Raw genomic sequence first — 144,179 nt, 5'->3', positions numbered from 1 at the left:
TGAGCACAGCCCTCTGTAAACAGATGCTTCTGGAGCGCTCCGTCCTTTATAGGGAGTCAAAATCACTTTTTGATTTCTACTTTGCGTTGGACCTCTTCCACGATGGTGACAAATATCTTTGGAAAGAATAGGTCTCATTTTTTTACGTGTAAGGGTGGAGCTTAGGCAAGACAATTACTCCATCATCCTTACAGTGACAAGATAGGCTTCTTTACAGTTGCTATAATGCTACCATAACCCGTTGAAAACACAATTTAATTCAACCCTGTTGAATTAATCATACGTCTTGTTCTAAATGTAAAAAATCAAAACAAAAGAAAACTTCAGTCAATTTAGGTGTTTTTATTTTTTTTAATTTTTTTTTTAATTTAGGTGTTTTTAAAAGCCATTGATGCACTGGAACGATGTTGCACAAAAAGTCTGTTTTGATTGGTTGAGGGACTTGGTCATAACCTAAGGAGTTTGTATAAAGGCAGTGAGCTAATTGGAACTGGGGGCATGGGTGTCTAGCAGCCTAGCACTATTTGTACCCATGTACCTTTCTGACCTATTTTTCTTTTGTGTATTTTTTTCATACTGTTGGTATTATTAACATAATTAACATGGTTATAGTCAATGTGTCAAGGCAACTAGGGAGAGCAGTAGATAAGAGTGTCAGTCCTGGAGGCAGGAAGACTCATCCTTCTAGGTTCAAATCTGGCCTCAGACACTTACTAGCTATGTGGCTTTGGGCAAGTCACTTAACACTGTTCACCTCAGTTTCCTCATCTGTAAAATGATCTGGAAAAGGAAATGGCAAACCACTCTAGTACTGCAGCCAAGAAAACCTCAAATGGAGTCAAGAAGAGTCAGACATGACTGGAAATGACTGAATAACAACAGAATAGGAAACATTCTTTACAATTAGAGAGATTCAAATGTAGAATCAACTACCTGAGGAAGCAGTAGGTTCCCTCTTACTGGAAACCTTGAAATAAAAGTTGGATGACTGCTTGTTGGGGATATTAGAGAGTGAGTTCTTATTTAGGTGTGGGTTTGAAAGAAATACCATGTCAGGTCTCTTCTAAATCTGAAATTTTGAGATTCTTGATACTCTTCACAGGTGTGGTCAGTGTGTCACTCTATTTTCCTCTAATATTTAAAACTCTTAAAATGAGGGCTCCAGTGGAGTATTCAATGGACTTGGGCTTCTGCTTGTACTATTTTCTAGTTATTTTTTTTTATTGAAGATGAAGTGTGGTACAGTGGCAAGAGCCCTCCTCAGGAGTCAGAGCACCTGGATTCAAAACCTCTCTCTGATGATCATGACTTAAGTGACCTTGGGCAAATCATCTAACTTCCTTGGGCCTCTACTTTCTCAACTGTATAAAGAGAGGCTTGTACAAGGTGGTGTCAGAGATTGCTTCCAGCTCTAGATATATGAATGAGAGTTGGATAAACTCATAGATGTAATTATGTTCATTGAATCTGCAGTCTTGATGGCTCAGAGTTTCTGTTTTGGCAGAAACCCTGAGAGTCTTCCCCTCTCGGACTGATTTTTTTTTTTTTTGACTAGGTAAAAGAGGCAGTTCTCTGCCGAACTTCTTACCTAGCCTTAATCACTGGGTGGACTTTGCCTCAGTCAAACTGAGACCTGTTAAAGACCTTAGCTTAAAAAGGCCAAGGTCTGCCATGAATTCAGGGCCATCTCCAGTCATCCTGATCTGTATCTGGCCACTGTACCCAGATGGCTCCTGAGGAGAAAGTGAAACTGGTGACTTTGCATAGCCTTCCCTCACTTAAATCCAATTCTCTTGCAAGTCATGGCATCACCTTCCTGATATCACCGTCCTCTTCGAGAACAAAGTACAAACAAGAACAACAGATGACCCAGAGCTGAGAGGAATAGCTCCTAATGGAAGACAGTCAGGATTTACCTTCTAGGACACTGGACTAAATTAGATAAGTTGAAATTTAATAGAAGTCGATATAAAACTTTATACTTGGATTCAAATATCAATTTCACAAATACAAGGTAGGGCAGGAGACTTGGCTAGACAGCAGTTTGTCTAAAAAGTAGCTGGGGGTTTTAATGGATTGTTAGCTCAATATAAATCAGCAGTGAGATATGGCAGATTTGCTGCTTTAAGAGGCAGAGTACTCAGGAGTAAGGTGGTGCTTGACCCACTGTACACTGACCTAATCAGACCATATTTGGAATATTGTGTTCAATTTTATCCACTTTTTAGGAAGGAGACTGATAAGTTGAAGGATGGCCAAAGGAGAAAGACCAGAAATGTCTAAAAATGGAATAGTAGGGAATCCCTGAATGGTCTGTAATAAATGGTGTCTGAGGTCTCTTCTAGCTCTGAAATCCTGTGATTCTGTGCATTGGCATAGATGACCCCTTGGGTTCCTTCTATCTCTAAGATCCAGTACAAATTGCATTTGTATTATAAATCGAAAGAAATTAGTAACCCTGCATATGAAACTAGTCCGTGCGTAGAAAAATGTAACACCTGGACCAAGGTGATAGTCGTCATTTTGATCAACAATGTTGTATTCAGTAGATAAAATATATTTAATTTGAAAGCTTTTAAAGTATTATCTTTAAAAGAACCCTTTCCCCCTGTTACTAATTAAAGAAGTCTCACCTAAAGATTTATAAGTCACCAAAAGGAAAATAAAAGCCTAGGAAAATACATACATAATGAGTTGTGTTTTATTTTGGTTCCTACTCACCAACTCCCACACAACTTTGATCATCAAAGGAATTTCTACAAGTTTCCATGAAGGCCATGGAAAAGTTGTAACTTAATTCAGTACAAAGAAAATATTTGAAAAACCACAAAATAGTTTCAATTAGTGAGAATTTTTTAAAATGGTTCTTGTTTTTTTATTTAGCTTCTATATAAAGAGATATAGCATAATGATATATCTTTGTCTCATGTTAGTGGTTACCTCACTCAAAGGGAGAACCTGAAAAGACCTTCGCCTAAAAGGGCCAGGGTCTCCCAATACATTCTGGGCCATCTCCAGTCCTCCTGATGAATATCAGGCCACTGGATCCAGATGACTCTGGAGGAGAAAGTGAGGCTGGTGACCTTGCACAGCCCTCCCTCACTCAAATCAAAGTCAACTGCAAGTCATGTCATTATTTCTCTGATGTCATGGTCCTTTTTGAGAATGAAGGACAAACACCACCACCACCATTATAAGTAGTCTAGGCCTCATGATCTTGAGAGATGGAAACTGGTAATAGATTTGGAATCAGGTTACCTAGTTAATAGTTAATAGTCTCACCCTGGGGAATCTTGGTTTTTCTGAGCCTCCATTTCCTCATCTGTAAAATGAGAAAATTAGGACAGGCAATTTCTAAGGTGCCTTCTAAAGTCCACTCTGATGATTTCTTCTTGGGTCTCCAGACTTGTGGCTCTATGATAGCACTGAACTCTCATTGATCTTGTTCTCTCTTGTTTCCTTGTCTTTTCTTTGCCAATGGGGGAGAGTAGATGAGATTTGCCTTCTTTCTACCCTAATTCTAGGAATGGAAATGGTTTGTAATTCTTGCCACTGAGTAATTTGAATATTACTCATCTCAGAGCTGCTGTTATTACTCACGTCTCCCACCTGTTTTCTCACAGTGCTTAGTCATTGAATTTGAGCTTTGTAAGGGTCCCAGTGACCATCCAATCCAGTCTATATCTAAAGGAATCCCCACTATAACATATTTGACCAATGATCACCCGACTCCTGCTTGAATGTCTCTGATCTCTCTCTTATATTCAAATGATAAAACACTAAAATTATTTTGCCATCTTCAAGAAATAAGAGAACTAAATGAATTGAAGGAAGGATTTGTGGTATTTAAAGTTTCTCTTCTAGAATCCACAAGGGCTGGTACACTTGTTCTCATCTTGTCCTATGCCTAGGCATGCAGTTTGGACCAGGTTCTGTCCAATAGCAGCCCATCTCTAATGAGAGAGGTTAGGCTCCTTGTTCTTTTGTTCATTGGCTCATCATGTCCCTTCACATTGTTGTTTAAAGCCTAGGTTATGTCATGTGTCTAGACGTCTGAAAAGGATGGAGCAAAAGAATGATGAATCAAGTGTGCTACAGGTAATTTATTCTTACACACAAAAGGAATGCTAAATATTAAGTACACGTTAATAAAAAGAATTAAGCAGGATTCAGCAAAAACTGCTCAGAGGCTGATACGTAACTTCTTCAGAACATATAACAATTTGCAGTACCATATTAGGCATTTTACATTTCACCTCAGCTCAACACTGTCCTTACAACCCTGCTGGGAAAATGGCCGGGCCCAGGTCAATTTTCTTCTCAGCAGCCAGTCTCTGTTGTCAGCCAATTCTGATCCATTGGAGCTCAAGAATTCTAGACTTCTTGAACTCGTCAGATCACTTGAAGCCTGAGTGTATCCATTAGAATTCTTTGTCACCTTGAAGTATAAACTCCTCAATGATGAGTCAAACTTGTCCAGAAGCAAGCTTCCTAAAGCTTCTACAATATCAGTAAGAATAGGAAAGGGAACTCTAAGGTTGCTGGATGGGGGTAGGGTGGGGGCTCGCTCCCACTACATTCTCAAGAGAAGAGAGGAGGGGTTGGGCCTATATTATAGCATTCTTAGAGGATGAGAATTGTGGTGTGGTGGGACGGAGAATGGTTAAGAGAGGCAGGAAGTTATCAAATCATTGACCCTAGGATTCACAGATGATAAGTAAGAAGAGATCATTTAGATTCAGTTTTACAAATGAAGAAACTGAGGTCAAGAGAGGGAGAGGTAAAATGTATTTGTTTTTTACTGATGCTTTAAAAATATCTTTGTTACTTCCCCTTGACTCCACTCCAGCCCCTAAGAAAACTCTTGCTTATAACAAAGTAGTTCAGTTAAGCAAAATGAATCAAAACATTTGCTGTGTCTGACAATGTTTGCCTTGTTTCTCACAGATAACTAGGGGTGTACTGGCAAACAATTGCCTCTATGAAAAAATGTATATGCTGGACATACTTTTAAACTTAATCTTCACTTTCTCAGATCGGGACAACCAACAAAACCCTGATTTGTAGTGTTTGCTGATTTTGAAGAGTAAACGCTTTTACTGAAAATTTAACAGTCAGCTCTTGAGAGCTCGTTTGAGCGAGCCCTAGCACATTCCTACTCTAACCACAACTTCTGGGTTAAGAGGAGAGAGAAAAGCTTCACCTTTAGTTCCTTGAAGTCAAGAATAATTTTTAGAGCTTTTTTGTGCCAAATGTTACCATATTCTTACTGTTCAGGCCTAAGTTAGTTGACCAGACATCCCAATGACCCTAATACTGCACCCCTCATTTTCTCCACTCCCAACCTTCACTGAATAATAATTTTTTTTAAAAAAATCACTATAAACACACTATAACAAATATCAATGAACCACAATTACTTCAAACATGAGGCAAATTTCTTTCTTTTTCTTGAGGCAATTGGAGTTAAGTGACTTGCCCAGGGTCACACAGCTAATAAGTGTCTGAGGTCACATTTGAACTCAGGTCCTCCTGATTTCAGGGATAGTACTCTATCCACTGTACTACCTAGCTACCTCTTTTCCTGTTTTCTTTTCTTATGAGATAAATTTCTAATCCAAGCCCTCAAACTTGAACCATTTACCCTTGATCATAAAGAGTAAAAAGGATAATATTATAACATATAGTCAAATGGAATACAATCTAATGAACTAGTAAAAAAAATACTAAAATGAAAGGTAATATATTTTACCTATGCTTCCTTGTAAATCCATCCATAAACTTAAAGGTTCCGTTGCCCTTCCCTTTCCCTGCCCCCTGTCCCCAATCAGGGGGGTTGATATGGGAATTGGATGGATCAGGCTGGGAAAGTGGTCACTAGGTGATGTCAATCTGCTTGGCTTTACCACTACCAGTTTGATTAAAGTCTGTATGCCAGAATGCCTTTGTAAATCACCTTAAGGGAAATGTGACCAGGAGAAAGCCTTATCTTAAGTTCTACTGGGGGCCCTGAGCTATGAGATTTCATTGTATGCGGACGACCCAACCCTGAAATTCACTTGAAGATACTGACACCCACAGAAGGATCTAGCCAAGGGGAGTGAGTGGCAGTCAGTTACTTTCAGAGCCTGAGATCAGTGCAAGAAGTTTGGCAGCTACCCCAGAGCAGTCTCTGGTGCTAGGTAGTGAACACAGCAGGTGGGACTGAGCATTTAAGGGACCAGGCAATGACTACATCATTCCTTCTCGTTGTTGTTCAGTCGTTTCAGTCATTTCCGACTCTTCATGATCCCATCTGGGGATTTCTTGGCAAAGATGTTGGAGTGGTTTGCCATTTTTTCCTTCTCCAGCTCATTTTTACAGATGAAGAAACTGAGGCAAACAGGGTTAAGTGACTTACACAGGGTAACATAGCTACTAAGTGTCCAAGGCCAGATTTGAAGTCAAGAAGATGAATCTTCCTGACTTCAGGCCCGGCACACTATCCATTGGGCCACAGAGTGCCACTACCTCCCCTCCCATCATCCTCTACCTGCAATATGTTAATTTATCATAATTTACTCAGCCTTTCTCCAATTTCTGGGAATATAGACTTTTTTGCTATTAAAAATGAAGTAGCTATGAATATTTGTTTATAGCTAGGTCCTTTCTGCCTTTTCATTATATCTTTATGTCAGTACTCAGAGTAGAATTGTTGGGTTGAAGTGCCTCAGAACCAAGAAAATTTTGTGTTCAAGCCCCAACTGATACAAACTGGCAGTGGTTGAGACTTTTAGCAGCCTAGGTTTCTCTCTAAAGTGCTGATTAGCTGATGAACAATGCTTCATCTGGGACTTTACTCTCCTAAATGAGGTCACTGAGTCAGTCCTTATCTATTGTATATCAACAGATGGTTGTTTTCTCAAAAGTTTGTACCACCAACAATGTAATAGAATATCTCTATACTTAAGCCCAGTTCCTTCTGACTCTCACATACTTTCCTCTTTTTACTAATTCAGAAAGGCAGTCTGGGATAGTGGATAGAGATCCTGCCTCTGTGTTAGTAAGACTGGGTTCAAGGGCTCCCTTCTGCTGCATACTGGCTATATTGCCCTAGAAAAATCAATTAATCTCTCAGTACTTCCCAGGTAACTCTAATAACTTACAGAGCAGGTAGGGCCTGCTATTTCATGAGGTATCCACGCCCAGTGCCAGTTCTCATGCTTTGTACTTTGTCACCTCCTCCACAGCAGCCTAACCTTCCTGGGTACCCTTTCCCCCTTTTTACCTCCCTTTTATATGTTATTTTCTGCCGGTCAAATGCAAATTCCTTGAGGGTAAGGACTATCTTTTTCACTTGTATTTGTATCCCCAGCATTCAGCACAGTGCTTGGGACATAGAAAGTGCTTAATAAATTATCTATCTATCTATCTATCTATCTATCTGTCTATCTGCCTATCTAGGTATCTGTCTAGCTAGGTATCTATCTATCCATCCATCCATCTATCCATCCATCTATCTATCTATCTATCTATCTATCTATCTATCTATCTATCTATCTATCCATCCATCTATCCATCTATCTATCCATCCATCTATCTATCTATCTATCCATCCATCCATCTAGCTAGATGTCTTTCTATGTATGTGTCTATCTAATCTATATTGATGGAAGGAGTTTCCACACTGAGAGTTTTCAATATCATTGAATCACAGGTCTGGTACAAGGCAATATCTTATAGTTATTTAGATTTATATTTCTCTGATTATTAAGGAATTATAATATTTCAATGTAGTTATCAACACTTTTTATCTTCCTCCAAAATTATCTATTCATGTCATTTTGTCATTTCTCCAATCAATCAATCAATAAGAATTCAGTAAAGTACTTGTAATGTGCCAGGAACTGTGCTAGGTGCTGGTAGTACAGAGACATAAATGCAGTAGTTCCTGCCCTCAAGGAGGTTACACTCTATCGGGGAGAGAACATTTACATGTATAAATGTATCCAAAATACATACAAAACAGATACAAGCTAACCTTGGTTATGAAGACACTAGCAACTAAGGGAACCAGGAAAGGCCTCTTGAGGAAGGTGGCACTTAGACTGAATGAGGCTCAAAGTGCCATGAGGCAAATGTGAGTAGGGATAGCATTCTAGGCATAGGGAATTACCAGTGCAAAATACCGAGACCAAGATGGAGTGTTGTATGTGACAAACAGCAAGTAAGTCAGTATGGCTGGCCTGGAGGGTACACAAAGGAGAGTAATGTGCAGAGAGTAATATGTAGTTATATGCTAGAGAAAATATATAGTAGTGTGCTAGAGAAAAAGGAAGGAACCAGGTTGTAAAGATGTTCAAATATCAGAGGAGTTTATGTTTGATCTTAGTCATAAGAGGGGCCATTGAAATTTTTTGAGTAGTGAGGCGACATGTTCAGATGTGTATTTTTGGAAAATCACTTTGATAGCTGTGCAAAGAATGAATTGGAGTGAGGAAAGGCTCGAGACAGGGTGACTAATTAAGAGGCTATTATGACAGTCCTGGTGAGAGATGATGACAGGGTAGTGGCAGTGGAAAGAAGTGAAAAGAAGGGGCATTTGTGAAAGAAGTTGTAGAGATAGAGATAAGATTTGGCCACTAATTGGACATGTTATGTGAATAAGATTAAGGAACCAAGAATGACACTAAGGTTGCTAGATCAATTTCTTATCAATTCTGGATATCAGAACTTTAGTATATTTGTTGCAACCTTTTGTTTCTAATAGATCCCTCCTTCCTTCCCTACTCAGTGAGCTATCTCTTGTAATAAAGAATAAAAAAGATGGAAAAAATCAGTTCATCAAAATTAACTGCTAATTCCCTTAGTGGAGAAAGGAGTGAGTAATAATTTCCTAATCCTTTGGACCTAGCAGTGGTTTTCAGATGAGTCTTTACAGAAAGACTTTAAAAAATGGTAATAATACTTCTGGCATACTCTCCTAACAGGTTTACATTTAAACTTCTATATATGTCATTTTGTAAGAACGCTGAGTAGGCATTTTATATTTCACCTAGGTTTTGCACTGTTCCTCTCACCGTAGGTGTCAGCTCAAGGTTTGGGCTCATCCTCTTATTATCTGCTCTGAAAGCACTAGAGCACTCACCAGGGATTCCTTCCCTTGATATTTGTCAGCTCTGATGAAAGAACCGAGGACTGCCAAACCTCTCAAACTCAGGAGGGACCTTGGACATGTACATCTCAGAATTGATACTCATTCACCTAAGATCAAGACAGAATAAACATAGAAGTAGAACAAAATCCATGATCATGCTTGAAGGACATATGCTTTAGAAATAATATGGCAATTTCTCCTGAGGTCAAAAGAAGGATGGGCTCTTGCCTGCCACCTCTGCCTCTGTGTCAGTAAGACTGGGTTCAAGCGCTCCCTTCTGCTGCATACTGGCTATATTGCCCTAGAAAAATCAATTAATCTCTCAGTACTTCCCAGGTAACTCTAATAATTTACAGAGCAGGTGGGGCCTGCTATTTCATGAGGTATCCACGCCCAGTGCCAGTTCTCATGCTTTGTACTTTGTCACCTCCTCCACAGCAGCCTAACCTTCCTGGGTACCCTTTCTCCCTTTTTAGCTCCCTTTTATGTGTTGCTTGTTTCATGGAAAGTCCCAGGCAGTAGATATCAGGATTAGCATAATTGGTATTTCCTGCTTAGTGGCCGTTAAGGAAGGCGACTTCATCATTCCCGAAGCATTCATTAGAACTGAATCACTAAAAGCAGCAGGAAGTTCATCATCTTCAATGCACCTAAAGTTTGAAGAGTTAACAGAACTTGCATAATGAATATTATTCATTATAATTCACAACATTCACAGAAGTTGTATATGAAGAAGGAAGTATAGCTTTGCTCATATCCTGTTCAACGCCCTATTATGTTACATCCCAGAAGTGCAATGGGCTGCCCAGGGAGGTCATGGCTTCTCTGTCTTGGGATATTCTCAAGTGGAGGCTTGATGACCAAGGATGTTGCAGAGGAGAATGCCTTTTTCATTTCCGTATCCCCTCTACCTACCACACTACTGTGCATGTAGTAAGCACTTTAAATGTTGAATGGAAAGTGAATGGCCAGGAACAGTGTCCCCTGGTAAAAGCAGTATATATAAATGTGTCTCATGGCAAAAATAGAATACATAGACACATATATATGAAGATGTAATATATTATATTTGTGTGTGTGCATACACACTTGGGACCTCTCCAATCCTCATAAAAAAAAACACAGGGTATGGACAACATTTCAGTGGAAGTTGATATTTTGGGATAACAAGCTAGCTAAATGCAGACAGTCAATCGTGAGAGAAGGCCACTAAGTAAAAAAAAAGAATTAATCACAGCAACTCATGAAGAGGGTTTACTACATAATAGAGGGATTTTGTTTGCCATTGATAGTGCTCTCAGATGACTCCTGAAAGTTCATCTAAACCATATCTTCATTTTTATATTTTAATTCTTAACAAAGAAGAATAGAATATTAGAATAGCAAATAACAATACCTGAAATACTATGAGTTCTTCATCTCCACCCAATTTAGACCTTTTCCAAAACCAGCTTTATACATAAGTAGAGTAGGTGACCACCTACATTTTATGATTTATGAGAAGATGCTCTTCTTTGATTCAAAAATACTTCCCCCATAATGACTGAAATTTTTTGTTTTATTTCACTTTTTTACCTGCTTGAAATCAGCAATAATCATGCCACAGTTAGATGTAATTCCACTCACTGCTAGATTCATTTGTACAGACAGGTAGTCTCTTCTTAAATGTAAATGCTTTTGGGATAATGGTTATCTACATTCAAATCTTAACTTGAAATAGTTTAGTCAGATTGCTTCCTGACTAAAGGAAATAATAGGAAGCTAAGTCTGCGCACCCAGTGAATGGGGGTTTGGGGAAAGGAAAGACTAATAAGGTACTTGGCAGAGAGCAGAAGGCTTTGGGACAGAGAGCCGCTCTGAGAGAGAGAGTATAGAAAGGGGAATGGGAGAACATATTATTACTGCTTTGAAATTTTCCCCGACCATTACATCCCTCAAAATAAACATGCTTAAGATTAGACCAGCAGACCTACTGTCTCCTTCTCCACTATCTTCCTTCCCTTGTATTCCTTGAGATAATACATTTCAAGATTTTTTTTAAAGTGCATTGTAACCAGATGTATAGTATCTGCAGTCTATCAGTGAAGACATTGAATAGCTAATGACCAATATTGTTACTCTTGGTATGCTTCCAAACTTTGGATGAAGCTCAAGCTAACAAATCTGTCTCTACACCGCTTCTTCTGAAGCAATCTAGTATCTGACATAGAGTAAGTGTTTAATAAACTCCTAGGTGTGTCCCCCAAAGGACAGCTACCCCAGGTTCAAAGTACTCTGTGGGACCACACTGGTGCTATCACCTTTAACAATAGCCAGTTGATAAAATTAGTTTAAAAGAAAGGCATAGTAAGAACTGTAGTGAATAAAATGTTATTCCCCTAAACCTGAGGAGCATTCTCCCACAAATATACACAATATTATTGGAAAGGGTGGGCATACAAATAAAGTACACTAGTAGAGAGGCACATTTGAAGAAAACATAAAGCCTAAGTAACTCACACTTCACTATTGTAAGGCCTCCATGTCTTTTCTCTTCTTAAGGTTCCCCTGAGATCAGATCAGAGTATATGTTGGGTGATATTCCCTCAGCCTTTTCTGTAGCTCAGTTTGACTATAGCTGGGTGTTTTAGGCCTTCCGTCTGCTGGGTGTAATGTTTCTTATTGGATGAGTTGTGGATGATCCTATTGCATGAGTATGCCATTGAGGAATCAAGAGAAGCATGAAAAGGTAAACAGGAAAGAGAAATCATAAGGGACTTACTAAAGTTGAACTGTTTTGTTGACATTCCTACATGGAAAGATGATATTTATAACTCATGAAACCTTTCTCAATGTTAGGGTAGTTGAAGGGAATATATAGACAGAGGGCACAGGGTGAGTTGAATATGAAGGGATGATATCTAAAAAATAAAATAAAATTAAGGGGTGAGAGAGAGGATTATATTGGGAGAAGGAGAAAGGGAGAGATAGAATGGGGTAAATTATCTCACCTGAAAGTGGCAAGAAAAAGCAGTTCTACTGGAAGGGAAGAGGGGGCAGGTGAAAGGGAATGAGTGAATCTTGCTCTCATCAGATTTGACTTAAGGAGGGAATAACATACACACTCAATTGGGTATCTTACCCTGCCAGAAAGTAGGGGGGAAGGGTATAAGAGAGGGGAGATGATAGAAGGGAGGGCAGATCAGAGGAGGAGGTAATCAAAAGCAAATACTTTTGAAAAGGGACAGAGTTAAGGGAGAAAATTGAATAAAGGGGGACAGTATAGGATGGAGGGAAATATAGTTAGCCTTTCACAACATGATTATTGTGGAAGTGCTTTGCATAATAATACATGTGTGGCCTGTGCTGAATTGCTTGCCTTCTTAAGGAGGGTGGGTGGGGAGGGAAGAAGGGAGAGAATTTGGAACTCAAAGTTCTAAAAACAAATGCTCAAAAAAGTTGTTTTTACATGCAACTGGGAAATAAGATATACAAGCAATGGGGTATAGAAATCTATCTTGCCCTACAAGAAAGTAAGGGGAAAGGGGATGGGGGGGAGTGGGGTGACAGAAGGGAGGGCAAACTGGCGAAAGGGACAATCAGAATATATGCCATCTTGGGGTGGCAGGAGGGTAGAAATGGGGAGAAAATTTGTAACTCAAAATCTTATGGAAGTCAATGTTGAAAACTAAAAGATATTAAAAGAAAGACAATATTAAAAAAAAAGAAAAACACCACTGTCAATAGAAAGGATTAAGAGAGAAAAGTCCCTTTACATATCCCTCTTGGACTCTAAAAGAGACATAAGGGAAAAGGCACACAGTTCACTCTCAAGAGTTGGATTTTTTTCCTCCATAGCTGGTACTCTTCCCACCTGAAGGGATGACTGTCAACTCACAGAGCTTCTCCTATCTCAACTGTCTGCAGACTTGGCTAGTTCACTATTTAAAGGCCACCACAGCATGGCCGATACTTCAGTCAATCAATAGCTGGCTGCCTTATACTTCTATCAAGTATAATTGAAGAACTTTTACATCTGCTAAAGGAAACTTTTCTTTATAGTCTCTTTATATTCTTTTTACTTAGAAAAAGTAAAATTGTTCTCTGTTCAGTTGTTAAATTCTAGTTAGATGAAGCAATGTTCTTTTGGAGCATTCCATAATTAGCTTTTTACATGAAGAAGTGGATACTGCTTGTGTTTGTATTTTTGTTCTTCTGGCACTTGCTAACTGGCAGGCGGCTTTGCATTAAACATTGTCTTTAAAATGTCAGACTTGTGAGTCACAAACAAAAGCTATTATTAAAATGGTCAATTATTTCTGAAAAGCACATTCTGAGAAAGAATTTCATTGTTGGTGAAAAATGACAAATTGACCATTCAGGATCCATGATTTTTAAAATTTTATGTTTTATTATGAACTTAAAACACCCACAGATCTAAAAATTCTCAATATATTTTTAAAAAACAAAAAGTGGACATTATTTATGAAACTATACAATTCTCTTTTATATAGTTTGGATATTTTTCCCACTATACACAGGTTTGTCATTGTTCTGGTTCTGATTATTTCTCTCTGCAGCAGTCCATACAAGTCCTCCCTTGTATCTCTGAAATACACCACTTTCATAATTTCTTACAGTGCAATAATATTCCATCACATACTCCATAATTTGTTCAGCCATTCTCTAATTGATATGCACTCCTTAGTTTCCAGTTCTTTGCAGCAAAAGAAAAATGCTACTATAAATATTTATAATATATTTTGTGCATACATTTTTTTTTGCACATATGGGTTGGCTTCTTTGAGATGTTAGCCCAGTAGAGGCATTACTGGAGCAAATGGCATTATTTATAGTTTGGTGACTTTCTAGAAGGGTTGGATCACTTCCTAGCTCCACCAACAATACCTCAGTATGCCAGTTATGTCTTTTAACAATTTTTGTTTTTCAATTTGTCATCATTGCCACTTTGATGGATATAAGGTAGAATCTTGGAGTTGTTTTTCTTTTTTTTTTATTATGACCATGTTGAGTTTAATATATACTTTCTTTTAAAACAAAGATTACATAAAGAAACACACAGTTTCATGGGCAATCTTTTTGTTTGTTCTTTGTGTAATGAAATGTCTGTGTATGTTGATGATTGTTAGGATCCTAATTTTAAAAAAGAAATTTTATTTTTAAAAGGGTTGCACAGACTTGATACCCCCTCTTTGCCAGCATCTGTCTCTCCACAAATGCTTATAATCAGGCTGCTGATCCCTATGACTATTTTCTTGAAACTGCTTTTTCACAAGTTAAAAACTTTCTCAGCACAAAATTCAATGGGCCTTTTTCAGTCTTTACTGCTACCCCCATCCCACCCCGCTACCTTCCCAGGACCTATTTTGGCATCTAAGATATTGTTGATCATCCCTTCCTACTGGGTCCAGTCTTCTCCTTTGGATTCAAATACGCCCTGTCAAACACACTCACCCTCATTGCTCCAATCAACTATCACCACTACATAGATGGCTTCCACAATACTACCAGCTGCCTTAAGATACCCTTAGAACTGTTCATCATGTGTTTCTCACTTATTAATGATTTATAACATTTTTATATCGTTGTTGATAACTTGCCTTTTTTCCTTTTGTGAATTGCCTGGTCATATCCTTAGACCCAAATGTATTGGAGAATGGCTCCTGTCCTTTTTTGTATCAATTACATATGACTTTTAGGTATCAGACCTCTGTAGGAGAAATTTGCTGCAAAGATTTTTTTCCTGTTAACTATTTTCCCTCTAATTCTAACTATATTGATTTTGTTTATACAAGAACTTTTCTTTTTATCTTCAAAAGGTAATGTTTTATTAATATTCAACATAAATACTTTACAATGTTAGTGAATACAGAATTCCTTTTAAAATCCATTAATTCATAAATGTGCTCAAGTCCATTACATAGGTCTCTAAAAGTAAGTGAGCACATATATGAGAACAAAATGAATGTTTATGTCGTTCTCTTTTCATATGAACCACTTGGAGTTGTCATTAACCTTTTAAGGGGAAAAACATAATCATGCATCACTTAAGTTGCTTTACAGTGAGAGGTCAGCAAACAAATTAGAACTTTAATCAGTCCAGCTTCAAGGAACAAGTACAATACTAAATATTTTATGATCCCTTGGAGCATTTTACAAAGTGATTTAGTAAACCATCTTTAAACCCAATTGCCAAAAATGCAAACCAAAGCAACGACTAACAACAACAGTGCTTTGTTTAAGAAGTATTTTTAAAATCTGGCTTTCCTAATATTCCTAATTGAGAAAACAAAAAAGAAACATCCAAAATATAACCATCAATACAAAACTGCATAGTTCAGCAAATTCATTCCCACATTAACCATGTCCAAAAAAATGGATGTCTCTTTCTTCATTTTAAGTTCATCGACCCTCTGTCAGGAGGTGAGTGGCAGATTTCATCTTCTGTCTTTTGGACTCATGGTGTTGATCAGAGTTCTAACAGCTTTCCGAGTTGCTTTTCTCTATAAAGCTGCTATCTTTGTATAAATCATTTTCCTATTCTGCTCACCTCACTTTGAATCAGTTCATAGGGTCTTTCCCAGTCCATTTCATTGTTACTTATGGTACATAACATTTATATCCCACAAATTGTTTAGCTTTTCCCGGGCCCTCTTTTTTTCCATCTTCTTTCTACTGTACTCTTCTTGGACAATTCTTATCTTCTAGAAGTGCCCCATTGATGATGTTCCCCCAGGTATAGCGGATGAGTCTCTTGGACCCCAATTCCATTTAGCCACTGACAGTAAGATTCACTTTCATACAGAAGTATTTATTTCAAAAGGTATAATAACAAATATAGAAAAATACTCCCAAACACATGGAAGGTATAATTCCTTTCTCCCTTTCCATGATCTCAGTCTTTGGGGAGGAGAAGAGAATTAAATTCATCAGTTAGTTTGGTTCCAATAGAGCCTAGTCCCATTTCTAAGTCCAACACCCCTTGGGCTTAAATCCCAGGCCTGATTTCTCAGGGTTTCCATGTTGAGCTTGATTAGATTCACCATCTTTCCTGCAATCCTGGCTCCAAGGTCACATATGGCTTGAACTCCTAGGTCCTATGAGGATCACTCTGGGCACCTGAAACTGAGGCGGACAGACAATAAAAAATAGAAACAAACTCTGCTCATTTCTCAGGAACCAGGGTAAGAGAAAGAGAGAGGGGAAAAGGGGAGAGAGAGAGAGAGAGAGAGAGAGAGAGAGAACAGAACAGAAGAACAGAGCTGGCAAAAGAATGTGGTAGCAGAGAAATGATCTCACCAGTTTTAAAGAGACAGACAGCTAATCAAAAGAGGCTACCCCCCACCCATGTGGTAGGAAGCGCAGAGGCCTCCATAGTAGGCTGATATCTTAGATCCAGAGGCTAAAATAGAAATTGAAGTAATTCATCCCTTAACGTCCTGAAAGAGATTCTAATATGAAAACTCTCAGGAATATTATAGCTAAATTCAAACCTCCCATATCAAGGATACTACAAGTATCCAGAAAGAAGCAGTTCAAATATCATGGAGCCACCAGTTAGGATCACACAAGATTAGCAGCTTCTACATCAAAGGACAGGAGGGCTTGGAATATAATATTCTGAGTTAGGATGTCAAGCAAGAAAAATTTACACAGCAAAACTGACTATAATCCTTTAGGGAGAAAATGGATGTTTAAAGAAATAAAGAACTTTGAAGCATTCTTGATGAAAAGATCAAAGTTAAATAGAAAATTTCACTTTCAGATATAAGACTCAAGAGAAGCATAAAAAGATAAACATGAAAGAAAAATCATAAGAGATTCAATAAGACTAAACTGTTCACATTCCTACAGGGGAAGATGATAGATGTAACTCCTAAGAACTTTATAATTATTAAGGCAGTTAGAAGGAGTCTACATAGACAGAGGACACAAGTCTGAGTTTAGGTTGGGATGATCTCCCCCCAAAATAAGCAAATAAAGGAGTGATAATGAAAGATGTACTGGGAGAAGGGAAAAGGAAGAGGTAGAATGGGGGAAGTTATATCACATAAAAGAGGCATGCAAGGAAGAACTTTTATACTGGAGAGGAAATTAAGGTGGAGTGGGCAATAATTGGGCACTTTCATCCGAATTTATTCCAAGAAGGAAGAATGTATATACACATTCAGCTGATTATAGAAATCTATCTAATCCAATAGGGAAATGGGGGATATAGGGGAAATAGAGATATAGTGGCTAGGGCGAGGGTGGGGTGACAAAAGGGAGAGCAGATTAAAGGAGGCAGTTGTGAGAAACAAAACAAATTTTTGAGGGTGGATAGGATAAAAAGAAAGAAAGAAAGATGAACACAAGAAAATAGGACAGAGGGAGATAGTAATCTAACTGTGAATTTGAGTGGGATAAACTTACCCATAAAACAAGTGGATTAGAAAAGCAGAATGGATTAGAAACAAAAATTCACTTGATTTGATTTCCATGCTGGACCTGACACAGTTGAAACAGAGAGATGTACATAGAGTTAAAATAAAGGACTAAAATAAAGAATCTATTATGCTTCAGCTGAAATAAAAAGTCAGGGGTAGCAATCATGATCTCAGACAAAAGCCAAAAGAGATCTAATTAGAAGAGATAATCAGGGAAACTTCATTTTGCTAAAAGGGAACACAGACAATGAAGGAATAGAAAAATATTTTCAGCAAGCTTCTCTGATAAAGACCTCATTTTTCAAATATATAGGGAACTGATTCAAATTTATCAAAATAAGAGCCATTCCCTAAATGATAAGTGGTCAAAGGATATGAACTGGCAGTTTTCAGAAAAAGAAATCAAAGCTATCTATAGTCATATGAAAAAATGCTCTAAACCATTACTGATTAGAAAAGTGCAAATTAAAACAACTGAAGTACCCCCTTACACCTATCAGAAATGATAAATGTTGGAGGGGATGAGGGAAAATGGGCACACTAACGCACTGTTGGTAGAGTTGTGAATTAATCCAACCATTCTGGAGAACAATTTGGACCTATGCCCAAAGCACTATAAAACTGTGTAAACCCTTTGACCCAGTAATACTGCAATACGGTATTAGGTCTGTACCCCAAAGAGATCAAAGAAAAAGGAAAAGGGCCTATATGTACACAAATATTTATAGCAGCTCTTTTTGTGGTGGCAAAGAATTGAGGGGATGCTCATCAATTGAGGAATGGCTAAACAAGTTGTGGCATATGATTATAATAGAGTACTATTTTGCTATAAGAAATGAAAAGTGAGCTGATTTTTAAAAAAAAACCTATAAAAATTGATGCAAAGTGAAGTGAGCAGAACCAGGAGAACATTGTACACAGTAACAACAATATTATAAGGATGAACTACTGCAAAAGACATAGCTACTCTGGTCAAGACAATGATCCAAAACAATTCCAAAGGACTTGTGATAAAAAAAAATGCTATCCACCTCCAGGGAGAGAACTGATAAACTCTGAGTACAAATTGAAGTGTAATTTTCTTACTTTTTTTTTTTTGCTTTTTATTTGTTGTGATATGGCTAATGTAGAAATATGTTTTGCGTGATTTCATATATATGTAATTGATATATTGCTTGCCTTCTCAGTGGGTGGGGTAGGGGTTGGAGGGAGGGAGATAATTTGGAAATAAAAATTTAAAAAGAAAAAAGTTTAAATAAATAATAAATTAAAAAAATATTAAAAAAAGAAAATCACTTTGATAGCAGGGTTCAGGGTAGACTAGAGTGGTGAGAGATTTGAGACAGGGAAATTAATTAGGAAGCCATTCCAAAAAGCCAGGCAAAAGATGATAAAGATGCAAATGAACTAAGGTGGTAGCTGTCTAATCTGAGAGTTGGGGCAGATGTGAGAGATGTTGAGGAGATAGAAATGTTAAGACTTGGTAACTAATTAGATATGTGGGTTGAGGGAGAATGGGTCAAGGGTAATACCAAGATCAAAAACCTTTATTATTACCTTGTTACATAGAACAACACCTTTATCAACATATCAGCATGTAAAAACAAGTGTAATGTTAGCAAAGAAATTTAGTTTCATTCACTGGAATATATGCTTTGGTAGAAGGAAAATGAATCACTGAAATATATGTTTTGGAACAGGATAGTTCACCATAGGAAAAAAAAAATACCTCTTCATTTTTTTTTAAGAGGGGGGAAGGCAGGGCAATTGGGGTTAAGTGCCCAAGGTCATACAGCTAGTAAATGTGTCAAATGTCTGAGGTCGGATTTGAATTCAGGTCCTCCTGACTCCAGGGCCAGTGCCCTACTTACTGCGCCACCTAGCTGCCACCTAGCTGCCCACTCTTCATTTTTACTCGTGAATGTGTTATGAGGTGTAAATATGATCATTCAAATCTCTCTTATGCACCTAGCACATTCTATTTTTTTTGCATTCTTATTTGTGTGCATAGCTTACTTACCTTCTTCACTAGGTTTATTGTTAATTCACATTGCTAAAGTACTCTAGGTGAGAAAATGTTCTCCTCACAACAACCCTGTTAAGCAGATATTACGAAGATTGTTATCAGAAAGGATTCTAGGAAAACGGTGTGGAGTAAGTCAGAAAATTCCAAGCTCTTGAGATTTTCATCCACGAAAGAGATAAAATAGCACCTCAGGGCAAACATAGAGGGGTGATGGTGGTGGTTTAAAAATAAATAAGAGTAGGGGCAGAACAGAGGTCCTTCTGGGACAATGGGAGAAGATCTAAAGAAAAATCCCAGGATGAGGCTTGGTCCCTGTGAAGAATAAACACTTCCAGTCTAGAGATTACTTAAATAACAAGCGGTGAGCCCTGGGTTTAGCTAGGTTGGGAGGCTGCCTAAGCCCCAGCCACAGGAACTTTTACCCCAAGGACAGTGAGGGGAGTTGGGTGTCTGAGCTGGGAAGATCAAGGGAACCTCTGCTGACAAGGAATGCCAGACCTAACTGTGCTGCAGAGACAGATACTTGGTGGTGGGGGCGAAAAGGAACCAGCACACTCCTGGTGAGTGCAGAAGCAGTGGGGCAGGGACACTATTGGCTGTGGGCATTTATAGGATGCTGGAAGTCTTGGTCTAGGTTCCAGTTCCAAGCTAGAGGGGAGAACTGAAGGAGGATCTGAGGCAAGAGGTACCACCCCACATATCCCAGGACTAGACGTGATTATAAAAACTAAGCTACTACAAAAAAATTTTTTTTACTACAAAATTTTTAAAAAATGCACAGGCAAAGGAAAAAGAATTCAACTATAGAGAGTTACTATGAGAATAGAGAAGATTGGGGTTCATCTTTAGAGAAGAATATTCAAGCAAAGAAACCCTTTTCTACCCCAAAGAGTCATGCCAAATGGTCACCTGCCCAAGAAGAATTCATATAAGAACTTTAAAAAGACTTTAAAAATTGAAATGTTGAGTGTTGAGGGAGATGAGGTCCAGGAACCCCAAGACTGGAGTTCCCAGACAGGTCGTTGAGGGAGAGTGCCCCTCAAGGACCTGAGTACTGGAGAGGGTTGGGCGGTCTGGAACGAATTCACAATCTCAAGCATTCTTTAAGTCAAGATGGCAAAGATTTATTACGCTTTGCAGTGGGCAAAAGTTCTTAGGGAACCTGCAACCTTACAGAGATGCAGGGAAAGTTTATATACGAGATTTGGGGATGAAATGTCAATTAGGTGTTTTGGGGTGGGATTAGGGAGTAGTTAAGGGGTGGTCAGTTCTTAAAGGAACAAGCACTTTTTGCACCTACTGCTCAGGTATCTTACCCAGAGTTCACTGGGAAATAGCCCAAGGGGGTGTAACCTGGGGGTGTGGTTTTGACTATGAAACGTCACTAAGTCAACTAACGGTCAGGGCTGACTGGGAATATCCAGGTGGCTTCCATCAAATGTCTTGTTAGACAAGGTGAACACAAGGGAGTATACATTTGACAATGTCTAGGATACATATCAGTAAGGTCAGTAAGTGGTAAATATTGTTATGGCCCAGTGCACAGCCAATTAGCACATACACAAGGAGTCGGACCAATAAATTCTATATGTGCAGCTGGCCACAGTATCAGGAGGAGAGTTAAGTGTTTTGCGAAGGCATGCTGCCCTTGAACTGGAGAGGAACTGTTTCAGGCAGTATTTTGAGGCTAGGTAGAGATGTGATTTTGGAACTGGATGTGGTTTTGGAATTGGGGTCCAGGCACAAGCACGCAGGCAGAGGCTAAGGAGAAATTGATGTTAGAATTAGGGTCCAAGCACAGGCACTTAAGCACCCCATCAAAATGAGAGAGATTGAGGAAAAACTAAAGAAAAAAATAAGAATAATTCAAGAAAAACAAGAAGATTATGAAAAGAAAGTCAACCAATTAAAAAAGGAGATACAGAATCTTTTAAAATTCTTTTATTTTTTTAATTTATTTTTTATTTTTAGTTTACAACACTCAGTTTCACAAATTTTTGAGTTCCAAATTTTCTTGCCCCCCAAGATGGCATGTAATGCCCTATAGGTTCTACATATACCTTCACATTAAACTTATTTACACAATAGTCAAGTTGTAAAGAAGAATTATAACCAATGGAATGAATAGTGAGAAAGAAGAAACAAAACCAAAAAAGAAGAAAAAAGAAAAAAAGAGAGAGAACAAGTAGCTTGCCTCAATCTGCATTCAGACTCCAAAATTCTTGCTCTGGATGTGGATAGCTTTTTCCATCATGATTCTTGTGGAGCTGTCTTTGAACCTTGTATTGCTAAGAAGAGGCAAGTCTATCAAAATTAGTCATCACAGATACTGTGTGTCTGTAATCATGTAGATTGTTCTCCTGGTTCTGCTCCCCTCACTCAGCATCAGATCATATAGGTCTTTCCAGGTTATTATGAAGTCCATTTGCTCCCCATTTCTTATAGCACAATAGTATCCCATTACATTCATATACCACAACTTGTTCAACCATTCCCCAGTTGATGGGCATCCCCTTGATTTCTAATTCTTTGCCACCACAAAAAGAGCTGCTATAAATATTTTTGTACATACGGGAGAGATCCAGAATCTGGGGGAAGAAAATGATACCTTGAAAATCAGAATTGGGCAAGGGGAAGCCAGTGAAGTTACAAGAGACCAAGAAATAGAGGCAGGTAGGTGGTACAGTGAATAGAGCACTGGCCCTGGAGTCAGGAGGACCTGAGTTCAAATCTGGCCTCAGACCCTTAACACAATTATTAGCTGTGTGACCTTGGGCCAGTAGCTTAACCCCAATTGCCCTGCAAAAAAAAAGAGGGAGAGAGACCAAGAAATAACAAAACAAAATATAAAGAATGAAAAAAATAGAAGAGAATGTGAAACATCTCATAAGAAAAACAACTGAGCTGAGAACAGATCAAGAAGAGAAAATGTAAGAATAATCAGACTACTTGAAACCTAAGATCAAAAAAAGAATCTTGATACAATAATACAAGAAATAATTAAAGAAAATTGTCCCAAAGCATTAGAACAAGAGGGGAAAGTAGAAATAGAAAAAATCCACTGATTCCCACCTAAAAGAGATCCTATGAGGAAAACTCACAGAAATTTTATAGTCAAATTCTGAAACCTCCAGCTTATGAGCATCAAACCCCCCCCACCACCAATTTAAATACGGAGGTACGACAATTAGCATCATACAAGACCTAGCAACACTAAAAGACCACAGGTCTTGGGACACTATATATCAAAGAGCAAAAGAACTGGGGTTCCAGCCAAAAATATCATACCTAACAAAGCTAAACATAATCCTGAATGAAAAAAATGGGCATTTAATGAACTGCCAGACTTTCAGGACTTTGTTAAAAAGAAACTTGAACTTAAGAGAAGATTTGACATACGAGAGCCAAGAGAAATATAAAGTACATACCAAAGATGAATTACAAGGGACTTATTTACCTTATATGTGTGTAAAATGTAAAATATATGTCTAAAATTGTTATTAGTGATTGGGTAGTTCATAAAAAAGGTTAGGGTAAACCTGAATATGATATGACCTCAAAAAATAAAACTATCTAGGAACAGCTAAAATGAGTAATTATCTTATATAAATGAGATGCAAGAGGAATAACTGAGATAGAGGAATTAGATGGGGGAGGAGGACTGTTAGTTCTGGAAACCTACTTTCATTGGGTTCAAGAGGGAATAATACGTATATACATATACATATATACATATATATATATATATTTATAAGAGTAGAAAAGTCTTCTAAATTCAGAAAGAAATAAAACATTAAGGGGATAGGGAGTGGGGAGAGGATAATGGAGGAATCTCTGGAGGGGAGGTTGAGGGAATAGGTTAAGGAATAAGTAAGAGAATAAGGAATATATTTATAATTTATATTTAATTTATATAACTTATATACTTTATATAAAATTATATTTTATATAAAGGAAATATATTTATAATATAGAAGGTAGGTGGTAGATTAAAGGGAATGGGAGGATAAGGGAGGGATCTGGGGGATGGGGTAGGTTAAGTAATAGGAAGGCAAGTTAGCAGATAGAAATAAAGTAGAGGAGTCAGGAGGGATAGGAAATAAGAGATACACACAAACTTAAAACAAAGATCAGGACTAGAATTTGTTAGGGAAAGTATATGTTCATATATGTATACGTGTATATGTGTATGTATATATCTATATCTATATCTAAATATATCCACACTTAATTGTAGCCTTCTGTGAGGGTGGGGGAGGAAAGGGGGAAAAAAGTAAAAAGTGCACGGCAGAGAACAAAAGAAAACTTAGCTCTCAACACAATTCATAGGATTTATTACATGGGCTTTCTTGAAATGGAAATTTATTTCTATACATTTTTGAATGCTCTCTTATGTTCTGCTATGCACATGACTTTTTTTATTTTGTATTTGTTTTAATATTTAAGTTTATAATTTTTTCTTTTCTTATTGTGTATTTAAGTTTTAAAAAAAGAGTTAAAAATAGGGGAAAAAATTGTTATCCCCATTTTGCAGAGGAGAAAGCCAAGGTTCAAAGAAGTTCAGGCCATAGTCACATGACTCTTAAATGTTATTGCCAAGATTCACACGGAAATCCCATTTTAAGACTATTTTTTTGCTTTGCCACTACCACTGCTTGGAAACTTTATCTGTTAATCTTTGTTCCTCTGCTCCCTTTTTATGGCCGATCTGTCACAAACAATTGTTCACTTAAAAATACAAGATTGCTTACTTTGTCATTTGATGTATCTGGGAGCTCCTCCTGCTGGTGGATAATAGATATTCTTGGAGGAAAATGGAATTGAATTTTCTCCATTGCTTTGCATGAAGCAGCACTTACTGATTATAGAGTGAATGGATGAATTCTAAAGCAATGTTATGGACACACACACACACACACACACACACATTCATACTGCCTTAGGCATCTATATGAGGTCTGTCTTCTTCAAATTTAGGAAAATGCTCCTATTTCATCTTTAAACTTGAACCTTGGGAAACCACACTTATTCTATTGCTGTGGTAATTCCTTAAAAGTTTTTTGTTATTGCTCTTTGGAATTGTCTTTGGTATCCACCTGCTAGTAATGGCTGGGAGGGTAGAGGAATTTGGTGAGGATTGTGCACTGGATGAGAACTCTGGCACCTTGGGCTTGAATATGAGTTACTTAGCTTGGGTCATTTTTAGAGATCAGCGCTGGTAGACAGATATTCGGACTGGTGGCTGCACTTCATTATTATGGAATTAGAATTAGGAAGACTTGAATTCAAATCCTGCTTCGGACACTTAGTATTTGTGTGGGCAAGTTACTTAATCTTTGTCTGCCTTAGTTTCTTCACCTGTAAAATGAGAATAATAATAGAACTCCACAGGATTGTTGCGGGGAGCAAATGAGATAATATGTGTAAATCACCTTGCAAACCTTAAATCTACTACTACCACCACCACCACCACCACTACTACTATTCCTACTACTGCTACTACTGCTACTATTACTATTCTCTATGCAATACATCAGAGAATAGAGGAGAACATGACCAGCTAAGGCTTCAAGCCTGGCTTGCAGCTATTTGGCTGCAATGGTCTGCGGTTCCCTTATGGCTCCCTTCTGTGCCTTTCGTGTGTGGCCTGGCTGCCAATATCCCTGAGACAGTCAGTCTGTCAGTAACCAAAATGGCATCTCTCTATTTTTTTTTTAAGATTTTTGTGTCTCAATCAGTAGTTTATTCCTATACTGTTCCAACACACAGAGTACAAAAAGGGATCTAAACAGTGTTCCCTAGATTCATTGTAGCGGCACTTATTTGAACTTTACTGGTTCAACTCAATACCCGTATCCCCAGAGAAAGGCTACCTGGCAATGGGTAGCAGGATGTGATAGCCGTATTACCTGTAAGAGCTACTGTTTATAGAGTGGAATGGAGAAATCTGCATAGTCCCACACTCATTATCACAAATATGTTTGTCTTTTGCACATAAATGAAGAAAGCTTACTGTCCCTGAAGCTGCTGAGCTCAGCAATCACTGCCGTTTTATCCTTTGCCCTACTATTCCCCTTGTTCTATTACATTTGGACCCTAATTTAACCTAAGCCCTTATTGACTGATGGTTGCTGACTCCTGATCAGATACCTCCCTCTCCTATTTCTCAGGACAATGGTTGATTTCTGGCTTTTTTGAATTATGCCTCCAATTACTGAGAAGCATTTCACCTCCACCTATTCTCTCATGCATGTCAAGGATGATGCTTGCCACAGAGTCAGAGGACCTGGGTTCAAATACCAGCTTCAATTTGCTATCTCTCTGACCTGGGACAACTCACTTCAAACCTATGCATCTCAGTTTCCTCCTTTAGGAAACTGGAGAGAACTGGATTAGATAATTTAAGGTCTCTTCTTGCTCTAAATCTGTGATCCTATTATGAACAAGTGAGATCTGTTGCCATGAGTTCTACCTTGGCCTTGCCAGATGAGACAGGACATTCAGAAGCTACAGAACACCCTTTTGAATAACGGTATGTACCATTTTGTCATTGTTCAGTCATTTCAATCATGTTCAATCCCATTTGAGGTTTTCTTGGCAAAGATACTGGAGTGGTTTGCCATTTCCTTCTCCAGCTCATTTTACAGATGAGGAAACTGAGGCAACAGGGTGAAGTAATTTGCCCAGGGTCACACAGCTAGTAAGTATCTGAGGCCACATTTGAACTCAGGTCTTTCTGACTTTACGCCTCTTCCTCTGTCCACTACACCACCTAACTGCCCCAGACATGTATCACACAATGTTGAAAATATTATTACTGATCCATTATAACTGAAACCCTATTGTGAACCTGGTTATAAACACCGTTTAGCTCTTTGTTCCAGTGATAAGTTGGGTGACTAGTAATCCAAGATAGAGCTTGAGCCATATTGACATTAATCCTGTGTCACCATATTGTTTATAACATGTCATTGTTGATTTGTTTCAGTCGTGTATGACTTTGTGACCTCATTTGTGGTTTTCTCGGTAAAGATACTGGAGTGGTTTGCCATTTTCTTCTCCAGCTTATTTTATAGATGAAGAATCTGAGACAAACAGGGTTAAGTGACTTGCCCAGGGACATATATCTACTCTCTGGGGCCAGATTTGTACTCAGGAAGGTGAGTCTTCCTGACTTCAGGCCCAGCACTGTGCCATCTAACTGCTCAAAAGGCAGCTTAGCTTAAATTAAATAATATTACTTCCAGAGAATCTACATCCATCCCCTCAGTATAGGGGTAAGAGAATATAGGTGCAAAGTGTCGAATTTATTAGCCAACACAGTTGACTTGTCAGGCAGTTTTGCTTTACTGTTATCCTATATTACAACGGAGGATTCAGTGGAAGGGGTGAGGTACATTGGGAAGTGACTGTGATAAACAACAATAGCCAACCCACAAAGGATAGCAATTTTTAAAAGATTCATCAGCTTTTAAACTGATCTATCTTGCATATGATTCTTCTGTTTAGACTGGATGCTGTAAGTATCTAGTTAAGTCTCATAAAAGATAGGCAGTGTAAGTTATGGGAATAGGGAAAGGCAAAGGGTAGAGAAGCACCTAGATTCTTTGGCCCATGTGAATATGCCATTTTGGTACTTTTTGGTCCAACATCCAACCCTCCCCCCACCTCAAGCCTACTCAACCTGCAAATCCCCCCTCTTCTCATTGGAACTCTCAGGAGTTTTCCCCGAGGCTTCCATTCTGTGGAGGGACCCAAACTGGCCTTCATTCCCTTTCCAACCATCTTCCTGACTTCTGGACTTCGTGACTATGTCATGCACCAGGTAGCTTCATCTTCCTTCCCCCATGCCTAGTCAGCTCCTTGTATGTGGTCTTCCCCCATTAGAATATAAGCTCCTTGAGGGCAGGGAATCTTTTTTTTTTTTGCTGATATTGCTTCCTTTTTTCATTTTTAAAAATAAATGTAAGATACATCAGTATGTTAAGCATCTATGATTTCTTTAGTGTAGGAACTCTCTTCTCCAGTGCATATCATAACCATCTCTGAGCTGCATGAAACTAAAAAAAGTTGAGTGACTTGTCTGGTTTTACTCAATAGTAATATGTGAGAAGGAGGATTTGAACCCAGGTCTTCCTGACCAGGAGACCAACATTTTATACAGTATGCCAGAGATGTTACACTCACAGCTTGAAACTCCCACTGCCACTGAATCAGATTAAAATGTAATTGGGAAATATTTAACGGAATAAATTAAAATACAATCCAACATAGATAATGTTAATTTGTGGTCAGCACATAGGTGACAGGCAACCTGTTTCCATTTGCATTTGACACCACTGCAACTACACTATTCTGTCACATTTTATATAATGGGTACCAACTATGGTCTAAATATAAATGGTTTCTGGGCATTATTTCTCTTTTTCAGCCCGTGTTTATTTATTGCTTCTTTCCTCTCACTGTTCTGTTCATTTCTCTCTCCCATGGCCATCTCCATTTCTATCCCCGTCCGTTATAAACCTAATCAAAGTTTCTGATCCGTTATCAGTCTGCTAACACCACTTAACACCTTTGGTTATCTCTTTTTCTCCCCTTTCCAACTCATCTTCCATAGAACTAACAAACTGATATTCTTAAAGCCCAAATATGATCAAGTTCCTCCCTTGCTCAAGAAACTTTGTTGCTTCTCTTGTTTCTAGAATAAATTTCAATCTCCAGCTTTGAGCATTTAAAGACATTCATGAAATATCTTCCTGAACTTATTTCATATTTACTTCAGGCGCCATTCATACTGGCCTCCTTGCAGTTCCTTGAATCGTATATTCTATCTCTCAATATATTTTGCATAGGCTGCTCCCCATGCCTGGACTACTCTCTCTTTTAAAGCTCAGCTGAAGTGTCTTTTCTTTCAGGAAATTACTGTCATCTCCTCATTTGCTACTGAATTTACCGTGGAAATTACTTTTGTATCTGCATTACATGTAGTTTGTAATTATCTACATCCACTTATTCCCCACCCACCATGTCAATTGCTTGAGGGCAGGGACTATTTTGATTTTTTTGTCTTTGTATCTCCAGATACACTATCACAGTGCCTGGCCTATAAATATTTGTCGGATTGACTTCTGACCTTAGCTTTATACATTCCAGAGCATCTTATGTCTTCCACTACCACTGTAGCCTAATTACGGGAGAAGCAAAACTACTGGGAAGTTGGGGGTGTTTGTCGATTCTGTTTGAGAAGTAGAAATTTCCCCAACTTTTACAGTATATCTCCTCCCTCCCTGCCACCTTCCCTGAATACCAAATACTAAAACCTAGCATGCTTTTTCACTGCATGTTAAAACATGCAAATGTTAGAAAGTCTGTGCCTGATTTTTAAAGTTTTAGAAGACTGGTTTGCTTAAGAAAAACCCATCTGGGCCTACACTCCTCATCTGTAAAATTATAGGGTTGGAATAGATGATTTCTAAAATCCCTTCCAGCTCTAAATGTTATAAACCTATAAGCAAAGGGTATTGTCTTTCTAAACAGCTAATGCTGCCATCTAGGGGAACACAGGTCTAAGCTTGTTCCTGAGGTTGCTAATTCAGATTCCTTGTAGAGAAAACACTGTAGTGAGTGGAAAAACGAGTTTTTGTTTGTTTCATATCCAAACCCTGTTCAGTTTATTCATATAAGATCTTTGCTAGAGAGGAAACACGAAGTTATAGAAAGAATGATTGGCTTGGAGTCAGAAGACCTGAGTTTGAGTCACAGCTTGAATGTTTCTTGGCTTTCAGATTTGTGGTTAAATCAATTCTCTGAGGCTTGGTTTTGACATTTGGAAAATGTAAATAATTGTTCTTGTACTTCCACGGTGGTAAAGAAAGTGCTTTGTAAACTTTATAGTGCTACGGAGATGTGAGCTCAATATTAGGAAACTAATCAACTTTCTTATGAACCAGAGAAGAAATATTCCCCTGCTTCTGTTTCTATTTGGTCTCTGATGAGTTTATGTCTCCCTGTTTTATGTTTGATACTCATAATCAGAGGATGGTTGAATAAAGTTAACAAGGAATCCTGCGTGATTTTAGCATATGCTCAGAAAGCACATTGTTTTTGTAGAAGAATCTTTAAGGCTACCTTCTGTTCAAACAAGTCAATTTAAAAAAATCAGGAATCCACATTATAAAGTTTAATTCTCAATAGTGAAGATACAGGAAATTTTCTGTGAAAGCTTGCATGTGCCCTTCTCATTCTTTGATCAAAGGTATCAACTCATATGCAAAATATTTGCTTGAAGATTTTCTAGAACCGCAAAAGTACCCTGGTAGATGAGTAATGTCCCCTTAATCACCTTTTGGGAGGAGTTGGTAATAATTCTACCATGATTTTTCCCCCCTCAAGCAAGCCAGTATAACTTTATTATGAAATATTCATTTCAATAACTAAATTAGCTTAGTATTACTTATCTTTGTTCCTAATAAAGACAAACTCAGAATAATTATATGGGTCCTTTTTCACTCATTTAAATCACTTTGTATTTGTGATCTTGATTATTTTCACAATATATATGTAAGGTGGAGAAATAAAGGTAGTATTAACATTTTTCAAATGATGTTAAGAGCTTGCCAGCTTAGTCATTCTTGGAAATAACTATTAAGTGAAACTCAGTTGTTTTCTAGTCCAAGGGTTCTTTAAAATTTTTTATTTTTTTAAAAGATTATTTCAGTTTTGAATTTATTCAGTTCTGAATTCTCTCCCTCCCTCCCACTCTTCCCCCACCCATTGAGAAGGCAAGAAATATGATACCCATTCTATAGAAGAGGTCATGTAAGACATATTTCCACATTAGACATATTGTAAAAGAAAAAAAAGCAAGAAAAATAAAGTGAAAAAAATAGTTACAATCTTCCCTCAGAGTTCATCAGTTCTCTCTCTGGAGGTGGATAGCATTTTTTTTTTAAATAATGAGTACTTTGCAATTGTTTTGGATCATTGTCATGATCAGAGTAGTTAAGTCTTTCACAGTTGGTTGCCATTACCGTTGCTGTTTCTGTGTATAATGTTCTCCTAATTCTGCTTGCTTCACTTTGCATTAGCTCCTATAAGTTTCCCCAGGTTTTTCTGAAACCATCCACTTCATCATTTCTTATAGCATAATAGTACTCAATCACAATCATGTGCCACAACTTGTTCAGCCATTTACCAGTTGATGGCTATCAATTTATAATTCTTTGCTACCACACAAAGAACTGCTATAAATTTTTTATACATTATACATTTCTTCTCATTTCACCTTTTTGGGGGTACAGACCTAGTAGTGCTATTGCTGTGTCAAAGGGTATGGGGAGTTTAATTACTCTTTGGGCATAATTCCAATAAAATAGATAAACCATTGGTTAATTTGATTTTAAAAAAGAGAGAAGAAAATCAAATCATTAGTATTCAAAATGAAAAGGGTGAATAAACCATTAACAAAGATGAAATTAAAGCAACTGTAGTTATTTTGGATTCTGGTTTCTAATTCATTCTGCTGTCCACTTTCATTTTATGGGTGAGTTCATCTCATTTATATTCACAGTTATGATTGCTAACTATATTTCCCTGCATCCCATTCTCTTTTTTTTAGTACTTCTTTTTTACCCTGTCTCCTCCTTAAAAATCTGTTTAGCTTTTGGTTGCTGCCTCTCTTAACCTACCCTTCCTCCTGCCACCACCACCCTTTCTCTTAGCCCCTTCCCTGTTGGCTAAGATAAATTCTTATACCCAATTGTATGTGTACATTGTTCTTTCTTTTAACCAGTTCAGATGAGAGTGAGGCTCAAGTATTGCCCACTCCCCCAACCCTGTTATCCCTTCCATTGTAAAAGCTTTCCTTGCATGCTTCTTTTATGTGAAATCATTTTCCACATTCTTCCTCTCCCTTCCCGTTTCTTCTGATGAATGTCTCTTTCTCACCCCTCTATTTAAAAAAATCTTCCCAACATAATAGATTCATACTCATGCCTTTTGTCTATGTAAAGTCCTTCTAACTTCCCTCATAATGATAAAGTTCTTAGTAGTTACATGTATCATCTGCCCATATAGGAATGTAAACAGTTTAACTTTATTGAGTCCCTTATCATTTCTCTTTCATGTTTACCTTTTATGTTACTCTTGAGTCTTTAATGGCAAATTTTCCATTCAGCTCTGATGTTTTGATCAGGGATGCTTGAAAGTTCACTATTTCATCAAATATCCATTTTCCCCCCTGTAGGATTAAATTTGCTTTTGCCACATAAATTTTTCTTTCTTGTAATCCTCGCTCCTTTGCCTCCCATAATATAATATTCTAAGCCTTCTGCTTCTTTAACATAGTAGTACTAAATCTTGTGTGATCCTGACTAGGACTCCATGATATCTGAATTTTTTTCCTGGCTAAGTGCAGTATTTTTTCCTTGTCATGGAAGCTCTGGAATTTGGTTATAATATTCCTGGGAGTTTTTATTTTGCAATTCTTTTAAGAGGTGAATGGTGAATTCTTTTGATTTCTACTTTTCCCTCTGGTTCAATAATATCTGGGCAATTTTCTTTGATAATTTCTTGAAATATGATTTCTGATTTTTTTCTATGATGGTTTTCAGGTGGTCTAATAATTCTTAAATTATCTTTCCTCAATCTATTTTCCAGGTCAATTTTTTTCTGATTTTTTTCTCACATTTTCTTCTTTTTTTCAGTCTTTTGACTTTGTTTTATTGTTTCTTGTTATCTCATAGTCATTAGCTTCCACTTGACTAATTCTAATGTTTAAGAAGTTATTTTCCTCAGTAAAGTTTTGTATTTCTTTTATCAAGTTGTTAATTCTCTTTTCATAATTTTCTTGCATTGATCTCATTTCTTTTCCCATTTCCCTCTACCATTCTTATTTGATTTTTAAAATAATGTTTTGCTCTTTTTAAAACTTTCTTTAACTCCTCTAGGAATTCCTGATGGGCTTGTGTATAATCTGCATTTTTTTAAAATAGTATTTGGGGTTTTTCCCCCAATTACATATCAAGAAAATTTTTTAGCATTCATTTTGCAAGATTTCAAGGGCCAAATTTTTTTCCCTCCCTACTTCCCCTCCTCTCTTCCGAAAATGGTAGGTAGGCAGTTTGACATAGTTTATACATGTACTATCAAGTAAAACATATTTCCATATTTGTCACAGTTGTGGAAGAAGAAACTGATAAAAAAAGGAAATAAAACCATGAGAAAAAATAAAGTAAGTGAAAAAAATGCTCCTATTTACATTCTAAATCCATCAGTTCTATATCTGGATATGGATAGCATTTTCCTTCATGAGTCTTTTGTAATTGTCTTGGATCATTATGTTACTGAAAAGAGCTGAGTCATTCATAGTTGATCATCACACTATGTTGCTGATACTGTGTACAATGTTTTCCTGGTTCTGTTCATTTCACTTTGCAGCAATTTGTACAAGTCTTTCCAGGTTTTTCTGAAATGTGCCTATTTATTATTTCTTATTACACAATAGTATTCCATTACATTCATATACCACGGCTTATTCAGCCATTCCCCAATTGATGGGCGTCCCCTCAGTTTCTAGTATTTTGCCACTACAAAAAGGACTGTTCTAAATATTTTTGCACATGTAGGTCCTTTTCCCTTTTTTTATGATCTCTTTGGGATACAGACCTAGTAGTGGTATTACTGTATCAAAGCATATGCACAGTTTGGTTGCCCTTTGGGCATAGTTCCAAATTGCTCTCCAGAGTGGTTGTATCAGTTCACACCTCCACCTACAATGCATTAGTGTCCCAATTTTCCCACATCCTCTCCAACATTTATAATTTTTCTTTTTTGTCATATTACCCAATCTGATTGGTGTAAGGTGCTTTTCAAAGTTGTTTTAATTTGCATTTCTCTAATCACAAGTGATTAAGAGCACTTCATATACCTGTAGATATATTTGATTTCTTCATCTGAAAACTGCCTGTTCATATCCTTTGAGCATTTATCAATTGGGGAATGGCTTGCATTCTCATAAATTTGACTCAGTTCTCTCTCTATTTTGGAAATCAGGCCTTTATCAGACACACTTACTGTAAAGATTGTTTTCTAGCTTTCTGCTTTCCTTCTAGTCTTGGTTGCATTGGTTTTGTTTGTATAAAAGCTTTTCAACTTAATATAATCAAAATTATTTATTCTATATTTCTTAATGCTCTCTGTCTCTTGTTTGGTCATGAACTCTTCTCCTCCCTGTAGATAGGACAGGTAGGCTATTCCTAACTCTTCTAATTTAATTGCTTCATTTTCTATGGTACCTTTTAGCAAGATGCATTTCTTTTCCTTATCTCTTTTAATTAGGTCTGTTTTTGCTTTTACTTTGTCTAAGCTCAGGATTGCTACCCCTGCTTTTTTTTTTTTTTACTTCTTCTGAAGCATAATAGATTCTGCTCCAGCCCCTTTCCTTTATTCTGTGTGTGTCTCTCTGCTTCAAGTGCATTTCTTATAAGCAACATATTGTACGATTCTGGTTTTTGATCTACTTATTTCCACTTCTGTTTTATGGGAGAGTTCATCCCATTCATATTCACAGTTACAATTACTACCTATGTATTTCCCTCCATCCTATTCTTCCTCCTGTTTGTCTTCTTTCTCCTTTCACCCTTTCCCACCTCACCAGTGTTTTGTTTCTGTCTACCACGTCCCCTGATCACCCTCCCTTATGTCAGTCCTCACCCCTAACCCCATTTACTTAATCTCCTCTCCTCCTACTTCCCTGTAGGCAAGATAGATTTCTATATTGAACTGATTGTGTATATTATTCTTTCTTTAAGCCAATACTGATGAAAGTAAGGCTCAACCAATGCCCATTGCCCACCTTCCCATCTTCCCTCCACTGTAAAAGGTCTTTCTTGCCTCTTCATGTGAGATAATTTACCCCTTCTACCTCTCCCTTCCTTCTGTACCCTTTGTACTCCTTTTTTCATCCCTTAATTTTTTATGTCATTCTTTCAAATTCACCTTATACCCATGTCATCTATGTATATTCCTTCTATCTGTACTGTTAGTGATACATATTTTTTTTGGAGGGGGGAAAGCAGGGCAATTGGGGTTGAGTGACTTGCCCAAGGTCATAGTGATATATTTTTTTAAGAGTTACAAGTATCATCTTCTTGTGTAGGGGTGTAAACAGTTTAGCTCTATTGAATCCCTTATGTTTTCTTTTCCCCTTAAGTTGTTTGTTTCTCTTGGGTCTTGATATTGGAGGTCAAATTTTTAGTTTAGTTCTGGTCTTCTCCTTATACAGGCTTGAAATCCTTCTATTTCATTGAATGACCATTTTTTCCCTTGATATATTATGCTTAATTTTGCCAGGTAAGTGATTCTTGGTTTTAGTCCTAGTTCCTTTGCCCTCTGGAATATCTCGTTCCATAACCTATGATCCTTTAATGTTGCAGCTGCCAGGTCCTGTGTGATCCTTATTGTGACTACCTGATATTAAAATTGTTTTTTTCTGGCCACTTGTATTTTTTCCTTGACCTTATAGTTCTGAAATTTGACTATAATGTTCCTTGGGGTTTTGATTTTGGAATCTTTTTCCTGAGATAATTGGTAGATTCTTTCAATACCTATTTTGCCCTCTGGTTCCAGGACATCAGGGCAGTTTTCCCTGCAAATTTCTTGAAAGAAAGATCCTCCTTTTGATTATGGCTTTCAGGTAGTCTAGTGATTCTGATAGTGTCTCTCCTGGATCTGTTTTCCAGGTGAGTTGTTTTTCTTATGAGGTATTTTACATTTTCTTCCATTTTTCATTCTTTTGAATTCATTTGATTGATTCATGATGTCTCATAGAGTCATTAGCTTCCACTTGCCCAATTCTAACTTAATTCCTTGAGTAGCCTTTGTACTTTCTTTTCCATTTGGCCAATTGTACTCTTTAAGGAGTTGTTTTCTTTAGTGGATTTTTGTATCTCTCTTTCCATTTGGCCAATTCTACTTTTTAAGCAGTTTTCCAGACTATTTTCATAATTTTCTTATATCCTTCTCATTTCTTTCCCCAGTTTTCCTTTTATCTCTCTTATATGATTTTTCAGCTCCTTTTTGAGTTCTTCCATGAGATCTTTCTGGGCTTGAGATCACTTCCCATTTTTCTTTGGGGTTTTACCCGTAGGTGTTTTGACATTATTGTCCCCTTTTGAATTTGTCTTGGTCTTCCCTGTCACCAGAACTTTCTGTGGTCAGATTCTTTTTTTGTTGTTTTCTGCTCATCTTTTTGGGGGGGGAGGGGAGGACTTTCTTTTAAATTTGAACTCTGCTCCCAGGGTGTCAGGGGCACTATTTCTGGCTCTTTGTGCTGGTGACTGCAGACCCTGGCTGCTTACCTGGTGCTACACTGTTGTTGCCCTGAGGCCCATGGGTGACCCTTGTGTCTGGTGCTGTGTTGAGGGGTTGGGGTGATGGTTGGCTGGCACTGCTGGAGGCTGGAGAGGTCTGGCAGCTTACCTGGTGCTGAGTTGGGGTCCTAAAGGTAGTGTCTGGTGTGTGCTGAGGCCCATGGGGTGTTTCTGCATTTCCCCCTGGCTACCCTGCAGCATGTAGTGGTCAGGCCCCTGGAGGCTGCCTGTTTGCCTGAGGCCGTGCTAAAGAGGTGGGGTGGATGTTGGCTGGGGTCTGCCTGTTTGCTTAGGCATCCATAGGGTTGGCATCTACCTGAACATGGAGGTCTGGCCACGGGAGGGTGCCTGTTTGCCCAGGGCTGTGCTAAGTGGAGGTCTGGTCTCTGGAGACTGCCTGAAGCTATGCTGAAGCATGTTGGGATGCTGCTTTCTGGCAGCTACTTGTTTGCTTAGGCACCTGTAGCATAGGTATCTACCTATTTGCCCAGGGCTGTATTGAAGCATGTGGTGGTTCTTGGAGGGGAAGTCTGCTGGTTCCCCTGGCTATGCTAAGGCACACAGGGGTCCTGGTGTTGGCCTCTGCCTGCTCCACCACACTGGATCTCAGGATCTCCTGCTGGTTTGCTGAGGTGGGCCTTGATGCTGGCTTAATGGGTGCTTCCCATCCTGGGCTTCATTCCCCTTTCACCTTAGTGAGACTGATGTTTCTTGCTGATCTTCCAAGTTTCTTTGCCTAAAAGATTATTTCACTCCATTGTTTTGCTGGTTCTGCTATTCTAGGATTTGTTTGGGAGATATATTTTGTGGTTGTTTGGAGGTGAGTGTGGGAGAGTTGCAGCAGTTTACTGCTTACTCCACCATCTTGGCTCCTGGAACCAATCTGCATTTTTCTTTCAGGCTTTAATTGTAGATGTTTCCAAGTCATTGTCTTTTGAGTTTGTGTCTTGAGTTTCTCTGTCTCCATAGCAGCTTTTTATGGTCAGCTTCTTTTTGCTGTTATTGTTTGCTCATTTTTTCAATCTATTCCTTGACTTTAGACTTTATGTTAGAGTTTGGCTCTGCTTCCCTCTCACTAGTTTGAATTTCTGTGGTTAGATTTGGGGGCCTGTAGGTTTTTGGTGCTTCCAAGGTGTTGCAATCCAGGGAGAGTTCTGGTCACTATCGCTCTCCTCTGCATTCTGGTCCTTACCTAGGTAGGGCCTCTGCTCTCTCAAGACTGCAGACTGTAATCATTCTTCTCTGCTTTGGAACCATGACCTAGAACTGGGTAATGGGAGAAGGAACTGCCAAATGGTGGCTGATCCTGTGCTTAGTGCTAATACAGGGGTCCTCTGTAATAGCTTTCTGACCATGTGTTTAGTCCTCTTACTATCCTTAGGTGCTGAGTACGCTTGGTGAAGCCACTGCTACTGCTGCTACTGCCACCTCTAGGCCCCACAAGTGTGATGCTTCCTCCACCCATGCTCCTGGCCAGTTTCCACCCCTGTGTCCACAGACAGACCTTGATTTCAGTCCTCCTAAAAAAATTAGATACTGTGACTCAAAACAAAACAAAACTTAACCTGCTCAGAATATTATTTGAGGCAATTTTTAAAAGTTGTTCGGAGCAGTGCTTCTTAAACTGTGGGTCTTGATCCCATATGGGGTCATGAAAAATCTGGCAACAGTAAAAGGTTTCTGAATGTGCAATGACCAAAAATTAATTAAAAATCAAATGTGTAATGAATCCGAGATGTTTCTGGCAATGCTTGCCCATCTTGTATCACACAACTTTACTGAAGCCTTGGTACTGAACACAAAGCATGCACACTTTGCACCGTGCATGCCCTCAGGCCGGGCAATGCCAATGAGTGCTGCTGAAACATGAAAAGGGGTCAGGAGGGAAGAAAATTTAAGAAGCCCAGGTTTAGAGGGTTGGCTTGGGAGAACTTAGCAGAAATGCTCAATTCCCTCCTACATCTTGACTCTACCCTATTCATTATTTTTTATAGCCATATGGAGTTTTCCTCTTTTTGAGATACCTTGAAAATCTGTCCCTCAATGCTTTCATTTCATTTTTAACTTTTTTATTCACTTTAAGCTTAAATTCAAAACAAGAAAAAAACATTTCCATGTATACCAAAGAAAGGATTCAGTATAAAACAAATTTCTATTTCACAAAAACCTGTGTAATAAATCCTACACATTGTTTTTAAAGCTACTCTGCTTTTCTGTACTTCCTTCTAGGTTTTCTTTTGTTCTCTGCTGTGCACTTTTTATTTTATTTTATTTTTCTCCCTCCTTTCCTTCCCCCTGCCCCAGAGAAGGCTACAATTAAAAACACATACATAGGGGCAGCTAGGTGGTACAGTGAGTAGAGCACTGGCCTTGGAATCAGAAGGACCTGAGTTCAAATCTGGCTTCAGACACTTGACACACTAGCTGTGTGACCTTGGGCAAGTCGCTTAACCCCAATTACCCTGCCTTTCCCCCCTCCAAAAATAAACAACAAAAACAAAAAAAGAAAAGAGTATATTCTCTCAAAAAATAGTTAAAAAAAGAAATACATATACAAACATATCTATAAATACATACACATACACACACAGAACTTTGATATTCACTGCCCTATAATATAGTTTAAGGTCTGGTACTGCTGAATCTGCCTCCTTTACATTCCCCCCCTCCCCCACCTTAGTTTCTTTGAAATTCTTGACCTTTTTTTTTTCCAAATGAATTTTGTTATTATTTTTTCTAACTTGAGAAAACACTTTTTTAGTAATGTAATTGGAATGGCATTGAATAAATAGGCAAAATTGTTATTTATTTATTATATTGACTTTGCCTACCCATGAACAATGAATATTTCTCCAATTATTTAAATCTGACTTTATTGGTATAAAGTGTTTTATATTTATGTTCATGTAATTCCTGTGTCTGTTTTGGCAGGGATACTCTCAGGTATTTTATAGTGTCTAGTTATTTTAAGTGGTCTAAAACAATATTAAATAATATTGGTGACACATAGTATTTTTTCCCTATTTTTCTCTTTTGGTTAAATATATTATAGCTTTACTTTGTCTGAGATCTTGATTACTATCCCTGATTTTTTTTTAACAAAATAAATTCTACTCCAGCCCTTTATTTTATCTCTGTGTGTATCTCTCATTTTTATTGTGCTTTCTGAAAGCAACATATTGTTGAATTCAGATTTTTAATCCATTCTGTGTTTCCATTTTATGGGTAAATTCGTCCCATTTGAGAGGATTCTGGGAAGATGGCAGAGAAAGTCAGAAAATTCCAAGCTCTCCAGATTTCCTCCACAAATAAGACAAAATAGTGCCTCAAGATGAATGTAGAGCATAAAAATAAATAAAAGTTGGGACAGAAGAGTGATCCTCCTGGGACAATCAGAGAAGACCTGAGGTTTGGTCCTTGTGAAGTATAAGCATCTCCAGGCTAGTCCTGCTAAATAGCAAGCAGTAAGCCCTGGAGATAGCTGGGTTGGGAGGTAGCCTTGGCCCCATCAACAGGAATTTTTACCTCTTGGACAGTGTGGGGCGTCAGGTGTCACAGCAGGGGAAGATTGAGGGAACCTCTGCTGACAAGAGATGCTAGCCCCACTTGTGCTGCAGAGGTGTGGCCTTGGGTGAGAAGGAGCCAGCACACACCCTGTGAGTACAGAAGCACCGGAGTGGGGATACTGCTGGCTGTGGGAACTTACAGGAGGGTGGAGTTCTTGGTTTTGGTTCCAGGCCAGAGAGGAAAACTGAAGGAGGATCTGAGGCCAGAGGCACCATCCCCCAAATCCCAGGACTAGAGGTGATTACAATAACGAGCTGCTATTAAAAAAAATGAGCGGCAAAGGAGAAAGAACCCAATCATAGAAAAGTTAGTATGGGACTAGAGAAGATCTGGGTTCATCTTCAGAGGATATTGAAGCAAAAAAAGCCTCTCCTGCCTCAAAGAGTAATGTCAAATGGTCACCTCCCCAAAAAGAGTTCATAAAAGAACTTAAAAAGACTTTAAAAATCAAATGAGAGAGAGAGAGAGGAAAATTTTTAAAACAAAGAACAATCCAAGCAAAACTAGAAGATGATGAAGAGAAAGTCAACCAACTAGAAAAGGAGATCCAGAATCTTAAGGAAGAAAGCAACTCCTTAAAAATTAGAATTGGGCAAGGGGAAGCCAGTGAAGTTACAAGAGACCAAGAAATAACAAAACAAAATATAAAGAATGAAAAAATAGAAGAGAAAATGAAACATCTCAAAAGAAAAACAACTGATCTGGAGGACGACCAAGAAGAGAAAATATAAGAATAATCAGACTACCTGAAAGCTACAATCAAAAAAGAATCTTGGTACAATAATACAGGAAATAATTAAAGAATATTATCCTGAAGCATTAGAACAACAGGGGAAAGAAGAAATAGAAAAAAGCCACCGATAAACACCTGAAAGAGATCCTATGAGGAAGACCTACAGGAATATCATAGCTACGTTCTGAAACCCCCAGCTCAAGGAGAAAATAGTATGAGCAACAAGAAAAAAACAATTCAAATATGGCTGTGCCACAACTAGAATCACACAAGCCCTACCAGAGGCTACACTAAAAGACCACAGGTCTTGGAACACTATATATCGAAGAGCAAAAGAACTAGGCTGTAGTCAAAAAAATATCATACCCACTGTTTTGTTTACCTTCCTACATGGAAAGATGATGTATATAATATATGAGACCTCAGTATTAGGGTAGCTGAAGGGAATATGCATATGTATATATATATACACACACATGTGTGTGTGTATACATATGTATATGTGTGTATGTATGTATATATCTATGTGTGTATATACATATATAGACAGAGGGCACGGGGTGAGTTGAATATGAAGGGATGATATCTAAAAAAATAAGGGATGAGAGAGGAATATATTGAGAAAGGGAGAAAGGGAGAGATAGAATGGGGTAAATTATCTTGCATAAAAGTGGCAAGAAAAAGCAGTTCTGTAGGAAGGGATGAGGGGGCAGGTGAGGGGGAATGAGTGAATCTTCCTCTCATCACATTTGACACTCAATTGGGTATCTTACCCCACAGGAAAGAAGAAGGAAGAAGATAAAAAAGGGGGGACGATAGAAGGGAGGGCAGATAGGAGGAGGAGGTAATCAAAAACAAACACTTTTGAAAAGGGACAGGGTCAAGGGAGAAAATTCAATAAAGGGGGATAGGTTAGGAAGGAGCAAAATATAGTTAGTCTTTCACAACATGAGTATTGTGGAAGGATTTTACATAATGATACGCATGTGGCCTATGTTGAATTGCTTGCCTTCTTAGGGAGGGTGGGTGGGGAGGGAAGAGGGGAGAGAATTTGGAACTCAAAGTTTTAAAAACAGTTGTTCAAAAACAAAAAAAAAGTTTTGCATGCAACTAGAAATAAGATACACAGGCAATGGGGTGTAGAAATTTATCTTGCCCTACAAGAAAGTAAGGGAAAAGGGGATGGGAGGGGAGTGGGTTGACAGAAAGGAGGGCTGACTGGGGAACAGGGCAACCAGAATATATGCCATCTTGGAGTGGGGGGGGAGGGTAGAAATGGGGAGAAAATTTGTAATTCAAACTCTTGTGAAAATCAATGCAGAAAACTAAATATATTAAATAAATTTTTAAAAATATCATACCCAACAAAGCTAAGCATAATCCTGAATGAAAAAAATGGATATTCAACAAATTGCCAGACTTTCAGTATTTTGTTGCAAAAAGACCTGAAATCAGTAGAAAATTTGACATACAAGATCCAAAGGGAAAGATAAGGCAAACATCAAAGACTAATTACAAGGGACTCAGTGAGGACAGACTTCTCACATCTTATATGAGCAAATGTAAATCATATGTCTAAGATGGTTATTAGTAATTGGGTAGTTTGAAAGAAAGATTGGGGTAGAGCTGAGTATGATGTGATACTAAAAAGTAATATGTCTAGGAAAAGGTAAAAAGAATAATTATCTTATACAAATGAGGTGCAAGAGGAAGAACTGACACAGAAGAATTAGATGGGAGAGGAGGGCTGGTAGTTGCCAAACCCAACTCTCATTGGGGATGGGTTAAAGAGGGAACAATACATATATATTTAGAAGGGCATAAAAGTCTTCTAAATTCAGAAAGAAATGAAAGGCTAAGGGGATAGGGAGGGGGGAGAAGATTAGAGAGGGATCTTTGGTGGAGGGGTAGGTTAAGCAATAGGAGGGCAAGGTAGTGGGTAGAAGTAAAGTAGAGGAGTCAGGAGACATGGGAAATAAGTGATAAACAAACACAAAATAAAGATCACAAGTAGAATTTGTTATGGAAAGAATGTAGGGGCAGTAATTATGATCTCAGACAAAGTTAAAGCCAAAATAGGTTTAATCAAAAGAGAAAAGCAGGGAAACTACACTATATGTCAGTCATCTTAATCAATATTGTTTTAGGTTATTTAAAAGAACTAGACAGTATAAGGTTGGAATACTGCTGTGGTATAGAAACAATGAGCTAGTGGACTTAGAAAAATATAGAAAGACTTGGACCTATGAAGGAAGATGGTATTCACCCTCAGAGAAACAGAGGACAAACAAGTATAGTATGATCTTACATAGGTGCATATGAATGTATATGTCTACATATGAGTATGATTATAGATATCTAAGTACATGTATATGTAAGTGCATGTATGTTTGTGTATATGTATGTACATGTATGTTTGTGTGTATATGTGTGTATATGTATTTGCACATGCACGTGTGTGTGTGTGTGTGTGTGTGTGTATCAGAGCTTAATTGTAGCCTTCTTGCATGAGGGCGGTGGCAGGAAGGGGGAAAATAGAGCAAAGTAAAAAGTTAGTATAGCAGAGAACAGAAGAAAACCTAGAAGAAAGCAAAGAAAAGATATACAGCTCAGAACACAATGTGTAGTATTATATAGGCTTTCTTGAAATGGAAATTTATTGCTGTATATTTTGAATTCTCTCCTAAGTTTTGCTGTGCACATGGCAATGCTTTTTTTCTTATTTTGTATTTAAGTTTATAATATGTTTTTTTCTTATTGTGTATTTAAGTTTAAAATAAATTTTTAAAAAGAAAAGAATTTATCCCATTCACATTCTAAGTTATAATTATATGTTGTGTTATTTCCCTCCATCTTATTTTTCCTCACTGTCCTCTTGCCTTATTTACCCTATCCCTCCTCACTCGTCTAATTAACTTCAACCCACTACCTTGCCCTCCTTCTAAGGGCTCTCTAAGACTTCTCTCTAAGGCTTCTAAGACTCTCTCCTTTATCCTCTCCCCCCACCCTCCACCTTAATCTATCTAAGAGTTTCTCCCTTATCCCCTCCCCCTTCTAATTCTTAATCTACACAGTCTTTTAAAAGTCCCTCCCTTTTCCTATCCTCTGGTCCTCTTGTTTTTCCAAATTTAAAAGACTTCCATACTCTTATAGTTGTATATGTTGTTCCCTCTTTAACCCATTTCTGATGAGAGTAAGGTTCTCGCACTACCAGGCCCTCCCCCACCTTGCTTCTTCCTTATCAATTCTTCCTTTCATGCCTCATTTGTATGAGATAATTACTCCTTTTTATATGTCCCTACTTAGTTTTTTTGGAATCACCCCAACATACACAGCTCAGCCCAAGCTCTTGTTTCAAACTATCCAAATAATGATGACAATCATAAGAGTACTGATAATATTTTCACATATAAGAAGTAAACAGCTTGACTTTATTGATTCCTTTATGATTGGTCTTTAATGTTTATCTTATATTTCTCCTAAATCTTATATGTTGACATGGACATATGTTTTATGTCCATTAAGTTCTGCTGTTTTTGTCACAAATACCCGAGTTTTTTGTTGTTTTTTTTTAATAAATTTCTTTATTTATTTTTAGTTTACCACACACGGTTCTACTTGTTTTTTTTTTGATTCAGGATTATACTTAACTTGGCTGGGTAAGTTACCCTTGGTCTTAACCCCAGCTCTTCTAAAAAATATAAACTTCTAAGACTTACAGTCCTTTAAGGTAGAAGCTGCTAGGTCTGGTATAATATTGATTGTAGATCTGTGATATTTAATTGTTTTTTTTCTTGTTGCTTGCAATATTTTCTCCTTAACCTAGAAGCTTTGAGATTTGACTATTTTATTCCTGTACATTTTCCTCCTGGGATCTCTTTCAGGTGCTGATCGGTGGATTTTTTTCTATTTCTGCTTTACCTCTTGTTCTGGAACTTCGGGGCAATTTTTTCTTAACAATTTATTATAATATGGTATCAAGACTCTTTTTTTAAGCATAATTTTCAGGTAGTCCAACAATTCTTATATTGTTTCTCCTTGACCTGTTCTCTAGATCAGTTGTTTTTCTGATTAAATATTTCACATTCTCTTCTACTTTTTCATTCTTTTGATTTTCTTTTATTATTTCTTGGTGTCATTAACTTCCCCTTGCCCAATTCTAGTTTTCTAGCAATTGTTTTCTTCCTTAAGTTTTTTGTTTCTTTATTTCCAGTTGATTGACTTTCTTTTTATAATTTTCTTGGGTTGCTCTTATGTTTTTCCTAATTTTTCTTTGATCTCTCTTATTTGATTTTTAAAATCCTTTTTAAAGCTCTTACAAAAACTCTTTTTGGACTTGTGACAATTTATTTCTCATTGAAAAAGGAATGGCTTTTTTTTCTCCATTATCTTCCCCTGAATATGAACCCAGATCTTCTCTTCTCCCATAGTAACCATCTGTGGTTGGGTCCTTTCTCCTTTATTTATAGTGTCATTTTTATTTTTATTTTGTTATATTTTTAGCAGCTTATTATTATAATCAAGTTTTAGTCCCAAAGTGTGGGGAATGATGCCCTAAGCCTTAGGTCCTTCTTACTGTTATTTTCTGAGCTCTGTCTGGTGACCCAATGTTAGGCAATCCTAAGGCATGGCCAAAGGCCCCAGCCACAAGGTCCCACAAATGTTCTTGCTTCTTAGGTCCCTCTGGGGGCTGCAAACTTCAACTGTCCTCTTTGCCCTGGAACAGAAACCAGGGACTCAGCAATCCTGCAAGCACCCACAGTCACTCACCTCACTGCTACTGTACTCACCAGGCCTGTTCTAGCTCCTCCCACCCCAAAGCCACAGCCCAGGACTAAGTCTGGTCAGCACAGGTATGATTGGCATCCTTTGACGGTGAAGGTCCTTCAATCTTCTACTCAGCCATCTGACCCCCACACTCTCCCTGAGGTGAAAGTTACTGAGGCTGAGGCTACTTCTCAAGCCAGGGGCCCTCAGGGCTTGTTTGTTGATCCTGCAGAGCTGGTCAAGAGGTGTTTGCATTTCACTCAGGCCAAACCTCCACCCCAGGAGGTCAGGTCTTTCCTGGGGTCTTCCTGAGTTGTCTTAGGAGGAGAACTGCTTTACCCCAACTTCTGTTTATTTCTCCTGCTCTATGTTTACCTTGAGGCAACATTCTATCTTTTCTTGTGGAGGAAATTTGGAGAGCCTGAAACTTTCTGACCTACTCTGCCATCTTCCCAGAATCTTTCCAGAATTGCCCATGTTCACAGAATTCACAAATGTATCACCTCCAGAATATATTTCTTCTATGTATCCTTGGGTCTAGTCTTGCTGTTTTTTCCTAAGATGACTTCTTAGGTGCCATTTCCTCTCTTCTCTCCCTCTCCGTTCTCCTGATAATACTATATGGCTTTGTATCCTGAAACACTAGAAACCACAATTTCCAAAGAATTCAGATGGCAGGTGAGCCGAAGAACAATAGAAAGATACATTGTGATTTTAAGTAGGTTTGAACACATTTCCAGTGGTGATGAACTCTGAGAGGCAATGTGGCATGGTGACTAGTGTATTGGACCTTGACCCAGGAAGGCTTTGATTTAAATACATACCCTTTCCTACTTGCCTAGTCATTTCCTCTGAATCTCCTTTGCTGTATCATCATCTATGGCATTCTCTCTTAACTGTGGGTATACCCTCTATAGCTTCTCTACACTTTCTCAATTTGGTAGCTGGTCAGCTCCTGTGTATTTAATTACTATCTCTATGATGATGACTCCCATACTACAGATCCAGCCCAAGTCTTTCTCTTGATCTTTATCAAGACATCACCATCTCTCTATTGGACATTTCGAACTGGCTGTCCCGGAGACATCTAAAACTAAATGTATCCAAAACAGAATTTATCACCTTTTCCCACAGAATTCACCCATCTTCCAAACTTCCTCAGTTCAGATGACAGCACCATTGACATTCATCTTTCAGGTTCAAAATTTCTTTGTCATACTTGACTTTTCACACTCTCTTACTCCACAAATCCAATGCTTTCTTGCCATTTTTAACTCCACAACATCTATCTCATTTCTCATCTCTGCTCACACAACTGCAGCACTCTTGCCTAGATCATTACACTGGCTTTCTAATTAGTCTTTCTGCCTCAAATCTCTTTCTTCCACATTCCTGCCAAAGTAATTTTCTATAAGCAGAAATCTGACTGCATCAATCCCCTACTCAACCAACTCCAGTGCTCTCTATTGACTCTAAAAATGCAAACTTCTTCATTTAGCTTTTACAACCCTTCACAATCTGTCCCCAACCTAATTTTTTACCTTCATTGTACAATACTCCCCCCTTTGCACTCTATGATCCAGCCAAACTGGCCCTCTCTTTGTTACTGACATAGGACACTGTATCTCTTATCTCCTCGCCTTTATACTGGCTGTCCCTTAACCCCCAAGCTCTAACCCTCAACCCTCCCTTACTTAAAATGCATTCTCTTACCTCTGCCTCATAGTGTCCCTTTCTTTCTTCAGATGCTAGGTATTCCTTCAAAATATAGCTTAGGAATCACCCACCTTTTATATGAAGCCTTTCCTGATCTTCCCCAATCTCTAACACCCTCCCACGCTAACTACCTGTATTTATTCTCTTAATGTTTATTCTGTACATACTTATTAATAAATAATGGGTGTATGGGTTGTTTAAAGAGGAGTAGCCCTTCTTGTGTGAGGGCTTGCCAAACCCTTTTCGGGACTACTCATCCATCTTTGGTGTTTACCTGGCACTCAACTCTCTCCTGAGGTTCCAAAATATAGCAAATGCAACGGCCACACCCCATCTCAGCAGACTGTTTTAGCAGACCACCTCTGATGGGCTAAACCAGGTTGAGGGTATTCTACAGGACTCAAACCCTTCTGTGAGTAGGGGGAACATCTATCTCAAGCATGTGAAGACTTTCCCAGTTGGAACGGCCAGATGAGAACAATTTATTCCAACAGCCATAAAGGAGATTGAAGCAGGCACTGTGGAGTGATTAGAGCTTAGTCAGGCATCAAAGACACCAAGGTCATTCCATTGCATTCTGGGTTATTGCCAGTTGTCTTACTTTTGTCTTGCCACTGGACTTTGATGACTCCGGAAGAGAGAGTGAGGCTGGTGACTTTGCACAACTCTGCCTCACTTAAATCCAATTCACATGAATCAAGATGTCACCCCACGATGTTATTGGTCCTATTTGAAAATGAAGGACAAAGAACATATTTATACTTGTATATACTTATGCTTCTGTATGTGCCTGTTGTCTTCTCTTTTAGAATGTAAGCTCCTTGAGAAGAGGGATTGTTTCATTCTTTGTATTTGTGTACTGTGTATTTGTGCCTAGCATACAGATCTTGTATCAATGATTGCTGAGTTAAAGTAAAATTGAGCAAATTAAAATTTTCAAAAGTGCTTTAATCACAGTATGTTAGTGTTGAATAGTAGCAGCATGGTATAGTGGGGAGTCCTGGGCTTAGAGTAAGGAAGATTATTTGAGGACCCCTGAAGACCACTGCTGTCATTACTGGGCAATGGAATTTGGAGCAGAATCCAACCTAAGGCCCTGATTGGGTCAAATTTTGGATTTCTCTGTGAGATTTTCATGGAGTAGGGCAGTAGACCTATTATCAGGGGAGCAAGGTTAGCTTTCCAAGTGGCAGAACCTGTGACCTTTGAACAAATCTTGAAGAGATCATTTGAGTTTCTTGTTTCTTCTTCTGTAACGGGGTATAGTAAAAAGAGCATTAGAGTCAAAGTTCAGCATTGTAAAGGAGATAGACTTGGAGCCAAATGATCTGAATCTTGACTCAGCTCATTTGCATGTAACCCGTGTTACCTCCTGCCAAGTAGTACAGTGATAGATACAATAGATAGATACAATGCTGGGCCTAAAGTCAGCAAAACCTGAGTTCACATCCTACCTCAGATATACTAGCTATGTGACTCTGGCGGAAACACTTAACCTCTGTCTGCCTCAGCTTCCTCAGCTGTGAAATCTGGAGAGTACTAGCACCCATCTTACATGGTGCCAAATGAGGAATTTGTAAAATATTTAACACAGTGCCTGGCATATAGGAGGCACTTAATAAGTATTTACTGATTATTGCACTCCCTCCCTCTAGGCTTCTCATTCTCTCTCTCTCTCCCTCTTTCCCTCTCTCCTCTCTCTCTACATAACTTTTCTGTGCCATGGACCCTTTTGACAGTCTGGCTAACCCTACTGATCCCTTCTCAGAGTAAAACTTTCCAAAGCAAAAAATAAAAGACATAGAACTAAAAAGAACCAAAAAATCAGTGAAAATAGAAATGTAATTTTTTTTCCCATCCATGTTCACAGACCCCATGCCCGTGAAATCTAAAAGCCAAGACTCTCACCCCGCGTCTCTAGAGCTTCAGGTGCTCGTGTGCCAGTCAGTTCCCCTCCCCCCACCCCCACCCCAGGTGTGCTCAGGTGGAGGTGGCAGTAACAGTTGCCTGGGGAATAAGGGCTGGTGGCTGCAGGGCTGACAGTCTACAAGCCCGAAAACTGGGTCCAAGAGGGTGCCTGTGCCTTTAAGGAACCCCAGGCTGCGCGCTGATTGGCCACGGGCTCACAGAATGCCTTAACCACCCACTGGACCCTGCCCAGGCGGGGCCCGCCCGACTCCAGGCCGCCTAGAAAACTCGTCCATATTCCCCCAGCGCCTTAGGCACCTTCCCGGAGCAAGGACAGCAGCGCCTGGGAGCCTCCCGTCCCCCGTAAGCAGGCCCAGAAGCTTTAGGAGGGCGCGGGGAGAGGGCGGGGGTGGGGAGGAGCGAGCTGGTCCAGGAGCTCCCCGGGCGGGGACTGCCACAGAGCGCTCCCCCCAGAATCCCAAGGGTCCGGTGTCCCGGCACGTGGCCTTGCGGGCGGGTGGGTGTCCGGGAGCGGGAGCGCGGACTGGAGTGGGGTGGGATGCGCATGCTCGTGCATGTCCCGCGGAACCTGGCCACGCCTGCGAGGGGACGGCTGGGCCAAGTAGTGGCGTGGCAGTGAGATTAGAGAAGTCCCTTAGCCCCTCCCAGGGCCCACTTCCTCATCACGCAAATAGAGGGGGTGCACGGGCCCTGGACAAGGTGACCCCTAAAGCCCCTGTAACTCCAAATCCGTAATCGTGTGTAGATTACGTGGTACTTTGGGGTAGTTTTGTTTCAGCATCACACTAACTACCCCTCTGAGATAGGGCAGGCACTTAGACCTCTTTTGACCCTGAGAGTTCAAGGTTATGTGGCACTTTTAACTTGTCTTCTGACTAGTGCTGTCTCCTATAAGTCACATAGAAAAAAAAAACAAACACAGCAGTTAACATTTATAAAGCCACTTTATGGTTTTAAAAAAGCCTTTACATGCATGATCTCATGTTTTATCTTAACAACCTCATAAAGTACATTGCTAATTGTTTTACTGGTGAGCAAACAGGAAAGGGGGGCGGTCACTCAAAAGTCGCAGAAATAGCAAGTGATTTATTTGGGATTCAAACCTAGGTCTTCTGACTCCACATCCTTTGTTATTTCACTTGTTTCATGCTGTTTTTATTACCAACAGTAACTTTTGTTTATATAGTTTTGCACCTTCCAAAATACCATTTAAGTAAAAGCTATTTGATGAATGGTTTCCTAAATTGAAATGGGCCGGGGTTAGCTGGAGAAAGCTTCCCGGAAGCAGTAATTGAAGGAGGAAGAAGGGAGAAGATGCCCAAGTCTTCTGACTCCAAATGCAATGCTTTCACCCATGCTACTATTCTGGTGTCTTTCACTTAAAGACTTAGACAGCACAGACTAATCCTGAGCATTCTCCTCATGTTGGATCAAGACGAGTGGCTATGACTCTTATTGCTTGTAGGCAATTTACTGGGATTGTCCTGTAGGGTCTGGCAGTAGGACTCAGGGCTGTTACTCTGTCTGGCAGATGGCAGGCACGAGTACTTGCTTGGGCCGTGGCAGAACCCAATTTTTACACCTTCAAACGAACTTTAGGGTACTCAGGGCTGTCCCATCCACATCCAAAGAGAGAAGAGAATGGAACATGCATTTATAAAATTGCCTTTGTGCCACACATAGAATGAAGTACTTTATAAATATTATATCATATGGTCCTCGCTACAACCCTGGGAAGTAGATGCTATTCTTATCCTCATTTTAGAGCTGAGGAAACTGAAGCAAAGAGAGGGTGAGTGATTTGCTGAGAGTCACACAGCTATCTGAAGCCTATTTTGAACTAAGCTCTAGGCCCATTGCTCCATCCACCATGCCACCTAGCTGTGGGGAATCTATGGATAACGGTGTAGATCTAGCTTCCTTTCTACCCATTCACCTTGTAGGCACACAACCAGTGATCCATACTGTTACTTTTCAGTTTCACTCCTGGATCCAGTAATAGCCAGGCAAGACCGAAATGCCCTATTCAAGGGTATAGAACCCTCCAGGTAACCCACACTCTTGCTCTCAAAACTAACCACTAAGCATCCACACCGGAGGGAAATGATTTACAGGTTAGGATTATCCTGCTTACCTGGAAGGAGGCTGTTCTAACTCACACATTAAACAGTAGAGGTGACTTTAACATTCCATATTCAGAGGCATTTTCTGTCTGTATTTACTCTAAATAATCAATGCCATTCTCACTTGTACGGGGGCACCTAGATACATACAATTCTCACTGTCCACAACCCCCTTCCTCTCCCTCAGGAGGTCAGCTTGCAACACCTGCTCGAACTTTAGGTAGGGAGCCACTATTGCCATCATAAGACGACCATAATAGTCTGCCTCATCCATCAGGCCTTTCATAACTAACTCTTTCCTATCACACTTAAGCCTTCAGAAGAGAAAAGGGGAATCGTTTCAGTTTTATTCAATTTAGTCGTATCCTTATATAAATAAACAATTTCATCTCTGTTGTTTCGTTTTTTAAAACTCACACAAGCCTAAGAGCAATGAACAATTATTTTTAAAAAATTTCTTTGTACTTTTAAAGTCACGAGAAACAACCAATAAAAAAAAAATGGCAGGGTGGGTCAGTTTAGTTTTTTTCCCCCAAAGTAGTTTACTCCTTGGAGCAGCTAGGTGGCACAATAGATGAAGCACTAGGGCTGCAGTTAGGAAGACTGATCTGAGTTCTGTGTGACCCTGGGCAAGTCACTTAACCCTGTTTGCCTCAATTCCCTCATCTGTAAAATGAGCTGGAGAAGGAAATGACAAAACACTCCAGTATATTTGCCAAGAAAATCTCTCCAGATGGTGTCATGAAGAGTAGGACACAACTGAAAAACAGCTGAAAGTTTACCCCTTAGTTGTGTATATGGTTATGTTTTCACATTTATGGGCGAAGGTATATGATACCTTTGGAAGCGTGATTCCTGTGGAATAGACTGTGAGCCTCATGAACTCTCTCCACTTATTACAAATTATTCCCATCTCTTCTTTAACCTGCTAGTGCTATACAGTATAAAGGATCCCAGAATGTTAGAGCTGGAAGGAACCCTAGATTATCCGATCTAAACCCTTGGTATTACAGATGAGGAAACCGAGGCCTAGAGTGGTTAAGATATGTGCCCATGGCCATGCAGCTAGTTAGTGGCGGAGCTAAAACTCAAATCTTTTGACACTGCCTAAGGCCCATAGGTAAGACAATAAAACAAGCATATGAATTAGCCTAGGAAATTTAAGAAAAAAATCTCTTTAAAGCTTTTCTATTTTTTTTTTTTTTGCTCTGTGGATAGTCTCTTTTAAGACACAATTTAGGAAAATCTCCACTGTTCCAGGACTCAGTATAATCAGCCCAATATCATCTACAAACAGAATAATCTAGCCAATCTTACCATCTCTCTTCCATTTGGAGTGCTTCTTGGAAATATTCTATTAAGATTACAAACATCTTTGGCAAGCAAACATCTTTTTGGCTTAGGCTTCAATTGATATTAGTAATCACGGGGTTGCTGAGTAAAAATTATCCAATTTTTTCCATTATTCCAGGAATCTAGTTTGATTTTTGTCATATGCACAAGAGACCCTTTATTGGGTCTTCAAGGTGTGTTTTGCTCTTTGGAATCTCACAGTTTAAAAAAAAAATCCAATAAACAAGAACATAGGGATTTTATGTTCTTTGTACTTTTGGAGCAATTTTGTGACTGTAATGATTTGGTCTTTGGCAGAATATCATTTTGAAAAGACTTCAAGTTCCTTTTTCAATCCTTCAACAAGATATATTTGTAGATTATGTAGAAATAGTGAAAGTAGGCATCTGAGTTCATAGTTATTCATATCTTTTTCCCCTTGGGCAATATTATGGTGAATGAAGAATGTCTTATTGTTCAGATTATGCTTTACATTTGGACAGAGTGCCTACTAGTTTGAACAGACACTACAGAAAGACAATGAACTAAGCCCATAATTGAACATGATGTAGTTGCCTATGGGAAATTGAGTAATGTTTTCTATGATCCCAAACCTCCCTCTGCAAAAAAAAAAAACAAAACCAACCAATCTTTGTAATATTTAGTGTCATATAGTAATGCTGTTTGGCTGAGAGTCATGTAATACCATAGTGTCAAAAGAAATACAGTTACAAGTTACCCAAAGGGCAATGGGGAGACACAGTAGGCGTGAGCAGACTGCAATATATTCTTAATGAAGAATTGCCCAGGAGAAGTGTTCCGCTCCCCCCCCCCCAAAAAAAAAGTCATAGGAGAGATGCATGACCTGAAAAGAAGGGATAATAAATGGGCAGGCCTTATGTTCCCTTGTATCCACACAATCATAGATTTAGAGGAAGCCCCTACGCAGAATACTGAGCAATCCTCCTGTGGAAGACTTATGGAAGACTTCAACAAGAATTGTACAGGATGAAAATGAAAAGGCAAGGATGAGTTGGATAGGTACCATTGGAAGAAGTATCCAAATCAATGAGATCATAGATCCGTCAGTTATTTTGCTAAGGATTCTCATTCTCCATGCCCCCCCTCCCCCTGCCCTTTTGATGATTTCAAATCTGGGCTAGGATATAGGGAGAGAGGGAGAGGAACAAGCATGTATTAAAGACCTACTATGTGCCAGCCACCAGGCCGAATGCTTTTTACAAAGAGTATTTCATCAGTTCCTCACCACAACTCTGTGAGGTAGGTAATTATCTCCATTTTACAGTTGAGGAGAGTGAAGCAGGCAGAGTTGAAGTGACATATCTAGAGTCACGTGGCTAGTATGTATCTGAGGTTGGATTTTAACTTGGCTGTCCCTGACTCCAGGCCCAGTTATGTTGAAGGAAAGAAAACCAAAAGATTTTTTAAATTCCTTAGTTCCTTAATTTACATGGAGAGAAAGCTAGAAACCAAGTTTATGGATAAATACAAGAAATATATAATGCTAGGATAATTGAATATGTAATAAATATCTTTTTTACATTTTAGATCAAAATGGGATTTATTTTTTCAAAACATATGAATGAAAACATGAAACAGCAACAGGAATTTATGCTCATGAATTCTCGGCTTCAGGTATGATTTCATGGTTCAACTTCATTAAATCATTACAATTAAAAATTTTGCTACAGAAATGGCTGAATTGCTTTACATTTTGTATTGCTTACAAAAAATTAAAATACACATGAGGCCAATCTATACAACTGAAGTGAAATGAATAGTTATCTGGTAACTGTGGGACTTTCTAGATACCTGATCTAGATAAATAAATAAACATGTTTATGTTGGAAATATGCTAAACATATATCTGCTTCTCAGAATTTCAGAAATTTCTATCATGTTTCTGCCGTGGCCACATCTAAAATATTAAAACAAAGCAACCATAAATAAAGGTTATCAAGATGCAGAGGAAAAAAAAATTGGAGAATAAAATCAAGTGTTTAAAAATGAGACCAGAATCATATCTTATTAAATCCAGTCCGGTGACCCCTATTAGCCCTCTGACATTAATAGGTGGGCCCTCAAAAGACAAGATTGTTGAAAGTGAAGAAGAGAAGGATGTGAGGGGATAGGTAGATATTTATTTTTGAAGGAAAAAGAAGGTTGTTGATGTAGTAGAAAAATAGATCAATTTTACTAAGAGAGCAGAATAAATTAAGGATTTAAAACTGAAAATGAAAAATGAAAAGCATTCCATTTTGTGGGGAAATTTGGGGAGCTATTCATCTAAATTTATAACCTTACTACAGCCAGCCCATGTTAGTTAACCTGACAACCTTCACCCAGTGAGGGATGACATGGACAAACTTGTGCCGATAAAACAACCGCAGAACAGGTTTGGTTTTGATTTTCACGTAGGTCAGGATTGAAGCCAATCTAAGGAATATATTTTTATCTGAGACAGTCTATTGAGTTCTTGACCAGTTTTACATCATTCTGTCTTAAGGACTCTGTTAAGATCTGGATAATTTCTAGGTTTTGATGGGTCATATCCCATCTAAGAATAACTTTAAGCTTCTATTTTTGGACAAGAATCGATCCTATCATCCACAGGCCATTCATACTGGGAATAATATTTGGAAGATACTTGACTTTAGAGGCAGGCTGTTGATTTATAAAATGAATTGTCCTTTTCCATGTTCCATTCTGATATTAGACTTTCTGGTTTGAGTACGGTAAGAGGGTAAGACGTCTACTTAAATCCTACTTCTTTATACTATGGAGGTAGCTCTGGGCAATTAGAGGCAATATCAGCCAAGTGTTATCCCTGTCAGGAACTACTGAGAAGAGCTAGTAAGACTTTGTGTGCAGGCTTGTTGATGAAATACATACCACCGTATGGATGACGATTAGATTCGACGTTGCCTAAATTTGAACCAGAAGTTTGGCTAAGAGATCAGGGTTGTTTTTGTTGTTGTTGGCCTCATTAACTCAAGACTACTATCCATTAAGTTGTAGAGATCATATTAGGATCTTAGACCTAGAGCTGGAAGGTACCTTATAATAAGAGGTACCCCCCTCTTTTTATAGATAAAGAAATCAAGGCATAGGGAGGTTCAGTAACTTACCCAAGGTCACACAGGTAGTAAGCATCAGAGATCAGATTTAAATCCATATCCTCTGATTCAAGAGCTAATGCTTTTTCCAGCATCCCATGCTGCCTTCCTAGATGTTTTATTCTTCATCAGTCAAGGGCCAGTATCTACAATGATGAAATAACAGGTCTTTATAGTATTGAAGAAGCTATAAAGACTTGGTTATACATTCTTGACTTGTGAATGTGACAATGAATTTTCACTGTTTTACTCTTCGGTAACATTTCCATAAGATGGTTAAACAGAATAAATACAATGGTAAAACTTTGAATAATTGAAACTAACTACCGTGAATCGTCTCGACCAGTTTTCCCCCCTGTGCTCTAATTTTAGGCAGATCTCAATATAACACTGTCATGCTAAAAATTTTCTTTTCAGACATCAACAGCTTCCAGGGATGGCCTTGAGTAACTGTGTACCATGTGATAGGCATAGAGTAGGTTCTTAAATAAATAGGTATTGGATGAATGACTTCAGCCCACTCTCCTAAACCTTTATTTACAGTGCTACCCAATTATAATTATTGTTATGTTATCATGACTTTGGGATATCCAAAGATCCTGAATCAAAGAAAGAGTCAATTATATTCAAGATACTTTACCAATACTTTTTAGAACAGGGTTTTTAGAACAATTCTCAGTAAGGTTTGAAACCAGAAGAATTTTCAGTTAACCCTTACTTAGCGACAAAAAAATTAATATAAGCATTCTGATTAATTATGACTTTGTTAATAAAAGAAAATAAATCTGAAGCTATTCAAACTAGGATCAATGGGTAGAAGTCATAGAAAAGCAGATTTCATTTCCTCATAACAACAATAGCAACAACAAAAAATACCTTCCCAATAATTACAACTATCCAGAAATGCAAAGAATTTCCCTAATAGTAAGATCTGCCTTACTAGAAGTTTTCAAATAGAGCTTGGATGAATACTTGTCAGTGATGTCATATTCCTGTTCAGGTAGGAGTTGGACTGTCTAGCCTTTGAGAACCCTACCAACTTTATAATTCTTTGATTCTATGAATTTACATTTTTAAAAAACATCTTTGATAAAAGATTTTAAGAGAGAAGAGATTCATATTACTCTGCTAAAACGAAATGTTGTATTACTTAGAAGTACTTCTCATGTTGTCTACTTCCCTGCTACCTATGGATAGCTAATTGGCTGTAAGCAGAGGTTCCCAAGCTTATTTGGCTTACTGCCCGCTAAAAATTACTCAGTGCCTCACTGGAAATCTACTTTCTTTAACTCTTGAACATTTTTTAAAAATTTTCATCCTTCAAAAATAGAAAATATTTTTTTAAAAAAATAATGCACCTGAAATTTAATAATTTATTGTAAATTTGTGGGATTTTTTTCCTTCATTGAAATTTTGATGACACAATATTGTGTCATGTAGTTGTATAGTGACATATTGTAAACAAATCATTATGTGCACATATGCCTGCCAATGCATGCTGACAATGCATAATGTGCTGCCCTGCCAACACTTGCTTGTTAAGACCTGTTGGCGGACTTGACCACTGATTGGTTATAACTTGCATTTTGTGTGTTTATTTGGAAAATAATGTAATCAATACGACTTTGACTCTGTTATACAACAGATGAAACAGGTATGAATAGTTTTTCAAAATCCTCTTCTCTTCTTTCCTTATGCTTCCATGTAACAACAGTGTTGCTTGCAGCTGCTGTGGAGGTGTAAGGCCAATACCACCAGCACACAGGAGGGCTGCTAGCACAGGTTCTTTGATTTGCTTTTCTAAAGGAAAGCAACTCAAAAAGAGTCAGCGAACTTACTTTAATCAAACATATACATCATTTACTTAGTTCAGGGGAAAAAGTCAGCACCCTGAACTTCAGAGAAAATACAAATAGAAATTACAAGCAGAGAAAATAACACAAATTGACAGACAGAGCTTCTAGCTGTCTGACCATTACATACATACATAGTTACCACAGAGAGAAGCACCAACATCTGGGTTTTCAAAGGCGGGGGTCCTCGTTAACGGCTACCCAGAGTCTCATCTGGCTACATCACACCAAAACTGCTCCCATGAGTGAGCCCCAAAGCAAAATACTAACCTCAGAGTGTGTATACACTTCTTTAGGGTCAGAGGGCATCACAACCCTCGTGACTCAGGCTCATGTGACTCAAACTCATGTGACTTAGGCTTTCTTGTGACTTAAGCAGGTCATCGAAGACTCTTGATTCAATCAAAGGCAAGACTCAATCAAAGGCACTTGATTGCTTTAGTGCTAAGAAGAACTAGAACTCCAAAAGAAAAAAAAACCAGTAAAAAGTCCCATTTTGCTTGCCCTTACATTCCATCACCCCCTTCTTTTTATTCAACACCCCCCCCAATTGCACCCAAGGCTACTACCACACTTCCCCCCACCCCTCATTATTCCAGTGCCCCCCAGGGAGTGATATGGCCCACTTTAGGAACCTCTGGCTGTAAGCATCAAGCTTGATTTCACTCAGTTAAAAATTAGTATTTCTTCCAGTGCCACTAGATGGCACCACCGCTCTTTCTTTCTTTCTTTCTTTCTCTTCCTTCCTTCCTTTCTTTTTCTTCCTTCTTTCTTTCTTTCCTTCCTTCCTTCCTTTCTTTTTGTTGTCTTGATGTCAAACGACACAAATGTATTGAGAATTCATTCTCCTATTATAGGATCAAAACTGGACTGTATTAACTGGAAGACAAAAGTGAAACACAAAGAATCAGCTAGGAAGAGGTTCCACAAGATCTTGATGTACTATAGTACTTTATAGGTCCCCTTCTGTAAAAGGAGAATTCTTAACCAAACAAGAGAAAGAGGCAATTATGAAAAATAAACTCAGTCATTTTGACCACAGGAAATTTAAAAGCTTCTGAATGAATAAAAGCAATGAACAAAAAAAGTTAACTTTTATTGACTATTCACTGTATGCAGAACAAAGTAATAAAAATTAAACATTAAACAGAAAATTACCCCCCTTTTTCCTGCATTCCTCACTTTGTAGCAGTGTCAATCAACTTGTTACTTCTGGTAGAGGATATAATTAAGGTAAATGAAATGGAACATTTTATGTACGTAAGTACTATTGTAAATAAATGTAGTATTATGGGTGTGATTAATGAATTTGGTTAATAAGTAGCCTTAAATAATATTTAATCTTTAAATTTGTGAGGGTATGTAGAAAATTGAAGAACTTTTCATTTTTTAACCACAGAATATATGGTGCAATATAGTACAAGCTCTTCATCTAAGATTACAATATAGGGAGTAATTAACTGTTGAATAGTATTCTGAGGTTAAGAAAAAAAGAGGACTGAGGAAAAAAAGTGATCAGGAGGCGAGTGGGGAGAGAGAAATTTCAGTATTATTGCAGGGGCAGAAATAGTAATGTAAGGAATTTGGAAATGGATTGGTGGGAAAGAAGAGGCAAGGTATGTAAACTAGCCTGTTTAAAAGTTTTGTAGTTAAGGAAAGGAGAAAATAAGGATCATAGCTGGTAAAAGTAGAAGAGTTAGGGGAGGGAGAGTTAGTTGGTTGGAGGGAGTCAGACTCCAATGTGGTTACAGAAAGAAAGGAAAATACAAGATAATTAATAAAGCCTCATAGAGGAAGCACATGATGGGCTTATGCTCATAGTCAGCACAGGAAAGTAAGAGGAAGACCTCTTCCCATGTGATGGTAGGGGAAGAAGAAAAGATGAACGAGTTACAAAGAGATGTAACAAATTTATTAAGACTAAATAAATTGTCTGTTTCATTTTTCAATTTCTGTGGATGGCATTATGCCCAATTTAGAAACTGTATAAACTTTTCAAGTAAATGCAATTTTTAAAAAAGCAAGAATGCACCACTGTTCTTTGACATAGTTTTAGAGGTGCTAGTGAAGAAAGAGAGGTCATCAATGAAAAAGAAGGCCCCGTAAACACCAAAATACTTAGAGCAGCATTTTTTTGTGGTGTCAAAGAATTGGAAACAAAGTAGATACTACTCAATGGAGGAATGGATAAACAGATTATGGTACATGCATATTAAAGTAACATTATTAGATTGTAAACAGAGCCAAAAAATATTATACCCAGTGATTACATGTAAATTGAAAGAACGATCACTATAAAATAATCAAAATTAATGTTACAAAATGGCAAAGAACAAGCTTGATCAAAAAGGAAAGATGAGAGAAGACCCTTCTCACTCTTTTGCAGAGATTTAGAAGGGCCTATGGATGTGGAACATAGCATACATTGTCAGAATTTTTTCATTGTATTTACTGCCTATGCCAAGTTTTCTGTTCTCTTTCTCCTCTTTTACTTTTAAAAAAATGCTTTGTTATATAGGATGACTGGAATGGGAGAAGGGAAGAGAAATAAGGAAATTTAGGTGATATAAGAAAACATAAATTTATTTTTTTTTGAAAAAGGAGAAAGAAATTAGAAACATAAATAGTGGAAAAGGAGAAACAAATTTATCCTTGTTTGCCAGTGACATAGTTGGTTATTTAGAAAACTACAAAGAATCAGTAAAGAAACTGAGACAATAGTTTTGGTAAAATAGCACGTACAAAATAAATCCACAAAACAATTAGTATATCTAAATAGCAATGAGAAAATCAAGGGGGAAATGATAGGGATAGTCCATTTGAGATAGCTACAACATGCGGAAAATATCTGGTAGTTAATCTGCCAAGATATACTTAACTTTTACATAAATACAATTACAAAACATTCTTTAAAGAAATAATGACTTCGGTAATTGGAAGGACAGTAATTGTTCCTGATGATACTACCTAAATTAATTTACAGATTTAATGCTATTCTACTGATAGGGGTACTTTATAGAGCTAGACAAAATGATAATAAAATTTATTAGGAGGAACAGAAGGTCAAAAATTTCAAAAGAAATGATTTTTTAAAAGCAGGAATGAAGATGAATAGCAAGCATATCAACACACCACATGTTATAAGGCAGTAATCATCAAAAACTATTTAGTGGCAGAAAGGCAGAAAAGTAGATCATTGGAACTATGGTAAACAAGCATCAGAAACATTCAGTAGTCCAATGTTTGATAAACCTAAGAGTCTGGGAAAATTGAAAACCAATTTGGCAAAAAATAGATTTAGACCAACATTTTATACTGCTTGTCACAATACAATTTTTTAAAGTGACTTGACTATAAAAAATCACATGAGAAAAAAATTAAGAGAATGACATCATATAACTTTCACAGGTATAGCTAGGGGTGAGTTCTTAACCAAACAAGGGAAAGAAGCAATTATGAAAAATAAAATCAATCATTTTGACTACAGAAAATTTTAAAGTTTTTGAATGAACAAAATCAATGAAATTAGGACAAGAAAATGAGCCTATATTTTTCTAACATAACCTTTGAGAACCCACAGCCGCCTCTATGCCATGATCTGTGTAGTATTTTATAGAGAATATTTAGTTATGTAATAAATTCAACTCTTACTAAGAAAACTCCAGGTATTGTTAGTTTTTCTCGTTGGTTAAAAAAAGCTCTACAAAACCTAGGTAATATTACAATTACACATAACAGATTTATTCATGTTCCTGTATAATCCTATGAAAAAGTCTCAAATAAAATCTGAAGGAACCATTTTTTATGTACTCTAGTTATTGTACTAAAATATTTGGAATGGTAGACACTGGAAATAGTTAATTCAAAAACCATATTATTGAGACATTTTTAATTCCGTGATTTGTATGGTTCTCGCAGTCTTCAGTTTCTTGGTAACAGAAGATATATCGCTTAATGTGGCAGAATATATGTGATTGTAAATTATTCGAAGTCAGGAAATACATGTAGGATAGTAATTCTAGTGAATCACCAGTTCAGTAATTCAAATAAGATCCCCCTCATGAAAACAGAGCTGAAGTTATATATAAAATAATTTTATATAAAGTTTTCAAATCCACAAAATAATCATTACTATTTTTTTAAAAGTTTATGGCCTTGAGCTCAGCACTATAAATAGTGTGAGAGTTTGTTGAAAATATTCCACTGTAAGGCAGTCAATCAATAAACATTTATTAAGTGACCACTGAGTACCAGACATTGTGTGTTAAGTGCTGGGGATACAAGAAGAGACAAAAGAGAATCCAAGGTCACCTACTGCATCCCAGGCCACCACCAGTTTTCTTGACTTTTGTCTTACCCCTGGGCTTTGATGACTCTGTAAGAGAGAGTGAGGCTGTGACTGCAACTCAGCTTCACTTAAATCCAATTCACTCGAAAGGCAAGATATCACCCATACCTTAACATCATGGTGTCATTGGTCCTTTAAACAAAGGACAAACAACAAAAGATAATACTTGCCCTCAAGGAACTCACATTCTTATGGGAGAAATAAGAAGTAAATAATGAAAAAACAAGTTATATGCAGGCTAAATAGGAAGTAATTAATAGAGGAAAAGCACTGGAATTAAGAAGGGTTGGGAAAGGCTTCCTGTAGAAGATGGGATTTTAGTTGGGACTTGAATCCATGGAAGCTAGGAGGCAGAGATGAGGAGGGAGAGCATTCCAAATAAGGGGAGACAACCAGAGAAAATGCCCAGAGCTGAGAAATGAAGGATCTTGTTTGTGGAACAGCAAGGAGGCCAGTATTATTGGACTGAAGATGATTGATGGGGAGTTAGGTGTAATAAAGCTTAAAAAATAGGATGGGGCTAGGTTATGAAGGGCTTTGAATGCCAAACTAAAGATTTTGTATTTAATCCTGGAAGTGATAAGAAGCCATTGGAGTTTATTGAGTGGGGTTGGGGGTATGGTGTAATATGGTCCGACCTGAACTGTAGGAAAATCATTTTAGTGACTGATGGGAGGATGGATTGGAGTGGCAAGAAACTTGAGGCAGGCAGACCAATCAGTAGGCTATTGTGGTAGTCCAGGTGTGAGGTGATGAGGGTATGCACTAGAGTGGTGGCAGTGTCAGAGGAGAGAAGGAGATGTATGCAAGAGCTATTATAGAAGTGAAATCAACAGTCTTCAGCAACAGATTGGATATTGGGAGTGGGAGGACAGTGTGTGAGAGATAGTAAGGAGTTGAGGATGACTCCTAGGTTGTGAGCCTGGGGTCTAGGAGGATAGTAATGCCCTTTACAGTAAAAGAGAACATTTCAGGGGTTGGGAAGGGAAAGGGAAAGTGTTTAGGGGAAAAGATAATGAGTTCAGTTTTGGACATACTGAATTTATGATGTCTACTGCACATCCATTTTGAGACATCTTGAAAGGCAGTTGGAAATGTGGGATTGGAGGTCAGCAGAGAGGTGGGGGCAGGATAGGTAGATTTGATAAACATCAGCATGAAGATGGTACTTAAATCCATGGGAACTGAGGAGATTACCCAGAGAAGTAGTATAGAGGGAGAAGAGGGTCAGAGCAGAATCCTGTGGGACACCTAAGAACATAGGATCACCAATTTAAAATCTGGTAGAACCCTAGAAAGCCTCTAGTCTAAACTCTTATTTTATAGATGCAGAAACAAGTGACTTGCTTAAAGACACATAGGAAGTAACAAGTGGGATTTTTACCCACCTCTTCTGACTTCAATCTAATGCTGTGTCCACTATGACATGCTTTTTTTTTCCCTAAGGCAGTATTGTATAGTAGAAAGAGCACTCTGGAATGAAAAGTTTCATTCCTGGCTCTGCCACTTAATTACTTGTGTGAAGTTGGACAAGTCACCTAATCTTTCTAGTTCGCTCATTAATAAAATAAGAGGTTGGACTAGATGTCCCAGTGCAACTCTTAATCTTGTGAATTCCGTGATGCAGTTTAACTGGTGCTCATCATATAAAGTTGTTCCATAATGCCCTCCTCCTCCTCCTCCTCCCATTGGAACTTTAGATTCTGCCTCCTGGGATCTTTGACCTTCATAAGGGAAACCTCATCTCCTCTGGTCTGGTATCACTTCCCAGCCATCTCTATTTCATTCCATCTACATTTAGATGAAGATAGATATACCACACACTATGTATGTATGTATGTTCCTTAAGGGAAGACATTATCTTGCTTGCTTGCACTTATATTTCCACTGCTTAGTACAGTGTCTGGCACATAGTATGTGTTTAATAAATTCTTAATCTATCAACCTACCTATCAACCTAACTTTAGTGTAGTAAGCACCAAAAATGTTTGTTGAATAAAAATGGCTATTAAAATGTTGCTGTCTAGTTTTGATATCACCTTCATTTGCCAATATATATTTCCCTCTCCCTGAGAACTATTCTTTATAACAGCATATATAGAGATCTGGCTGTTTTAAATGAGTCATGCTCTAAAAGGCATGAGTACCTATGCATCTGATGACCAGAGAGCCACATGAGAGATGATTTAGCTGGCTTTGTTTTTATTTTTAAATTTTATTCGGTTATCTTATTTCCTGTCAGCATGTTACAAATCTTAATATTCTTTGTCATAGTTAATATCAGCACTTCAAACTTAATAAGTAGATGCAATTTATGTTTTTCATAATTCACATTAGTTTCTAATTATGACTTTCCAACTATTGATATCTATCTTAATTTGTAATATTGATCCCATACAATTTCATTAATGCCATGTCCTTGAAAGAAATTTTTTGTTTTAACTGAATAATTCACATTACACTAATTAAAATGCTAGATATCCTAGTTAGAAGGCCACACAAAACAGAAAAGTAGAGTTTGGGAACAAATTGGCGACTCTTCCCCAGGACCACTATTTTATAGAACAACCCTAATCATGCTTTGTTTTATCTCACCTGGATTCTCTCAGGGATCTTCCTTTTTATCTTTACCTGCCAAATTTATACCTGAGAAAACTCCACCCTGGCACCCTCATCTCTTCATTGGTGATTCTCTCCCCATCCTTTTTCAGGACCCCAGGATATATTGTCTTCTCCCATTGTAGTATAATCTCCTTGAAGGTAGGGATTGTCTTACTTAATATTTGTATCCCTGTTACTTGGTACCATACCTGGCCCACAGTAGGCACTTAATAAATGCTTTATCCATTTGTAACTCTAACCTTAGGCTGACTGAAGCTCATAGGGATCATAAGTTTAGAGCTAGCAGAGACTATAGAGATAATTTTGTCCAATAAACTTCATTTTTTTCTGATGAGAAAACTGAGACAAAAAGGGTTAAAGCTTACTCAAAATTGTAGGTGATAAATGGTAAAGTTGGGCTTCAATCCCAGTTCTTCTGAGACCAAATCCATGGTTCTTTCCTCTGTGCCATGCATTTCCCTGCAACAGTTTAGAAAACTAAAGAAGGCAATGGGCCCCTAAAACTGTTTTATCCACTGAGTTTCATGAATGCTTTTTTTTTTCCTGCGCTCTGCATCTCAATTCACTTTTCCTACAATGGTGAAAAAATTCTGTACAATGAAACTCTGAAAGTCATGTCTTCCTCAGTACTAATGTTGAAAGCACGCTCCTTTTTGTCCATTGATATGAAAAGTTTTTGAAGAAGCATTAAAGCCAATACTTTTATATAAGGAGCATTGATAACAGATTCTAAGTCTAAAAGAAATTTTTGTTTGAAATATGCTTCTATTTCTTCATCAGCAGAGAGTGTAATCATTTACATGGTGGTTTCTCAAGTAGGAAAGATAAAGGAAATAGGATGAAAGCAATGAATAGGAACTGGAGGAAGTGATGGGCATGGTAGAGGACATAGCTATGAGAACCATATTGCTGATTCTTAGGCACCTAGGAGGCACAGTGAATTGAACAATAGAGAAGGAGTCAGGAAGACCCGAGTTCAAATACTGCCTAAGAAACATACTAATTGTGTGACCCTGGACAAGGCACGTAACCTCAGTTTGCCCATCTGTAAAATGGGCATGATAATAGCACCTACCTTCTGGGGTTGTTGTAAGGATCAAATAAGATTTGTAAAGCTCTTTGCAAACCTTAAAGCACTACATAAATGCTTATTATTATTATTGCTCTCGAGAATAAAAGGCTAGTGTTCCCATCTATGACCTCCCTTCTGTACCTCTTACTTATAATGTCTTTCCATAAGCAGAAGCAGGTAGAAACACACAAAGGAAGTCTACCTGTACAGAGACATATACGTGGATGATATGATTATGGTACTTGGAGTAGTATGGGAGAGGTAACTATTTCCACTTAATGACTTCTGCCTCTATTGTTTCTGAAAGATCTCATAGAAATATCTATATATAAATATAAATCTATATATGAATAAATAAATATACAAATAGATATATGAATAGATATATATGTGTATGTACACACACACACACACACACACACACACACACACACACACACACAACTGGAGGCGACCTTAGAGTCTTCTAGTACAAACTTGATTTTGCAAATGAGAAAACTTGGGCCCAGACAGGTGTTCCCACTTATCCAAGGCACACAAATTAGTGGAGGACTCAGAACTAGAACCCAAGTCTCCTGGTTTGTTTATTTATTTTCCTCTGCCACCTAGACTACAACTCTTGTGTGCAGGGTCACTGGACTGGGATGGTGATGGATGTTGTGGTGGCCTAATTTTCTCTTGATACCCTCACATTGATTGAATGGCATCGTGTAGACCAATGTCTAAAACGGAACTCACCATTTTTCCCTTTAAATCAACACCTCCTGCAAACTTTCTTATTTTTTTTGTCAAAGGCATATATTTTCTGGTTCATAATTTTGGAGTTATCCTCGATTCTTTCCTCCTTTTTATCCTTGCCATATCCAATTAATTATCAAGTATTGTTGACTCTACCTCCATTGCATATCTTCTCCCCCTCTTGCCTGCCTCCCAGGTTCAGGCCCTCATTACCTCTCACCTATGAATTGCTTCAGTCTCTCCTGTCTTTGATCCGCCCTCCATACCAGCGCCAAAATAATCTTCTTAGGGCACAGGACTAACTATTTTACCTTTCTGCTCAAAAAATCAACAGTGGTTTCCATTTGCTTCTCAAATAAAATAGATTCCTCAGCCAGGTGATTTTAGGTCCTCCACAGACTTATTTTCTCACTACTCACCTTCACGTACCCCACATTTCTAATCCAAGTAGACTGTTAATTCATATACACACAAACTTGACATTTCTGCCTTCTGCCTCTTGGTACTTGTATCAACCAATCAACAAGCATTTATTAAGCACCTACTATGTGCCAGTATTTCCTACTCATTTCTACCTCTTAGAAAAGACGTGTTATATATGTGTGTGTTCATCATGTCCCTCAGGAGCTTGCCTCAGCCTTCAGTCATTCAAAGTTGTTCTTAAAACAATTTTTTTTGTTACTGTATATAACCTTCTCTTGGTTCTGTTCATTTTGCTCCTCATTATTTCATGCAAGTCTATATGCAAGGCTAAACTGTAATGTGATGTTAGCTTAGAACAATAAGTTAAAAGGCCTACATTTAACAAAGAATGGAAACAGCCTTAACTACTAGTTAATGGATATGCCTATAGCAAAATGAACCAGGCAGAAAGAAATTTGTTAGTAGCAAGGGTAGGAATTCAGGTACCCAGGACAGGACCTGTACTAACCTTGCAAATGGCAGTATATGGAAATAGAAAGAACACTGAATTTGGAACGAGAAAACATGGATTCACATCTCCGCTCTGCAGCTTACTACGTGCATGACCTTGGCCAAGTAACATAATCTCTCTGGGCCTCAGTTAACTCATCTATAAAATGAGGGAGTTGAACTAGGATGACCTTTCAAGTTATAATCCTATGACCTATAAGATCTCTTTCAGCTCTAAATCCTGTGATATCTATGCTCTTCTCAGGGGTTCAGGGCAGGACCCACAAGTAGCTATTGAAAGGACACAAAGTTCAAAGAGGTGCCAGCCTGGGGACTGCACCCATAGATAAAGCTAGGAAGCATCTCCGGAAAGGTTTTATGGGCCCATAAATCCTGGAAGCTGTGTGAACCCAAATGTATAACTTGGGCTTGAATACCATTGTTGATCTTAGAGGGCAGTTCAGAGATTTATACTTAGCAAAGCTCTTCCTTGTTTACTACTTTTATTGATTTGGTTACTTTTTTTTTCGAGACAGGAACTTCCAATCTCACCAGGGCTGGAAATGCAATGGCCATTCATTGGCTCCAATCCAATGTAGAATAGGATAGTAGCTTTAACCTGTTATATTTTTTCCAACCTGGGCTGATCCTGCCCTTTTTAAGCATCCCGGTAACCCTGTACTCCTGAGGGTTCACCATATTGGTACCAGACTTAGTTTTGATACTCAATCTGCTTTAGCTCAGTAGAGCATCACAGAACTCCCAAACTCAGGAGGTCCAACCGCCTCAATCTCCCCCATTGTTGATCTTTTCTAAAAGTTCGAATATTAAAAATAGACTTGCATGAAATAATGAAGAGCAAAATGAGCAGAACCAAGAGAATGTTGTATACACTAGCAACAGTATTGTTTTAGGAACAACTTTGAGTGACTCAGTCATTTTGACTATTATAAATATTCAAATTACCTACAAAGGACATATGAAGGAAGACACTATCTGCATCCAGAGAAAGAACTGACAAGCAGAAGTATGTGTAGAATGGTTTTACATCTATGTACATATAACGGTAGCCATCTCTAGGTGGGGTGGAGGGGGAGAAGAAAGAAAGAAAAGGAAAAAATTACATGATAACTTTATAATATATTTAAAAGAAATAACAAGTTGTACATAATGGATTTGCAGTTTCATATACAATCTTCTGTATCCTACTATGTTATGTATATGCTTGTTATATTTCTTAACTTCAGGATAAAATAAAATTTAAAAAATATTAATCTGTTTTTTGGGTTTGTCTGGGGAGGTAGATGTTTCCTACTTTTATCAGTATAGATGTGGCAGCAGTACTCCTCGTTTTCATGTGTGGTGGTGATGGCAGTGAGATTGGATCAGTTTCAGAGCTCCAGAAAAATTCCAGGAGCTATTACAGACAGTGTGTGGGAACAAAGGAGGAAAGGAGTTAGGATATAGCCATTTCTGGACCATTTTTCTTTCTGGGCCGTTCTCTCATAGGGCCCATAGGACTTGCTAAATTATTTTCTTTGTCTTCCCATGTTATAACTTGGTATATGATTCTGTAGCTAACCAAATCATGCTTTTTTGTTCCCTTCATTATTTCCTACTCAAATCTGCATTTCATGCAACTCTGTACTTTAACATCTAGGGGGAAATCCTTTAAAATTCCTAAATTTATAAAATTACTAAATGTGTGAGTTTTTTCATGTTTGTTAAGAGAATCTCAGAATATTGACAATTGTAAAAGAATGGAAATTTCACTTGGGCTTTTGGGATGTCAAATTTTTTTTTGGTCTATGATTTGATAATATTCTCCCTCTCTACCCGTAGGAGCAAGGCAGCAATATATATACGTATAATATATACATATATTTTAAAAGCATGTAAAAATGTAGCATGTCCTAGTTGTTAACAAAGTACATTGATGAATTAAGTGGTCAAAAAGACTTTTGAAATGTGACTATCATAGATTGTTTTCAAGTGTTTATGCATTAGATTTATCTAGAATCCTTGATTTCTGACATGTTTTGGGTGATGCAATTTCTAATGGTATTTGATATAGCATATTGCAAATTGAGTAAGACCATCTGTCTTTGAAAGTAACAGCAATATATGAAATGTAATCATTTATTTTTCAACAAAAAAGAAAGTTATCTGAATGTCATTGCCTGGAAGATAAAGGCTGAACCATTTGAAGAACATTAAAAGGTTCTGTAGGCCTAAATTCTGTCTAGTTATCATGACTGTTGAAAGTGGAACACATCTTATCCTCAAATCAGAAAATCCCACAGAACTGTTTAGAAATGTGCTGTCCTTTTCAGACACCAACCTTCGGTTCATGGTAAATTTGTAAGGATCCATCTATAGTTAGGACCAATGGCACAAAGTCTTGGAGACTTGGAGAACAAGGCTGTATGAGAACCTAATGAAGATGATGTACAAGTTCTACCTAGGGAGAGGTAGAAGGTAATGAGGGTATGGTCTGGGGAAAAATTTTGACAGTTCTAGAGATGAAAGTATCCTAAGTGATAATGACATTTAAGGTGTGTCCATGCTGATGGTTTTTTTTAATTCTGTAAATTATTAAAATTTATTTTAAACTTAAATACAAAATGAGAAGAAAAAACATTGCCATGTACACAGCAGACCTCAAAAGAGGATTCTGTATAAAACAGTAAATTCCATTTCAAGAAAGCCTACATAATAAATACTATACATTGCTTTCAAAGCTGCCCAGCTTTTTGTTGCTTCCTTATAGGCTTTCTTTTGTTCTGTGCTGTTCATTTTTGCTTTATTTTTTCGTTTCCCTCCCCTGTGTAGGGAGAGATAAAAAGGAGTAATTATCTCATACAATTGAGGCATAAAAGGAAACACTGATACAAAAGGACAGGTAGCACTAGAACCTTACTCTCATCAGGAATGGGTTAAAGAGGGAACAACAAATATATCTAGAAAGGTATAAAAGTCTTCTAAATTCAGAAAGAGATAAGAGAATCACCCACCATATTCACTTCAGCCCAAGCCTTTTTTTCAAACTGTCCAAATAATGATGACAGTCATAAAAGTACTAATGATATTTTCACATATTAGAAGTAAACAATTTGACCTTATTGAGTCACTTATAATTGGTCCTTAATGTTTACCTTACATTTCTCCTGGATGGTATATGTCGAATTTTCCTTTAAGAATTTTCCTTTAAGTTCTCCTGTATTTGTTACAAATACCTGAAAGTCTTTCGGTTCATTAAATTTCTATTTTTTTTCCATTCAGCATTATGCTTAACTTTGCCAAGTAAGTTATCTTTGGTCTTAACCCCAGTTCTTCTGCTCTACAAAATATTGTATTCCAAGACCTATGGTCCTTCAACATAGTAGTTTCTAGGTCTTGTGTAATCCTTATTGTAGCTCCATGATATTTAAATTGTTTTTTTCTTGTTGCTCCCAATATTTTTTCCTTAACCTGGGAGCTTTGAAACCTGGCTATGATATTCCTGTGTGTTTTCCTCCTGGGATCTCTTTCAGGTGGTGATTGGCGGATTTTTTTTTTCTATTTTTGCTTTGCCGTCTTGTTCTAGAACTTCAGGGCAATTCTTGTTTATCATAATTTTCAGGTAGTTTGACTATTCTTATATTATTTCTCCTCAATCTGTTCTCCAGATCACTTGTTTTTTTTGATGAGATGTTTCATATTTTCTTCTATTTTTTCATTCTTTTGATTTTGTTTTATTATTTCTTAGTGTCTTAGAACTTCCTTAGTTTCCCTTTGCCCAATTCTAGTTTTCAAGGAATTATCTTCTTCCTTAAGTTTTTGATTCTCTATTTCACAGGGGTTAACTTTCTTTTCATAATTTTCTTGTTTTCCTTGGATTGTTCTTATTTTTTTCTTTATTTTTTCCTCAATCTCTCTTATTTGATTTTTAAAGTCCTTTTTAAGTTCTTCTAAGAGCTCTTTTTGTGCTTGGGACCATTTGACATTTCTCATTGAAAAAGGAATGGCTTTTTTAAAAAATACAATTTAACACAATTTTAACACAATTGTCTTCCTAGGAAGATTTCTCTATCCAGATTTCTCTATCCCCATAGTGACTTTCTATGGTTGAGTTTTTTCTCCTTTGCTTATCCATTTTTATTATTGATTTTTAAAGTCCTTTTAAAGTTTTTCCAGGAACTCTCTTTGTGCTTGGAGCCATTTGATGTTTCTTGTTGAAAAAGAAGTGGCATTTTAGAGCTCCATTATCTTCCTCTGGACAGGAGCCCATATCTTCTCAATCCACATAGTAGCTATCTATGGTTGGGTTCTTTCTCCTTTGCTTACTCATTTTTATTTGTTAATTTTTGTTTTATTTTGTTTTTAGAAGCTATTCGTGTAATCCAGTTCTAGTCCTGAGGTATGGGGAATAACGCCCCAAGCCTTAGGTCTTTCTTACTGTTATTCCCTGAGGTCTGTCTCAGGGCTCCACCTTGGTCTCTCCTCTCTACTCCTAAGACATGGTGAGGGCCCCCAGCCACACTGTCCCACAAACGATTTTGCTCCCTGCAGTCCATCTGGTGGTTGCAAACTACCTCTGCCCTCTATGCCTTGGAACTGAAAGCAGGGACTCTAAAATCCTGCAAGTGCCCACAACCAGCAGAGTCCTTGGTCTTCTGCTACTGCACTCCCCAGGCCCGTGCTAGTTTCTTCTGCCCCTTGAAGGCAGCCCAGGCTGGGAAGCCTCTGGTCAGCACAGCTGTGTTATATTGTTATATTAACAAATGATGATTAATAGCAGCTGGGTTGATATAGTTTTAAATGAAGTTTAGCCAATAACTAGGCACATAAAAATACCCTTATTGCAGAAAGTATGTTAAAAACCCACAAGATATTTCCATATTTAATTTCAAAAGTAAATTGGTGTAAAATTTCTGTTCTCTTTAGTGATTTTATGCACTGTCATTATTATAAAACTATTATATACATTTTTCAAAAGAAATCTTATTAGTACCTATATTTTTACATTGCCTTCATTTTCAAATATATCACTCTCCCACTCCTACCCAGTGAGCCATTCCTTGTAGATAAAAATTTTTAAAGAGAAAAAAAGAGTGAGTAGAGCACTGGCCTTGCATTCAGGAAGACCTGAGTTCAAATTTGGCCTCAGACACTTGACACACTTACTAGCTGTGTGACCTTGGGCAAGTCACTTAACCCCAATTGCCCTGCCTCCCCCCCTCCAAAAAAAAAAGAGAGGAAAAAAAGAGCAATTCAGCAAAACAAACTACCTGATCAGTGGTGTGTAATAGTATTATATGCAGTATCGCATACCTCCACCTCTGCAAAGAAGAGTTGTGAGTTTCCTTAACTCTTCTGAAGCCAGGGTTAGTTATTATAATCATAATGCTCAGGGGTTTTTTTGTTATTGTTGTTCTCTCCATCTATGCTACTGTGGTCACTGTGTTAATAGTTTCCTGAGTTTTACTCACTTCACTCTGTATTTGTCAGTATAAGTCTTCCCTTGCTTCTCTGAATTCTTCATAGTTGTCATTTTCTTACAGCAGTGCCATTACATTCATGTCGCACAGTTTGTTTAACCATGTAATGTGCATTTGAAACACAGGTATTCATAAGTAGAAACAAGTTGTTTTTGAAGGCTACACAGTATTTAATGCTTGAGATTTTGTATGTGATTCATTGTTAAGTATTTGAAGCAGAGCAGAATTAACATTAGAGAGAAACAAAGTTGTGAGGTGGAAAGAGCATTATAGTTTGGGGATTATAGGTCTTTGGAGTTTGAAGGTTATCTAGTTCATCTAGTCATCTAGGTCATCTAGTTCCACCTCCACATTTCACAGAAGAGGAGACTGAGGCCCAGAGTTGAGGAGTGACTTACTCAAGATCTTCAAGTAATAAGTAGAAGCACTAGGATTTGAACCCAGGTCTTCTGATTCTGTATCTACTTCTCTTCCCACTATGGTACACTGTCTCCAGGAATGAAAATGAAGGAAGGAATGAAGTGCGGGGGGGGGGGAGAGTGAGAGAGAGAGAGAGAGAGAGAGAGAGAGAGAGAGAGAGAGAGAGAGAGAGGAAAAGGAAGAGAGAAGAGGGAAGGGAGGGAGGGAAGGAAGAAAGAAAAGAAAGGAGGAAGAGAAGAAGTAACGAAAGAGAGAGGAAGGAAGAATTTTTCTGTTTATAAATAAAAAAGAAAGAAAAGGGAGGAAGTCAGGAAAGGGAAGGAAGGAAAGGAAAGGAAGGAAAGGAAGAAGAAAAAGAAGTGAGAAGAGAAAGAAGGGAGGAAGGAAGGATGCAAAATAGGAGGAATATTTTCACAAGAAAGAAAATGAAGGAAAGAAGGGAGGAAAAGAAAGAAGGAAAGGAAGAAGGAGGAAAGAAAAAAGGAAAGAAGAAAGGAAAACAAGGGAGGAAGGGAGGGGAAGAAATAAGAAAAGGAAAGGAAAGAAGGGAAAGAAAAAACAGGGGAATTCTTTAATGTTTACTATATGCCAGAAACTGTGCTAAACATTGGTAATGCTAGTACATGGGGGAGGACAGCAGTAGAATTGGAAATGGGGCTGGGGAAGGATAGAAGGGTACCTGAAAGGCATCCTGGTTTAGAAGTGCTGAGGAAGTGTGGGATGACCTGGCTATCAGGAAAGATAAGGGAAAGGGTTATCAGAGCCCAGGGTCTCAGAGTCCCAAGGCAACAGTCCAACTTCTGGTGAGAGGAGGGTAAGGAGGATACCTGCAGTGGAGGCAACATGGTTTGGAAATGACTAGGAAACAACATCTGAGTTTGAATCCAAGTTTTGACACTGTTTGTGACCTTGGGCAAATTATTTGACATTTCTGAGTTTCATTTGCAAAATGAGAATACTGATATTTGAGTTTCCTTTTAGATTTTCCCTCATAGGGTGGGGAGGAATGAGAGAAGCAAGTGCCTATTCTAACACTTTTTCTGCACAATAATAAGAACCAGGCCCTGTGGTACCATTGATAGAATAGAGGACACCTGGGTTCTTCTTCCATATATGCCACTCTGGACCTCCAGTTTCTCCATTTGTAGAATGAGAGAGGTTGGACTTGATCTTCTCTAATGTCTCATTCAATTCTTACATTTTATCATCTCCAATCATTTTCAACTGAAGAAATTATACAGTCACTAAAGGGGATGAGGAATGGGTATGTGTGTGTGTGTGTGTGTGTGTGTGTGTGTGTGTGTTTGCTTTTTACATTTTGGATTGTTTTTACATATAGTTTGTATTAAATAAAATTTCTTCAGAATCTTAAAGCAGGAATGTGTAAATAATTTTAACACTACTTTGTCAAAACCATATGTAATACTGCAGTCTTTTCTGTAATTTGAGTAATGTTACCCAACACTAAGCAGACTTATTTGCTGTTAGATGCATTATACTTTAGGAATGTTTCTATTGTGAAGTAAAAGGCCTCAGGGGGAAATGTAGATTAATATGATTAATAGATATTTTTGAAATGTTTTTATTATCTCTCATTCTCTCAGTTTCATGAAAGTGATTTGTATTTTCTGCACCTTTTTTTTTCTTAACAGGCTAATTATAAGGAGCAGTAATCACAAGGAATGAGACAGTTTCCTGTCTCATTAATGATTTTTTGAATTGAGATAAAACTCTGGTTCCTTTTTAGCAGCATTTACAGTAAGCTAAAGATCTATTTTAAAGACCTACAAAGATGGAAGGAATAAAAATAAATCAGTGATAAACTTGCATGTTCCTGGACATGAATAAGACACAGTGAAGTATGATTTACATCCAGGGTGTTAATGACTTCAGAAGAGAAGCTTTTGAATTATTTTATAGTGCCATCTATTGTTATCATTTGTCAGACTCTACAAATGTTGGACTAGTCCAATATCCGTTATCTGTCAGGTAGCTTTTTTATTAGCTTGTATTAACATAGATGCCTTTTCTAAGAACATGACACTAATTTTAACCATTACCCAAGACTCTTAAGTTACCCAAAATTTTTACTACATGGACTAGGCCACACCTTCTGATGGATTTTGAAAGAATTTCAGTTCTTAAGCTAGAAAGATAAATATATAAAATTCCTCATGATGGGGAAATGATATTTTCTATCTTCTGAATATTTATTTTTTAAATTAACATTTGACAGTCAGTTAAAAGATGTAACCATAAACTACCTAGGAAGTCAATGACATTCCCTTTCAGGAGGCTTCTGAGGGCAGGTCACAATAATCATCTAAAGGACTTGATTAAGATCGTTCCAGTGCTTTTCTGCTGGGAGAGAGAAATGAACTAGAAGCTATTTGGGTCTTTTAGCACAATTTTTCGTAATTCTATGATTGAACAGGGAATTTTCATCTGGGTTTTGGCAAAAAAGAAATTTTTATCAGTCCTTAGTAGTAAAAGTAGGGGTACTTTCTCTGCCATAATTTCTGAGTAAATACATCACTACCCTTTGAAATAATCAATACTTTGCCATGTACCTTAATTATTTTATTTGTATATAAATGGAACTTTTAAAATATGAAATATGTGTACTAATGGGAGGCAGCATAGTACAGTGGACTGACTCTGGACACAGAAGAGCCAGGTTTAATGACTATATCTGACACTTAGTATCTCTGTGATCTTGGGCAAATCACTTAATTTCCCTAAGCCTCAGTTTCTACATCTGTAAAAAGAAATTGGACTTAATGGCCTCTGAGATCTCTTCAGGCTTAAGAGCTATGATCTTATGATCCCACTCAAATACCATTGACACATTTATGAACATTTTTCTCTCCAGTGGATTTTTTAAAAAGAGAATTCTTTAGAAAGAACAATAAAACAAGAAGAAAAATGGTTTTGCCCTTTGGGTGAGCTGTGCTCAAATGATAGAAATAAAGTATTACTTTGTCACAATTTTATATCATTATCAGTCTAAGTATACTAAATGAAACCTAGCCATGGATGGTTCCACAGTGACAACAAAGATTGAAACAATATATCTCACTGGAATAAGGCAATTTGTTATATAGCAAGTTGGAGGATCTTAAATTGTACAGAGTCCTTAAAGTTGTAAATGTTGGAATGATTCATATTTCATGAAGAGAAACAAAGGAAAATGGAGTATTCTTTCTTTGAAATAAAATAAAAATAAATAAAATAAAACAAAGTTTGGCCTACAAGGTAAAAATTTGATTCCACTTTTATTTGCTTCATTGAGTAAAATGGAGTAAGCTTCATGGTCATATCAGTATGAATGAGGGACAGATGCTCCGAAATGATGGTATTCTTCCCAGCAGTAACCTCACATCAGAGGTGAAATAAATATGGTCTATCATTAGTTAAAGTTCCACAAACTCATAGGTCTTAAAAGTATAAAGTAGAAGGGACCTTAAAATATACTCATCTAACCCCATAATTTTACAGATGAAGAAACTGAAGCCCAGAGAGGTTTTAAGTAACTTGTTCAAGGTCACCCAGGTAGTAACTAGTAAAGGTAGGATTTAGATCCTAGGTCCTTTGACTTTAAAGCTATTTGATTTTTCTCCTGTACCATGTTTCCCTTTTGACAAGGTGAAGAAAGTGAAAGGACGGAAATGAATTGGGCTTATCCAAGGAAGCCCAAAGTGGTTTCAGAGCCTCTGAGTACAAACTAGGGGCTACTAGCAGAGGCCTAAATGGAGAAGGCGTGAGAGGAGTATGAAGTGGACAGTTATGGCAATGTAGCCCACAAAGGATGTGATGCAGGAGCATAGTATTGACAGGGCATCTTAATAATGTCAGATGAGCTCAACCATCTTCATCATTGTAAGAAGGTGTATGAGCACTTTTGCCATCCTCTTCTCTTAGTCCCAAGGCTTCCCTGGGCACTAAAAGAATTTAGTGCATAATTGGATGTTATCAGAAGTTCTAGATCCTTAGGTTGCAGAGCTAGGAGGGACCAATGACTCTGCCTCTCTCTCTGTCTCTCTGTCTCTCTCTCTTTCTCTCTCTTTCTCCCTCCCTCTCCTCCCTCTCTCTTTATATATATATATACACACACATAGAGAGAGATATATACACACATACATATATATCATATACTTATCACATTACTATGTTTATATAGCACTTAGGGTTTCAAAACACTTTCCTCACAAGAAGTGCATAAGATAGATATTGCAAGTATTGTTTTCTCATTTTTCAGTTGTGGAGGTGAGAGAGGATAGATTATTTTCTCATGGGCACACAAGTCACACACGGCAGCTAGGTGGCTCAGTGGATAGAGCATTGGGCTTGGAATCAGGAAGACTCATCTTTCTGAGGTCAAATCTGGCCTCAGACACTTACTGGCTTTATGACCCTGGGCAAGTCACTTAACCCTCTTTGCCTCAGTTCCTTATGTGTAAAAATGAGCTGGAGAAGGAAATGGCGAACCACTCCAGTATCTTTGTGAAGAAAACCCCAAATGGTGTCTCAAAGAGCTGGACATGACTGAACAAAAGCAACCCGAGTCACACACCTTGTAAGTAATAGAGCCAGAATATGAAAACAGCTTCCGTATTCTTTTTATTAAGTGCCTTCTCTATGCCAGGCACTGTGCTAAAGTAGGTGATACAAAGAAAAGTAAAAACCAGCCCCTGCTTTCAAGGGATTTACAGTCTAATGGAGAAACAATGTGAAAACAACCATGCACAAACAAGATATGTATAGGATAAATTGGGGGTGGCCTCAGAGGGAAGACATTAAGATTTGGGAGGACTCAGAAAGACTTTTTGCTGAAGGTGGCACTTTAGCTGGGGGTTGAAAGAAGCCGGGGAATCTAGGAGGTAGAGATGAGGTTGGAGAGGTCCAGGCATAACGGGCAGCCAGTGAAAACACTCAGATTCGAGAGATGGAACGTCTAGTGCAAGGAGCAGCCAGTAGGCCTGTGTAACTAGATTTTAATACACGTGAAAGGCAGAAAGGTATAAGAACAGTGGAAAAACAGGAAGGGGCCGGGTGATTAAGGACCTTAAAAAGCAAAGAGAAGCTTTTATATTTGATCTTGAAGGTATTCAGGAGCTACTGGAGTTTGTTGAATGGGGTGGGAGGGGCAGTCCCTCAGGTGTGAGGTGATAAGAGCCTGCACCAGAGTAGTAGCAGTGTCAGAAGAAAGAAGGGGGCGTCTCCCAGGTATGTTGTGAAGGGAGAAATGACAGGCTTTGACAACCGATTGGATATGGTGGGGAAGGGGAGGTGAGAGAATGAGGAGTTGAGGGTGACACCTAATTTGTGAGCCTGGGTGACTGGGAGGATGATGATACCCTCAACAGTAATAGGCAAGTTAGGAAGAAGGTTAGATTGGCAGGAAGAGGTAATAGTTCAGTTATGGACATGAGGAGTATAAAAGGTCAGTAAATCCATTTCTAAATGTCCAGTAGCCAGTTGGAGATGTGAGACTGGAGGTTGGGAGAGACATTAGAGCTGAATAAGTAAATATGAGTGTCTTCTGCAGAGATGATAATTGAATCCGTGGAAGCTAATGAGATTACTAAGTGAAGTAGTACAGGGGAAGAGGAGAAAAGGGCCTAGGACCGAATGAGACTCCGTGGTTAGCAAGTATAACCTGCAGGTAGATTCAACAGAAGAGACGGAGAAGGGTCAGTCAGACAAGTAGAAGGAAAAAAAAAGAGGAGAAAGAAGTGAGTTTCAGGGAGAAGAAGATGATCAACAGTGTCAAAATATGCAGAGAAGTCAAGAAGAATGAGGATTGAGAAAAAGCTATTAGTTTGGCCATTAAGAGATCATAGTGACTTTGAAGAGAGCCATTTCAGTTGAATGATGAGATGGAGAGCTAGCCTGTAAAGAATTAAGAGAGTGAGAGGAAAGGAGGTGGAGGGGCCTTTTCAAAGATTTTAGCCACAAAAGGGAGGAGAAATATAGGATGATAGTGGAGCTAGATGGATCAGAAAAGCGTTTTGTATTGTGGGGGAGACACTGTCGTGTTTATAAGCAATAGGGAAGCACTGAGTAGGTCAGGAGTGATGGAAGATTATGGAGAAGTCTAAAGGCTAAAGTCTAAAAGCAGGTAATTTCTTGAACGGTTAGAGGCTTGAAGAGGTGTCTGAATGGAGCCTATAGACTGGGATACATTCATTATCAGCTTCAAATGTTTATATATTGTTTATTGTGTGTAAGATACTCTTTTGGAAGATACAAAGAGCAAAAAACCTAATGTCTGTCTTCAAGGGGTTAGCATTTATTAAGAGGTATCAGTTAATTTGGAGCTATTTGTTATAGCACGGAATTCTCAGGGGAAGAGCCTTGAAGGATGGAAGAGGATAAAACCACATAAAGGGGCATGAGGCCTTAGTTGAATTTCATATTTACTAAATACCTAACTGTGTATAGAGCACCATGATCATTTTGTCCTAATCGAAAGCTTTGTTATTTGATCTATGTTCTACTGCATTGGTAGAGAATACACTAGACAGACAGAGCCTTTAGCTGTGTTTGCAGGGAGTGCTAAGAGTCAAGGTTTTTCAACAGCCTATAAACATCAGTTTAACTGGTGGTACCCCAAACATGAGGTATTTTTTGTTCAGTGACAGATTCATGAACATACTACAGGAGGAACTGAATCATTTCAACCCTGACATCCTCATTATAAATCAAACCTGAAAACAACTCAGATGCCACTACTCCAGGAATTGGATATCCCTGATGACTCAGTTTGTAATGACCTTCCTCCTCAGATCTTACATGGTTCTCTTTCTTTGGTACCTCCCTAAACATTCATCATGTAATCTTGTGTATTATAGTTAGCTATTAGTGCCCTGTTCTCATTCTAGAAGATAGGCACTTTGAGGGCAGCTACCGTGTCATTGTCTAGTGTCCAGCACAACATCCTGTTCAAAGAAGCTACTTAGTAAATGTCTGTTTTGTTGTGTTCTGTTTCTGAAGGGTAAATGCTTAATTATACATTTTCAGTTTTCTGAAGTAGTGAACATATCCATATTCTCAAATGGACCTGTAGTCTCATTGTTGCAGTATTCCTTCCACTTTTGCAAATCAGCCTACCCATTCCTGCCCAAATTATGCATTTTTGTCAAATATCCTCTCATAAATTTGCCATGGAACATCTATCTTCTGTGCTTGAGGGCTTCCTCACATTCTTTTGATGTTATGAGGAGGCTGTGACTGCTAATGGAGCATATGGGTTCTCCGTCAGTCATTCATCCTCACCTACTGACTGGTCCATCTCCTTGTTTGTTCATACGTTCCTTTGATGACATTACCGCTACAGAATCCCTCATTGGTAAAGTATATGAGCATACATCACAACTCACATTCGTAGAATGCTCTAACATTTGCATCCCTGTTAGTTTTTATTTAACCCAGGAGAAATAGGGAGACATAAAGAGATCAGATATGTCTTTGACAAGTCGGCAACTGAAAGTTCTAAAGCCCTAGATGTGAGTTTATGTTGTTGATATTTGGGGAGGTAAAGATTCTGATTAGAGCTTATTTCCGTCTTGGTCTAAACCCATGTAGAGGTGGGTTCTAGATCTATAAAGGATCAGAGGCTTTGGAGTGAGAAGGGACCTTAGCAATCACTTCCTAGCCCGTCCTTCTTATTTTATAGATGCGGAAACTGAGCCTTAGGAAGGTTAAGGAGCTCAACCAATGTCACACAGGTAGCACGGTCGGAATTCGAACCCAGATCTATAGTAGTGCTTCCTCTACTACAAAACACTTGCCTTGGATAAGAGCTACATTGTGTGGAGCCTTAAGGATTAGACTGATTGTACTGTTATATGGTTCCCTGACAAGATATCAGGAGACAGTGGTACTACAGACATAGTTTCATTTTACATTTTGTGTTTTCTCTGAAAGCCCTCTTAATAGTTACTTAAAATGAGAAAGATGTCTATTTCTGCCTAATTTAATGCGACCATTTTCCTCTGCACTGACTCTCCTTCCTTAGCCTCACCTGGGGTCATCCTTTGACCTTTGGGCAGATTGGTTGTTTACATATTTTAGGTTCCTGCTATTTGCTCAGTGTGCAGTGTATACTATATCCACATTCTGAGGATAAGATACATGTACCAAAGTTATAAAGGATAAAGAAGACCTTTTAAAAAATATGCTTCATAAGATGTTGATGAGATAGAAGTTTTCTCTCAATATCTTGGTCTTTTTAATGCAATTGTGTGGTGCTTTAGGTAAGAGTTCTGGGCCTGAAGTCAGGAAGATTTGAGTTCAAATCCAGCCACAGCTATTTATTTGCTGTGTGACCCTGGGCAAGTCATTTAACCTTCTCTGCCTCAGTTTTTTCAACTATAAAATGGAGTTGATAATATCTACCTCACAGAGTTGGTGAGCATCAAATGAGATAATATTTGTAAAGTGCTTAGCGTCTGTCTTGTATAGGCTATATATATACATACATACATATAGCTAGATAGATAGAGAGAGAGTATATCTATCATCTGTCACATATAGGTGCTTAATAAATGCTTATTCCCTTCCCCATCTTGATTGACCTAAAGTGACAAAGTACCAAAGGAACAATAAGTTTTTTTAAAAAAAAAATTTTCCATAATAGTCTCAGATTTTTTTTCCTGAATATATAAAGAAAAAAGATTGCTGAAACATTGAGATTGTGATGATGATAATAAGATACTCATTTCAACCATCAAAACTTGCAAAAAATCAATATTTTCAATAATTTGTGCACAGACATAATTAAGAATGATTTTATGGTATAATTTGGCATCCAATCCATAAATGATATTACTTTAAAAATCAAACTCAATGTGAGCATACATAACACAAATGTTGTGACATTTAATAACATAATTGTATTCAATTTATATCATTATCCTAGTTGAATAAATTTCTTAATATAATGATCCACATATTTCTAATGAATCTTCAGTGAATGTGCTTAACCCAGGGACTTGAACCAAATCTTACTGTAAACCCATTTTTTTTCTGTTGAACCATGCATCAAAAGCAGTCACTCTCAAAGTCCCGAGGGAGTCAATATGAACAATAATTGAACTTATAAAGTTAGATCTGAAAGTTATTGAAACAGAACCTTTAAATTAGCTCAAGTCCAACATTTCATTCAGTTCAAATCACTAACTTCAACATTAATTTTAATGAATGCAAATATGAATGCAATCAGGTTTGATCATCGTTGTATAAGTGTACAACTGTTCATTTTCATTCTAATGTGTTCAAAACCCATGCCTTGCCTTGCTTTGGGAGTTTATTATTTGCCTCTTGGGGACAAAGATAGAAGAAGTTATTTCTTAAACTCTTAGACACAGAATAATGTATTAAGATTATAGAACAATTCCTCCACTGAAATCTTCCCTCATTGGCTTATTACTCTTTGGAGGTAACTCCAGGTCCTCCCAGGCTAAGGCCTAGGGAGTCCACCCAAACTGGAATGGTTTGAAATAAGGACCTGGAAATGGAATGTATATCTGTTGTCCAAAGGACCTTATCATTAGCTATAAGCATTTATTAATCACTGTTTGCTAGGAACTGTGATAAGCATAAGGGATACAAAGAAAGGCAAAAACATGGTCCCAGCCTCTAGGAGCTCACATTCTACTGGGAGAGATAACATGAAAATTATTTACATACAAGACCTGTACAGTATGAATTGGAGGTAATCTCAGAAAAAAGGCACCAACAGTGACATTTTAAGAGGTAGGTATAGAGAGGATGGAAAAGGCCTCTTGTAGAAGCTGGGATTTGAGTTGAGTCTTAAAGGAAGCCAGGAAAACCAGGAAGGGGATATGAGGAAGGAGAGTTTAGTTAAATACAGAAATTCTTAACAATAAAGGATTGGTCACTCTTAGATGAATTTTTTCATCCATAGCAATTCATAAAACTTTCTACCAAGGCATAAAGTGGGGTACAGTCTCCAATGGTGTACCTACCTTGATGTGAAGTCATATGTCCCTGTAATTTTGAAGCAGATTTATAAAATAAGGACTCATAATTATATTTTTTTGATATCAATATTATAGTGACTACTCAAGGGTGGTATGTCATTATTTTTAAAGGATAAGAACAAATATAATGAATGGTAGTATTAGTTATATCTGTTAACAATTTTCCAAAAAAACTTTCCAAGAGACCCTTAAGCTTTATGAAACAAAAACAATTGAAATGCATATCATATTGCTTTAAGTAGGAAACTGTATGAAAATACTAGCACAGTTCAAGATCAAAGAATATTTTGAACCTGTTGTGTTCAAGTCTAGTGTGTATATATATATATGTATGTATGTATGTGTATACATATATATATAATATACATACATATAGTTAACAATTCAGACTGGTTGACTAGCTATTTTTTATTTGAGGAAAAAAATTGACAGGCAATTTCATGCAATGGACTTAAATTTTCTCTTGGAAAAAAATCAATATAGCAAATAAATATATTTTGATTCTGTTTTGTGGCGTATGTGTCATAACATTATATTGTTACAATAGCATTAATGGCTATCCCAAGTTAGAGGTAATCACTCTTTGAACATGTATATACTTGACTAGGCAGTGAGGTACAGTAGATTACTAGTGCTGGATCCAGGAAAATCTGGGTTTAAGCCTCACCTCTTGACATATAGAGATTGCATGACCCTGGGCAAGCGCTCTTAGTGCTCTGGGCGTGCTCTAAGGTTATATGTTGCAGAGAAGGTGCTGACCCGAACTAGTAGAGGGGTCTTCTGAGTATGGGAATTCCCTATATCATTGACATCACAGGTCTAGCCCCTAACATTCTATACTTGAGTACAGTAGTAAAGATGTCAAGAAGAGCAAAAAGGAGGTAGTAAAAATGGTCCAATCAACAGGCATCATTGTGTACTAGTCCTTATGCTAAGCAGTGGAAATATACTCGACCAGGAGTCAGGGAGACCTGAGTTCAAATCCAGCCTCAGACACTTAATAGCTGTGTGACCTTGAGCAAGTCACTCAATCTCTGCCTACTTCAGTTTCCTCTTGTGTAAAATGGTATGAATAATAAAAGCACCTGTGTTCCCTGGTGGCTGTAATATTTGTGAAGCACTTTGCCAACCGTGAATTTCTAGCCATATAAATGTTAGCTTTTTGTTATTGTTACTACTACTACTACCACCACCACCACCACCACCACTGTTGTTGTTGCAGCTGTTACAAGTAAAAAGAAAAACTGTCCTTGCCCTCAAGGAACTTAAATTCCTTGTAAGGGGAAGACAGTGCATGAAAGGAAGCTGAAAAGGAGGTGGGAAAGAAGGAACCCATGCAGAGAGAAAATAGAGAATGGTAGAGAGAGTCTGGAGAATGTGGAGTGGAGAGCCCAAGATGTAAAGATGGAGCTGTGAGCTGGACCAACTCTTTCCTTAAAACGGGGGTTCTGGGAGGAGCTAGCCAGCCAGAAGAAGGGACTGCAGGGCTGACTTGTTCTCTCCGTGTGAATAGTCCAGGGGCTGTGTGAGCTTCCAGAGTGGGGAGGTTGCAGAGGCATGGGACAAAAAGTGACCCCTGGGGAGAAATGAAAAGAAAGAGCAGAGCTGAAAATACATGCAGAGAAAGGAAAAGAGAGCACAGGAAAAAGGGAGAAGGTAGAAGAAAGAAAGAAGGGGAAAATTGGCCTTTAACCTTTGCATGGGATGGTCTGTCACCTCACCATCCTAGCTTTAAGCAGTAAGTACCAACCAGAAGCTTTGTTTTCCTTTAGTCTGCAGTCCCAGCTGTCCAGCAGGATCTCTACAGCATGCTTCTGGTCACTCCTTGCCAACATAACAAGAGGGTTCAACCGTTCAGATATATGGTTGGAGGGAAAACATCAAGATCAGCATTATACTTCTTGTTCAAGCAATCCTTCGACTCTAGATATATAGAATTATCGCCTTGAAATGTTAGAGATGATCAAATCTGCCCTTCTGATTTACAGATGAGAAAAACCAAGAGAGGCTGGGTGACTTGCTGAATGTCAGCAGGTAGTCATTTAATGGCAGAACTGAGATTAGCATCTAGGTCTCCTGACTCCCAATCTTCTTTCGTATTTTAATTCAGTTGCTCCACACAACAACCCAGTGAGGTAGGTGCTGTTATTTTACAGATGAAGAAACTGAGGCTAAGAAATTAAATGACTCATGCGGAGTCACACAGCCAATAAATGTCTGAGGCAGGATTTGAACCCAAGTCTTCCTGAACCCAAGTGAAGCACTAAATCCACTGCACTATCTAGCAGCTCCAATCTTCTTTCTTTAAAAAGCATCTACATTAAGTTACTGCCTCTTTCAATGACATAATTTTTTTTTTGGCAGGATGATTGGAGTTAAGTGACTTGCCCTAGGTCACACAGCTAGTACATGTGTCAAGTGTCTGAGGCCAGATTTGAACTCAGGTCCTCCTGACTCCAGGGCTGGTGCTCTACTCACTGCACCAGCTAGCTGCCCCTTCAATGACATGATTTTTGATCATTACCACAATTATATATAAATTACTTTAACAATTAAATTTTGTTAGGTTATGGAAGAGGTTATGGAACTTTTTCTCTAAATTTTTTTTTGGTTTTGCAGTTCATTTAAAACTAGATGTACATCACATTCAGGTCATGTATGATTGAACAAATTTGTATCATTGATTCACGCCAATTTAGGGATCATGAAAGCTCTTGATTTTAAGCAGTGATGTTGCTTTGTCTTCTCTCTTTAATGAATGAAAAAACCTGTAGAGTGTACATTATCCAATGTTGAAAAATACAACTAATTCTATTCTTGAGGGAGAGAGGATGGTGAGCATAAATAGTTATTATTCATAAGTGATACCATATTTTAACTCAGATACTCAAAAGAATCTCTGATCTCATCAGGTCAGGAGTTCCCTTCAGCGATGCAATAACAGACCATTCGTATCTGCCTAATCTGTGCAGTTCTTCCTTGTGTCGTTCTGAAAGGTCTCTACGGTGGGTTTAACCAACCATTACCTTCCTTGATTTCTTTTTTTCAAATTAATAAGCATTTATTTTCCCCTCCTCTCCCTCTTCATTAAATTTTTTTTAAAAAAACCTTTGTAACAAATATGCATAGATAAACAAACACATTTCCACAGTGGCCCTGTACAAAAATGTACATCCCATTCTGCATCCTGAGTCCATCACTTCTATTAGGAAGTGGGTAACATGCTTCATCCTTGATTTTCTAGAATTGTGGTTGGTTATGCATTGATCAGAGTTCTTAAGTCCTTCAAAGTTGTTTGCTTTTATGCTGTTGTTGCTATTGAATAAATTATTTTTTTACTTTATTCTGCAATGGTCCATACAAGTCTTCACAGATTTATCTGAGACCACCTTGCAATCAATCAGTTAGTATTTATTATGCACCTCCTATGTGCCAGGCACTATGTTAAGCACTGGGGATACAAAAAGAGACAAAAGATAGTCTCTGCCTGAGCTTACCATCTGATGAGGGAAACAATTTGCAAACAAATATATACAAAGCAAGCTATATGCAGGACAATAGGAAATAATAAATGAAGAGGAGGCACTAGAATTAAGAAAGATTGAGAAAGGTGGAAACCATTATAAAAGCTTCTGTAAAAGATGGAATTTTAGTTGGGACTTAAAGGAAGCTAAGGAAGTCAGTATGCACAGTTGAGGAGGGAGGAGATTGCTGGTATGGGAGATAGCCAGAGAAATGCCTGGAGCCAAGAGTTTCTTGTTCATGGAACAATGAAGAAGTCAGTGTCACTGGATCAAGGAGTACGTAATGAAGAGTAAAGCGTAAGAAACTGGAAAGGTGGGAGGGGGTTAGATTCTGAAAGACTTTGAATGCCAAACAAAGAATTTTGTATTTGATCCTAGAGGTCTTCATTTCATAGGCATCATTTCTTATGGTGCAGAGCACTCACCACATGATCAGTCCATCTTCTCTTTTTGTCCTTCTGTTCCTTGATGACATCTTTTATTCCTATTTTTCATAGGAGTTTTTCCATTTTTGCAGCCTGTCCATAACCAGATTGCACCTTTCCATTGCCTTCTATGTGAAACTTGTCTTGAGTTCTTTAGAGATATTGGTGTTCCAGGTCTTGCTGCCATACAGCAACACTGGGAAAATATTTGTATTGAAAAGATACTCTATTGCTGTTATGGAAACTATTAATTTAAATTACTCCTCCCCCCAGATCCTGTGCAGTATTCTATAATAATTGCATTAATAAGGAGCTCACCTTAAGGGAGGGTTAATAGGAGGAAGGTAGTAAAAGTAGGAATGAATTAATGGAAAGAACCAAACATCTGACTACATCAGACCATCTTAGTAATTTAGATGAAGTTGTAGACAGATGTAAAATCTGTGAGCAAAATTTCATTCTGTTATTGCTGAACTGCCTGGTATTTCACTTTACTGGGAGTGTTTTCTTTTGAACCACTAGGACATAACTTTGGTACTGAGCACTCATCTCTGAAATAAAAAGTTTCCATTCACTTCCTTCTCAATTAACACCATGTATATGTAATTACTTAGTAATAACTATACACATAATTAAGAATTGATCATTTTTAATCATTTTTGGTCAAATTGCACATGTGTGGGATTTTTTCCCCTTCTGGTTAAATTAACAAAAAACTATCATTAGATATACTAAGTAATCATAACTGTAAGTGTTCACCCATAAGAAGGAGATAGAGAGCTGAATCCAACAATACTATATGTTTACAAGAAACACACTTGAAGCAGGAAGACGTACAAAGAATTAAAATAAAGACTGGAATAGAATCTGTTATGCTTCAGTTGAAGTGAAAAAAAAAACAGGGTTAGCAATCATGATCACAGACGAAGCAAAAGCAAAAATAAGGCTGATTAAAAGAGGTAAACAGGAAAAGTACATTTTCCTAAAAGCACCATAGATAATGAAGTAATATCAACACTACACACATATGCACCAAATGGCATAGCATCCAAATTCTTAAAGGAAAAGTTAACTATGTCACAGAGGAAAATAGTAAAACTCTTCTGGTAGGGGACCTCAACTTTACTCTCTCAGAGCTAGATAAATCTAACCATAAAATAAATAAGAAAGAAGTTAAAGAGATGAATAGAATTTTAGAAGAGTTAGATAGGATAGCCCTCTGAAGAAAATTGAATGGGTACATTTTTTTCCTCAGATGTAGATGGTACCTTCACAAAAATTGACCTTGTATTAGGGCATAAAAACCTGACAAACAGAGAAGCAGAAATATTAAATTTATCCTTCTCAGACCATAGTACAACAAAAATTATATTCAATAAGGGGCCATGGAAAATAGGTTAAAAATTAATTGAAAACTAAATCTAATTCTAAAGAATAGATCATAAAAACAATCAATAATTTAATTAAAAAGAATGACAACAGTGAGACAACATACCATATTTTATGGGATGCAGCCAAAGCACTACTTAAGGGAAAATTTATGTCTCTAAACACATAATGTCAATAAAAGAGAGAAAGAGCAGATCAATGAATTGGACATTCAACTAAAAAAAAACTAGAAAAAAAAACAAATTAAAAATCTCCAATTAAATGCCAAGTTGGAAATCCTGAAAATCAAAGAAGAGATGAATAAAACTGAAAGTAAAAAAAATGAACTAATAAAACTAGAAGCTGACTTAAAAACAGCAATAAAATAGATAAACCTCTGGTTAATTTGATTTTATAAAAGGAAGGAAACCAAAATGCCAGTATCAAAAAATGAAAAGGTGAAGAAGAAAGCAAAGCTATCTATAGTCACATTAAGAATTAAGAGAAATGCAAAGTAAAACAACTCTGAGCTACCACCTCACACCTATCACATTGGCTAAAATAGCAGAAAAGAAAATTTATAAATGCTGGTGGGGGTGTGGAAAAATATGTACACTAATGCACTGTTGGTTGAATTGGGAAAGTTTTGGAACCAACCTGAAGAACAATTTGGATCCATGGCCAAAAGAGCTATAAAACTGTGCATACAGTTTGACTGAACAATATTATTCCTAGGTGTATATCCCACAAAGATTAAAAAAAAGGGGGAAAGGACCTATATTTACAAAAATATATCTAGCAGTTCTTGTAACGATAAAGAATTGGTAATTGTGGGGTTGGCTATTGATTAGGGAATGATGGAATAGGTTGTGGTATATGATTGTGATAGAGAACTATTGTGTTATAAGAAATAATGAAGTGGATGTTTTCAGAAAAATGTGGGAAGAATTTTATGAACTGATGCACAGTGAAGTGAACAGATCCAGTAGAACACTGTACACAGTAGCAGCAATATTGTAATCATGATCAACTGTGAAAGACTTAGGTACTCCAATCAAGACAATGATCCAAAGGACCTATGATGAAAAATGCTATCCACCTCCAGAGAGAACTGATGAAGTCTGCAGACTGAAGCATACATTTTTACTTTTCTTTATGTTTCTTGTTTTTTATTATTATTTTTTTTGCAACATGGCTAATATGGAAATACATTTTGCATGACCTCATGTATAATTGCTACCACACTGCTTGCCTTCTCAATGGGTAGGAGAGGGCAGAAGGGATGGAGAGAATTTGTAACTCAAATTTTAAAAAAACCCAAATGTTAAAAATAAGTAAATAATAACTTTTTTTGCAGGGGCGGGGGCAACCTATCACTAGATATTTATTTTAATGGAATATGGCTAGGTACTGATCCTGTGATTTCATTGGTAGAGGAGACTTGCAAATTAGGAAATTCCCCCTACCAAAGCAGATTGGCACCTTCTATGCAGCTTGAATTCTTAAAGCCTAAATTCTAAAGAGCTAAAGTTTTTAGAGCTTAAAGCCTAAAGCCCTGCAAGTGACTTGTCCAGAATCATACAGCCAGCATGTGTCAGAGATTGGACTTGAATACAGGTCTTTTTGACTTCAGGCTAGCTCTCCATGCTGTTCTGCCTTTCCATTAGTGAAATGTTAAGCAATATTAGAGATGTATGCCCATATGCCTCTTCCTTTTTGTCACTTGATAGAGAGAAACGCTTCACAGAAGTATCTTAATAGTTATAGAATCACTGGGTGTAGAGCTGGAAGGGATTGTAGGGTATTTTTCCTCTAAGGCTTGTCCAGGAAGGAGATTTACTCATGTTTACAAAGTAGTAGTAGAATTTGGATTCAAACTCAGATCATCTCATCTGATCAGTGCCCTTTCCACTGTGCCCTATCACTGAAAAGATAAGCTTATTTCCCACTAATTAATAAAGATATTAAAAATGACAGATCTCTATAAATCTCTCTGCCTTTAAGGACAAGGAAGTGAGTTTGGCAGGCTAATGTGATATTGTCACTGATTTCCAGGATATAATTATCCATAGGAGTAGGAGTGATTTGGTCTGATTCTGAGTCAGGGTGAATAAACACATTAGATGACTGCTTTATACCTGGAAGCTAGTTTACTCATGCTGGGTCATGCTCCTAAAAAGCCCATCCTTTTTATTAGTATGGTATGTTTTATAAATCAGATATCCTAGGATCATAGATTTAGAGTTCAATAGGACATTAAAAATCCCCTACTTCAAACTTCCCATTTTACATATGGGGAAACCAAGTCTTTAAAAGGTTAGTTCCCAAGGTAACCAAAGACCTATTTGTCAAGTTCATTTCTTAAATTTATTTTCATAGTGTTTTTATATTAAGAGAATCTCTTATGGGGGCATTTTAATAACAATCATCAGTAGACTCTGTTATTAGGTAAGGGAGGTGGTTCAGCAACTGGTCTTGAAATTTTTGTGTCCCTGTTTATTTCTAAACCATTTGAAGGGGACAGTTGTCCAAGTATCATTTTCTTAGGATAAGCCGAAATATCCAGGTCTATGCTTGTCATTGTCAAGCCTCTTAGGAAAAAATGGTATAAATTTCATTGAAAGAAATAATTTCTCAGTAGCTTCCTATTTACAGAGTATTTTTAATTCTTGTTTTATAGATAATAAAACTGAGCAAGGAAAACTGAATTATCCAAGGTAACATGGCTAGTAGGTGGGAGAGCCTGGACTTTAAATTAGATATTTGGACACATATGGCCATAGCTTTTTCCACCCCTACTGTGCTGCCTTTAAGGGAACATTTAACATACATCTTAGAAATTGACTTTTAGGTATTTGCACTTAGATTAGATTTGTACTTCCTTTTAATTGAGTCAAAGGGAGTACATTGTCTAGGAGTATACTATGTGGTTGGCAGGTTTTGTATCTTGACGTATTGTCTGTCATTTCAAAAACCAAAGCATTACTTAAGGCACTTAAAACTTTGGGCTTATCTGTATATACTTGAGGATTTTTAATCAACAATTATATTCATTTAAGTTAGAATTTTCTACAACTTTGTACAAGTGTGAGCATTCGTAATTAGGAGTCAGGCAAGTGTTAAATCTATATTATTATGTCATGTAATTATAGGTTTCTTTCTTACTTTTTGCCCCCAGTAACATAAACAGATGTAGGGTAACTGATGTTCATATCACTTATGTGAATTAATAATGATTTGTTTGGTGAGAGAGAGGCTGGTAGTTTTCTCACTTCTCATCTTCTTCCTCTCCCTCCTATCTCAGTTGTTGTTTGGGAATACAGGAAAACAGGCAAGTTCAGCCTGTAAAGTCTGTTGTGTGTTTTTAGGGAATAATCTCTTCATGTTAATAGTTGCAAGTAAGGGATATGAACTTTGTGTAACTTGTACTATACCATAAATCCTGGATATATTTGTATGGACTCTTTAAGGATTTTCTTACTGGCATCAGATGCTGATTCTGACCTTAGCCTTGATTTTGGAATTATTCTTTAGGGAAAATAGACTAAATCATTTGTAGAGTTTCTTTTTGGCTTTTAGTTCTCAGACTTGGGAGGACTTAATAGAGGAAGAAAGGGGGAAATTCAGATTTTTTTTTTGAATCTTCTAAACTCTAAGCCAAAGGATTGATTCTGGGAAAATTTTTGCATTTTTGCAATCTTAAAGGACTGGTTAGTGAACAGATAGAAAAGGAAATTATAACAAAGAGGCAGTGTAACTTCAACAAGCATTGAACAACTCATTGCCACACTCACCTTATTTCTTTTGTTGATAGGGTTACTGGTCAGGTAGATCAGGGAATGCAGTCAAAATAGTTTCCTTTAATTTTCACGAAGTATTTGATAAAGTCTCTCACAGTTTTCTTGTGGAAAAGGTGGTGAGATGTTTGCTAGATCATCATACAATTGTGGGTTTGAAACTCGTTGAATGACTTGACCAGAAGAGTAGTGGTTTGATACAAACTTGAAAGTAAAGTCATTACTAGAATATTCCCTAGTTTCTGTAGTTGACCCTTTCTTGTTTAACATTTTATCACTGAAATGAATAAGGACACAGCTAGCAGGCTTATCAAATGTGCCACTGACAGAAAGTTAGGGGATAAATGTCCCATTTTAGTTAAGATTCAAAAAGGTGTTGACAAGTGGCAACATTGGACCAAATCTAATGTGATGGAACTTAATAGGGATGAACGTAAAGTCTTATCCTTGAATTTAAGAGCTCAACTTCATAAGTGAAAGATGGAGGAGCAATGGCTAGAAAGCAGTTTGCAGAGAAAGAGATTAGGGGTTTTTAACCAATCTAGTCAACAGTGTAAAATGGCACCCAGGAAAGAGAAGGTGATCTTAGGCTGTAATGAGAGAGGCATAGTGTCCAGAAATAAGGGGTTGGTAGTTCCACTGTCCTGTGCTGTACTCACCATTCAGAGTACAGGGAAGAGGCCTACGAAATAGTATACTTACATTAAGGAAAAACCATATTGTGTTTAGTTCAAGGCACCACATTTTTAGAATCTTATAAATAAAGCTGGAGGAAGCAGATCAGAGGGTGATGGTCCTCAAGTTCATGCCATAGCGGGATCAGTTGAAGAGACTGGGATTGTTTAACTTGGATAAGAAAATACTTGAAAAGGAACATGATAGCTAGCAGTCCTCAAGGGTTTAAAGGACCATCAGATGGAAGAGCTAATAGAATTGTTCTTTGTGGACCTAGAAAACAGAACTGGGGACAATGAGGAGAAACCGTAAAGAAGTAACTTTAATCTTGATGTAAGGAAAAGCTTCCTGACAATTAGAGCTATCCTACCTAGTATCTAATATCTTGTATCCAATAGGAAACCAAGTATCTTTCCCCTTTAAAGGGAACTATTTCTACCCCAGATGATCAAAACATCTAAAATGAATCAATCAGTCAAAAATAAACCAGGTGTGAATAAGTCCTTAATCAATTTGATAGGATTTTAGGGGCTTTGAGTCATTGGATAAAAGCAGAGTTGCCACACCGGAAGTATCTTGTGATTATTAACTCTCGAAGGACTGAAATTTAAGAATGTCTCAAAGATGCAAACTGTCACTTTGATAGAGTACATTTACACATGTTGTTGTTCACTTGTTCTCAGTCATGTCCAACTCTTCATGACCCCTTTTGGGGTTTTCTTGGCAAAGATACTAGTATTGTTTGCCATTTCCTTCTCCAGTTTATTTTACCAATGAGGAAACTGAGGCAAACAGGATCAAGTGACTTGGCAAGGGTCACACAGCTAGTAAGTATCTGAGACCAGATTTGAACTCAGAGAAAGGTGTCTTCCTGACTCCAGGCCTGGCATTCTATCCGCTGTGCCATCTAGCTGCCCTACATTTACACATACTAGAGATTACAAGATTTTTATTTCAAGTAAAATTATGATCTTTGCTTGTAATTATTTATATTTAAAGTACATTTTCACAGATAGGAGAAATTATAGTAAAATATTTTTTAAATGTTTGTATCAATAATTGATGTAATTGAATGTGCCTGTTCCTTGGTATCCCTATGGGTCTATTATATAAAAACAGCAAGCTACTTTAGATTTTGTCAGTCAGGTGGTTGTAAAATTCAATGGTGAAGGAAGGACTCCTTAGAAAGGATGGGGTGAAGTAGGAGAAGGGAGAGCGTCTTCTTTCTCCTTTGCCCTCCTTTTGATTAGGTTATTACCTTGTGAACTTGAGAAAGGTTGGAGGATCTGCAGCTCCTATGTAATGTCCACCAGAGGGGCAGTGGCTAATGGCAGCAGAGCAGAGAGACACTCTGAGGACAAACTAAATGGACAGAGGAAAGGCAGCTTCAGGATCCCATGAGGCCACCAATCCTCAGGGACCAACCAGCAGAGAGTGTCTCCTCAATGAGATTGTGTTGTTTAAGAATAGGGATGATGTTATGCTTCTTGGTATGATATTCTTCACTTAGTTCTCTGTATGTAGTAGGTACTTAATAAATATTTGTTGATTCAGTATCACAGACCATCTACTTAAAACTATTTTGTTGCCAAAGATCAGATGCTTATGCAGAGAGTCCATGCATAACCTTTGTAAGCTAGAAGCAGCTGTGGGGGGCAGTGGATAGAGTGTTGGATCTGGAGTCAGGAAGAACTGAGTTCAAATCCAGCCTTAGACATTTACAAGTTGTATGACCCTGGGAAAGTCACTTAATGTCTGTCTGCCTCTGTTTCCTTAATTGTGAAATTGCGATAATAATGGCATCTACCCCCTATGGTTGTTGTGAGAATTAAATGAGATAATATTTGTAAAGCACTTAGCACAGTGTCTGGAACATAATAGGTTCTTAATAAATGCAGTAAGTAGAAGCTCCTTCTTTGTTTCCTTCCTTCCTTCCTTTTTTTTTCTTCCATCCCCATATCTTGTGACGTTATAGGGACCACAGGCACTATTGTTTTCAGGAACTAGTTTCTCATTCCAACTTGGTTATTAAATAACAAATTAGGATTTCAATTTCAGTAAGAAGAACTCAGTGTGTATGAATAACCCATAGTATAAATATAATTGCAACTCTTATAAGAACAATATTCAAAGAAGTTTAGAACAAAAATATTTCTTGGGTAAAGCTATCATAATTTAAGTTTTAATATCTCTTATGGTCGCGTCTCCCTCCTTCTTCGTGGTTATTCAGGCTGGTTTTTAATTGAACATCAAAGGTTTGTTTCTTCTTACAAAGATAAACACTAAAAAAGAAAGGAAACTATGTTGTCCAGCCCTGCATTAGGTTCACCCTTCTGTAGAAACATTATATCTGTGAAAATGAAAACACAGGAACGTGTGAAAATTATTATGTTTCACTTTCAAGAAATTGAGTTTGTTGCCTTTTTAATAATATAGTGAGGTAATATTCTACCACTGACATCTGCTTGGTAGCATGAATATGGAAAAACTTCCTTTCTCAGAAATGGCTTAGTGATTAATTCTTCAATGTAATAAGCTCTTCCCAAGATGGAGGTTTAAAAAAAATTGGAAATGGGTTTAGATGAGAAATCATTGATTTAAAGGTTTGAATTAGCTTGATCTAAATTATGGTTAAAAAAACTGTCCATTTATACAGTAGTTATGACTGTATGGGTTCTTCTGATCCAATAGTGATGTAATAATCTTGCCTATTTTTTCAAAATGCATTTGCATCTGTAGAGAGTATGTTTTAAAGTATGCCCACTCAAGCTAAGACTTTGCTAAGGAAGTTTGGAATAACTAGAAAACTTCTATGGTGGCATATTCCACATCTTTAAGAAAAGCAGCTAAGCATAGTGCATGGAGTGTTGGACTTTCAATCATGAAAACCTGAGTTCAGATCCAGGCTTGCATACTTACTAGCTGTGTGACCCTGGGCAAATCACTTAATCCTGTCTACCTCAGTTTCCTCATTGGTAAAATGGGTTTTGAGGATCAAATGAAATAGTAAGGCACTATATATATGTTATTAATAAGTAGCTAAAAGAGGTGAAACTGGCAAAGCCCTGAAGTTGAGTCAAAAAGAAGGAGGTTTAAATTTCAACTCTGTTCTTTATTCTCTAAATCCTAGCATAGCTCTAAATCCTATGATCTTAGGTGCTAGGTAGTAGTTCCCATTCATCTTTACTTTGCTTAATTTCTACATAGGATTTGCTTTTTGAATAGCAACACTGATCATTAACCAAGAAGTTGTTTTTGAGTCAATAACATGATCCATATTATATTAGGTACTGGGGCAGCAAAAGAAATATTGAATGAAGCCCTCGGCCTGAGGGAGTTTACAGACGAATTCTTGAAACAAGACTATGATAAATAGCAGTAGATACTGGATAATTATGTAGTGTGGTACAGAGTATAAGAACTCTAGAGGAAGGGGAGACAGTGCATGCTTCATGGAAAAAGTAGGATCTTGTGCCGGACCTCAAAGTGTAGGTAGTATTTGGTTCAGTTGAGGGGCAGCTCAGCTCAGGGAAGCTGCATAAGCAGTGAGTGGATTGGTGAACTTTTGAGCTGGAGGTGTGCTTAGGGATCATTTAGTCCATTTCATGCTATCTCAGACTCTACTGCAGACTGATAAAATATCTAAATTTCGCTACCTTGAACTGCTGTGCCAGAGGCCAAGGCTTTGCCCTTCAAGAGCTCAGGAGACCAGCCCTTGTGCTGTGGAAAAGATAGAAGCTAAAGATACAAGGAACAGGAAGGAGGGATCATTTTGTTAAATTTATAAGTTTTAAAAAGTAAAAACTTTTGATAGCAAAAATTTATTGGGTCAGGGGTTTGCAAGACATTCTTATGAAATTCCCTCATTTTACAGATGAGAATACTGAGGTTGAGAGCCCTGGTCACAGCTAGTTAATGGAGACTGAGAATTAGGATTTCAACTTCCTGATTCTTAGTCTAACATTCTTTCTAAGACCTACAAGTTAGACCTCACTGGGAGACTTGGGCCCATGTGCTTCTAGAACTGAAAAAATGAAGGGAACATATCAGACTTACTAGAAAGTGAAGCAACTTGGGTTGTAAGTAAGCACCTTTTGTTCTTTGCTGAGATCTTAAGCATAGGAAAATTTGTATTTGAAAGACAAATGGTGGTTGTTGTTCCATCCCTTTGCCGGCTACATTACTCATCTCCACAGGACTTTCTATAACATACCTTGGAAACCTTTTACCTTGGAGGCTTCTTCCACCCCAGGACTAGTTCTCACATTGGAGTGTTTAGGGTGTTCAGTGAAGACTAGCACCTCTGGTGAGAGTGCTGAGTTCTTTTCAGGGCTGCTCACCCACCTATCACCCAACTCCCATCTGTGGCTCCAGGAAGCTATAGCATGCATAGTGGCCACACCCTGGTAAAAACCATCTCAGCAGATGGGCTAAACCAGGTTGAGAGTAGACTACAGGCTTTAAACCTGTCGGTGAGTTAGGGAGATCCTTACCCCAAGCATGTGAAGACTTCTCCCAGTGGAATAGGTGGACGATAACAATTTGTTCCAATGGCCATGAAAGTGGCCAAAGCAGGCACAGTAGAATGCTATTAAAATTCCACTATTAAAGCTTCATCAGACATGGAAGATGCCAAGATGCACCCTGAGCTGTCACTAGTCATCTTGACTTTTGTCTTGCCACTAGATTTAGATGACTCTATAATAATGAAGCTGATGATTTCACAACTCTGCCTCACTTAAATCCAATTCAGGGACAAGTCAAGACATCACTCATTCTGATGTTATTGGTCTTCTTTAAAAGAAGGACAAACAACACAACTCCTCAAATTAGAAGTACCCTCCACCCCTGTGACCTCATTTTTTGATCGGGTGGTTCCTTCTAGAACCTCCAGTTTAAGAAGGAGGCCCAGGCTGAAGAGGTCCTTATGCCTCTCCAGGCTTTTCAGTTCTCTTTTATACATCTTCTTCCCCATTAGCTCCTTGAGGGCAGGAACTGTCTTTCTGCTTCTATTTGTAATACTAGACTGTTTAGCACAATGCCTAGCATATAAGGGTTCTTAATAAATGCTTGTTGATTGACTGACTGAGCCAAAGGTTGAAGAAACAGGTCTTCCTTTGGCTTTCCTTTCATCTTTTAATCTTGAGAAGCTGTACTTTCACAATATTTTTAATGTTTTAATAATATATTTATTCAGTATTTTCATTTTTCTCAATTACATGTGAAAACAAAACTTAACATTTAAAAATTTTTTTTGAGTTCTAAATTCTCTCTCTTCCCACTCCCCTCCTCCCTCATTAAGAAGGCAAGCAATTTGATATAGGTTATACATGTGCAATCATGCAAAACATATTTCCATATTAGTCATGTTGTGAAAAAAAACACAAACCCTAAAAAAACCACACTACCACCAACTAGAAAAATAAAGTTTTTAAAAAGTAAGTTTTGATCTGCATTCAAACTCCATCAGCTGTCTCTGGAGATAGCCTCTTTCATCATAAGTTCTTCAGTTATCTTGGGTCATTGTATTGCTGAGAATAGCTAAGTCATTCACAGTTGATCATTGTGTCATATTGCTGTTATTATATACAATGTTCTCTTGGATCATCTTATTTCACTTTCCAGGTTTTTCTGAGAGCATCCTGCTCATCATTTTTTATACAAAAGTATTCCATCTTCTGTCACAATCATATACCACAACTTGTTTAGCCATTGCCCAGTTGATGGGCATCCCCTCAATTTCCAATTCTTTGCCACCAGAAAAGAGCTGCTATAAATGTTTTTTGTGTATGTAGGTCTTTTTACTTTTCTTTTTCTAATCTCTTTGGGATACAGAGCTACTAGTGGTATTTCTAGGTCAAAGGGTATGCATAGTTTTATAGCCCTTTGGGCATAGTTCTAAATTGCTTTGTTGAATTAGTTCACAACTCTGTCTTCAGTGCGCATTAATATCTCACTTTTCCTACATCTCGTGAACATTTGTCATCTTCCTTTTTCTGTAATGTTAGCCAATCTGAGAGGTGTGGGGTGATACCTCAGAGTTTTTTTAATTTGCATTTCTCTAATCAATAGTGATCTAGACCATTTTTTTCATATGATTATAGATAGCTTTGATTACCTCATCTGAAAACTGCCTGTTCACATCCCTTGAGCATTTGTCGATTGGAGAATGGTTCTTACTTTTAGAAATCTGAGTCAGTTCTCCGTATAGTTGAGAAATGAGGCCTAGAGAAATTTGCTGTAATATTTTTTCATAGTTATGATTACTGTGTATTTCTCTCCAGCCTATTCCCCCACACCCTCTTTAGCCAACTCTCTTTCTCCTTTCACACTGTATATCCTCAAAAGTGTTTTTCCCTTCTATCAGCCTCACCCCTTCTCTAATCTCCCTCCCCTCATGCTTTCTTGTAGGTTAAGATAGATTTCTATATCCAACTGACTGTGTATATTATTCCTTCTTTGAACCAATTTCATTGAAAGTAAGGTCTAAGCATTTCTCCTTCCACCTTCCCAATCTTCCCCTCCACTGTAAAAACTCTCTTATGCCTCTTTTATGTGAGATAATTTACCCCATTCTAACTCTCCCCTTTTCCTTCTTCCAATTCATTTCTCTTTCTCACCCCTTGATTTTATTTTTTGGACATCCCATCATATTCAACTTGCACTGGTGCCCTTTGTCTATGTATACGTATATATACTCCTTCTAACTACCCCAATGATGATAGCATTCTTAGGAGTTACAAGTATCATTTTCCCAAGTATGAATGTAAATAGTTTAAACTCATTTGAATCCCTTATAATTTCTCTTTCCTGTTTCCCTTCTTTGAGTCTTTTATTTGAAAGTCAAATTTTCTATTCAGCTCTGGACTTTTCATTAGAAATGCTTGAAAATCTTCATTTTATTCAATATCCATTTTTTCTTCTGACAGATTATACTCAGTTTTGCTGGATAGGTGATTCTTAGTTGTAATCCTAGCTTCTTTGCCCTCTGGAATATCATATTCTAAGCCCTCTGATCCTTTATTGTAGAAGCTTCTATATCTTGTGTTATCCTGATTGTGGCTCCATGATATTTGAATTGTTTCTTTCTGGATGCTTGCAATATTTTTTCCTTGACCTGGGAACTTTGGAATTTGGCTATAATATTCCTGGGGGTTTTCATTTTGGGATCTCTTTCAGGAGGTGATCAATGGAGTCTTTCAGTTTCTGCCTTACCCTCCGGTTCTAGAATGTCAGGGCAGTTTTCCTCGATAATTTCTTGAAAGATGACACCTGGGTTCTTTTTTGGTTATGTCCTTCAAGTAGTCCAATAATTCTTAAAGTATCTGTCGAACTATTTTCCATGACAGTTGTTTTTCCAATGAGATATTTCACATTTTCTTCTATTTTTCGTTCTTTTGATTTTGTTTTATTTTAGCTTCTGCTTTCTCAATTCTAATTTTTACGGAATTATTTTCTTTAGTGAGCTTTTGTACCTCCTTTGGCCAATTCTACTTTTTAAAGAGTTCTTTTCTTTAGTGAATTTTTGTACATCTTTTTCCATGTGGCCAAATCTGCTGTTTAAGGATTTCTTCTCTTTAGTGGATTTTTGTGCTGCCTTTACCATTTGGCTTATTTTTTAAAGTGTTATTTTTTTTCAGTATTTTTGTGTGTCTCCCTTATCAAGCTGTTGACTCTTTGTTCATTATTTTCTTGCATCACTCTCATTTCCCAGTTTTTCCTCTACCTCTGTTAATTGATTTTTAAAATGCTTTTGGAGCTTTTCCAGGAATTCTTTTTGGGCCTGAGACCAATTTACATTTTTTCTTTGAGGCTTTGGATGTAGCAGTTTTGACTTTGTCTTCTGAGTTTGTGTTTTGATCTTCCTGTGAACATAGTAACTTTCTATGGTCAAGGTTTTTTGTTGTTGTTGACATTTGCTCATTTTTCCAGCCTCTTTCTTGACTTTTAACTTGATGTTAAAGTTGGGCTCTGTTCCTAGGGTGGAGGGGACATTGTCCCAGGCTTTAGCTTTTTTGTTCAGCTGTTTTAAGAGCTAGTTCTGAGGGGTCTATAAATTTTTGAGCTTTTCCAAGGTGGTGTGATCTAAGGAGAGCTGTATTTACTATTCTTCTGGCCTGTGTTCTGGTCTTTGAGTGACCACAAGCACTCTTTTTCTGCCCCAGTGCTGTGACCAGAGACCCTACTCCCCAAGATCTGGTATGCTAGTGATCTAGTGCTTCTCCTTCCCCTGGATCTGTGACCCAGGAATCTGACCTGGATCCGTGTAGGACAATGCATCAGAGTCCTGTATTCAGTGCCAGCAAAGGGACCCCTGTAATCTTGTCTGCCCCCTTACCGTCTATGGGCTGAGAGCTCTGGAAGCCGCACACCACAGCCGATGACTCAATCACTCTCAGGGCTTGCTGCTGGTTTGCTGAGGCATGGCCTGTACTGGACAGTGCAACAGACCTTTCCTACCAACCTTCTAAGTTTTCTTGGGCTAGAAAATTGTTTTACCCTGTCCTTTTGTGGGTTCTGCCACTGCAGATTCATTTTGAGACATTATTTAAAGATGTTTGGAGGGGAATTTGGGAGAATTTAGGCAAGACCCTGCCTTTTCTCTACCATCTTGGCTCTGCCCTGGCCACAATATCTTTAAGTACTGAGTCCTTAAGTTAACATGGACCATTTTTTTGCCCCCTTTATAGAAAATCCTTATTCTTTTTACTTATGGTGACACTTTCCTTGTCACTAATGCCCTCCTTCCATGAGTCATTATGGCAAAGGGATAACCTAGAGTCCCCGAAAGTTAAGCCAGGGGAGTATAAGCTTTGGCAGGTCTGACCAAGCAGGAAAGGGTTGGTGGCACTTTTTCTCCTGAAGACCTCTAGAAAAAGTTATCACCAGATATTTGATCACCTGATAATGATTTTTTTTAGACCACACGAAGGTATAGATGAGTTGAATCTGTATCGATGGAGGGAATATCTATACTAATGAAATCACAGCTCTTTTGAAGACTTTTTTTATTAGAAAATCATTTCTTGACTTATGAAAGTATTGTTAGATTTGATGATGTAATCTGAATTGCCCAGTATATAGGAAGATGTAGTCTTCTTACTTTTTAAGCCTGCGCAAGGTACTGTTATTATTATTATTATTATTATTATTATTTTGCTTGTTTGTAATTGTTTTGTAGTATAATATTGAAATGTGCTAAATTCCTTTTTAAAAGCTTTAATTTGCTACATGGTTCTTTTCTCAGACTTTTCCCATGCTACTTAAGGGGTTACAGAACAATTTGAAAGTAGGAAGTACAACTGAAAATGTCACATCCCAACTGCTGTCTTTTCTTCTCACCTGTTCAGTTTCTTTCCACCCAAAACTTGAATTTTGGCTTTCATTGAGGTTCTGCCTATTCTCCCAGCACCTTTTACGTACTTTAAGAAAGGGAGTAGATAAATGTTAATGTGACCTATTCATTTTTCTAAAAAAAATTTTTTAAAATTTATTTATATAGCTAAAGGTATAAATTATCTTTTTGTTTTTACTCAATCAAGTGAATACAGGGAAAACTCTATCATCACATCTGAATGTATTTGGCACAAATGAGAAGATTAATGAGATGAAAACACTGAGAGGAATTGATTCATCTTTGTTTGGACCGTATTGGTTCTCGATAGTTATATAGGCTCCAATTAAAAAACCGCAATGAGGATTTGTGTGCGATATCACACTTGTGCTATAGGTACCAAAATGAAACCTCATTATTTGGATACTATAATAAGTGGTCTATGGGCTTTTGCATAATTGCCACTTCGGAAACTCAAGAGACTGGCCAATTACTGATGGCAGTCAAGTAGTTGTGGCTGTCTATAATAAATTCAATTGGGCCAATTGAAGAGTAAAAGTTCAGTGCAAAGAGAATCCTACATAATAGCTTTGTGAAGGTGGAGAGAACATAGTTTCTCCTACTGTATGCAATTATCTTTAATGAAGTCTATCCCTCTTACTTTGTTCTCAAGCTATCACATAACTACAATTATTTTTATTATCTAGCATCAAATAAGACAGCAAGATCATCATAGTTTAAAGACAATAAGGAACAATTTAATTTCAAATTGTTCCCAGGCTAAAACACTAATGCTCTGGGCAATAGAAGTGGGAAAATTATTACTATATAAAACATTCATTATGTTTATTTAAAATAAGGTCACAACAGGATAAAAGAGTTAGGTACTTCATTATTTGGGTTAAATGTTCTTAAGGGAATTTATGGTAGACATTCTCTTTTAATCTTTTAGCTGTTATTGGCAATGTTGCAAGAATAGGAGGTGAAAATTTAGATTCTACTGACATACAGGATTAAAATTGGTGGTTTAATAATTTAATCAGTATATTTTTCTGTTGGTTTTACTCATTACAAAATTGTGTTAACATAGAGTTTGTGAACCAGTTTTCTTTGATAATGATAGGTGACTATGTTTTGTTCTATGATTAAATAAAATTTACCAAGGGATGAGAAAGCTAACAGAGTTTCATATTGATTAAATTTACCTTATACCTTTAAGAAAAGTTTCCTTAAAGTTCATTACTTATGGAAAGCTCTGCATTTACACTTTTAATTTTTTACTATAGGCTCTCAAAGATCATCACAGACTTATTAAATGTCAAACTTTGGTCTGGAAGTTAGGTAGCAGTTTAACAATCTCCCTCTTACCAATAGCTAATTAGTGCCACAGAAACTATGACTTGTGCAAAGTTCTACAGAGAGTCATTGTTGGATTTAGGTTTATAACTAAGATGATATGCCTAATTTAATTATTCCTCACTACTTCTCATTTTTATCTCCTTTTTCACCATTTTATTAAATTAATACACAAATAAAGGATTTGTTATTTATCAAGATCATATGTTGGATCAACAGCTGGGTTAAAATGCAAAGTTTTGAGTTTTTAATTCTTAGTAAGGATTGAATACACTAACTGCCCTATGCACACTTTCTATTACGCAGCCTCTTAAGATACTGTATATACATCATTTTAATATAATGGATCATCCAGAAAGTTTCCACTGTAAATAATGGTGCTTCTAGATTTCAGAGATATGCCATGGACATTGGGAAAATGGATTTTGATTTAAACTCTAGGTGGATAGAGTGGTTCCAAGATGAAGTATAATAGCTAGCAATAGACTAGGTGATTATAACTACTAAACTCTCTATATGCATCAGGTTTTGTACAGTTTTTTTTTTAGCCTCTAATTGGAGCCCAGTACTCGATAGCTGTAACCTAAGAGCATGGAAGCAAAATCTCAATGTTCCATTGTCTATATGATCAAGGCAGATATCACTTCCAAGATTAGGAGTGAAAGGGAAGGGAATAAGTATTTATCCTATGTGTCAGGCACTGTACTAAGCACTTTACAAATATTATCAACAACATCGTGAGGTAGGCACTATTATGTACTCCATCCACTATGCCACCTAGCTTCCTAGCCTAAGGCATTATGTAATTAAGTAGGATTAGATTTAATGCATTTCAGTATAGGATTACTTAAGGAAGTCTGCAGTGAAGTATGCTGAAATAAAGGAACTATATGGTAAAAAGGGAATTGAGACTCAAAATATCTTTTAGAAATTAGTAGCATTAACAGTTGCCCTTATTTTAAAAGCTATATAACCACATTGCCTTTTTTCTCTCCTCAGTTGGAAAGGCAATTAACGATGCAAAATGAAATGAGAGAAAGGCAGATGGCCATGCAAATTGCTGGGACAAGAGAATTGCTGAAATATTTTGGGGCATTTTTTGGCATTGCTGCTGTTGGTCTCACAGCTGGGTATGTTATTTGCTATTTACCTAGAAATGTTTATTTTTGGTCAGAAAAAGGTGACTAACATCCAGTGTTTTCTTCTCCCTCCCCCTTTGTCATTACTGTGCTTCAGATATTCAGAAGACCTCCAGTTTTAGCATTGTAGGTACTCCCTCCACCAGTGTGCATTGTAACACCTCCACAACTTGGTATACAGGTTCGAGAGTGGCTGTGGCCGAAAATCATTTGATGGCCAACATTTGAGTGATACACACTCAAGTAGGCTGTTTCTGGGATGATAGAAACACTGTCTAGTATAGGGCCAATATTAGAAGCATTTTCAGCTTAGTAGGACTTCCTTTCAGGAGCTCAGGATCACTTCTACACAGGGATGAGTTAGTGATAAAAAAAAAAGGGAGATGGAGGCTTACTATCGCATTGTCAAAAAAAAAAATGGTTAAAGTGGAATTTAATTGCAAAGAGTGAATATGGAGCCAAAGCAGCCCCTTATAGGACATTCCTTTGTATGTGATCTATATGGAGGACAGTGTAGTCAAGTGAAAAGAACATTGTTAAGTCAGAGGAACTGGGCAGAAATTGTGCTTGTGATACTTAACACCTGTGTAACCTTGGTCAATCACTTCCCTCCTTGGGCCTCAGTTTCCTCATGTGGAAAATGAGAAGATTGAACTAGAAGGAACTTTAGGATCCTTCCAGCCCTAAATCTATGGTTCTGCCTGTCCTTTCCCTTTCCTTTATTAGTGTCGATTTACTAACAACATTCTAGAACCAGGGTAGTCACATCACTAGGGTTGGCTTTCATTATTCTCTAACTCATGAGTTAGAGATGGTGGTGACTTAAAATCAAGAACGAAAGATCTCTGAAGACGTGCTGGGAGTGGGAGAAAACTCTTATTCCTGTCCAGAAATGGAAGAATTCTTATTAGACATTTTCATTATTGCCACAAGTTGTATAGCAGGAGCCACATGCACCCAGTAGCCCTCTACAGGCGTGACAATTGAGTCATCCCAGAATTCATCACATCACTCTTTTGCACAGCTCTCAGAAACAGAGAAAAGTGAGGCAGAAATGATGTTGATTTTCAGGGCAGAGACAGGCTTTTTTCCTTAGGAGAGACTCTGGGAAGGGTCATGGGAAAAACTTTTTTTCTCTTTAGAAGACACACACATATCTATCACAAAGGCAGTGTATTTAAGGGATCAGGCTCATCGCTAATATATTAAATGTGTAAGTTTTCTTAATTATAGTGATGCCAGAGATAAAAGGAACCTTTTAGTCAAAAATTAAGGCTGAATTTGAAAGTCCTTGTTATTATTACAATAATTACTTATCCTTCAAAAGATCTACGGTCTCATTTGAAATACAGAACTTTCTAACAACCAGACGAATCTTTTGGGAGAGGCTAGAGATAATTGTTCCTCTTAAAAGAATGGTTTTTAATATTTGTTTTTCTTTGAACAGAGCAATTAAAAGAAAGCAACCAGGCCTCTTCCTCCCTGTTATCCCATTAAGCTTTATCCTTGCTTATCAATATGATATGGGCTATGGAACCCTTCTGCAGAGGATGAAAGGTATGTACATCCCCGACAAATGAATGCTTATATAGCAACATATCCTTTTTAGTACAGGCAGCCCTCTACTTAAGAACCCATGATTTGGGAACAACCTGTTTGTAAGAAGGCCAGATTCTCCTCCTTCCTTAGGAGTGCTACCTCCTCTTCAGAAAGCCGCATTACTGCTTCCACTTCAGGAGCTGGAATTGCTACCAAAAGTGATAATGACCTTGACTCTCTTCAACCTACCTCAGCCCCTTGGCATACAATGGCCGCTGCCTCAATCTGATCCCCTCACCTGTTCCCTTAGCTAGGGATGGTTAGAGGCTAGAGGTAATTTATTAATTAAGCTTTGGTGTGCTGGCCTGGGAAGCTAACCAGCCTTTATAACACTGAGCCTTTGAGAAAATGGCCAAGTTCCAGACAATGGATTTTCATACTTTTGAAACACAGTCTGTTCATAATTTGGGCACTATCTGTATGAGCAATGGAGTGTGTATTTTAAAATGACTGTACTCATGTTAAACCCATTTCCATTACCAACTCAGTTTCATGTTGCTCATCTCCTTGAGATTTCATGAGTCTAAGATTAAACTGTCTCATTTATATGTAGGTTTGAACGCAGACTGTATCGTAAAAATAATGCATTATCTAAAAGAATGTCAAATTAATTTTACCACATTAATTGAACTTTATGAGTAATGAAGGAGGAGTTTATTTTCTATGAACAAGGTTGGATATGGATATTTTTAAAGTAATTTATTATAGACATATTTTAAAGAATAAAAATTTTTAACCTTGAAAAAATGAAATCCTGGCGAGTCACAGTAAATTAAATACAATTTTTGCATTTACTAAATTAATGTCTGTCAGGAAAACGAGTTTTCTGGGAAATTTAGGACATAGTAGTATGTATATATGTGTGTGTGTACACTATAATAAGTCACACTGAATCATGGCCTTAAGTGGTCATGACTTAGATGTGTAATTTTTTAAAATATCCTCTTTAACATTTGAATTGAAATCAGTAAAAAAACATTTTTAGGTGGAGCATTTCTGAAATGTTCCAATACCAGTCTTATTATTTGGAAATGATAGCATTGCCCTGTAGAGTTTTTAATGGAAGATAACAAACTGCTATCTTGAGAAGCAACATAGCATCTTAGAGCTGGTAGGAACTGTAGAAATCATTCTAGTCCAGTCCTGTCATTCTACTGAAAAGGAAACTGGGAACAAGACAGACAGAGTGGAGGAGACAACCAAGCAGTAGGCCCGCAGTCAGAAAACCTGGACTCAGATCCCAGCTCTGCCGATTTATTAGCTCCATCACTACAAACCCTCCTGGGCTCCTGTTTATTCATCTGTGAAATGAAGGATTGGGCAGCCAGGTGATACAGTAGATAGAGCACCATGTTGGAAGTCAGGAGGACTCACCTTCAAATCTGGCCTCAGACATTTACTAGCTGTGAGACCGGGGGCAAGTCACTTAACCCTGTTTGCCTCAGTTTCCTCGTCTGTAAAATGACTAGAGACAGAAATGGCAAACCACTCGAGTGTCTTTGTAAGAAAACCCCAAATGGGACCATGAAGAGTCAAACATGATCGAAACAACTCAACCACAACAGCAAAACATGAAGAATTGACTAAATGACTTTTAAGTGCCTTTCCAGTTCTAAATCTTAATTAGCCTGAGTGACTCAAGATCACACTAGTGAGACAAAAATCCAGGCAAGAAACCTGTTAACGTTGCTTCTTGTTCAGTGGTCCTTCTTCTGGATCACACTTCCTTTATCCTCAAAGTAATTTTAGGAGAGAAAGAATGACAATGTGGACTTTCTGACTATTATGTTATTTCATTTTATTGTAGCCAATTGGTCTGGGCCTTTGGTGCAAGGCTCAAGGGACCAAAAAGGTCATTTCCAAAAGCTATTCCTTTTTTTGGATAGTACATATTATAGAGCATTTCATTTTGTTTTGAGGTAAAGCCTTTAATGTGCCAAAGGCCTGCATCAACCTCCTCTTCTTCTGGAGAATTGGTTTTCAATGTGATGGCTGAATCCAGCTACACTGGAGTGGCTTCAGGCATCAGACGTCAGAACTGTGTCTAAGGACCTCCCACCTAAGCTCGTAGAGGCTTATCACCAAGCTGGCTTTGGAGCTGGTTTGACCTTTGAGATTATCTAGTCTACTCCCTTCATTTTATGAATGAGGGAAATTGAGGCCCAGAGAGTTGAAATGACATTTTGTTTCTGCAACTCAAACCAGAAACTCTGGCCATCAAGTCCTTCTCCCAGAATGTCATTGAGATCTTTCCCTTGCTTTATTTTAGGTGAAGCAGAGAACATACTGGATACGGAAGACAACAAGCTGCAACTGCCAAGAGGAATGATCACTTTTGAAACCGTGGAACAGTCCAGAAAAGCTCGGAGCAAATTCTTTGTAGAAAAATGAAGGTGGCTTCACTAGACTGTACTCAAAGCACAAAATAACTTGGTTGAATCATGGGGTTTTTTATTTAATTTTTAATGCTACCAATATTTTGGATATAATGTGGTTTGTAAAAAAAATAGAACTTATCATGTCTAAAATATATTCTGCATTTTACTTCATGGACAATATCTCTGTTTTTCACATTTTTTGGATATGTGTGCTGAAACCTCTGATAATACTTAATGTGGCTCACAACTTTCCCAGTTGCCAACTGGGTCTTAATAAACTAGTGGCTTCAAAACTGTTTTGATTGTGTACTTGTCATTAAAAAGATTTGAACATGCACTCTCAATATACATATATGTACGTATACACATACTTACATATTTACAAAGCTTATACATGTGCTCCTATACCAAAATATTATATACATTGTAAAACATATCTAAAGTAGAAATGTAAAAAAGATGAGATAAATATTTTTAAAATGATGTTTATTTTATTTATTAAACCCTGACAAAACTTTTTGCTTGAGCTAAAATACTGTTCAGGGGAATTGTTATTAATAATATTTTAGCAATCGCAGTATGATTCTTATTTTTTAAAATTTGATCGAACCCTTTGTGATCTGGTCACACGAAAGTCTGGTTCTTAGCTCTTTTTGACAGTTGGTTTTGATGAGTGTCTTCAATGGCTGAAAAAAGATACTTTGTAATGATGCGTAGATCCAAATGGAGGAAGTATATTCTAGCGTATCATATATCTCTCATTAAATCACAACGCTCATTCTGTTAGCTGGCACACGTTCGTCTTCTCTGATGTCAGTCTATGGTTCTTGCAAATTAATTGAAAGTTGTTGCAGATATTTTTGACAATGGCTTCAGAATCCGCTGAAACTCATTTTTAAACAGGTTAGAAAAATCCGTTCCCAAGCTGCTGCTTTTTTAAACTGTGCAAAGATAATAATAAATAATGATGATGATGGTGATGATGACGACTACCATTTATGTAGTACTTTAAAGTCTGAAAATTTCTTTACAAATATCATCTCACTTGATCCTCACAAAACTCTAGGAGTAGGTGCTGTTATTATCCTCATTTTATAGAGGGCAGGCAGAGGTTAAGTGACAGGCCCAGGGTCACACAACTGGCAAAAATCTGAGGCAGGATTTGAACTCGGGTCTTCCCAATTGATAGGGTTCAGCATTCTGTCCCCTGAGAGTTTTATAGGTGACACACATCATTTTCAGAAACAAAAACTTAGTTTTTAAATGTCTTACTAATCATGACATCATCGTAATGTCATCAGTATCTCAAGGCACAATATAGACTTAAGTTGAGATTCATAATCAAAGTGGATACGAGAACATTTTTCAAATAATCTTAATAATTCCCTTTTCTGGGCCAAGTGTTTTTGTCCAATCTAATTAGATCCTCACTGTTTTTAACCTCAGAACGTGGCCAACAGAGAACTCCCACCACGAGTACAAGGCTCAGCATTGCCAGTTTTCTGCCAGTATTAGCATAATTTTCAATCTGCAGTTTTTTTGCAGGAATATTTTCAAGTCCTTCATTCATTTAGTTAGAACTCAATAAAATAAATGATCTAGAAATCTGTTCTGCTGAACACATGTGACTACAATAGGTTTCACTACACTAAAAATGAATGAACATGTGAGGAAGATGTTCCTCTGCATTGGAAGTGCCTCCTCTTTTCCCAGAATACCTTGGGAACCATATGTAACATCTAACTGTCTGACATAGGAAACAAATGTGAATTCTTTTGCCAATCTTTATGTTAAATATTAACTAAGCTTAATTTATTTCCTTTTTAAAAGGATTAGAAATAGAAGTTCTCATTTCTTCTTCCTGAAGCATAATGGATCATTTTTTTTAATCAATATGGAGACCACTGTTTTAAGTAAATCATCATGTTGTCTGCAGATAGGGATAGCTTGAGGTCCTCTTGCTCTCGAGTAATATACTTTGTATGTATGGTTATTTACGTGTTGTCTTCCTAAGTAGAATGTAAGCTCCTTGAGGGCAGAGACAATTTTAAGAACATTTTCCTTATATCTCTAGTTTCCACCATAGGCTCTGGCACATGGTAGGTGCTTAATAGCTAAATGTTTGTTGACTGATTGAACATAGTAGGTGCAGAATAAATAAATGTTGACTACCACTCAGAATCTAGAAATAGTGCCCATTCCACTTCATAAGAATGAAAATAATCTAGAATTATGGAAAAGTGGCCATTCAAATCACAGTAGAAACTATGTCTTTTATTTATTTTTGTGTCATTGTTCTCACCCACTAAAAACTAAAAAACACTGAAAATGTCATGAAAATGTCAACCCATGCTTCTGTTTACTCATTCCAAAAGCAATTTGAAAGGGGCAGGACAGTCCTGGATCTTGGGGAACAGAAATTCAGCTCCCTCCCTGCCACCACCCTGCCCCACTCCTGCCCCCCACAGACAGGGTTTATTATTATACAAACCACTGGGCAACACTCAACCACATTGAACAGATACAGAGATACTTTCCTGCTTTACTACCATGACTGGATCCCAGTTCTGGTCTAAAACTCATGAAAATGAAATTGCACATATAACTGCAATCCTGATCATTGCTTCTGTTCAAACTATACCAGGGTTGGGGAACTTGTAGCCTCAAGGCCCTCTAGGTGACCCTCTAGGTCCTCAAGTGTGGCTGTGAATCCAAAATATAAAGTTTGGATTCAGTCAAAGGGTCGCACCCAAGGACCTAGAAGGCCACAGGTTCCCCAGCCCTGCATATAGACCAATTCAGAGTAGCCCAGTATTCAAATGATTGCTTTTCTTTAAAAAAAAAAAAGACCTTTTAAATCTTCCGTGTCTGTAGGTGTAACAACAATTCAGCTAGCAGCTGTTGTGGGGGTGAAAGACCAACCCAAGCCCAACAACAAGAATGCTGCCGGTGCAGGTTATTTTGATCTGCTTTACTAAGGAAAATAACATTAGGGGGTTAACAATCTTAATTCAATCCAACATATAAATGTCATTCACTTAGTTCAAGGGAAAAAACCAGCACCCTGAACTTCAGAGCAAGTAACAAACAAGTTACAAACATACACAATATAAACAGACCAAATACAATTCATAGTCACCAAGAAACCATCAACATCTGGGTTGATGAGCCAGGAGGCTCTTAGAGTGGCTGCCTAGAGTCACACCAACACTCCTCCAGGAGTGAGAGCCTCAAGCAAATAGCTCTGTTCTCTCTCTTTATACTGTCATTGTACGTCATCAAACATTATCTGAGCCACCAGAACTTAGCTGCATAGTATTGACTTTGGTCTTAGCAACTCCCCTTAGGGCTCTTGAGGGCTTCAAGCCCACATGGGTTTAGTATGTAGTAAATGGGGATTTGGGCCTGGGGCTTTGTACCTAGTAAGGCTCAATCAAAGACAATTAATTTAGCATTCTAAAACAGTAAAAAAAAGTCCCAACTTAATTAATATTACAATAGGACAACACGGAGCACCATGATCTCAGAAGAAATCAAGAATCACTGCTGGGGCAGTCGCCCATAGGTCAAAGGTGGATGGTAGGCCTGAGTAGACTGCATAAGAAAAATGCCACAAATGGCATTATCGAAGATATGTACAACTGGAAAAGGAGAAGGGTTAATCATATAATGAGAATGAGGCAGAGAAGACAAGTCCACCACGGGTACATCGTCAAACACGAAATACTAAAAGAACTGAGGGAGGGTCTCTTTGGAGGACTTACAGATCTCTGAGATATGGACAAGAGTTACCAAGACTAACAAGGTGTAAATGAATTCTGAACTACATCAATGGAAGAAGTGCTCAGCCGTCGGGCCATGGAGGCATCATCTTTCTTCACAGTACTTGAGACTATTAAATTCACGTATTTGTTAGCTGCTATTCAACTTCAATTTTCGTTTTTTGTGTTTGATATAGCAGCCAGGCAAATGTGGAAATTCAAAACTTAACAACATGGTACGCTGTAAAGAGTACTGGGCACGGAGTCTGGGTTTGGAATCTAGGCTTCTAGCCTCATTAGTTGTATGACCCTGAGCAAATTACTTCATCTCTCCAAGCCTCAGTTTCCTTATCTGTAAAATGGGTGTGATACTTGCACTACCTACATCACAGGGTTGTGTTAAGGAAAATGATTTGTGAACATTAAATTGTCATAGAAATGTGAATTATTAGCAAATAGCAGCTATGCAAAATCTAAGCAAATGGTACTAAAATGCAGGCAGCAAGCAATTAGGTAAACACACACACATACACACACACACACACACACATGTCTGTCTTAATTTACAAAAGAGTTTGTCTTCCAAAAGTTCATTTGTAAGGAAAGTAACCTCTTTTTTTTTTTTTAGTTGTGAGCAGAGACGCTTACCCATTCCCCACAAATAAGTGTCTTCCCTGCTTGCTCTGTTATCATCTGAAATTCCTATAACCGGAAATAAAGTCTTTCGTTTTATGATTAGGAAAAAAAAAACAAAACTTAAAAATGCAAGTATCTGAGAGAGAGTAAACATTAGTGCCGATCTTGTGTTCTTAATCTTTTTGCGTTATGGATACCTTTGGTGGTCTGGTAAAGCATGGGAACTCTTCCAAATAACTTTTTTAAATGAACAAAATAAAATTCATAGCATTACAAAGGAAATCAAATCCATTGAAATATAGTTGTCAACATATTAAAAAAACTCACCAATATCAGGTTAAGAACTCCCTAAAATGTTAGTTAAAATGTGAGCTAGGCCTGGTCCTCTTTTATTTTGGTGGGTAGAGCTGAGCAAGTAGAATGGTACTAGGTAGGGGAGGCAATAAATTGAAGGGGACCGAGGGTGCCTTTAGACAACAAAGACAAATTGCCAACTTCAAAGTTTTGCCAAGAGAAGACTGATTTAGATTCTTCTGCCTATAGAACAGTCTTAATGTGGATTAAAGAGGCTTTTGAGGACTTTGGGAGTTTATGTCACTTGCAAACATAGTTCCTGCTAAGACAATATCCAAGACTTTTAAATTCATGCAATTTATAGCCTACATATAATCAGTAGTCCATAGAGTGAGATGTATCTTAGCAGGAACTATGTTTACAAGTGACATAAATCCCCAAAGCCCTCAGAAACCTCTTTAATCCATAATGTACCATAGATGAACTATGGTACTACCCCATCCTTGGGGGGTTCAGACAGTTTCTGGTACTTGTTGCTCCTGCCGGGATCCGGCAGGAAATTGAGAAGATTTTGTCTGGGCCTGAAGCTCTAAGGGACTCCCAGCCATGGAGCTCAGAAAGAAACCTTGTTTTACTTACCTATGGATTCCCATTTGCAAGGAATTCTGAATTCTACAAAGTAGTCCTTTCACAATGACCCTGGGAGGTAAGCAAGCCAAGTACAATTCCCATTTTGCAGACGACTTCTTAGAAACATATTCACCTTTACAATACTGATAACCTGAGTCAGATTATCTTGGTCAGACATTCACCCATTCACTCAACATTCATTGGGCTTTGTGGGGAAGTGACTTAAGGCACTTTTTTCATCACAAAACTGTGGTCCCTGATTTGATCTTAATATAGCTAAGTCTTGGCTATATCAAGGAAACAGGAATTCGTGAGGCTATTTCACAATAGCTGCATCTCTGGATTATGGGGCTACTCTATCCATATGTAACTGGGGCCTAGCCAATTAAACTCAATTCTCAGAGCGTATATAATGTGCTCTGCCTAATGCCAGCCCATATGGAAGAAGCTAGGGAGACTGATTCCAGGAAGACATACTAGAATTTAATGAAAGCACCCCCACCCCCACTCTCCAATTTGGAGTTTGTGCAGACATTCTGTTACTTCTTCTGCTCTGTTAACCATGGGTTGAAGAGATTGATTGTTGATTGGTTGCTTAGCTGGAACTGGGGTACAGTTAAGAGGCACTAACCAACCAAAGCAAGAGTCTTACTCTTCCTCATGCCTGCCTAGCTGCTGTTTGGATTAGAGACATAGTTCTATAAGCTTCTGAGTGGAGACTTGTCTCAGGCCCTCCTCATCTGAGATGGCCCATGGATATGGGCCTCTCTTTGCCTTTTTCCATTTTTTTACTTTCCCACTTTTAGTATTCAAAATAACTACCTCCTAAGGAGCTTAGACAGGGCAAAATGGCAAGGCACAGGAAGTTTAGGAGCAGGATCCATGCCAGGATTTGCTGGATACTGAGGATCAAAGATAGACTCCTACTTGACCCAACCCAACAGTAGCAAAGGGGAGTTATGCTGCCCTGGGAAGTGAACTTTGGTGAGGTGGGGGAAAAACAGGGATCAACAGCTATGTAGAAATTAAGTTGTAGCTGAGCCCACTCTCCCTAGGGATTGAAGTAGTATTTGGGAGAGTGTACCCCCAAGTATTGGGGGAAATGTTTGTAACTTCTGTCCCTGCATCATCTTCTCAGTAAATATCTCTTTGTTAAAGCTAATGGATGTTAATTGGTTAGATGAAATTGAGATTCCAGGGTGAAGTTAGGATGATAGAGTCCTATTCTCCCATACCCCCCACAACTCTTCCTCCAAATAGATTTAGAAAACACACTAGACTGAGTCTTGATTAGGTAATTCAAGGAAAAAATCATAGTGAAATTATAAATCTCATAATGAAGATTTTTTAGTAAGATTATAAATTAAAAATCATTGGGAGACAAAGAGAAAGGTCCGCAGACACTAGGAATGGGATCTAGCCAGAAATGGCCAGCCTTTCAACACAGGGAAAGGCTATGTACCAGGCTAAGATGAGGTCTTGCACATAGAGCCTACATGTATCTAGGGTGCAGAAATAGAAGCAAACTAGCAGCTCTGTTGTTTACTACCCAGTGCTTACTATGTGCCAGGCACTGTATTAATCACTTTACAAATATCATCTTATTTGATCCTCGAAGCGGCCCTAGGAGGTAGGTGCTATTATTATCCCCATTTTACACTTGAGGAAATTCAGGTAGACAAGGGTCAAGTGACTTGCCCATGGTCACACAGATAGACCTGCTTGAGTCTGGATTTGAACATAGTTCTTCCTAACTTCAGGTCCAGTACTCTTGCTCCTCCTGTCTGTTCCTGGAGAGGGGCTGGACTTGTCATTCCACTGATATATAGAACTCCCAAATAAGGAAAATCCCTCTACCAAAGTATCTAGGAAGAAAGAACTCAAATACCACGGAGCCATAGTCAGGATCACACAGGGTTTAGCAGCCACCACTATGAAGGAGCTGAGAGCTTGGAGTGCAATATTTCAGAAGACTAAGGATATAGGCTTACAATCTAGAATAATTGACCTAGAGAAAGTATAATCCTACAGCAGAAAAACTGTATCATTGATGAAATAGAGGACTTCCAAGCATTTCTTATGAAAAGATCAGTATTGCATAGAAACTGTGAAGCACAAACACAGCAATCAAGAGAAATACAGGTAAACATGAGGGAACAATCATAAGTGACTAAATGAGGACAAATTGTTTCCAATCCAATATTGAGAGATGATACATGTATCACCTTAAAACTCTATCATCATGAGAGGTCATAAATGGAGTCTAATTAGACAGAGGGTCTGAGAGCAGTTCCATTATGTCTTAATGATCTTAAAAGAAGAACAGAGAAAGAGAGGAAAGAGGAATACACTAGAGGAGGTAAGAGAGAGAAAGATAAGGGGAAATCTACAGAAGAAGTCTACACAAACAAGGAGTTAAGAGGGGTGAGAGTGGGTAACACAAACCTCACTCATCTGAACTAGTCAAAAGATGGAAGAAAACATACAAACACATATATTTGGGTACAGAAGTACATTTCACTCAATAGGGAAACAGGAGGGAAAGAAGAGACGAGGGATTAAAAGAAGCAATTTAAGCAACACAAACTCTGAAGAGGTACAAAAATATTTGTAACTCTTTTTGTGGTGGTAAAGAATTGGAAACTAAGGGCATGCACTTCAATTGGGCAATGGTTGAACAAATTATGACATTTTAAATGTGATAGAAAACTATTTTTGTGTAAGAAATCATAAAGGAGATGGTTCCAGAGAAATCTGGGAAGACTTGTATGAAAAATGCAGAGTGAAGTGGGTATAAGCAGGATAATTTATACAATGTCAACAATATTGTAGAGACAACTTTCAAGAAGCCAGGGCCAGGCTTCTTCTATTACACTTTTGGTTATTCTTTCTTTTTTTCCTTCCTTGTCCATTTCCTAGTGCCTTGAAGTGGGTATTCAGTATTCTGCCCTTGGCACTCCTCTCTATAATCTTTCCCTTGATAATCTTACTTGCATGAGTTCATGGCTTCATTTAGCACCTCTGTGTAGTTACCTCTCAAATCTACAAGCCCTAACCTCTCTCCTGAGCTCTAGAACCGTGTTTCTGGTCACCTTCAGGATCTTCCCCTTTGCATGTTCCACTAGTACTTTAAACTTAACATATAGAAAATTCAGCCTTATGATCTTTGCTCCAAAACCTGCCCTGCTTTCTAATTTTATATTATTTCTGTCATTGGTGCCATCATTTCCTCAGACTCCCATATTTTAAAACATTGATTTCTTTAAACACTTCTTTCTCCCTTTTTCTTCTTATTGAATTGTTACTGAATCTCATTAGTTTCCACTCCAGTATTACTAAGTATTGAATTCCCTTCCCACTGCCACTATCGTAGCTAGCACAAAGCCTCATTACTACCTTGCCTGAACTATTGGAATAGCTTCTTACTGGCTCCATCTCTCTATTGTTTCTCCTGTTGATTCTTCATTAGTAATACCATCAGATTAATTTTATTTATTGTCATGCCATCCTTTGCTAAAAACCCTTCAATGGTTCCCTGTTGCTTACTGAGTAGTTTTAATTCTTTATCCTGGCATTCAAAACTTTCCACATTCTTAGATCATTCTACCTAGCCAGTTCCTCTTGTTCTCTCCCTTATGTATATACTTTATGACCCAACCAAAGTAGACTATTCACTGCCATTGCTAAATACCCATATTTTACAAGCCTCTATATCCTTGTTCATGCTGATCCTTATGCCTGCAATTACTATTTACTATTAAACTCTTCCTATCTTTTAAAGTCCAGCATTAAAGTTGTTTATTCTGCGTTCCTTTAAGTCACTAATGACCTTTTCCCTTTTGAATCTCTTTACTTGTGTCTTTTGTGGACTTACATATTATGCTTACATGCATATGTGTCTTTCCCCTGACTTAAGTTCCATTAGATTAGAAAGAATTCAAATCAATTTAGGTATTTATTGAATGCCTACTATGCGCCAGGCACTATGCAGTTCCTCTGACTCCAGATTCTGAGCTCACCCCAACATATCACTTAAAAAAAGTTTTTTGTTGATAACTTTTGTTTCTTCTGTGATTATAGTTATCCCAAGTATCCTTCCCCACCCTGTCCCAGACAGTACTTCCATATAATATATAGTTGTTTTTTTTTGAGAGGGAGAAAAATCAGCATTACTGATCAGTGCATTGAAATAGCCAGAAAACATGTGTGATGTGTAACCACCTGTGGTCTTCCCACTTCCACAAAGGGGGGATGGGTTGGGGAATGTCCTCTCATATCTCTTCAATTGAGTCTTGCTTGATCTTTATAATTTGGTTACCTTTACTTTTGATTTTTTTGGTATATAGTTTTTTTTATTTTACATTGTTGCAATTATTATGTTATGTTCTTGATTCTGCTTAATTCACTCTGCATCAATTCCTATAGATCTTTCCATGCTCTGATCTGGCTATGCTGTTCAAATGCAGAACATATACTTGCCCAAAAGGGCAAGTACTACACAGAGGTCAGAAGATGTGATACAAGGACACTCTCAAGGTCTCTGTTAAGAACTTTAGAATTGGTTGTGTGACATGGGAGACACTGGTAAAGGACCACTCAGCATGGTGTGCCCATATCAGCGAAGGAGCTGTGCTCTATGAGCAAAGCAGAATTGAAATAACTCAAAAGAAATGTAAGATGTGCAGATTTAGAGATTCCACCCCAGCTGTTCACATGGACTATTTGTGCCCAACCTGTGGTAGAGTATTCTAAGCTCATATTGGTCTGATCAGACACAGTTAGATACACTCAAACCTGACTCTAGGATAGTGATGTCATTTTAGTCCTCCTTGAGAACGAAAGACAACAACCAGTAATCAGTATTTTACAATACAGTAATATTCTGTTACATTCAGTACCGTAATTTGTTTAGTTCCCCAATTGGTGGGTATCTATTTTGTTTCTAATTCCAATTCACAAAAATTGTTACTGTAAATATTTTGGTGTATATAGGGACTTTCTTGTCAGTGAATTCTTTGGACTAATGGGACTCTCAAAGAGTATAGACATTTTAGTTACTTTGTTGGCATTATTCCAAATTGCTTCCCAAAATGGTTGTACTGTTTCATAGCTCCACAAAAAATGAATGTGTACCTATTATTGTATAACCCTACTACCATTGACTATTGCCATTTTTTACAATTTTTGCCAGTTTTCAGGATCTGAGCTGAAACTTCAGGGAGTTTTTGATTTACATTTCACTTAGTATTAGTGATTTGGAGCATTCTTTCATGTGATTGTGAATACTTTGCAATTCTTTTAAAAACTGTTCATATCCTTTGGCCACTTAGCCTATTGGAAAATGGCTATTTGTCACGTATCTAGATATTTATTAATTATTTATATATCTTGTATGCCAAACATTATCAGAGAAATTTGATACAAAGATTTTTTTTCATTCAACCACTTTCCTTTATTAATGTACATTGCTTTTGCCTGTGCAGAAGCTTTTCAGTTTCATGTCATCGGAGTTGTCTTTTGTAATTGCTTCTATATCTTGTTTGGTTAAGAGTATATGTCCTACCAACAGCTGTGAGAGGTAGATGATCTGTTTGTCTTCTAATTTTTTTCATAGTCTGATCTTTAATATTAAGGTCACATATCCATCTAGATAGAATGTGTTGCAGAATGTGTTGTAAGGTATTGGTCTAAGACTACTTTCTGCCAGACTGCTTTCCAATTTTCCTAGCAATTTTTATCAAATAAGGAGTTTTTTCCTAGGTGATTTATGTTTTCTACTTTATCAAACACTGAGTTATTGAGTGCTATCGTTACTAATTCTCCCATGCCTAGTCTGTTCTATTGATCTGTCTATTATTTAACTAGTAGCAGATAGTTTTGAGCTCGAAGTCTAGGAGTGCCAAGAAATATGTATATTCTTTTGCTGTTCCATTTAGAAGATTTTATAAGTCTTTTAACTCTAAGTTCTCCAGGAATTTGTTTAGTTCCATATTTTCTCTTTTATTTATCTTTCTGTTAGACTCAGAAATATCTGCACAATGAGAAAAAGCAGCTACCTAAAATCATCGGCAAGCATTATCTGTAATTTGGATAAGATAGAAGTTTTCCAGTAAGTTTTGGAGTGAAACAAGGATGCCCAATATCATCAACATCATTCAATATTGTACTAGAAATACTGGCAATAGCAGTAAGAGAAGAAAAAAGAAATTGAAGGAATCAGAACAAACAACAAAAGCTATCTCTTTAGGCAGACAAGAAGATGGTATAGTTGGAAGATCCTAATGATTCAACTAAAAAATTAGTTAAAACAATAAATAATTTAAATAAAGCAGCAGGATGTAAAATAAACCCATGTAAATAATCAACATTTCTATAGATCACCAAGAAAGCCCTGCAAGAAGAGATAGTAGGAGATATTTCATTTCAAATAACCACAGACAATATAAAATACCTTGGAGTATACTTGCCAAGACAAACCCAGGAACTATATGAACATAATTATAAAATGTTTTTTATATAAATGAAGTCAGATTTAAATAATTGGAGAAATATTAGTTGTTCCCTGGTGGGTCAAGCCAATATAATAACAATGGCAATTCTTTTTTTTTTTTTAAATGCAATTTATTTATTTAACATATTTTTTTTTCAGCATTGATTTTCACAACATTTTGAATTACAAATTTTCTCCCCATTTCTACCCTCCCCCCCACTCCAAGATGGCTTATATTCTGGTTGCCCTGTTCCCCAGTCAGCCCTCCCCTCTATCACCCCCCTCCCCTCTCATCCCCTTTTCCCTTCCTTTCTTGTAGGGCAAGATAAATTTCTACACCCCATTGCCTGTGTATCTTATTTTTTAGTTGCATACAAAAACTTTTTTTGTTTTTGAACATCTGATTTTAAAACTTTGAGTTCCAAATTCCCTTCCCTCTTCCCTTCCCACCCACCCTCCCTATGAAGTTGAGCAATTCAACCTAGGCCACACATGTATTATTATGTATAACCCTTCCACAATACTCATGTTGTGAAAGGCTAACTACATTTTGCTCCTTCCCAACCCATCCCGCTTTATTGAATTTTCTCCCTTGACCCTGTCCCCTTTCCAAAGTGTTTGTTTTGATTACCTCCACCCCCATCTGCCCTCCCCTCCATCATCCCCCTACCTTTTATTTTTTTTTATCTTCCTCCCTCTTCTTTCCTGTGGGGTAAGATACCCAACTGAGTATGTATGGTATTCCCCCTCAGGCCAAATCTGATGAGAGCAAGGTTCACTCATTCCCCCCTCACCTGCTCTCTCCCCTCCTCCCACAGAACTGCTTCCTCTTGCCACCTTTATTTGAGATAATCCACCCCATTCTATCTCTCCCTATCTCCCTCTCTCAGTATGTTACTCTCTCATCCCTTAATTTCATTTTATTTCTTTTAGATATCTTCCCTTCATCTTCAACTCACCCTGTGTCTGCTCTCTCTCTTTTACATATATATATACATATATACATACATAAACACATATATATATACACATACATACATATACACATAGATATATACATACATACACATTCACTTATATATATACATTAACATATATATACATATATATATACATATATATGGATATTCCCTTCAACTACCCTAATACTGAGGTCTCATGAATCATACTCATCATCTTTCCATGTAGGAATGTAAACAAAACAGTTCAACTTTAGTAAGTCCCTTGCAATTTCCGTTTCTTGATTACCTTTTCATGCTTTTCTTGATTCTTCTGTTTGAAAGTCAAATTTTCTATTCAGTTCTGGTCTTTTCACTGAGAAAGCTTGAAAGTCCTCTATTTTATTGAAACTCCATATTTTGCCTTGGAACATGATACTCAGTTTTGCTGGGTAGGTGATTCTAGGTTTTAATCCTAGCTCCATTGACCTCCGGAATATTGCATTCCAAGCCCTTCGATCTCTTAATGTAGAAGCTGACAGATCCTGGGTTATTCTGATTGGGTTTCCACAATACTCAAATTGTTTCTTTCTGGCTGCTTGCAGTATTTTCTCCTTGATCTGGGAGCTCTGGAATTTGGCAACAATATTCCTAGGAGATTTCTTTTTGGGATCTATTTGAGGAGGCGATCGATGGATTCTTTCAATTTCTATTTTGCCCTGTGCCTCTAGAATATCAGGGCAGTTCTCCTTGATAATTTCCTGAAAGATGGTATCTAGGCTCTTTTTTTGATCATGGCTTTCAGGTAGTCCAATAATTTTTAAATTATCTCTCCTGGATCTATTTTCCAGGTCAGTGGTTTTTCCAAGGAGATATTTCACATTGTCTTCCATTTTTTCATTCCTCTGGTTCTGTTTTATAATATCCTGGTTTCTCATAAAGTCACTAGCTTCCACTTGCTCCAATCTAATTTTTAAAGTAGTATTTTCTTCAGTGGTCTTTTGGACCTCCTTTTCCATTTGGCTAATTCTGCCTTTCAAGGCATTCTTCTCCTCATTGGCTTTTTGGAGCTCTTTTGCCATTTGAGTTAGTCTGTTTTTTAAGGTGCTGTTTTCTTCAGTGTATTTTTCAGTATTTTTTTGGGTCTCCTTTAGCAAGTCATTGACTTGTTTTTCATGGTTTTCTCGCATTCTTCTCATTTCTCTTCCCAATTTTTCCTCTACTTCTCTAACTTGCTTTTCCAAATCCTTTTTGAGTTCTTCTATGGCCTGGGGCCAGTTCATGTTTTTCTTGGAGGCTTTGGTTGTAGGCTCTATGACTTTATTGTCTTCTTTAGGCTGTATGTTTTGGTCTTCTTTGTCACCAAAGAAAGAATCCAAAGTCTGAGACTGAGTCTGGGTGCGTTTTCGCTGCCTGGCCATATTCCCAACCCACTAACTTGACCCTTGAGTTTTTCAGTGGGGTATGACTGCTTGTAGACTTACGAGTTCTATGTTCTACGTTTGGGGGGGAGGTGCCAGCTCTGTCAGAGCCGCACTCCTCCTTCCCCAAGGACCCCCAGTCCAGACTGGACTTAGATCTTCAGCAGGCTGTTGCACTCCTGCTCTGATCCGCCACTTAATTCCTCCCACCAGGTGGGCCTGGAGCCGGAAGTAACAACAGCTGTAGCTGCCCCACCTCCGCTGCCCCCGGGGCTGGAAGCAGAACCGCGAACTCCTTCCACTCCCGCAGCTTTTCCCACTAACCTTCTCCGCAACAATGGCAATTCTACCTAAACTAATCTACTTATTCAGTGCCATCCCAATTAAACTACCAAAAAGTTATTCTAATATCCTTTAATAAATCCCTTTTGGACTGTAAAAAATATTCTATTGAGCTAGAAAAAATAATAATTCATTTGGAAGAACAAAAAGTCAAGAATATCAAAGGAATTTAATGAAAAAAATGTGAAGGAAGGAGGTCTACCAGTACCAGATCTTAAATTGTATTATAAGGTGGTAATTATCAAAATTATCTGGTACTTGCTAAGAAATGGAATGATGGATAAGAATTAAACAGGTATATAGTACACAGTAGCAAATGAGTATAATCACCTCATGTTTGATTAATGCAAAGATCTAAGCTTTTGGGATCAAACTCAGCAAAAGTTGCTGGGAAAACTGGAAAGCAGTCTGACAGAAACTAGGTATAGACCAATATCTTACACAATTTACCAAGATAAGGTCAAAATGGACACATGACCTAGACACAAAGACAGATATCATAAGTAAATAAAAGGAGTATGAAACATTGCATATCAGATTTACAAATAAGGAGGATTTATAAATAAATAAGAGATAAAGAGCATTGTGGGATATAAAATTGATTACATTAAATTAAAAAGGTTTTATACAAATAAAACCAATGTAGTCAAGATTAGAAGGAAAGCAGAAAACTGAGGGATAAAAATTTTATAGCAGGTTTCTTAGAAACTTAGAAGCTTCATATCTCAAATATATAGAGAGCTGAGTTAATTTTATAAAAATATAATGCATTCCCCTACTGATAGATAAATAATCAAAAGATATGAACAGGTAGGTTTCAGAAGAAGAAATCAAAGCTATGTATAGTCATATAAAATGCTCTAAATCATTATTGATTAGAGAATTATAAATTAAAACAACTCTGGGGTATTGCCATCTCACACCTATCAGATTAGCTACAAAGGGGAAAATGACAATTGTTAGAAAGTTATAAAACTTTGTATACCCTTCCACCCAGCAATACCTCTATTAGGTCAGTTTCCCAAATTGATCAGGGGAAAAAAAGAAAAAAACCCTACCTGTTCTAAAATATTGATGACAGCTCTCTTTGTGGTAGCAAAGAGCTGAAAATTGAGGTTTTGCTCATCAGTTGGAGAATGGCTGAATAAGTTGTGGCCTATGATCATGATGGAATACTACTGTGCTATAAGAAATGACAAGCAGGTTGATTTTAGAAAAGCATGGAAAGGCTTGCATGAAATAATGGAAGATTCATTTTATAGACTGGGATTCATAACAGGACAGTGACTTACCTAAGGTTACAGAGATATTAAGTAGCATTAAGACAGACCACTCAAACTGAGTGGTCTTTTCGTCGAGATTACATTATGGCATCTCACCCACCTCCTTTTATATCTGGTGGCAATATTTATGATTCCATTATTAGGAAACACACACAAATAGGGGAGGGATCTGTGATTTTTGTCAGCATGGGGAACTCCCTTTGTAGGAACCCATGTGACGATTTAGAGCTGGAAGGACCTCAGAAGCCATCTAGTTCAACCCCATTTATAGACAAGGTAACTCGCTTAAAATCAATAAGTAGTAAGTACCATAGGCGAGAGTTGCTTGAAGTACATTAGAGACAGCCTGGACAGGTAGGTGGTGTAATAGCCAGAAAGCTGGTTCTGGAATCAGGAAGATCTGAATTCAAGTCCAGCCTCAGACACTGAGTAGCTGTGTGACAGGAAGCAAGTCACTTAACCTCCACCTGCCTTAGTTTCCTTAACTGTAAAATAAGGCTAATAGTAGCACCTCCCCCCTAGGGTTGTTGTGAGGATGTTTGTAAAGCGCTTCATGAACATTAAAGCACCATATAAATGCTAGCTATTATTATTATTATTATTATTAGAGGTTAAGTACCTGTGCTGAGGGTCACATGACTAAGAAACATCCCAGGTGGATTTGAACTCAGGCCTTCTTGAATCCAAGCTCAACACTCTAGCAATGCTGCCTCTACCTATATTTCCACTGGGAAACACAAACTGACCAGCAAGGTTGTTTCCTACCACAAGGCTCATAGTGTCCAATGACAAGATGTTACGGTATTTCTTCTGGTGTTTTCTTCGGAGGCCTTCATATGTGGTTTGCTGTGTCCTGAGAACATATTTTACTCAATCTAGTTATGGGGTAGGGCAGATAGTCTGACCCCTAACTTTATAATTTGTCTCATCTTTTTGTGTGGTGTTATGAGAACAAAGGGCTGGGTGTATCAGCAGGAAGCCATGGTATAGGGAGGACCATCAATGGAGGAGTGTGGTCATTTAGTAAAGGCTCCAGAATGGCCATGAAGAAATAGAACCATCAGAGAGCATGGGTATCTGAATGAATGAATAAATGAACAAATGAATGAATGAATGAATTTATTAAGCATTTACTATGTGCCGAACACTGTGTTAAGCCCTAGGGATACAAATACGAAAGCAAAATCTGTTCCCTCAGGGGTTGACATTTTAATGGAGGGAGGCCATGCATATAGAGGAATGGTGGCCAGGGAGGGATATTTCGGATGGAAAATTCTCATGAAGGTTAAAAGGAACCCTCAGGGAATATGCTGACTGCCATTTTTAGAAGCAATGGCAGAATTTAGTTAATTCCACAGTTGGAAAGGGTATAGGAGATAAGAGTCCTCTTGTCCAAGTAATTGGGGGGGGGGGCGGCGGGGCTAGTAGCTGAAGCCAAGACTAGATGTAGTGGGTGCTGGAGGCAACCACTAATGGGAGGTAGTGGGAGGGAATGGGTCAGGGCAGGAGTTTCTGGCATGAAAGGATTAAGTCCTCTAGGGCTTGGTTTCTTAAACTTATGGAATGGAGATTTCTGGGAGTCTGAAAATGAGTTAAAGATACAAGAACAGCAATAAGTTTGAAACTGTATCCTTCAGGAAATATAGGCAAAAGGCTTTCCTGCTTTCACTAAAATAGCAATTTGACAAACATTTATTAAGCACCTACATATGCCAGGCAGGTAGCCAGGTAGTAGCTAGTAACACAGTGGATAGAGTGGGGGCCTGGAGTCAGGAAGACTCATCATCCTGAGTGCAATTCCAGGCTCAGATACTTACTAGCTGTGTGACCTCGGATAAGTCACTTAATCCTGTTTGCCTCGGTTTCCTCATCTGTCAAATGAGCTGGAGAAGGAAATGGCAAACCACTCCACTGCTGCTGCCAAGAAAACCCCAAATGGGGCCATGAACATCTGGACACAGCTGAAAACCACCAAACAACAATAATAAAAAATGTGCCAGGCACTGTACTAAGCACTGAAGGTACAGACAAAAAAACCCAAAATAGTCCTTGCCTACCTTCTCCTGGGGGAGACAAACATGTACTCGATTAATTATGTACAATACAGATTCAAAATAAATACAGGAGGGATGAAACATTAACAATTAGGAGCAATCAGAAAGGCCTCTTGGAGAAGGTGACACTCACTAGCCTTCAAGGGATTTGGAGATTCCAAGAGGGAGCATGAGAAAGCCATGCATTCCAGCCACAGGGTATACACATACACATTCATACTTTTACTGCTGTTAAGCTTGAACTCCTCCAGTGGTCTGAAGAAGATCTCCCTCCATCAAACATACCCAGATAGGTCTTGATACCATCAGAGTCTTCTAAGGTACTATAGCTTCTGGATAGAAAACTAGACAATGCTTTCTCCAGCTTCTGTGCACTGCTTTGAGCTAGCTCTCATACCTAGAATGCCCTTCTTCTCCTACAGGGTCATCTTTCAGAATCCTTCTCTTCCTACAAGGCTCAGTTCAGGGGCTCCCTCCCCCATGACACCTTCCTTCCTTAATTCCCTCTCTCCCCCAAATGTTCACTCCCTTATCAAATTGTCTGGTGTCGCCTTTGTGTGTTATAAACATTGCCCATTGGGCAGTGGAATCGTGGCTTGAACCACCCAAGGAGCAAAAAGGGCCAGCTACAAAGTGTTCCCTTGTTGCCACTCTCAATGCAGATAGCAACATTGGCTCATATTCTTACAGTCCTTTAACATTTACAAAGCACTTCTCTCACTATAATCCTGTATAAGGTGGGTAGGACAAATATTATCCTCATAGATGAGGAAAAAGTATAGGAATCAGGACTCGAACCCAGTTCTCATTCAATTATTCCCCATGCGTTTATCAAGCACCTCATATCTGCCAGGCACAGTACCAGAAGCCAGGAATGCAGAGACAAAAATGAAACAGTCTCTGACCTCAAGAAGCTTAAATTCTACTCAGAGGGGAGTATCTGTTGTTGTTCAGTTGTTTTCAGTCATGTCTGACTCTTCATGACCCCTTTTGGGGTTTTCTTGGCAGAGACACTGGAATGGTTTGCCATTTCCTTCTCCAGCTCATATTACAGATGAGGAAACTGAGGCAAACAGGGTTAAATGATTTGCCCAGGATCACATAGCTAGTAAGTGTCTAAGGCTAGATATGAACTCAGGAAGATGAGTCTTCCTGACTCCAGGCCTGGCGTTCTATCTACTGTGTCACCTACCTGCCCCAAGGGAATATATAGAAAACTGAAGATAAAATACAAGCAAGGCAATTTCAAAAAAGACAGTACAAGCAGAGGAAACTAAGAGAGGCTTCCTGAAGGAGGTGGCACCCAGAGATGAACAAATTTTATTTTATTTTGTCTGGACCTGTGATTTTCTTGGTGTAGGGGGACTTCTAGCAAGAAAACCTCCTCCTCAGAAACAGATCTGCAGCTGGGCTGCAATTTACCATTTTAGAGAGTTGCCTAGGAAAGGTCCAGGCACTTGAAGGGCCTTTCCTCAAGATCACAGTCAGAATATATCAGAGGCATGACTTGGACTTTTTCAAGGTCTTTTAGACTCCAAAGGCAAACGTCTATCTGCTACACCATGCTGTCTCTCTATACCTGTCACCTTCAGGCAGCTATGGGGCACAGTGGATAGAGCACTGGGCCTGGAATCAGGAAGACCTGAATTCAAATGTGACCTCAGATACTTACTAGCTGTGTGACCCTGAGCAAGTCACTTCACCGTGTTTGCCTCAGTTTCCTCATCTGTCAAATGAGCTGGAGCAGGACATGTCAAGCCGTGCTAGTATTTTTGCCAAGAAAGTCCCAAAAGGCCTCACAAAGAGTTAGATACAATTGAAAAGACTAAACAACAACAAAAGCCACCAGAAGGGGCCTCAACTCTGCTTGGGGGTGGTGGGTGGATTATGTTATGATCCCACCCACACACAACCAAAAGAGATTAAATTTAATTGGAAATTTAAATTTTTGCTAAGCCAAACTTAAAGTAGCATCTTTTAGGCACATCCCATAACCTGTAGCCATAACATCCTATGTTCCCAGAGTTTAAGCCTACCATCATTTTATTCGATTGTTTCCTGGATAATCGTAAGGCTGCAGTATGAACTGATTACTTTGATTTGGTCATTTAAAGTAGGAGTCCAATTATCGCAATTTTTCTTTATCTTTATTCAAGACTAATTTCCTTCCCCTTCCAGTTGTGATAAACAGCTCCCAGCTGTTTTTGAAACATTTTAACTCTCAGCCCAGACTAAATAAACGGTGGATTACTAAAAGATGGCCCGTCAGGCCTGCACATAAAAGGTTGATTTAAAAGTTATTTGACTTATATAACAATTTTCTTTATTATCCAGCCTTCAAAGAGTCACAAAGCTTCTGTTTCTATGCACTTTGGAGATGATGCAAAAGTAATGATATTAAAATGTGGCAGGAAGCAAAGGACCGGGCAATAAAAAAAGGTATTGGGCTTTTTTTAATACAATCCAGTGAGAAAGTGTATCTGTCAACCTTGCAGTGTGGCCAGCTCTTCCCAATATAAATAGTTTAATTTCAAAATTTCTTTGTTTTCTGTCTCTGATCACAGTTTAATGACACTATACAAATGGGGGCTAAAAGAAGACCCCTGATCTTAGAGCCACTCTGAGAAGCTTTTGCCTCAATTACTTTTAGGATGTTTATATTTTCATATATTTTATTATAATTGCATGTGTTTTAATATATTTGCATATATTTATACTTTTAGCATGTTTATGCTCTTCACATGCTCTTCAATCCAGCTTTGAGTTGGTTAGGCTTTTTCCTATAACAAATTATACTTCTACTATAGCTGTAGGTCATTAAAAAAATTCATTCACTTGTTTATATGTTCTTTTTAACTCATTACCCAACTGTTCCCTATATGACTCTCTGAACCCCAATTTCTCCCCCTGCTAAATGAAGAGGCTGAAGTAAAATTCTGTCCAGATCTTAATGCTATGATTCTAATATCCTCTAAGTCTCAAATCATATTTTGATGGAGCATTCATTGTAAACATGAAGAATCTAATTTTTCTATTAGGACTAGGGGGGAGCTGTGATTTCATTAGTATACGGAACTTCCAGGTAAGAAAATGGTGCCAAACACACAACACTCTTGCATGAAGCCTAAAACATATTAAAATGTAATTGGGAAATATTCAATAAAATAAGTAAAAAATACAATACAATATAGATAACATTATATTTAAAACTAAATTAATATGTGATCACAGGGATCCTTACATAAGGATTAGTGGTCTCTTTTCTATTGGAGTTTGACACCACTGGCCAAGCTCTCTAAGGAGTTGAATGATTTGCCCAGGATCACCCAGATCCTCCTGGTTTCACAGTCAGATCTCTATCCACTAGGTCACAGTGCCTGATTTTCCTGTTAGTGGTACTTATATCACACAAGAGCTAAAATATGCTGCCATTTAAATGTGGTGGTTTGAGCATAATTTAAGTAGGTATAACTGGGCATGGTGGCACATGCCTATAATTCCTGCTGTTGCCGGAGGCTAAGGCTGGAGGATCTCTTGACCTTAGGAGTTCTGAGCTACAGAGGGTTAGATCGATTGGGTGTCCTCTAATGGAGGAGACAATATGAACATCAAGAGATCTGTACAAGAGACATACAGAGTAGATCAAAGATAAACTTAGAAGGGAAGGGAAGAAGCATTCATTAGGCATTTACAATACACCAGGCACTGTGCTAAAGTGTCTTGGAGATATTTTCTCATTTGACCTTCCTGATAACCTCAGGAGGTAGATATCATTACTATTTATGGTTGAAAAATTCAGGCAAACAGAGGTTAAGTGACTTGCTTAGAGTCACACAGCTAAAGTATCTGCGGTCAAATATGAATTCATTAGTCTAGGGAACTTCCAGGTAAGAAAAGGGTGTCAAACCCCAAATCTAGGCCAGGGCTCTATCTACTGCACCACCTAGCTGCCTCCAAAGAAGGCACTAGTGGCTTTGGAAACTGGGAAAAGCCAGCTGTATAGTGTGGCACCCGAGAGCCACATTTAAGGAAGGACATTCATAATCTCTAGAGTATCCACAGGAAGGCAACCAGAATGATGAACTGGTTGAAGGAATTGGGGATGTTTAGTTCAGAGGAAATGTGATCATTGTATTAAAGTATTTAAATGGCTATGTGGAAGAGAGAATATACTTGTTTTTTTCTTGGTCTTGGAAGGCAGCACTAAGAACGTTGGCTAGAAATTACAAAAAGTCAGATTTAGACTTGATGCCAAACAATTCGAGCTATCCAAGACTAGAATGGGTTGTTTGGAGTGTGAAGTAGGGTGGTTTACCCCATAACATAAATCATCAAAGACTGTTTGACCACTTGCTGGAAATGTGGTACAGAGAAATCTTGTTCAGTTGGACTAGATGACCAATCCCCTTCTAACTTGGAGGTTCAGCTTATCAACATGTATGTTGTATCCCCTTGATTAGAATTCAGTAGCCTTCTCACCCTGGAGATGCCTCCACCCTATGGTTCTCTGTTCTGACTGGTGAGTCCCTGACCTCCATTGCATGAGGTTCCCCGGCCATGTTCACTTAACTCTTACATCCATTCCTCACCATCTGGCCTTTTCCACTTCCTCCCCAGAAGGCTTGCTCCCTTCCCCTTTTTGTTTTGCCTTCCCCTGGAAGCAATTGCTTTTTCTGCCTCTGTTCCTATCCCCAGTGCTTAGCATAATGTCTGACACAAAGTAAGCACTTAACAAATGCTTTATCTATCTAGAAGGTAAGCTCCCTGAAGGCAAGGATTATTTTATTTTTTCTTTGCAGGCTTGCACCTAGCAAATTGCTGGACACAAGGTAGGTGCTTAATAAATGTTTACAAAACTGAACGTTGAATTCAGTGGCTCTGAAAACTACCAACATAGATGTTATCTTCATGGGTGAGATTGCAATTCAGTTATATATTTCCATGTTTCCTTTTTCCCCACTTAATAGTACAGGGTGTTCCTAAAGTCTGAATACATAGGCAAAAATGTGTATTTTCAACAAATGAAATGAATGAAATTTTCAACCACATTTTATTTAATTGGAATATTAACAAATAACATCTTCAATATGATTTCCATCATTTGTGACGCAAAGGTTGATGTGCTTTGCAAGATTCACGTGAACTCGATGCAATAACTCCACATTGCCATCAAGTTTCTTATGTGTCCAGATTTTAGGGACACCCTGTATTTTATTTTTTCCAATTACCTGTAATGATAGTTTTTAACATTCACTTTTATAAGATTTTGAGTTCTAAGTTTTTTTCTACCTCCATCCCCTTCCTCCTCCAGAAGATGGCATGCAATCTGACATGGGTTATACACATTTTATCATATTAAACATATTTCCACATTAGTCATGTTGTGAAAGAAGAATCAGAACAAAAGGGGAAAACCACAAGAAAGAAAAAAACAAAAAAAGAGAGAATAATATGCTTCGATCTGCATTCAGTATGTCTTTTCATCTTATGTGACTTTGTGACCTACCTATATCTTCCTCTTTCTCTCTCTCTGTCTCTCTCTCATATTACATAAATATATACATATATGTACATATTTCAGGTATTACATACGTAAGCATGTATATTTACCTTTGGTTTTCTTTTCAATATTTTATGGATATCAGTGCATTTTAAAAATCATAATCAATCAACCAAGAAGCATTTATTAAATGTATATTATGTCCTAGGTACCATACTAGACACTGGCAACATAATGACAAAAAGGAGAGAGCTTCTTAATTTAAGGAGCTTATATTAAAGAAAACAATATGCACAAAAGTAAGTAAATACAAAATATATAAAGCTCATGCAAGATACTTTTAAAACTTCAAGTTAATTAATAATTTCAAAGAATTATGGGAAGTCTGATGAAAATTTTCTAACTATAGACCAATCATATTTGGGGAATTTTCACAGGAAAGATTCATTAAGTCAATCCTTAGAGAAAAAAGAACCAACCACATAAATGGATCATTTCTCAGCCTTGTTCCCTTTCTGCTTGTTCCTTCAATTTGGGCTTGAGCACCTGGGCACTAGGCCTGTCTCTTCTGGTGAGGCCTGAGGTCCTGGATTTTCACCTCATCTTGGCTTCTAGATTCATAATTATACCCACCTGCTCCCCTATTCCCTTTTTGTATGTTAACTGACTTACCTTCCCCTTCCTCCCTCCCATACCCACCCAGGTTGGAACCTGATTGCACCATACATTTCACTGCCTGTCATAACCCACCAGCCTTCTGGCCTCCTCTAATAACACTTGTCTCATTGTTACTCAAAACCTGGCCCTAACAAATGAATAGTAGGCTAGAGACCTCTCCCTGGGTGTGTTTTAGTTCAGGCATGTCTGACTCTTCATGACCCCATTTGGGGTTTTCTTGGCAAAGATACTGGAGTAGTTTGCCATTTACTTCTCTAGCTCATTTTACAGTTGAGGAAACTAAGGCATACAGAGTTAAGTGACTTGCCCAGGGTCACACACCTGCCCAGGCCCAGCTAGTAAGTTTCTGAGACCAGATCTGAACTCAGGTCCTCTGACTCCAGGCCAGCACTCTTATCCATTCTCCCACCTCACCTCTGTCTCCCCAGATCTACACAAGGCCAGAAAATTTGTCTCATCATTTATCATCCAACCTCCTAGCCTCTTCCTAGCTTCCTATTTCTCTGCAGGACACCACAATCCTTCCAGTTGCCTGGGTTTGTAAAGTTCAAAGCATCCTCCAGTCACTTCACTCCCTATATCGGATCAATTATAAAGCCCTGTCAGTTCTCTGACAGAAAATTGTTAATAGAATTGTTGATATGACAGAAAACTGTTCATACCACATGCTACTTGCCTCTCCCTGAACGATCCCAGTAATGCCAGAATTTCAGTAATGTCTTTACATTCCTACTCTTGAGATATTTTATGCTTAATTAGGTTGACCTGAACCATACCTTAAATTCCCCCACCCAGGATTTTACATTGTAAAGGAACCTAGCTTAAGCTGGATCTCAGCCTCTAATGTCCTTGCCCCCTTCCACTGGGATTCGTGGTTTGAAGGGCAAAATAGGCAGAATGAAGTTGTTTTCCTTGCCCGGATTGCCAAGGGCTGCTGGGGTCTCATGACCCCATGACTTGGTATCTCACACTACCCCCTTCCCCTCTCCTCCTCTTTTCATGGGTCTCTTGGTTGGGGATTCTACTGTACTCTGTACACATGAGGGGCAGGTTTGATACCTTGTTATCTCCATTAAAGATGCTTTGCTCCTCAACTTGTGGCTTTGATTTATATCAGGACTTGACATCTTCCACAGTAGATTTCATATGGATCATCTCCCCAGCTACCACATTAGCACCTCTCACCTGGTTTATTTTAATAACTTCCTTATTGATCTCACTGCTTCAGATGTCTCTCTTCTCCAATCCATTCTCTATAGCTGCCAAACTGCTCTTCTTAAGGCACAGGATTCCATTTCTCCTGGACACTCCTCCTAGGATAAACCCAAATACTGCTCTCTGGCCTTTAAACCTCTTCACAATGTGTCTCCATCTTAATCTTCCACATTACTCTCCTTTACAAGCTCAATGTTGCGATCACACTGACTTCCTTTCTAGCTCCTATTCCCATACCTTTGTACAGATTGGCCATATACTTGGAGTGCACTGCTTCCCTCCCTTCCCCCACCTCCAGCCACCTTCAAAATTCAACTCAAACACCACTTCCTAAACAAGAAGATTCCCCTGCTCCCCAGTTGCAAATGCCCCTCTGAAAATTATTTGGCTTATATTTTGATATTTAATATTCTGTATACTGTTGGGTGTTGGGGTGCTAGGAACCCCAAAATCCAAGGGTACAGGGTAGGGGCCTGCCATGAAAGAATTTGACCACTCAAGCCCTCTTTGAGTTTATTAAGACCCTCTTTGAGGTGGGTGAGATTCCTAGTGAGTCTGCACTATATGTAATGCCAATACAAGGGGGCAGAACTCTTAAGAAATCTGCCCATTTGATGAGGGCAAAATTGATATTCCATACAGAAAGACTGTGGGAAGATCTGGATAGGGTTAAGAAGAGGGCAAGTATCCTAGGGTGGGCCACGTGTAGACAATTGAGAGAGTTAAGTGGCTGGAGAGCCACAGTGGAAAGGCAGTCCAAAGGATTATTGGCTGAGATGGGTAGGGTGTCTCAGGTGGAATGCCAGATATCTGGGTTCGGGAGCTTTAGGGTCCAGGTCCTAAGACATGATCCTTTCCTTTTAGGCATCCAGATCCCATCCCCATCGTATATGTGTTGTCTTTTTTTTTCTCAATAGAATATAAGTCCCTTGAATGCGTTGGCTGCCATTTTTGCTTTTGTATCATCAGTGCCTACTGCCTTTGCCTGGCAGGTAGTAGGTGCTTTACAAAGCTTGTTGCTGTGGGTGGGGGTGGGGTGAGGATGGAGGGAGGGTGTTGTTAGGACACCAGAAAGGCTGACCTAGTGGAGGAAAAGTGTGTTCCCATTATGGATCTAAGGACACAGTTGAGTACAATAATACTGTATGGTATCTGGGGCATATATTCATAATAGCTCATAAATCTGGATCTATAAATTAATAGTACAAAGATCTTGTTACAAGTGTTTGAGGAACTGGACCACCACAATGAACAGTGATTCTAGGATATCCTACCACAATAACTTAAGGATAGAGTAATCAGCCTGATTTCTAAAATGTTGCAATGCAAAGAAATCATTTGCTTTTGAAAAGAATATTCTTCAAAGATAAACAGATTCTGGGCAGTTAGGTGGCCCAATGGATAGAGCACCAGCCTAGAGTCAGGAAGAGACATCTGTTCAAAGCTGGCCTCAGATACTTAGTAGCTGTGTGACCTTGGGCAAATCACTTAACCATTTTTGCCTCCCCCGCCCTCCCCTCAAAAAGATAAACAGATTCAATTAATGATAACCAGAATTTTCCATGTTAAAGACCTTTCTGGAAATCTAAAATATATGCGCTACAATTTCAAAAATGAAAATTGTATAGTCCCTGCAAAGGAAAAATGTCAACTTCTTTTGTTTTCATTGGCAAAAGGGCTACACAAGGCATTCTTAATCTTAGCTACATCTTGGATCCCTTTAGCAACCTGGTAAAGCCTTGGACAGCTAGGGGTGCATTGGGTAGAGTACCAGGCCTAGAGTCAGGAAGACTCATCTTCCTGAGTTCCAATGTGTCCTCAGACACTTACTAGCTGTAGCTGTGTGACCCAGGGTAAGTCATTTAACCCAGTTTGCCTCAGTTTCCTTATCTGTAAAATGAGCTGGACAATAAATGGCAAACCAATCCAGGATCTTTGCCAAGAAAACCCCAAATGGGGTTAGGAAGAGTCGGTCATGACTGAAAAAACTCACCAACAGCAATAAAACCTATAAACTGCTCAGAAGAATATTTTTTAAATGCCTAAAATACATAGAATTGCCAAAGAAACTAATTATATTGAAAAACAGTTACAAAGATCTTTAAAAAAAAAAACCACGTTCATGGCCTGCAGGTCTAGAACCACTGGCCAACACTCAGCATTCTGTCACTATTCCTTATGGAGGAATATGGTAAGTGGGAAAAGAACTGGAATGATCAAAGAACATGGGTTTGGATCTTGACTTTACCACTTGACTTTATGAACCTTGGTTTCCTCATTTGTAAGGAAGTTGGTTTAAGTAATCTGTAATCTCTAGCTCTAAACCACATACCATTCTTCCAAGACAGGCCTGGGACTTGGGCTGGAGTCAAAAGAAGTCAAGTGTCTTAGAACGATATCGGGCAGAAAGAAAGAAAAGTGTAGTGGTAGCAGAAGCAAGAGGAGAAGAAGATTGATGGTGGGAAGAGCCAGATAGTGGCAGCCTCAGAAGAGGCACAGATGTAATGGAGGAAGGTGGTATTTCTCAAAAAATTAAATCTATCTGGTTTAGAAGTGTAAACTGATAGGTGCTCATAGTAAAGTCAATAAACATTGTATCATGTGCCAGGCACTGTACTAAGCACTGGGGATACAAATATGGAAAAAATAGACTAACCCCTGCCCTCAAGAAGCTCACACTCTAATGGTGGAGGACAACTCACAAAAGGAAGCTAAAAAGTGGGAGTGGGAGGGTGTAGGGAAGGTAATGTGTGCAGGGAGCCTAATGGAGAGGTCCAAGGGGGGCACCCAGTGGGGAAACAGAGATGATAAAGGACATGTGAGCAGAGAATAAATGATGATGGGGCCAAGGTCATGGCTGCAGGCAGAAATTGGCCAGTTGGCTTTCCTGTGTTCAATAATCACAAACTAGAGCCCTAATACCAGCCATCTTCCAAATGTTTGCCGTTATACTGATCTTTTGTATGATAGGAGAGATTGCGGATAGATCAGAACAAGCCCATCATCATTCATCTATACACAAAATAAAGCTCAATGTAGACAGGTTCGTAGGGGTTAGAACTAGAGGGACCTTTGAGGGTATCTAACCCCATAATCTAATCATTCAATCCTCTAACTATCTAGTTAATACTGCGCCCTTTGGTGTTACTCAGTAATTTTTCAGGCTGTCTGACTCTTTGTGACCCCGTTCGGGGTTTTCTTGGCAAAGATACTGGAGTAGTTTGCCATTTCCTTCTCCAGCTCGTTTTACAGATGAGGAAACTGAGGCAAACAGACTTAAGTGACTTACCCAGGGTCACAGATCTAGTAAGTTTCTGAGGCCAGATCTGAACTCAGGTCCTCTGACTCTAGGCCAGCACTCTTATCCATTCTGCCACCTCACCTCTGTCTCCCCAGATCTACACAAGGCCAGAAAATTTGTCTCATTATTTACCCTCCAACCTCCTAGCCTCTTCCTAGCTTCCTATTTCTCTGCAGGACACCACCATCCTTCCAACTGCTTGGGTTTGTAAAGTTCAAAGCATCCTCCAGTCACTTCGTTCCCTATATCGGATCAATTATCAAGCCTGGTCAGTTCTCTGACAGAAAATTGTTAATAGAATTGTCAATATGACAGAAAATTGTTCACACCACATGCTACTTGCCTCTCCCTGAACGATCCCAGTAATGCCAGAATTTCAGTAATGTTTTTACATTCCTGCTCTTGAGATATGTTATACTTGATTAGGTTCACCTGAACCATACCTTAAATTCCCCCACCCAGGATTTTACATTGTAAAGGAACCTAGCTTAAGCTGGATCTCAGCCTCTAATGTCCTTGCCCCCTTCCACTGGGATTCGTGGTTTGAAGGGCAAAATAGGCAGAATGAAGTTGTTTTCCTTGCCCGGATTGCCAAGGGCTGCTGGGGTCTCATAACCCCATGACTTGGTATCTCACACTACCACCTTCCCCTCTCCTCCTCTTTTCATGGGTCTCTTGGCTGGGAAATGCACTGTACTCTGTACACATGGGACATCTTATAGGGGGGCAGGTTTGCTGCCTTGTTATCTCCCTTAAAGATGCTTTGTTCCTCGACTCATGGCTTTAATTTATTTCAGGACTTGACATCTTCCACAGTAGATTCCATATGGATCATCTCCCCAGCTACCACATTAGCAACTCTCACCTGGTTTATTTTAATAACTTCCTTATTGATCTCACTGCTTCAGATGTCTCTCTTCTCCAATCCATTCTCTATAGCTGCCAAACTGTTCTTCCTAAAGCACAGGATTCCACTCCTCCTAGGATAAACCCAAGCACTGCTCTCTGGCCTTTAAACCTCTTCACAATGTGTCTCCATCCTAGTCTTCCACATTACTCTCCTTTACAAGCTCAATGTTGTGATCATATTGACTTCCTTTCTAGGTCCTATTCCCATGCCCTTGTACAGATTGGCCCCATGCCTTCCTTGAGTGCACTCATTCCCTCCCTCCCTTCCTTCCCTCCCTACCTCTATCTTCCTTCAAAGTTCAAGTCAAACACCACTTCCTAAAGAAGAAGACTCCCCTACTCCCCAGTTCCAAATGCCCCTCTGGAAATTATTCTGTGTATATTTTAATATTTAATTTCCTATATGCACACTGTTTTTTTTTTCAATAGAATATAATTCCCTTGGATGCATTGGCTGCCATTTTTGCTTTTGTATCGTCAGCGCCTACTGCCTTTGCTGGGCATATAGTAGGTACTTCACAAAGCTTGCTGCTCTGGATGGGGGTGTGGGTGGGGATGGAGGGACGGTGTTGTTAGGGGACCAGAAAGGCTGACCTAGTGGAGGAAGCATGTGTTCCCATTTTGGGTCTAAAGGATACAGTGAGTACAATAATATTGAATGGTATCTGGGGCATACATTCATTATAGCTCATAAATCCAGATCTATAAATTTTTATTTTTTTAATTTATTTTTTTTATTTTTAGTATACAACATTCGGTTCTATATAATTTTGAGTTCCAGATTTTCTTCCCTCCCTCCTCCACTCCCTCCCCAAGACCGCATGGAGTCCCATATAGCTTCCACATATAACTTCACATTGAATTAATTTACACACTAGTCAAGTTACAGAGAAGAACGGTGATCAATGAAATGAATCATGCGCAAGAAGAAGCAGGACCAAAAAACAAAACAACCCAAAAACAAAAACAAAAGAGATAAAAAGAAAAAAAAGGGGGGGCGGGAAAGGCTAGCATGAAGTGTGCCTCAATCTGCATTCATCCTTCATAGTTCTTTCTCTGGATGTAGATAGCATTCTCCGTTGTGAGTCCTTTGGAGTTGTCTTTGTACCTTGTGTTGCTGAGAAGAGCAAAGTCTGTCAGGGTTGGTCCTCACAGAATCCATATATCTGTGGTTGTGTATAATGTTCTCCTGGCTCTGCTCCGCTCACTCAGCATTATGTCGTGTAGGTTTTTCCAGGTTGTTATGAAGTCTGTATCATCCCCATTTCTTATAGCACTATAGTATTCCATTACATTCATATACCATAGCTTGTTCAGCCATTCCCCAAATGATGGGCATCCCTTTGATTTCCAATTCTTAGCTACCACAAAAAGAGCCGCTATAAATATTTTTGTACATATGGGTCCTTTTCCCACTTGTGTGATTTCTCTGGGATACAACCCTAGAAGTGGTATTGCTGGGTCAAAGGGTATGAACGTTTTTATAGCCCTTTGAGCATAGTTCCAAATTGTTCTCCAAAATGGCTGGATCAGCTCACAACTCCACCAGCAATGTAACAATGTTCCAATTTTCCCACATCCTCTCCAGCATTTATCATTTTCCTGTTTTGTTATTTTAGCCAATCTTACAGGAGAGATGTGGTATCTAAGAGTTGTTTTGATTTGTATTTCTCTAATCAGTAGTGATTTAGAGCATTTTTTCATATGCCTATAGATATCTTTAATTTCTTCCTCTGAAAACTGCCTGTTCATATCCTTTGACCATTTCTCAACTGGGGAATGACTTGTATTCTTATATATTTGGCTCAGTCCCCCATATGTTTTAGAAATGAGGCCTTTACCATAGACACTAGTTGTAAAGATTTTCTCCCAATTTTCTGCTTCCCTCCTAATTTTTGTTGCATTGGCTTTTTTGTACAAAAACATTTCAATTTGACATAATCAAAATTATCCATTTTGCATTTTGTAATTCTCTCTATCTCTTGTTGGGTCATGAATTCTTTTCTTTTCCATAAATATGATAAGTAAACTATTCCTTGCTCTCCCAAATTACTTATAGTATCAGTCTTTACTCCTAAATCATGAACCCATTTTGACTTTATTTTGGTATGTGGTGTAAGATATTGGTTTCTGCCTTACCATTTTCCAATTTTCCCAGCAGTTTTTGTGAAATAGTGAATTCTTAGCCCAGAAGCTGGCCTCTTTGGGTTAATCAAAGAGTGGATTGTTATAGTTGCTGACTTCTCCATCTTGTGTACTTATCCTATTCCACTGATCCACAACTCTGTTTCTTAGCCAGTACCAGGTAGATTTGTTGACTGCTGCTCTATAATACAGTTTCATATCTTGTAAGGCCCAAGCTACCTTCTCTAGCATTTCTTTTAATTAATACCCTAGATATTCTAGACCTCTTGTTCTTCCAGATGAATTTTGTTATTATTTTATCCAGCTCTGTAAAATAATTTTTGGTAGTTCAATTGGTATGGCACTGAATAGATAGATTAATTTAGGTAAAATTGTCATTTTTATTATATTAGCTCGGCCTAACCATGAGCAACTGATATTTTTTCCATTTATTTAGGTCTGACTTTATTCGTGTGAAAATTGTTTCATAATTATGTTCATATAGGCCCTGGGTTTGTCTTGGCAGATAGACTCCCAGATCTATAAATTAGTAGTCATGACTGAAACAACTTGCCAATAACAGTAAAGTCTATGAACTTCTCAGAATAATGTTTTTAAATGCCTAAAACACATAGACTTGCCAAAGAAACTAATTATATTGAAAAACAGTTAATGAGATATTTTAAAAAAAACCAAGTTCATGGACTGCAGGTGTAGAACCTCTGGCCGACACTCAGCATTCTGCCACTATTCCTTATGGAGGAATATGGTGAGTGGGAAAAGAACTGGAATGATCAGAGAACGTGGATTTGGATCTTGACTTTACCACATTAGCCATGCAAACTTAGGAAACGACCTCTTTTATGAACGTTGGTTTCTTCATTTGTAAGGAAGTTGGCTTAAGTAATCAGTAATCTCTAGCTCTAAACCACATACCATTCTTCCAAGACAGGCCTCGGACTGGGGCTGGAGTCAAAAGAAGTCAAGTGCGTTAGAACAATACCAGGCAAAAAGAAAGAAAAGTGTAGTGGTAGCAGCAGCAAGAGGAGAAGAAGATTGATGGTGGGAAGAGCCAGACAGTGGCAGCCTCAGGAGAGGCACAGCTGTAATGGAGGAAGGTGGTATTTCTCAAAAAATTAAATCTATCTAGTTTAGAAGTGTAAATTGATACAGGTGCTCATGGTAAAGTCAATAAACATTGTATCATGCGCCAGGCACTGTACTAAGCACTGGGGATACAAATATGGAAAAAATAGACTAACCCCTGCCCTCAAGAAGCTCACACTCTAATGGTGGAGGACAACTCACAAAAGGAAGCTAAAAAGTGGGAGTGGGAGGGTGTAGGGGAGGTAATGTGTGCAGGGAGCCTAATGGAGAGGTCCAAGGGGGGCACCCAGTGGGGATAAAAGGACATGTGAGCAGAGAATAAATGATGATGGGGCCAAGGTCATGGCTGCAGGCAGAAATTGGCCAATTGGCTTTCCTGTGTTCAATAATCACAAACTAGAGCCCTAATCCCAGCCATCTTCCAAATGTTTGCTATCATACTGATCTTTCGTATGATAGGAGAGATTGTGTGTAGTTCAGAACAAAGTCATCATCATTCATCTATACGCAATATAAAGCTCAATGTAGACAGGTTCGTAGGGATTAGAACTAGAGGGACCTTTGAGGGTATCTAACCCCATAAACCATCTAGTCAATACTGCACCCTTTTTCATTATTCAGTCATTTTTCAGTCTGTCTGACGGAGACCCCATTTAGGGTTTTCTTGGCAAAGATACTGGAGTAGTTTGCCATTTCCTTCTCCAGCTCGTTTTACAGATGAGGAAACTGAGGCAAACAGACTTAAGTGACTTACTCAGGGTCACAGAGCTAGTAAGTTTCTGAGGCCAGATCTGAACTCAGGTCCTCTGACTCCAGGCCAGCACTCTTATCCATTCTGCCACCTCACCTCTGTCTCCCCAGATCTACACAAGGCCAGAAAATTTGTCTCATTATTTACCCTCCAACCTCCTACCCTCTTCCTAGCTTCCTATTTCTCTGCAGGACACCACCATCCTTCCAGTTGCCTGGGTTTGTAAACTTCAAAGCATCCTCCAGTCACTTCACTCCCTAAATCTGATCAATTATCAAGCCTGGTCAGTTCTCTGACAGAAAATTGTAAGTAGAATTGTTGATATGACAGAAAATTGTTCACACCACATGCTACTCGCCTCTCCCTGAACGATCCCAGTAATGCCAGAATTTCAGTAATGTCTTTACATTCCTACTCTTGAGATATTTTATGCTTAATTAGGTTGACCTGAACCATACCTTAAATTCCCCCACCCAGGATTTTACCTTGTAAAGGAACCTAGCTTAAGCTGGATCTCAGCTTCTAATGTCCTTGCCCCCTTCCACTGGGATTCGTGGTTTGAAGGGCAAAATAGGCAGAATGAAGTTGTTTTCCTTGCCTGGATTGCCAAGGGCTGCTGGGGTCTCATGACCCCATGACTTGGTATCTCACACTACCCCCTTCCCCTCTCCTCCTCTTTTCATAGGTCTCTTGGCTGGGAAATGCACTGTACTCTGTACACATGGGACATCTTATAGGGGGGCAGGTTTGCTGCCTTGTTATCTCCCTTAAAGATGCTTTGTTCCTCGACTCATGGCTTTAATTTATTTCAGGACTTGACATCTTCCACAGTAGATTCCATATGGATCATCTCCCCAGCAACTACATTAGCACCTCTCACCTGGTTTATTTTAATAACTTCCTTATTGATCTCACTGCTTCAGATGTCTCTCTTCTCCAATCCATTCTCTATAGCTGCCAAACTGTTCTTCCTAAAGCACAGGATTCCACTCCTCCTAGGATAAACCCAAGCACTGCTCTCTGGCCTTTAAACCTCTTCACAATGTGTCTCCATCCTAGTCTTCCACATTACTCTCCTTTACAAGCTCAATGTTGTGATCACATTGACTTCCTTTCTAGGTCCTATTCCCATGCCCTTGTACAGATTGGCCCCATGCCTTCCTTGAGTGCACTCATTCCCTCCCTCCCTTCCTTCCCTCCCTACCTCTATCTTCCTTCAAAGTTCAAGTCAAACACCACTTCCTAAAGAAGAAGACTCCCCTACTCCCCAGTTCCAAATGCCCCTCTGGAAATTATTCTGTGTATATTTTAATATTTAATTTCCTATATGCGCACTGTTTTTTTTTTTCAATAGAATATAAGTCCCTTGGATGCATTGGCTGCCATTTTTGCTTTTGTATCGTCAGCGCCTACTGCCTTTGCTGGGCATATAGTAGGTACTTCACAAAGCTTGCTGCTCTAGATGGGGGTGGGGGTGGGGATGGAGGGACGGTGTTGTTAGGGGACCAGAAAGGCTGACCTAGTGGAGGAAGCATGTGTTCCCATTTTGGGTCTAAAGGATACAGTGAGTACAATAATATTGAGTGGTATCTGGGGCATACATTCATTATAGCTCATAAATCCAGATCTATAAATTTTTATTTTTTTAATTTATTTTTTTATTTTTTATTTTTGGTATACAACATTCGGTTCTATATAATTTTGAGTTCCAGATTTTCTTCCCTCCCTCCTCCACTCCCTCCCCAAGACCGCATGGAGTCCCATACAGCTTCCACATATAACTTCACATTGAATTAATTTACACACTAGTCAAGTTACAGAGAAGAATGGTGATCAATGAAATGAATCATGCGCAAGAAGAAGCAGGACCAAAAAACAAAACAACCCAAAAACAAAAACAAAAGAGATAAAAAGAAAAAAAGGGGGGAGGGGTGGGAAAGGCTAGCATGAAGTGTGCCTCAATCTGCATTCATCCTTCATAGTTCTTTCTTTGGATGTAGATAGCATTCTCCGTTGTGAGTCCTTTGGAGTTGTCTTTGTACCTTGTGTTGCTGAGAAGAGCAAAGTCTGTCAGGGTTGGTCCTCACAGAATCCATATATCTGTGGTTGTGTATAATGTTCTCCTGGCTCTGCTCCGCACACTCAGCATTATGTCGTGTAGGTTTTTCCAGGTTGTTATGAAGTCTGTATCATCCCCATTTCTTATAGCGCAATAGTATTCCATTACATTCATATACCATAGCTTGTTCAGCCATTCCCCAATTGATGGGCATCCCTTTGATTTCCAATTCTTAGCTACCACAAAAAGAGCCACTATAAATATTTTTGTACATATGGGTCCTTTTCCCACTTGTGTGATTTCTCTGGGATACAACCCTAGAAGTGGTATTGCTGGGTCAAAGGGTATGAACGTTTTTATAGCCCTTTGAGCATAGT

General features: G+C 38.2%; 1 protein-coding gene across 1 annotated transcript; it reads left to right on the top strand.

Moving 5' to 3' along the window:
• The first annotated feature begins 48,891 nt into the window (after positions 1-48,891).
• On the top strand, positions 48,892-108,606 carry PLGRKT (plasminogen receptor with a C-terminal lysine). Its single transcript, XM_036737485.1, has 5 exons — positions 48,892-49,012; positions 53,695-53,781; positions 104,193-104,323; positions 105,780-105,889; positions 108,201-108,606. Exons 2-5 carry the CDS (start codon positions 53,701-53,703, stop codon positions 108,320-108,322), a joined length of 444 nt encoding a protein of 147 aa, XP_036593380.1. The 5' UTR covers positions 48,892-49,012; positions 53,695-53,700; the 3' UTR covers positions 108,323-108,606.
• The last annotated feature ends 35,573 nt before the right edge of the window (positions 108,607-144,179 follow it).

Source organism: Trichosurus vulpecula, chromosome 9 (genome assembly GCF_011100635.1).
Source record: "Trichosurus vulpecula isolate mTriVul1 chromosome 9, mTriVul1.pri, whole genome shotgun sequence".
NCBI lineage: Eukaryota > Metazoa > Chordata > Mammalia > Diprotodontia > Phalangeridae > Trichosurus > Trichosurus vulpecula.
Note: the sequence above shows the minus strand (reverse complement) of the source record. Positions and strands in the feature narration are given on the sequence as shown.

Bases quoted from the DNA above. Each gene is read 5' to 3' on its own strand.
- PLGRKT (XM_036737485.1), top strand. From the start codon at position 53,701: ATGGGATTTATTTTTTCAAAACATATGAATGAAAACATGAAACAGCAA. The intron at 104,324-105,779 runs GTATGTTATTTG...TTCTTTGAACAG, and splicing joins GCTGTTGGTCTCACAGCTGG to AGCAATTAAAAGAAAGCAAC. The intron at 105,890-108,200 runs GTATGTACATCC...GCTTTATTTTAG, and splicing joins CCTTCTGCAGAGGATGAAAG to GTGAAGCAGAGAACATACTG.